Source organism: Microchirus variegatus, assembly GCF_963457635.1.
Source record: "Microchirus variegatus genome assembly, chromosome: 4".
Classification (NCBI taxonomy): Eukaryota; Metazoa; Chordata; class Actinopteri; order Pleuronectiformes; family Soleidae; genus Microchirus; species Microchirus variegatus.
Window position 1 is genome coordinate 15,087,980 of NC_139805.1, and position 131,313 is coordinate 15,219,292.

A 131,313-nucleotide genomic window follows, 5' to 3' on the forward strand; every position below is an offset into this window, starting at 1 on the left:
TTCCACAGGAAACGACCGCGTTCAGCGCCTGAGTGGAAATGGACAAGATGTTACTTGCTATATATTTTCATTCTTTTTCTACTTACTGATTGTTCTCATTTCATGGTGAAACAATACGAACGTAGTATGTCTAAATAAAGACACGTTGGCACCGCTCTTGAAATGCGTCATTCTTTACTTTAATTTAAATCACTCGCGATTTGACTAAACTGCACCACCCATGGCTTTATTAAAAGATAACCAGAAGAGAAACAAGCAAAGGCATTAAATGTCCTGAGTGCTTCAGCCTAGTGAGCGCAAATATGGCCAAAAACATTTTAATACCCCTGTCATATCTGTCCAAAATATCAGTAGAACAGTTTTAGTACCAGTGCTAATGCATTCCTAATTTATATCCAGTTTGTATTTTGCATAAAAAAGCCAGGAGTTGGGCATGCAAATGAGACGTCATATGAAGCCTCATATTAAAGAAGTCATAATGAAGAGATTTCTTCAAAAAGTATTCTGCAAGCGTGCTCAATTAAAATATATTGTTGTGGGATAAATGTTTCCGTGAGATAAAACGCGTCCATTGTTTCCTCTTGATTTCTGGGGGGAGAAAGGCTTTGCAGAGAGGATCTGCTAAATCCTGAGCTTTTCATATACAGTCTAAGATTCAGAGGCACATATGGGCGTGTACAGAGTGGTGATCTATGAGGGCTTATAGAGATATAGAATCAGGAGGGATTTATTCATCTGATGTTAAACCCAGAGAAAATTAGTAGTCTTCATCGTCCTCAAATTGACGTCGGCAGTTTACAATTTACCAAACCGTGCGCAATTTAGCAGCGTTTTAATGGCCCTAACTATAAAACTTGTGAATGTAATGCAGAGAGAATCTTTTTTGTAGTCGCACGAGCAGAGCTGTTACAATAGAATCACAACATGTGCCAAGAAACGCCCACAGCCTCCTGCTCGCAATTAAAGCGACGTACGGCGGGGCAGAAAGACTCTCGTTTCCAGTTTTGTGGCCTTGTGGGAAGAAAAACTGACACTTTTGTTCTCCGGATTGTTGTTGCACTGACTAATACGTCTCCATAGCACAATGGCTCTTTGTTTACCAACAGTTCAGTCTGTCTCTGAGATCCAGAGCTGTCTGAAGCTGTCATCCAAACCCTAAACAAATATCACTCCTGTTTACCATCACACACCTGTGCCGATGTGCGCTTTCAACGTGTCTGCCCACAGTGCGGCCATCAGGAAAATATAAAGTCGATGCTGCAGGACACGGGATTAGTTTACAGAAGGCTTCAATTGGAGGCATTTTTATTCATGTTAGCAGTGAATGGCTGGTTGGGCCACAAGTGACCTGTGGTGAAAGAGGTACTTTTGAAAACAACAACAAAAAACACTCTTAGCTTCCAGCATTCTCTCCCCGCATCAGACTCTGCCCTATTCTGCATTCAACACACCAGTGAGTAATTGTCTGGCCCACACCAGAGGACTTTCAAATCTGATTGGATTTTTAAAAAATGTGCGAGACCACAGACACAACAAACTTTGTAACCACCCGATTTTCAATGTTTTAATCCTGAGAAAGCACGGACAAGACGGATCCAGTCAAGACGCATGGATCACGTCACTTGGCCTTTAATCAAACCATTTCAGGGAGGAGATTCCAGGGATTTTGGAATCTCACGGAAACTTGTGTGATTCAACGTGACGTCAAGCAGACACAGAGGCCGACTGTTGGCGTCAACAGTTAATAGCTGCTGTGTGTGAGCTATGTTTTGTACTGAGAAATGCCAAAAACTGTGGGGTGAAGTCATGGCTGAGAATCAACTTGGCTGAGAACCAACTTGGCTTGAACAACGGTTACGTTCTAAACCTAAGTACGTTTCCCAGTCAACTCGCTCTCATTGGTTATTTGCGGGGGTGAGGACGGGCTGTTCAGTCGTGAATATCAAACATGTTTAATGCTAACAATTTGAAATCAGGATTCTGACATTAAAACCGCGTCTGTTATCCCTTTACACTACAGGATAATTTTACAGGATAATCTGTTCAAATCGGAAGGTACCCACAATTGTCGGAAAGGCCAGATCAGGACTGAAATCTGGCCAATTATCATCTTGTGTGGATCGCATTCAAATCGCATTCAAAGATCAGAATAAAAAAAATAACTGGAAAAACTATTCTGAGAACTATTAAGTCACTGAAGCTGATGACTTTCTCCCCGTTTAACAAGTCTAATCTAATGAAAGCTAAAACGCACCAGAAATACCTTTAAAAAATCGATACACACTTCACGTCTTCAGATATTATATCGGTGTGTATTCATCTGCGGTGACATTCCCAATAACAACTCTACCTGTGACATTTGTTTGAAAACACTTGAGGGAGTTGAGGCTAAAATGTTAAAAAATCTATATGAAATTTCTTTGTGAGTGCTTCTTCAGTGTAGAAATAAGTGGGCCAGAGGTGGATTGCAAATGAGAAATGGTCTAACTATTGTTGTTTTTTTTCACTATGATTCTTCTTCAATTAAAAACAGATTTCTCCCCCCAAAAAAATAAAGACAAAAGGAAGAAAATCACTTGAGGAACATTTCAGAGAAGAGGACTTCAGATGGTTTAAATTAATAAGCCATTGATTTGTGTGCTGTATTTGTGTCATGAATCCAGCTGGCACTCCACATTTTTTCCTCTCCCCTTCTCTCTCTCTCTCTCTCTCTCCTCACACACACCTGCCCTCTGTTTCTTTCTCTTTGCATCTCCTGACATTTGGAGGGGAACAGATGGAGACTGTGGTCAGGTCGGTCATGCCAGAAGCAGAGAGGTAGATGGGATTTTTTCTGAAACACCAGGGGCCTGCTGAAGGGTACAGTGAATAGCCGGCTGCCCCTGTCTCCCCCGCTACGCTCATCCTGATGCTGAGCTGCAGTGACCCAGTCACAGCAGAGTCACTTGGTCCGCTCACTTCTTATCTGGCCTTGTTAAATGTACCGTCACCAGATCTGTCGCAGAGCTTTAGCCTTTGTGACCCTTCATTTGTCTTTCATACTCCTGAGCCTCAGTCGCCCGACTGCCGCTGAGTTCTCGACTCCCGACGACAATCATCTGACCCTGACAATATTAATACATGATAGTGGCCTTTGCTGAAGTGAGGAAAATTCATTATCTCTCACTTCATCTTGTCATCTTACAATAATTACAAATCCCATAATATTTCTGTCTAATTAGCCCTTTCCCCGCTTAAGTGTGCAATCTGTGGCTGTCAGAGCTGTGAGTGCAAAGCGAGCATCTGTATGGAGGCTCTTGTTACCAGAGCAGTAACCCAGGCAGATGTTACAGTGCCCCTCGCATGTTCACCACACTCAAGAGATGTGTCTACGAAGGAGAGAGGGAAAAGGACGTCAGCAGAGCCAAGCTGTTCCTCCTGACATACTCACCCCTCGTTGCATCTCTGTCCTGTCACCTTGGAAATTTGGTCTCGGCTCAACTTGGTGACCCTGAAATCAGTCTTCACACTTTGCAGACGTGTGGCTGGTGACTGTGAATGTGATTGTGTTCCATCAGCCTCCCACTCCTGCTGCAGTGTCTCACACCGTGGTCGAGAGCAGCCTTCTCTTCTCTGGGTACGGAGGTGTTTTGCGCGTCTCCTTCACTTTCTTTGTCGGCTCAGAGAGTCTGTGATGCGGATATGGTGGAGGTTTGCGGCCTCTGCGAGTCTTTGCTGGTGGTTTAGCTGCGGCTGCAGAGGCAGCAGACACCTGTGAAGCTGAAGGAACCGCTCCTGCTGAGGACGCTCGCCTCTCTTGATCAGCACTGGACACAGTTTGCATTTCTGAGTCGGTGGGTGGGCAGCTGGCAGATGGAGGCTGAGTCGATGATGTGGAGATCAGGCCGGCACATAGGTGGTCGCTTTGTGAGGTCTGATAAGAACCTACTTGTGTTTCTATGATGACAGATGGGCTAAGGACAGGGGGTGGGTGAGGCTTTGGAGACAGCGTGGAGGGAGGGGAGACCGGGCTGACCCTGATGGAGGAGGATGGACCAGGGGAATGAGGCCGAGAGACGGGGCTTATGGGGGGATGGAGGTTTACCGTTAGAGGAGATAGACCAGGAGTGGGAGGTCGAACAGGGAGGCTTCTTTGCAGCGGCAATGTGAGGTCACGGGGAGTAAAGTTTTGAGGCTGAGGTGGACCGGCTAAAGGGAGATTATTGTTGTCCGGCAGCTCTCCATCTTTTCTGGGAGAACACCCAACACCACGGGTGAAGCGAAGAGATCGACTCCTCTCTGATGAGAGTGGGCACAGCTGCACACTCGGAGGAGACTGGCTCCTGCTATGGTGATCTCTCCTGAGGGTGCCAGATGAGACTGGGGTTCCTGGCTGTCTTTGGGACAGTGAGGGCCTCTGATGATCACTGCCTAATCTCACCTCACTGGAACTGGAACCTGAACTGGAGCTAGTGTCGCTCAGAGGCTCGGCACTGTCACCTCCTCTAGTCTCCTGTTGCTGCTCCTCCTCCTCCTCCTCGTTCAGAACAATGGAAGACGTTAGATAGTCAATCTGCTGCACCACCTAAAAAAATATAGACAATGATAGACAAATAAACAACATATAATGAAACTGAACTTAAAATCGAAACATCCCACAGTCTTTCTTTTATCAGGCAGATCAGTGAATCATTTCTAATCAAAGTATAATTTGCTTTGGTTCTGAAAGGAGCTTTTTAGTCTGAGCCCTGCTTTACAAACTTAAGTCCAGGAGTGGGCAAGATGTGGGTGTTACACAATAAAAGTCATTTGGTATTTGTAGTTTGAGAATAAGCCCTTTTTATGTGTTTTAGACAAGGATCTTGCTTTATGGAGTTTCTACAGCAGCCCAAATTGACAAAACCGGCCAGAGAATGTGTTTCATTGAAGCAGAAGTTTACTGCGCAGTAGTGAAGTCAGAGTCGTCTGTTTGCTGTGTCACCATTAGATGTCACTAATCCTTACACACTGCACCTTTAGGTTGCATTACTGAACATAATTATTTGAGTCCACTACATCTATAGACCCAACCTATGCTATACCCTAACGAGAATATTATTCATTTTTTCTTCATTTAATAGTCGATAAAATGTAAGACTCCCTGCTCACAGTTGAGCTCAAGGTCTAATCTTAAAGATGTTTAATTTATAGCTGCTGGAATCTGGAAGCAGAGTTTTTTTTTTTGCATTTCTTGCAAATGACAAATGACTCTCAGTATCATTTGGAGATTATACAGTTTTGGGTGATTCCTTGTTTTTTTCCGCATCATGCTACATTTATAATTTAAAGCTTTTTTTTTTTTGCAATGGACTCTTAACCAGATGTATAGCTCTAATCTGCAAGTATGTCACATTAGCTTGTACTACTGAGAGGATAAATGTTTACCTCAGCCAAGAACATATGAGAATATATAGCAGGGGGAGGATTTGTGACCTAAATTTAAGCATGTATGTTCCTTAATGCCTTTCACTGGATGGTGAAAAGGGTTCATGCACATATGTACATGTCTAGATGCATGTAGCGTAATGTATGCGGCATGTAAGTGTACAGTGTACTCATCCTTCACTGAGTCAGAGTCACGTTGGTGGACACACACACACACACACACACACACACAAAATAACAAAGGCTGGAGAGATTGGAGGAAATTACACTGGGGGAAATGTTTGACCTATCTCTCCACCTGCACTGTGTTCACAGATAAATCCTTGGCCCATGCAACAACAAATGAATTATTGTTTTGTTCTGTATGTTCAACAGCATCCTCTCTGAAGTCAAAAGATGACCTGTTTCTATTTCTTCTTCTTGATGCTGTAGCTTCTTTTTCTCCTGGCCAAGGCAATTCCCATTACTTTGAAGTCCACATCAAGTGACTCAGGGAAGGTGCTGCTTGTTAATGTCAGAAATCAGAGGAGATAAAAGAGCAGGGGACGCTGGTTTTCATCTGCCGCGCTCCCAAGAGTTAGAAACAATGTTTTTGATCCCTCAAGTCTTGATATATACATTATTTAATGAGAGCTAAGGGATATTGTTGTTTTCTGCAGGACTACGGCCATTTAAGTTTAATTGAACACTCACTTTAACTCTGCTGTTGTTTACTTCTGAGTCATAATGTTGTGTCTGATGTGCCAGAACGCCTCAGCAGAAGAAACTCACTGTCATGTGACTCTTTTTTTCTCACGAGAGATTTTTATTTTGTCTAAAAGGCCTAAAAGAAGAAGAATCACTCCAATTTCTTTTTAAATAAAAAAAACATGGGTTGCTGCTCATGCAACAGAATTATAAAACAAGGCTTTGAGGGGGAGAAAAAAAAAAGATGCGACCAAAGTGTTCTCTGGTGCCTTGTCTTCCTTTGATCTATCGTCTGTGTCATTAAAATGTAGGACTTTCTATCACAGTGCCTGTTTTGCTCGCTCTTGTTCTTAACCTTATATGTCTTTCATCAGTCCTGTCAAACACAAAAGCTCACCGCCATACATCCTATTTAGCTGCAACCCTTCAGATCAAATAACAAGAGGTAGAGACGTCCGTGTCATTTGCAGGGGATGAGGACAGGGAGGCAGTGATGCTCGTAGACATAAATGGATTATTAAGACGCATCGGACGCTATCCAGCTGTGTCTGCATGGAGCAGCAACTGTCAGTGAGGAGGGAGAGAGGAGAGGATGCGGAGCGGGAGGCTTTGCCTAATGTCACACAGCATAATCTCAGTGCATCAGGCCAATGGGGCATGACTATTGTCTCATTTTACCTCAATGAAAAAGCAGGAATGCATTAACTGAACACTAGTGCGATGTATGCCTGCAGACGGATGATGATGACAGAGGGGAGTTAGAGAAACACTTTGCAGACTTCGGTAAAGTCGTGTGAACCCTGCTACTGACTTTTGCTCAATGTTCAATTCTGCTGAGGATGTGCATTTATTATTATCCATGTGGATGTGAGAGCTCCCAGCATTTTTAAACACATGCGTGAATATTTCCTGCATGAGGAAAATGTATGAATTAATGTCAGACGATGCAGTGAGCTCCCTCTCTCTCACACACACACACACACACACACACACACACACACACACACACACACACACACACACACACACACACACACACACACACACACACACACACACACACACACACACACACACACCATTCTTCACTGATTGTAGGTCAGTACTGAAGAAATATGATGCTTTAGTGGGTAAAATGGTCGACTATGTGACACTATAGGTTTTGTCTTCCGTGACTTTCTCGATCTGTTTTATGAGCCCGGCAGTATCAACAAAAATCTGTTGCCTTACCTCTTTCATTTCCTGGTGAACATCTCTCAGTGCGGTGAGCACCTGCTCCAGATTATCCATCACCCGTTTAATCTGATGTTGCACTGCCTTCCTGCTGCAGCCTGCTTCTTTCTTCTGGGTCTCTCCTTCACTGTTGGGTCTGCGCCGAATCGATGTCTGGTTCTCGCCCAGGACGGCAATATGCTCCGAGCTTGGTCTTGGTTTCCTGGGGCGTCGTAGAGTCGCCGTGCAGCCTGGGTCTCTATTAGGAACCTCAGTGGAGAAGATGACTCCATTGACAGCCCCGTTGAAACCCTCTACAGGTGGTTCCCTCAGTGCCGTCAGGCTCTGGGAGTTCCTGCTCTGTTGTTTGATGTAGCTGAAGTTGGAGCTGAACCCTTGCTGTCTCTCTATTAGTCCCTGAGTGTCTGGGCTGACCCAGCTGGATGAATGGAGGTCCCTCTGGCGGTAGGTGGTATGGCTGGCATAGTCCCACACTTTCCCCCTCCTGTCCTCCATACATACCATAACAGGCCCCTTACAGTGGGGCTCCTCGGTCAGCAGTGCAGGAACAGGAACAGTAGGCAGTCCCACTAGTGGTCCATATTTCCTCACTGAAGTCCTGTCATTCTGTGACTGACTCACGTCGTTCCTACCAAAGGTGTGGTTGTCCTGTGCAGAGTTGCAGCTGTTGGTCAGACCTTGTGATTCGTCCCCTGGGCTGATCTGCGTGTCTGGGTCTGGGACTAACTCTCGAGACTGCGTCCACCTGATAGGACTGTCCTCCCTCTGCTTCCCCACACTCCCTGGTAGGATATGTGGCCCCCTTAGCACCACTGGCAGCATCCTTGCCACCGCCATGCCATTACACTTAAAGTCGCCCTTCTTCCCACGGTCCTTTCCCTGGAAGGAGAAGAATCCAATCCCCTTGGGTCTCTCCAGAGGGGTCAGGTTGTTGCGGGTCTCGGTGTTGGATTTGTGCAGCCTGCTGAGCCCCAGGTCGCTGCTGTGGTGGGACTTCAGACTATTGCGTAGCCACGGGATGAATTGAGGGGCATGGGGCTTGAAGCCTTTTTGCTCCCCAGAAGCTGGAGCCCTGCTGTCAGAGAACATGGTGATGGTGGATGTCCAGCAGCCTCACAGGCAGACGAAGAAGCAGAAGAGGAACAGGAGAACTCCTGAGATGCAGAGAGCTTCCTCCTCTTTTTCCATGAATCCCCTCCTACCTTTGCCATTAACGTAGACTCTTTGAGAGCGCGTTTTAAGTCTCTTTTTTTCCCTCTGTCTTTCCTGCTCTCTTTTCAAAACTTTTATCAGCCTTTTCCCTGCTCAGCTCACATTTCACACATCTGCTCCCCTTTTCCTACTGAAGCCTGTTTCTGATTGTATCAGCCTGCCTTTTCCTCTCTGGTTCTGTGTCTCCTCCCACAATCCTCTCTGTTGTAGTGCTCCTGAGCCTCTCACCCCCTCATTGGGTCGGCCTTGGAGACATGGATGGCCTCTGTCTCTCCGTCTTCTCTCTCTGCCTGCCTGCGTATCACTGGCTCAGTAGCACTGGAGGCTTCTCTCTCCCTCCCTCTCCCTCCCTCTCCCTCTCTCCGTCTCCCTCTCTATCTCTCTCTCCCCCTGCACTGCGCTGCTCTGCCTCCTATCCTTTCTCTTTCTTCCTCCCACTCCCTCTCATTGCTTTAACTCACTTTCTGTTTCCCTCTTTTCTCCCCATCTGTCTCTTCTCCGTTTCTCTCTGCTCTCATCTGAGAACCTTTTATCATCCTGTCTTTGCAACTCTCTTCTCTTTTGCTCTCTGCTCTGTCACTTGCTCTTGCTCCCCCTCTTTCCCCACCTTCCCTTTGCCAGATAGAGCAGCTGAACTTCAATCAAAAGCCAGTATTATTAATCCCCCGTTAGCCGATGTATATCCATGTGATTCCCCCTGCCATTGTTCTCATCTGATTACTCTTTCCTTGACTCAGCCCTCCACAATTAAACACTGCTTATGAGTTTCCAGAGGGGTTTTAAAGGAGCAGAGGAGGATGCCAGCAGGAAGGGATGTGGGAGGAGCAGTGGGGGGGCATAGGAGCACATAATTGCGACCTACAAGATCAGAGCCCAGCACCAGTTTGACAGGAACTATAAGCTGCCCAGCTACAAACAACAGCCTGAGAGTGGCACAGTCCTGCACAGTCTGTTGTCAGCAAACAGTATCGTGTAACACCCTCGTTGTGCTCTTGTTTTATTCGCTGCCACATATCCAAGTTGCGTTTGCTCCAATTATGCAGAGACAGCTGCTATTTTCAAGTTTTATTATTCACAAGCCTATTCTTTGCTGTCTGGATTAGATTTCTTGCGTCTGACAAGCCTAAAGATGCCTCCTAGGTGCCTTTACACTCAGCTGCCACTGCATGGATGAGTCCCCTCCTCTCCGGCAGCATCTGAAATGAAAAGGCAGCAGCAGAGCCGCACAAAAGACCCAGTAGTTTGCTGTCACTCAGCAGCGAGACACTCAAGGCAGCGGTCTTGCTGTTCGTCAGCATGGCAATTTATTCCTCTGGTGGTGCCCTGTTAAAATATCCATTCTCTCACTTACATATTCCACAACACAGGTAAGCAGGGGAAGAGGAAGCAGACACAGGCCTGCTGTAATCTGCAGGCTAAGACGATTCCTGCCTGCAAGTCGACAGACTGCTGTCATCGACCATGAGTCAGAAAAAAGAAAAGACAAAAACAATAAACAGTGGAAGTCGTAGGGCAGCCACTGTTAATCCATAAAAGAGCGCTTTCTTCCTTGGTTGCTTTCGAATTGCAACTGTTGTTGTTGTTGTTGTTAATGTTACCATGTTCTGTTTTAGTGTGCAGAAATGGTGTAATATTTTTCATATGCTGCATCTTCATCTGAACACAGGCTCTGTCATGCAATACTATCAGACCTGACTGAGTGATTGTTTGTGTCTTTATCCCAGAACTGACGAATGCACCTCTAAAACTTGAGTGGTTCTGTTTTCAGTCAGACTCCGAACCTGATTGCTGCCATCTTGCTTTACTAGCGCAGTGTTGCTGTTGCCTCCGTCTTTCTTGACATAAAACAAATCACTTCCTGTATGCAGTGCAGGAATGTCACTGGGCGACATGACATGGAAACGCGTTACACACTACAGTTTTAAAATAATGATTAAAGGGCTGTTTCACCCATTTTTTTTCAACTTGATCAAATGAAGGATAAACTTAAAATCATTATGATGCTGCTTAATTTGTTTAATTCAACTAAATTTGACCAATTTGTATTTATGTATTCGTTTATTTAGCTCTTTTACTCCTTAAACTTGACAGACACACAGTGTGAATAGTGTATGGCTTTATTTGCTTTGATGGAAGTGACTTTGACGTCGACTCTTTGTCCATTTTATTTATTTTTTTCTGAATCCAACTTCCTCTGTGGGAATGAGACATGTACATTTATATTCACTGTCTGATAATCAAATAACACATCAATCTCTATTATTAAGAAATTAGGAAAAAACTGTATACTTTATTTAGGGTGAATGTTAAGTCGGAGCGTTCTCATTCACAATTACATTGTGGAAAAAAGAACTACAACTCAACAGATTGGCCTTCTGTTAAGGTCGTTCATTGGTTAACAGTTCATAGTTTATGAAGAGTAATGTGTTTATGGTGCACAATTGTCAGCCATTTAGTTGGCTGTTGCTTTTTCAAACTGAATGGACACTAAAGGTTTCTATAACTGACTGCATTTACTGTACATTCAGCACTGCAAACTTTCCAGGAGCCCTTTCAAACCACTTTAGTGACCATTTTCATTTATTTATTTGTTTTTTTTCTTTTAAAACAAGCTCTCAGCATAGAAGAAGATTGTTGGTATTGCCCCATGACTGCACGGCAAGATCACACTTTCCCTCTTCAACTTTATATGTATATCCATGTATATTCATATAAAGACAACAAACAAATAGACATTTGATTTCATCAAACCATATTTCATCCAAAAAATGGAGTGAGTTTAAACCTTATCTTCCCTTTTAATCGTTTTTATCTGCCTAAACCTCTGTGAGTCTCCTGCCCCTTACTTAGGCCATTAAATAAAATGTATAGAGCAGGAACCTCTGTGTGGAAGATGTGTTATGAATGGTTGCCAAATCACATTATTCTCTGCAGTCTGTCTTTTAAGACATCTCTTATTCTTTCTCCACTAAATGTAATATACTGGTTGGATCATGGAGCCACGTTTTGCTTGGTGTCTGGAAACAGAAACCTGCTGCTTCATTTGGTATTTGTCAATATTACAATACTGTGTATATAGATTACATTTAGTCCAGAGAGTAAGAGAGAAAGATCGTGTCGTGAATATATTAATTAGGGTATTTCATCATTTAGCAACACTTTTCAAGCTGATGTTAGCCTCTTTACACTGAGCAGTGGTCCTCGAGCAGCATTTTGATCATACACAGTTCCTAACATGTTGTTATTTTTTGATCTCAATCAAGGTTTTATATTTTATTTATAAAGCTAAAAACTAAAATGGAGATTTGTGGTTTTCACAGAACAGTGTATTGTCCAACCACTCAGACTAACAGCAAACTGGAGCACTGCACATTTAGTTCATCTTAGCATGAGTGATTGTCTTTCAAAAGAAAAACCCTCACCTGAATGTGCGTCTAGACGTGCATGTGTGTGTCTGTGTGTACGTGCACAACGCAGACCTTTAATCCGTGTCTCTTAAAAGTCTCCCTTTTTCTCCAATCAGCCACCCACTTTGTGAGGCCCATAAATAACATGGCGGTGAAACACACAATCATTGCTCATTTTAAAGTCAATGTGGAATAATAAGTAGCTGTCGCAGTTGTTGTCCATTTAAGGCTGGCTGGACAGCCTCTTAAGTCTGCTTGCCTCTCCTCCATCCATTATATTAATGTGTTGAAAATGTGTGCAAATAAATGCACTACAAATCCGCACAGGAAGGGATTTAAAGTCAAGGAAATGAAATAAAAATTACATTTTCAGTTACACGTCGGCGAACCCCGCTTTTCATGCAACCCTTTGTCGCCATCATGTCGGTGTCAGTATAGGTGTGACAGCTGGGTGAAGACACTCGGAGCATAAAGCCTCCCTGTAACCTTGTCTCCTGCCTCCTGTAGTGCTCCCTCGCTTGCTTTGAGTCATGTAAGAGGCCGGCTGCCCGCTGAGACACAGCAGAGCATGTGTGTCAGGACACTTCAGCTGCACGCGTGTGATTGCTCAACTTAACTGTCTCAGTATAGTTTCTGCTGGTTGAATTTCTATGAGGGTACATAGACTGTCAGAAAAAGGAGAGACGGAGACAGGGAGAGCAATGCCTTACAGAGCTAAAGGTGGTCAACATCCACGTGAAAGTGGAGCTTTGAAAAGCACGGCCTCATGTCTGTCAAAATTTCCCGTGCAAAATGGCTTTTAGTCGCAGTGTGAACACCTCGGGGCACGTTAAGGGGAACTTTCCTGATGCTACGGTCACCCGCCACTTCTTCACTCAATTGTGTTTGAAGCTGAATTTTCATAAAGTTAAAATGAGAAGTTCCCCGAGAACACAATGTTCTTTTTTTTGCAGTATTAAATATGAAAGTGAGCAGATGCTGTCTCCCCTGAAGTGTCCAGTGTCACGCTGGTGATGATCCTTGGGGCTTCGCTAGTTCCGTTCAGTGTGTGTGTGTGTGTGTGTGTGTGTGTGTGTGTGTGTGTGTGTGTGTGTGTGTGTGTGTGTGTGTGTGTGTGCGTGCGTGCGTGAGTGTGTGTGTGTGTGTGTGTGTGTGTGTGTGTGTGTGTGTGTGTGTGTGTGTGTGTGTGTGTGTGTGTGTGTGTGTGTGTGTGTGTGTGTTCTTGTATTTGTCACCTCTTTAGGATCTTTTATGGCATTAAACACTAATCTTGTCAGGACCAGGACCAATAATATTATGGTAGCTAGGTTAAGGTTAGGTGAGGGATATTGTTTTGTTTAGACTGTCCAAATGAATGGATGTCAGTGCAGTGTCCTATGAACAACAGTGTGTGTGTGTTTGTTTATCTGGTGATCCTTATGTTGTGGGGACCTAAATCTGCTTACACAGTCCCATTATGGGGACAAAAACCATCTCACCAGAACACAAATTACTACATTTTGAGGTGAAGACATGTTTTAAGGTTTGGTTAATGGGTCAGGGTTAGGATTAGACCTGTGGTAATTATGGTTAAGGTTAGATTAAGGCACCAGGAAATGAATGTAAGTCAATGCAATGTCCTCTGAATTCATGGGAACCTGTGTGTGTGTGTGTGTGTGTGTGTGTGTGTGTGTGTGTGTGTGTGTGTGTGTGTGTGTGTGTGTGTGCGTGCGTGTGTGTGTGTGTGTGTGTGCGTGTGTGTGTGTCTGAACATCTCTGCCGTTCCTGTCCTCTCGTGTATTTTTGCATTGTTTGCTCATTCGATTCCCCTCTGTCGTGCTTTTCATCCTTGAACAACACATCAGTCAGGTGCTCTCTGAGGACTAGAGAGAGGAAAGTGACTGACATGGGGATGCAGAGAAAGAGAAAGAAGTGAGATGGAGAAAAGGGGAGAAAGACGGGGGGGGGAAAGAAGTTTTGAAAGACTTCTGACTTGGAAGTTGACATCATAGCTGTGCTTGCCAGAGGGGAGAGCACCTTTAAGCATACTGGATGAGTAACGATGTGGAGGGACTACAAAAGCAAAGTAATACATGGGCAATGCTCTGCCTGCTAACCTTCATGAGATTGGTGTTGAGAAAAAATTTGCAGAAAAGGTCAGCAAAGGCCTCTTGTAAATGGCTATTCCGATTTAACACTGCGAGCAGAGTAATGACATTCAGGGAGCATCGACGTCACTGTTAGAATGAGACGTCCACGAGCAACACATGGACAGCAGACACTGTGGTGCAATACGTCAGGCAATATTTACTTGTCTCTGCTGCTGAATATATTTCGTTTTTCAATCTTCCATTTCCATTTGTTTGAAGTCTTCAACATAACACACGTGTGTCATCTTTTCGCTCATCTTTTGACAGCAGCATCACCGCCTTCTCTCATTAGGTCAACATTGCAGCCAGTTTCTCTGCAAAGACACTGGCTTTTTTACAGCAAAGCAATTCCCAGCACAGTTAAAAAAAATATCAATGAAGTGTTACGTTGAATTATTTTCACAATCACTTTATTAGGACATCCAGAAAATACAGCAATCGTGTTCAGTTTTAGCTTCTGCAGGGTAAAGTAAACCCTTACATTTGAACAATAGCATAAACCTGGAGTGGAACCCTATTTATTTTACTGGTAAAACCTGTGTTTGTCCAACTATTTCATGTCAGGAGAGATCTGTTGTGAAAAATGACACCAGGTTTATTCCAGTCACGCTTGAACATCACATGCACACATTGTATGAGTTAAACTCACTGACAGTCTGTTAATATATAACACTCACTTTCAGCCGTGTCATTCCAATGCAAATGTCAATGAGAAAGTCAGAGTTACAGACAATAGAAACAACAAAGCTGCTGGCGCCCTTAAGAAGAAAAGCACACGCCTTAAAAGACAACCAAATTAAAAGAGGCATCTGTTTGTTTAGATGTTAAAAAACCTTTTGTAATGGAAACCATAAAGTGCTGCAAACAGTGTACGTTGAGTGCATTTATTGCACTTGGCACAAAGGCAAACCTGAGTTTGTTGCACTTAACTCTGGGGTAAATGAAAATGTATTTACTATTCATTTTACCCTGTCTCTCATCATTTTAATGGATGAATCTGGAAACTTTTCCTGGATCACCTGGCAGCGAGCCACCGACACTCAGAGCAACTTTATTGTCACACACACACACACACACACACACACACACACACACACACACACACACACACACACACACACACACACACACACACAAAAGAATGAGAATGTGGCCGAAAACGGTTACTACATTCAAATTCAAAATACCGAGTCTTTTAGGTTTCGTTTTCTGACGTAACTGGCAACCTGTGGTTGCTCGGCAGCTGAGACTCTACTGGCTGCAATGATTGGTAGACGGCGGTAGGTGGCGCCACATGCCAAAAACATGATTTCAAAACATAAACATGATTTGCAGTCTGCAAAATATTTTTTTTAATTCAAATATTTTGGCTGTACTGTTGTTGTTGGTGAGTTCAGTTTGTTATATGAACATTATTCCTGAGTCTCTGTGACATATTAGAAGGATTTTATGGCCAGTTTAGATTTATTACATAATGCACTTTTAATCACATATTATTTCAAACATATGCACATACATCTTAAAAGATGCAAATGCAAATCAGTTGGCTAGCCCGTGGCCAAGTGGAAAAGGAACTTCAGGGCCTGCGGTATCCCTGAGTAAGGTACCCAGACCCCATTGCTCCCCAGGAGCTGCTCAGTGGAGCTGATAAACGACTAACTTATATTATTTAATTTAAATGTATAAATTGATTTGGCAATCACAAAAAAAACCTCCTGTGACGCAGCTGTGGGTTCCGACACAGTCTGTCGGAGAACGACTTTAGTAGAGGACGGAGATGACACGTCCTCTACTGGACGCCGACATCCAGTCTGGATATCAATTAACTTATTTGATATGCTACAAGTGTTTCTGGAATTTCTTTTTTTGGAGATTTTATCTCTTCTCCTTGGGAAGTAGGTTGAAAAACACGTAGTGACTCATTAGGCCTGAAAAGCATTTATGTCACTATATCGCTAACATCCATCTGCCACTTATGCCTGTTGCATAGAAGCAGAGAGTTGCCTGCTGTTTGAACACAATGCTTGGCGGTTTGTTTTGTTGCACCACCCAGAACTCAAACATTAGGGTGTTTGTGCCTGGCTGTGTTGACAGACAGCCAGACTTTGCACTACTATGCCAAAACTAACTGCCTGTATCCTTGCAGTGACAGACAGTGAAAATCAGCCTCAGTTTGTCCTCTGTTGCAGGGTTGCATGTGCACACTGCCAAACATGACACTCATCCTTTTGTCATATTTGATCCTACGGAGAGGCATGGTGCAACGACTCTGCTCAACCTTGTTTAGTGCAGGTTAAAAGCCCGCACTCCAAATATTATGGCGTAATTTGGGGCTTGAGCATGAGTTGAAAGAGTGACGCGTGTGTGTCCTCTCTCAAGGCTTCTTCTCAGCTTCTTAGGATGCAGGACAGCTCCTCTGTTGTCACTTCATTATGTAGAAATGATAATTATGCCCCGGTGAAAGCTAGCTTCACAAAAATGTATTCGAGCCCTCAGTCACATCCGCTGATAATGAAGTCGTGACAGTCATTTATGCAGTTTTAATTTTCTTTATGCGTTTGAGAGCGACGTGGACGGGAAAGTAATCTAAAATAATGAAATTCAACTCTCCCCCCCTGAATATTTCACAATTCCGCCTAAAAGAGAAAACACAAGCACAAGCTGATGTTTTAATTTTATTTGACATCACCATGCGACAAGATGAAGAGGAAGTGGGCAAAGACAACACACGCTTCCACTGAGCTGAACTGTACCATGTCATAACTCATAAGGATGTATTCCCCAAATAACACATGCTGAAATAATGACCATTAGAGGATAATTGGACACTTGGTACCACAGCCGCCTTTCAAATATGCTGCGGATAAGATGAGCAGGCATGCTACAGGCCAAATTACCACTCCAAAGTGAATTCACACGCTGAATATTACTCAGACTGCACTTGGAATTGAACTGCAGCAACTGAAGTTGAATGATTACGTTTCCCAAAAAAAGAAGAAGCAAGAAGAGTTTCTGTCTCACTGATTTCCTGTTTTACATTTGACCACAAGCGTGGGCTTGTGGAAAGAAATGACCCACACTTGAATTGTTTGTCAGTCAGATGGGTTTATGTTTGCTTTCATGGTGACTGAACAATGCCGGGAGGGAGGGAAAGAGAGGGAGAGAGAGGGAGAGAGAGAGAGAGAGAGAGAGAGAGAGAGAGAGAGAGAGAGAGAGAGAGAGAGAGAGAGAGAGAGAGAGAGAGAGAGAGAGAGAGAGAGAGAGAGAGAGAGAGAGAGAGAGAGAGAGAGAGAGAGAGAGAGAGAGAGAGAGAGAGAGAGAGAGAGAGAGAACAGGATTTGGCCAAGTTAATCCAGGTCAGCCTTAGTCAGATTACACTTTTGATCTGGCAAGGAAATTCCATCATTCGACGACATACAATCAGGAAATACACACAGTGCTCGATCAGGAGAGGAAAGAAAAGATGACTAGAAATGTATTGTTTTAAAAAAGTAAATTGTATTATATTTGCTGTGAATGGATACAATACAGAGACACGGAACAATCGTATGTACATTAGGTGAAAGTCAAAACTTCACAATAGTAAAAATGCAACGTGAAAAGTTTGCTTCATTTGGAGAAAAGCTAAATAACTGAGGCTGTTGCCGAAGTTCCCTAATCTTTCAATTGTCATGGATTTTAAATGGGGGAGAATTAAACCAACCCTGAGATGTGGAGGGATTCAAGAAAATGGCATCCAAAGACAATTAAAGTCAACTGTTTACAGGGACTTAAGGATTTAGCTCAGAGCCCTCTAACAGTGGTGCAGTCAGAGTCACATACTCGATAATGTCCGCTGAGAAAATGAAAAGATGAATTTAAAAGGGAAAAAAAAAAGGCTGAAAGCACTACAGACATCACATTTGTCTTCATTGATCAGAATTAGCAGGGTTATAAAGAATCAAGTGCGTTCTGTTTTCTGAAGTGTCCTCTGGGGGGAATGCAACTAGATTGTGAGTAACATCAGTCATATTCTCTTTGGCAGAGTTGCTGTGGATGAAGCTGAAGTTTCAGCAATCCTATCTGGGAAAAAGCACAGTGCTTATTACACGGCTCAATTTCCAATTCTCTCACAGGTATGCACACGGATACACTCGCACACAAACACACACGCGGAATACAAAATGAGGCCGCGGCACAAAACACTCTCCCACACAGACTCGGTTATACAAAGACAAAAAAAGAGAGCCATTATGTGAGGTTGGAGAGCATTAAAAGTGACTATTCATACGAGTCTTTTTAAAGAAGAAATCTTTCAAAAAAGGACTTATGTCGCGCGTACAGAGATGGTTATCTCCATCACTTTACATGAGGCTGCTGTGTGGTGAAATGGAGTGACTAACCGACAGAGGCAGGCGCTACAGGCCATTATAGCCCCAGAGTAGAGAGCTATAATTGCAGAGGGAGAGTACAATCAGGTGCCGTGTTTGTCTCTGCTCTAATAACTGCACGCTGCCTGGCCTCTCTCATAGAAACCAAGCTGCCTTTTTTTTTTGTCCAGTCTTTCATCCGACCGCTCATGGGGAGTATTTGTATTTCATATCGGTCAGATTTCAAACCAGAGTTTAGTGCTTTTAGGGTAAACCTGAGGCAATGCAACAACATAAAAAAGAGGAAGCACAGATGTGAAACCCAGCTGACCTCAGGCTCCAACATCTATCATTAGAGTGCTTTAGTCCCCATCTGATAAAATGCCAGAGCAACCTTTGCACCTGGTGCATCACTGTGAAGATGGGCTTTTTGAGGCTGTGAAGAGCAGCCGAGGAGCAACTGAACATATAATGAGACGTTCCGCTCAGTGCGGGGACAATCAAAGATCCACAGCGCAAATTCCTTCATGTTTATGGTCTTCCCGACCTAAATACGTCTTTGTTTTGGCAGCTATAAACCCGACTGTAACGAGGGGAAACTGGGTTTATAGGTGCCTTCTAAAACAAGGGCCTTGCCTCTCTCTACAAAGTTTGAGTTCAGTGCACGATGGCGAGAGCTTCAAAACACGAGGCTGAGCAGGATTTAACCTACTGCCATGCTTCACATAGTCACACTTTGTAGGAAAAGTACATTACAGCGCTTGTTCACCACTGAGTGCAATATTACTTTGAGAAAAAAAAAACACTTTATTTCCTTGGGTATTTGGAAAAGATGAAAATTCACTTTCTTTCCGCTACTGATGCACCCGGAAACATCGTCGGCCATTAAAAAGGCACCCAACAGAGAGTAAGCTAGAGGCCTGTGCCTGCATTCATGTCTTTCTTATTAGGTGAAAGAGCCAGGACAGCGCCCTTGGAATGAAACTGATGAGCTTTTTCGAGGCACAATTGTCAAGGTTCCTACAGCTGAATATACTGAAGAGCATGACACTTTACATTCATTTGGAAAAAGAAAATAAAGAGAGTAAATGCTGGGTTTTGTTAGCTGTGAAATACCAGAAAGTCAGACTGGTGAAGACACAGACTTTGGACTAACTAGCCAAACGAATTTCAGTGTTACAGTAATATCTGAACGGCACACACACACAAACACAAATGTTCATGATTGTCACCTTTAAAAACAAAAATCCTACAAAATACATGAGGGGTGACTCGAGGTAAAGTTGCCTGATGATGAGGCAAACCGAGGTCAGAGGTTCCCGTCATCGAGCATCTTGTTAACCCCGTTACAGATTTTCTGCAGGTGAGCACGATAAACCTCCGAGGGCCCGTAGAGAGCGGCCAGGAAGTCACAGTCGGCAAAATGATTGAAGACGTGGTTGACTCTCGAGTGGCTCTTGGCTGTCAGGTGGCGTCTGATGGCCTGGTGCAGCAGTTCGCGGCACTCGTTCAGAATGGCGCTCATGACGCGGCGGTCAAAGGTGAACTCGATCTGGTGGAAGCTGACGGCCGTCATGGCTAAAGTGTGGACCTTCTTCCTGTGAGGCGACAAGAGACAGAGAGAGAGAGAGGAGGGGCCGTCAGGTTTTCATTCTGACTGGAGCAGCAGCAGCAGCAGCAGCGGCGGCAGAGGCAAGTAAAAATAGAAACTGCTGCCTTGTGATTTTGCCAACCCACATAGATCAGTTATAGTATTGTCTTCCACAGCGATGCATCTTCACGCTAATATAATCATCGAGCCGAGTTCTGTTGTTTCAGTGGAAAACACACAAAGTGATGTAAGAGTCAATCGGCAGTTGCACTTGAACTGCAGTCCTCCATATAGATGAAGTTAGACCTGAATCCTTTGTTTCTTAAAGAGTGTACATATTATATTGTGAGAGTTTTTTATTAAGAAAACGTATAGAAAGTGTATGTCTGTATAACTTTATTATCTGAGAATGATATTTGTCTCATTTGTTAAGTGAAACGAGGGTTAAACAAAATAGAACAGTGTTTCTCAAACCTGATGTTTCCCTGCTCTAACACACAGATTTCAAGTAAACGGCTCGTTATCCGGCTTCTGCAGCGCTTGATAACGCACTGATCATTTCAATCAGGTGTGTTGGAGCGGGGACACTTAAAACATGCAGGGAATTAAGGCTACGTTTAAACCAGCTGGATATTTTTAAAAACTGATATTTTCCTCCCTCCGTTTTCCAAAATAACTTTGTGCACACGTCATCGTTTTCCACAAAGTTTCCCTTTATATTAACCTGCATAAATATGCTGTCCAGAGCCATCATAACTACGCCAAGCCTGTGTTGTAAGAAGGAGAAAGCCATACAAGCCAATCAGAATCCTCTTCGACAACAACAACAACAACAACAACGACTGACCTCTCGCGACATCCTAAAATTCTCACGCCACTCCTCCGGGACAATAACCTCATTCTCATAGTTCTCCCACCAGACAGCAAAACCGGTGATGCTGACGCAGTCCGGCTCATTGCTGACCTTCGAGCCTGTCTCGGGCTTCTCTGCTTCTCTACGTAATATAGGAGCTGTATTTGCAAATGCAAATATGTAAAAAAAAAAGGGCTTGCACCAACAGAAATGCTACTGCGACCCGGAATGATTCCATGATCATAACCAAATGTAAAAAAGGTTGCACTTTTGGAGCGTAGATTGCCTATAACTCTGTTTTTCTCCCTTTACATGCAAACGCGAAAACAGAGTTTTCCTAAATCTCCACTTTTGCCGGAGTTTTTAGAAAGAATCGTTTTTCAGAGGCGAAAATTGATGTTTGTACGTAAACGAAAGGCACAAACGCAGGGGAAAGTCTCTGTTTTTAAAAAATACCTGTGCTGGTGTAAACGTAGCATAAGACACTACTATTTGAGAAAGCCTGTCATAAAAAACAATTAGATACTTGGCTTTTCAGTTGCTTAATATTTCCCGTTAATTACTTTAACTAGGAATAGGGCTGCATTATCACAATAAAATGTTATCATGTGTTAATGAGTTGGACTCATGAATCAAAGTTGAACAATTTTGAGGCAAAACAATGAAAGCTATCATGCGCAGTGACTCAAAGTGTGTTTGCACAGCACATAAACATTAAATCAATACATAGTGAGTCTTTCTTATATTGATATTGAATGAGGTTATATCACACAATATCTTCTTACTCCATTACAGCCCACTTTTAACACAGTTAAACATTTTATTATATTGTGAGAGTTTTGTATAAAGAAAACATGTCAGACTATATGCTTATCTGTCTTCTTTATGAGTGTTTGATTATAGTCTTTTATAATTATATTGTCTCTGTGTGACCTAGTTTACATTGTTTGTCCTTTTGATAATTAATAGATTTGATGAACTCGACCGGGGGTCTGCAACCTTTAGTATAAAACGAGACATTTTTGTTCCCTCTCCACCAAAATAGAATTAATCTGGAGCCACAAAACCTACATGATACAGGTACATACTTTATATACAGTAATAATTACAATAGTTCTGTTGCATTTATGACATTTAAGAACGGCAAAAAGAAACAGCCTCTTATACGGTTGAGAAACATCAACTTTGAAATGTAACGCAGAATTATGTAGGCCTTGTCCTTCCATTGTTTTTGTAAAATGTCACTTCAGAGAGGCTGCAGGGCCACATGTGGCTGTAGAGCCGTGTTTCTCAATCCTGGTCCTTAGGGACCACTGACCTCCATGTTTTAGATGTTGCCCTGTTGCAACACACCTGATTCAAATTTCATGTTTTCATCTGCCATAAAGACAGAGAAGTATGTTTTTTTTAGTGAAAACAGGTTCAGGAGGTCATTTTCATGTTTTTCTTTCTTTCTTTCTTTTTTTTAGATAGCATGTGTGGTCATAGTGAGAAGTTACCTGAAGTTCTCCACCAGGAGCAGCTCCTCGCCGTTGAACTGGTTGTTTCTGTAGAGCACTCCCAGCTTCACCACGACCTTGATCAAGTTCTTGATGATCTTCTGCGACTCTTTGCGGTTGCGGGTGTATTCCTTGGTGACGCGGTACAGCTCGTCCAGTAGTTCGCTGCTGGTGTCGTCGATGAAGAGGTTGGCCATGCTTTTGGTGGCCATCTTGCTCATCAGCTTCTTCTGCGCCTGCAGGGCCAAGCTCTTTGTGCTGAAGGAGTCCATGATCGAGTCTAGGTCACGACGAGACAAAAAGAGAGGAAAAAACAGTGTGTAGTTAGTTACGCTTTGAAAGCAGACAACATTTAGTTCTGCAGAGGCCTTTTGAAATGATGCGAGTTTGCAGGTGCTCTATTTTTGACATGAAACTAGGAATGAAAGGAGGGGACTTTTCCTTAGATGTCTGCTGAATCTTTCTCAGGCTCATATCAACCAGACAGCCGACAACGTGTGAGATTATTCTAAATAACATCTACCCTAATGCTGTTTAAACTGCAGGGCCAAGAGCTGTCTCCTTTATCAGATAATGAGCCGTGGCGGCTGTCAAATTAGTCTCTGGCTCGGAGGCCAGAAACTAGTTGGTGTTGAACGTATCACTAAACATGTAGGTGTGAAGTCAGGTACAGCACGACCACACAAATCTGGAATTTTTATATTCTGAGAACAAGGTGTGTGCGTTTGTGTGTGTGTGTGTGTAAGGCAGCAGTAGACAGACAGTGTCAACTTATTCACTGCATGAATGCAGCTCGATTTATACATGATGCTGTTTGTGACTGCGCGTTTGTGTTTACCGATGTTTGCGTGACAAAGCAGTGACTCACTGTGTGTGTGCGTGTGTCATCAGCTGCATCTCAATGCACTCTGCAGGTCACTTCTTCAGGTTTCTAATTTCTGTTGAAAAATAAATACTAATATATTGCACAGTGCACTTAGGCTCACCTTCAAATTTCTGAGGATAACCTCAGAGGAGAGGGAAGCAAGATATTCATGATGATTTGGCTTATGAATAAACTCCTGCAAAGCTATGAATAGCTTGTGTTAATTTGAGTGTTTTTGCTGCTAAACAAAAGCAACAAACATTTAGTCACACTTGATATTATTGCTGCCAGAACGGCTGCAAATAATTAGCCTGTGTTTGATGACTGCATTGAACAAACTAAATATCAAAATATAAATTAATTTAGAATCATTGAAAATTACATGTTGACAGTCTTCTTCAGTTCAGAGTTTAGTCTTGATGTCTTAGCAGCTAGTCACGTGAAATGACACTGTAAGGTCAGCGCACATACCACAAACACACACACCGTCACGCAGCAACACTCACAGAATATTCCACTCACTGAAGAAAAAAAACAGGAAGCGGGAGAGAAGTTCAACTGACAACAATGAACGCATGCACCAATGTTTGCCTCTTTAGCAGTTTATCCTTTACACACTCATTTTCCCAATGTGGTCAAAGTTCTTTTATGACTGCTTACGTCTACAGCATTGGTTCTCAAAGTGCGGCCCGGGGGCCAATGGCGGCCCGCAGAAACATTTCTGGCGGCCCGCAATGAATTACAGCTGATAGTTTTAATCCGTGAGGTACTAAGCTTGTTAAATGTTTATTGGACATTACTGGATACAGACCAATCAGTGTAAACAAAAATTCTGGGTATTTACCTGGTTTCTAAATGGTGAATTTTAGTGTATTATTGGGTTATACGCTGGTAATAAGCAGGTAGCTACAGCCCCCAATTACTAGCCATTTACCCAGTAAATATATGGTAACAGAAATGTGTTACTTGGTATTAACCTGTAATTAGAAGGTAAGAACAATGGCCAAAATACTGGGTAATTACCCAGTAAATTATAAAGCATTATTATATTAATGCTTAATTTACGTTATATTAACGCTTATATTCCTTAACGCTAAACTGTAGAACTGCAATCTGGTCATTAAAATGATTACAAATGGGATTTCTTTCTGTTTGTATTCCTTTGGCGACCCTCAGTCCAATGTTGGGTTCCTAAATTGGCCCTCAGGTATCAAAACTTTGAGAACCCCTGGTCTACAGTATATAACTGTATTATCTGAGATGTTGTCTCATTTGTTAAGTGGAAAAAAAACAGTTGTTTTTCCTATAGAACAGTGTTTCTCAAACCTGCTCCAACACCCCTGATTCAAATAAACGGCTCATTATCACGGCTTCTGCAGAGCTCTGCAGGATTTGAGAAAGCCTGTCATAGAAAACAATTGGATAGTTGGGTTGTCAGTTGCTTAATATTTCCCATTAATTAATTTAACTAGGAATAGGGCTGGGTTATCACAATAAAACATTATCATGTGTTAATGGGTTGGACTCATGAATCAAAGTTGAACAATTTTGAGGCAAAACAATGAAAGCAATTATGTGCGGTGACTCAAAGTGTGTTTGCAGCAGCACATAAACATTAAATCAATATTTAGTGAGTCTTCGTTATATTGATATTGAATGAGGTTATATCACACTATATCTTTTTATTCCATTACAGCCCACCTTTAACTAAAGACTTTCACCACCAGTGTAGATCGCTAGGCTCACTATAAAATTCTCATCTTAGCTGGTGTTTCTCTTCTTCTCTAATGCTACGACATCTGTCACAGTCAGACTGACCAGTGACAGCAGTGACAGCAGTGAGAGAAATCCTGCTGCATTGGTGGGTCATCAAAACCACCATTAAATTTTTATCTCGACTCACAGGCAGCCAGACCTCATCATCGTGGTTTCAAACGCAACATGAGAGCTCAGAGGGAAAAAAAAAAAAAGCTCTGGGAAACACTGACTGCAAACTCATAGGATGAAAAATGACACCCAGGCTTATTGTGAGAATTACAGGGAATATGTAAATGTAAAAACACTTATTCACCTCCGGAGAGAAACCTACAAACAGGCTCAACAATCAAACCTTATTTTCTTAATAGATTCCCCCACGTGCCAACTTGTCTGCCACAGTGAAAACAACATAATTATATTGAAACAAAAACGTCCCATTCACATCACAATAAAGGGATTAATCTTAATGCAATATGATGACACGCGAAAGTAACCTTGACGCTTAACAGAGAATCTGTGTGACTGGCAAATTGCCCGTCCTCACGCTGGAGGGTAATAAAAAAAAAGCAGGAGAAATGCGATTAGTGCTGCAGACAAAATGAGCGGTGACATATTCCTGCTGGGTGACTTGTGATTTTTACAGTTGTCGGTACTAGAAGGCAGTGCGTCTGCTGCCGCTTCAATGTGTGACTTTCATTCCTCTCTCTCTCTCTGCAATGCCTCTCCAAGAATATCAATAAGACTCCTTAGAGAGAGTGTCAGCAGGATGCTTCCCAGGGAGGAGACACAAGAGCAAAGACAGAGCCACAGACACAGAGAGGAGGAAAGGGGCAGGTGTGTGTGTGTGTGTGTATATATATTATGTGTGTCTGTGTTTGTGTTGGATATCAATAGAGCAACATCAGGGGGGGCGTAGGGGCTAAATGAGGGGGTCATTTAAACACCGTTTGATGCTGAATCTCTCGCCTCTCCTGTTGCAATAGCTGGATGTTTCATCGGGCCTCTGGCTGTGTTGCTGAAGCATCTCTAGCAGCTCCTACTTCACCATGAATATTCCTTTAAACTCGACAATGGCACTTACGGAGAACTGTGCCAAGAGGCAATGTGCATGAAATATAGTCGGGATGGGAATCAGTATGAGTCAGTAGTAAAATTTAAAATCCGACAATCCAAAAATCCTATATATCACGTGCTTCACTGTGCACAGACTGGAATAATGTAAATAAAAATCAGCAGAAGCATTTTAGCTGGGTCATGTTTGGGCTGTTTATTTCATCTTATTTGTTGCACAGTTGAAATGACTCGGCACAAAAGGTGTTTAGATAAATGATCTAAAATGGCTCTATCTCCCAGTTTGTTATATCGATATTGGACACAAAAACGTGGTATCGTCCCATCTCTAAAAATGTAGGGCTGCAACTAATGATTATTTCCATAATCAATTAAATCAATTAGTCGTTTTGGTCCATTAAAAAGTCAAAAAGACACTAATAAACTACACAAAGAAAAAAAACAAACAGAGCCTGAGATTTATTTCTACGAGAGGGGCGACCGAAACCCTTGCAGCTTCTTTTTGTCAGCTTCTAACCACAACAGTCGTTGAGAGGAGGAATGTTTGTAGCAACACTGCAACACTACAACACTACCTCCTCTCCACACCTCTGCTGATGAATGCACAAGACTTTTGGAAAAAAATAAAATAAAATGTGAGTGGATAATGGGCACATTAGGAAAAGCCACTTCTTTCTTAAATTTGAGAGCTATTTCTTTGTGCACATTAAATTCCACTCTCGCTGGAGACCAGAACCATCATAGCTGTCAATTTACAAAAAAAAGAGGCAGGGAAGGAAGGTAGAAGAGAAAGGAAGGAGTGATTGCCTTTAATACCCCGGGAAACAAATACTCATTTGACATTTTATTTGCAGACCAAGAATCATGGGGCTCCTTTATCTTTCTGAGGAGAGAGATCTTTACTGATCTTTACCACCCTCCATTTTCTCAACACAAGGAAACTAGAAAAGGAAAGAAAAGGCCTTTAAAAAGTTCCTTTAAGGGACAAGTGCTCAGAGTGACAAGACGACAAAGTTTTTTGATTGTTCAATCCCTTTTTTTGTGGTGACTTTGCAGCTTAAGAGTGGATAGTGCTAAATCGAAATGGCCTGTGAGGTCTGGTTGCCAGGAACAGACTGAGCGACCTCAACACAGCATCTCCTCAGTGTAGGAGCAGTGTCTTAATGGATTTAAGGCAGAGTAAGACATGATAGAGAGACTCACGCTTCCGATTGCTGCTGCAAAACACCCAACCCACAATCATCACGGCACCAGCAGCCACACACACGTATGTATCCACATTACTAATGGGCCCGTCTTGCTGTGCAGCTGAAAATGTAATGGAAAACAAAGACAGGCAACAGAAGCCAGCAGCTCCTCGGCATAATTACAGCAGACAAGCACCAAACACATCAGTTCACTCAAAACAAGCCAGCGTGGATTCAATCACAAAGACAAGTATGCAAAAGCTCAGCAAACATGACTCCGTGGAAATGAAATTGGACCCGACAGAGTGTTAGAGAGATGCCTCATGACAGTGAGGGAGTCTGGGTAATTCTCCATTTCCACTGCAGGTGCAAACGATACTGTCAAGTCCGGCTGTGTGACAGTTAGGGGAAAAAGAGGTGGACAGAAGCTGCTGACAAAGACATAACCAACATTTCTGCTTTTTGTCCTATGAGGAGCTTTGACATCGGGTCAGATGAAGCTGCAGAGGCTCTGAATTAGAAAGGTTTCCTTTGCTTTTTCCTCCCTGGACTGAAATCTGCTATAAGGACACAAGCTGAAAGCTTCTCACCAGTGCATTCAGCAAAATGAGAATGAGTGGGCTGACAACTCCTAATAGCCGTCATTTTCTTCCATCACGTTCCCATTGTCAAGACCTTTGACACTGATGCAGTGAGATTATAATACTGACCTAGTTGATTTTTAATTCAGCCACTATTATTATTATTAGGGGTGGGAATCACATGGTATCGCACGATATACATGGACCACGATACCAATAATATCACAATACAACGATTCTGTGATAATCAATATATTGCTATCACATGATATTTTTACACCCCCCCAATTATGATCTATTATTTTCTCTAATATAAGTTTTATTTTTTGGTGAAATACTGGATAGCTAAATTGAAATACGAAGCTGCAGCCAGTGGCTGGTTAGCTCAGCTTAGTACATCAAGCCTGGAAAACAACAACAAAACTAACTCCAACAAAAAAGTAATACAATCAAACTAACAGCATCTCTAAAGCTCACTAATTAAATTGTTATATGCCGTTTGTTTAATCCATACAGAAACTGGGGTTTCTTTGCTGTGTGTAGTGACTTAAAAAAAAAACAACAACAAAAAAAAACAATCCAGTACACCGGGAAGCTGCTGAATGTAACATTTTATTTACCCGATAAATACACAAATCCGCTCATCTAATGCAATAAAGTAAACCATCAGGTGTGATTGGTCTTTATTTTCTCCACTTTACCATTTAAACGCCTGGAGTAGAGAAAGTAGTGGCACGTGTTTGAACTATACTTTTTTGTTGTCAAAAACATTATTATTTAAAAATATAAAACCTACATTAGAGATGGACTAATCCAATACTCAGAACGGGTAGTCAAATACTGGTTGGAAATCAATGTAAATCAATGTAATAAAAAGAAAAAAGTAACAGAGATACAACATGTAAACACTTAATATCACGTAAATTCTGTAAACGTGACGTGAGTGAGGTCTGCGTGTGTTTGCCACACTGTTAGAGCTGTGCTTTTGATGTGGTTATTTATAGCCAAGTGGTCTGTACATTAGCCAAATTATGTCATCTTAGTTGTATGGGACTTATATTGGTCTTATTAGATACTCACATACACATTGTACAGGAAAAACATCCTCAAATAAAAAAAATATGAATTTAAATGATCACCGATTGATTTTAATTGACAAATCAGTTGTTTCGTATGAGACAAACCAATGTACCAGTTGCAGTATTTGAAATTTCTTTTATATATTTAGATTTCTGGATTTGGCACACCACTTTCAAGAAGCCTTGAAATAGATTTAGCAGACGGTGCACACATGCCACTTCATAAACTCTATATATATTTGCCTTTTTGTCAGCTCATATTAAGGCCAAATACAACATCAAATGAGTTTGACAGTGCTTTTGCAAAAGACGCCAAGATGTAGCCTCTGCCTCCATTCCACTCTCTTGTCAGTCAAACCAGAGCTGAGGCGTGACAGGTGAGAAAGGACCCAAAATCGGTTACACCAGTGTCTTCTACCCACTCTAAACGATGCGTCACATCTTGTGAGGACGTAGAAGCCACGGCACCCAAAATATCACCACTGTAACACCTGCTGCCAATCCAAGCAGCTTGTTGGATGCTGATAACAGCACACGGAGAAAACCAGTAACAGACGTGTTTCTACACGAGTGTGGACACCACGGGTTGCTAAAAAAAGCTTTGGCAGACGTTGCAGAACTTTCCATGACACTTCATCCTTTAAGTGATTGGTCGATGGCAGCAGAAAGTGTCACGACGGTTCTGCTCTTCAGGGATCACTGGTCACATGCAGCGGGGGCACGGTGACCCTGATAGAGACGGCAGAGAAAATGTCCCGCTGCTGTAGAAACAAAACCAATTACTAAGGCCATCTTCCCACAGATACAGGACTTTCCCTCAACAAGAAGAAATGTCTTTATCCAGATTAAACGCCAAAAACAACTCTATACGCTGTAGGAAATAATGCTAGGCCTGGAATAAGACATTAAGTAGAAACAGAGACAAAATGAACCAAACCAGCGCAACTAAGGACGGGAAATAAACGTTATCATAAAGCGAGCAGACCAAACAAACTCCAAACAGAAGAAAACGATGACGACAACAAAGATAGCGACAGCAAATGCCAGAGTATGAGAGAGAGAGGTGGTCTGACATTTTTAAAAACATTGCATTTCTAAGTGGATTCACCTGGACTCATTTTGGTGTGTACAACCCCTAAGAGCAGCTCTGTATTCTACTGTGCACTCAAAATAAAATGCAAATATGTGGACGCAAAAATTAAATTTTCTCCTCTCTCAGACCTTGATTTTTTTCCTTCACATTTTTCTTAAGAGTCAATCACGGTGACCCTGATATTGAAGACTTAAACCATGTAGATGTCTCCAGTTTGAGTCAAATCAAAAGACCTTGACCATATGTTCCCCTCGTCTCATATGCAACCCCCCCTCCTACTGAAGTCACTTCTCTCCTGCTGTTTCCTGCTACTGTCAACTCTCCAACAGATGCAAAACACCAGAAATAGAGTATTTCTTTAAAGCTCAAAATAGGTCCCAAAAAAAAATACTTATTTCCCAAGACCCGTTCTGACATGTATTTGTTCCGTTTTTCTGTTCAACCATCCGTCCAAAGCCCAAAATAATCCAGGTCAGTGTCAAAAAAGAAAAATAATTAAAATTGATTGTTTTTCTGTCAACCAACTAACGACTATTGATACGATCATTTCAGAGAGCAGCAGTTTTGTGAAATACTGTCAGACGCGCGTTGATTGGAATATTTTCTCATTTCAAAAATTCATCATTATTTTTGAAGTTTTCATAGCGCTTTAATAAGCGTACAGTGTGATTATTTCTAAATCCCTTTACTGGAACACAGCCAGAACATTATGGGTGTGACACAAAAAAGTGTCAAGTTATCGAGTGTGACTGAAGTGTGATCTGCCCTCACACTTGAACAAAAACACATCACTGACATATCTGCTGTGAAAAAGGTCGATTACACCAGGTTTATTCAAGCATGACATAATCACGTTGTATGAGCTGGACTCATTGGACGCTTTGCAATATAAAACATCAACAAAGCTGGTGGCGTCCTGAGACTTTTATATAACGCTGAAACGAACAAATCTGTTTCAACATAATACAACAAACACAATACGAAGTGGTGACCGTGACGAGAGTCATGCAGGTCGTATTTATCACAGAGATGCTGAACTGGTTTGGACATAACTCCAATTTAAAAGCCAGAGCAAGCAGAGTCTTTGCCGTCCTCTTGAAAATATCTGCAGATCCTGCCACTCTAATGAGGACGTGTGGTCTATACTTTAGAGGCATTAGAAGAAAAGAAAAGTCACTGTACCATCTACATATTCTGAGCATATTGTGTTTGCTGTGCTGCCTATAAGTAGAATTCCCACAAGGAAAATGTAAATAAAAAATTGCCAGTGTGTGTCTTCCATATAGTGCTGACCTACCTTTTCTAATGGCAACAGGGTAGGGAAGAAAATGCCTACAGTGCACAGTTGCCAGGAAAACAAAGTAACAAGAGTGGATAGTGTCAACAAAATGCTTCTTGATCACGACCAAATGCATCACAGATGTCGTTATAAAAAATAAATCTTATCAGGGAAATCTAGAATGAGGAAAAACTTCTTCCTCCACAGTTTGTGCCCAGCTGTATGATATAATCTGCCTCTGATTTGAGAAACAATAGTCAGCCCTGGTTGTTATATAAGGTGCATCCGTGCTTTGTGTTCAGAGAGGACTCAAATGAGCTGTGCTACAGGAACCACTCCACTGTTAGGGAATCAGCAGCGTGATTTCAGGACAAATGAACGCTCCAATTTAAACTTTCATCAAGTTTTGTCGTGTTTTGTCTCTTTCTTCTCCTGAGATGGTGCATAACGGAGGAGGCGCTGACTGCACAGCACAGAGCCACTGCTGGGAACAGTGCGCGTGTCAACAATGGGACAATACGGTGGGCGTAGCAGTCTTTGTACTGGTCACTTTATGTACCACTCTCATTAGCTATGACATAAGTGCCTTGTTTTGCAAGCACGTACAGATGCGCAGCCTAATACTACAGCTTTTTACGTATACAATGGATTTTTGTGTGACGCTTATGTGGTGTCACGTTCCCGTCTTCCCACACAGTCATCGTCAGCGTGCAGATCTGCTGAGAGGAGGTAATCAGCGCCTCTTGCACAGACATCCTGCTCCATCCTTCCCTTTTATTAACAGTTTTCTTAGAGCTGCCAGATCCTGCTGAACAATTAATAATTAACACATCAGCACATAAAGAATCGTGGATAAATAATTCAGCCAGCCAATTTGGACTAAAATAGACCTGTGGCGAAGAGGATTCTGCCACAATGCAACAGGTTGAGGCAGAAATACGAGACGGGGGATAAAGGTTGGACTATGCTAATAGAGTGGATACAGTGGCTGTGTGCTGATAATGTTAATTTACAGACATCAGTCAGAGTTATGCATCCATAATAAGGCTGAGAATACAGTAACTGCTGCACTGCCCGTGGGCCAACACTGTGCTCACTGACAGCATTTGAAATTCAGGAGGAGAGAGGATGTTTTTATGGGAACGACTGAGCTGATTTTGAACATCATGAACAAAGACGAGAACGGAGGCAAAACAATACAAGAACGGAAAAGGCCACAGACCACTTTTACCGATTTCACTTTTAAACTGCCATGTCCAAGTTTTAATTACTCATTATTTACAATATAATTAGAATCTGAAGAGTGCTGAAAATAATGCAAGACATAATCAAGGTGCTAGCTGGTGCTTGAGCCATGACAGATGACTTGGACTGTATGACATTTTAATTAATGCCACCATAAGAGCCGGGCACATTATAACTAATTTTCCTCACCTCGAGCCCAGAGAGCATAATTTGTTAACTCAGGATGTTAATGGAATGGCAAACACCAGTGTGCTTGGCTGCAAGAACATCATAGATGGAGTTAAGTGAAAACAGAAGGGGACCGATGTGAGAGGACGTGACTGTGACTAATAGATGACTCCAGAGGAGTCGCGAGTGAGCCCGTTTTATTGGCATATATAACACCAACCCTCGGTGTCTCCATTTCAAACAATAACATGATATTTGCAGGTCACGCTGCTTTGCTCTTCCAGGCAAGGCCACATGCTCCGAGTGTTTTGGGTTTCCAGGGAAACTGAAGGCCACTTGCCTGGGAGGCTGAACTTTGCAACTGAGCAGACGCGGGTCAACCAACTCTCTCGTCGTGTCAATGAGTTACCATGGATTCCCCCTCAACAAGAACAGCGACTCGAGCACTGCTCGCTGCAATTTAAAGCTCTGTCCGCGATTGCACTACGCGTGCATTGTCTGGAAAAAAATGAGCCTGCACTGTTCTGTCCTTGTTCTGTGAGACCAAGATGAAAAAGGAACGACACAGAGAGAGTTGGAGTGAAATATCCACAGCTAAAGTTAATCTGCCTCTGCTTAATCCTGCCGAGTTGTTACATTTTAATTTATGGTCTTACCAGAATCATAATATGCTCAAACAGTGATGAAACCTTTGTGACACACAACGCTGTGATTAATGAAGCAAAGCAAATACTCATTAAAACAGATCATGGATGAAATCTAAAACAAATGGACTTTAATTGTACCTCACTGCACTGCAGTAAACTTTCTCTATACGACCATGCTGTACTGGCTAATTGACACAGATTTGCTTAAATCCATAAAGGATTTTCTTTAAAAATAATCTATTATCAGTGATAAATATATAAATCCGTTATACAACAAATTGTGAAAAAAAAAGTCCTCACAAGCTCAGGGTATCAGTTACGACATTTAATTCACAATGAAGACATTCCTTCTTTTACAAAAGGTCACATGTCAGAACCAGTAGTTTAACCCAGAAAATGTCAGGGGAATTAAAGTCAAAGAAATGCCTGGAACATCTTCCTGGGAGACAACATGAAAGAGCCAATTATAAAACCAACTACTACTACAGCTAATCAATTATCAGTTAGTGAGTTTTCTATCAATCAGCCGTTTTACATCTGGATTACTGAGCCTGAGATGTAATATATGACACAGACTGACACAATTATGCATACAACAGCATGATATTCATTTTGGCCTTGCCTCAGCTCACTGGTTCGCTGCTGATGGCACCCACAACAAAGCCATGGCAACTAAAATAGAGTAGGCTGAAAAAACACACCAATTATCTCAGCACTGACACAGCTAAGGGAAGCAGAGAGAGTCAACTCCAAGTCACCGATCCAAGGCCATAATTCAGCCGACATGTCTGTCGAGGCCGAGCATGATAATGTGTGCTATTACCTGCCAGAGCTGTGGCTGCACACTGGAGCTATTCATCCACACTACAGCCTTGTTCTGGAGGGAAGCTTTACAATGTAAACACAGCAATGTGTTACAAAACATATGAGTGTTTGCAAAACACATGTCTTCACCCTTTTTCTGTCTTGGTTTGCGGAGTGGAACGGCAAAGGAGGCTCACTACGTGTGTACACAAATCCATTTTTTTTTTAAATCTTTAATTCTTTCTTGTTCTGCCACATTTGCTCAATTTCTTGTGATATTGTGTGGTAAATAAAAGGCGGCTTTGTTCCGTTTTAGCACACGCAACACAAGATTCTTGAGAAATCGTCTCCACTGACTGGTTTTGTGGGAGATCTACAAAGTCATCCAATGCTCGTAAAAGTTGATGTGATTTAAAAGAAAAGACACACAGAGAGATCATTTCTGAAACATTACATTCACTAAACTTGCTCCAAAAGAAAATAAGAATCTGGATGTTACTGGTGAAAAAGGGTGTGCCACTGAAAAAGCTGTCCAACTTTCCAACCTTTTGTTTCACATTACACTACATGGTGAGACAGTCTACAATGTTCTACTTAATCCTTTTATATCAGATACTAATAAACTGATGTAGAAATCCTGATAAATGTGGATTTGCAATTTTTTTCTCAGCCAAAGCTCACCTATAACATAATTACAAAAATAAACAACTTAATGAAGAAAACAAACAACTCATGTATCCCCTTGGAATCATTTTATAATACTATTATTTAATTAGAAAGCTATTCAATGGACTATTTGGCTCTAGTGTCACTCTAGGGAACGCAAAAATCACAACAAAAACACATGATCCCACAGCTTTGGTGAGGCTGTGGTCACTTTACTGGCCACGCTGGTCAGAAATATATACTTTTCCCCTTAAATACAGACCAGATTTGACAGCGTCTTGCATGTGACTTTCATGTGATAGAGACCTTTACTCTAAAAAATAAGGGACTTTGTCTTTGTTTGGCTTTACCACACTGACTGTTGCAGGTGGATGACGACAACGGTGTGTTGCGCGTGGATTCCAATATGAGAGTGAAGTCAGAATCTTCATTTGACTGTTCATGCAAAATGTGCAAATGAAGTTTAAACAGAGCATCAGCATGGAGAAGAAGGATATGTGACTCAGGGTGACTTTAGTATGCCATAGTATTTCATATTTCAACTGCTGATCTACTGGGTGTGAAATAGAGAGGTAAAGAAATCCAGTGAGCAGCAGGGGAAAATGTCAATGACAGAGGTCAGAGGTGAAGGAGCAGACTGTAACTTAAACAGCCACTGTCTACAATCAAGGCATGCACAAGAACATCTCTGAACATCTGACACCACAGCACGTGACACTGCTGTCACTTCCGTGTCTGTCCGGTGTACCTAATAGGTGTACCTAATAAAGTGAGTGTGTCTCTCATCTAGAAGTGACTTCAGTTTCTTTTTACACACACAGAATCAGATGAATCTGGAAACTATTCACTAAAAAAAAAATCCCTGGGAGTTTCCCACTGACCCTCACTTCTGAGAACCACTGCTCTATTCCTTGTGTATGATAAAACCTAATAAAACAATATTTATTATTCTAATAATAATAATAATAATATAAACAGTAGGAGCCATGTTTTGTTACCAGTTTTAGCTCCATCATCAAAATGCTGTTTGTTTTGTTGTTTTTTTATGAATCACGTCTTCACTGATTAACTATTAAAAAACAACTGACCGTTACTTCCGCTTAACTAAACCAACAGACACAAACTTTTTTTTTTTTAATTCGCTGTAACTTGGTTAAAGTTTGGTTTCCCTGGTCAAACAGACTCGGGGGTCGATTTGACCGCAAAGGCCTTCCAATAATTATTAAACTTTTAAATAAAAATAAAATATATTAGTGGTGGCCGTTACTGACGTGTTAGTTGTAGTCAAGTGTGTTGAGATGTTTCATTAAAAGCAGCTCGAACAGCAGAGACATGGAGTCACTCACCTTCTTCCTCTCCGCAGTGATCAGGCCAACGATGATCACTTTAATCTGAATTCACACAACAAAAACCCCACAGTCTCAGGTCTCCATCCTGGCAGCAGCGCAGGGAACAGTCGCTTCACAGCATGTTCTCCTTGTTTTTGTTTGTTCTGTTGCGATGATGAATGTCGTCGATTCAAAAATAAATAAAAAAAACAAACTTCCTCTCCTAGTCGCTCCTTGTTTTTGCTCGTGTAGCAGGCATTGATGTGTGAATTATTGAAAGAGTGTTTTCTTCCCTCGGCCCTTGCTGCTGCTGCTGCTGCTGCTGTGAGATCGGTTACAAGAGTTTGTTGTAACCAGATTCCTCCCACTTGTGAAAAAAAAAAAAAAAAAGTTTCAAACTTGAGGAGGGGATGTGGACATGGACAGATTGATGGTGGTTTGGACCAATGACAGAGCGACGAGTGGGAGGGCACCAGCAGCCCAATCAAGCCAAAAAGAAAGGAGTATTTTACAGCCACACAGTTCAGTTCCCTGCCCCCGTTTTTAGGGTTTCCAGTAATTATGCAGGTCCAGTTCACACAGTCCCCAAGGCCGGACATTTCCCGGAGGAAATGGTGTAAAAGGAACAATGAGCAGGAACTGTGGGTACAGGCAGCTCTCTGTGCTTCTGTGCTGCAGACACAAGAACAAGACGGCTTCATTAACACTGGTATAAAAACAAACCACATATTTTTATTTTATTTTATCACAACATGACATTTCGTTTAGATCCAAAGAATGAATACTTGTATGTATATACTTGTGAGGACCAATTACATATTAACCACAGGAAGCAAAGGACATTTTAAGGGTTGGAATTAGGCTTTTGTCAGGTTAAAGGTTAAGGGAAGGGCAATAAGGGCCTGGGGGGGGGGGGGGTTGTCTCAGGGTGTCCTCACTAAAATAGTTAAACATCTGAAGGACCTGTCTGGCACAAACACTGAGCTTGTCAGTAATAAGTAGTCCATATGGAGGCCAAGACCTGGTCCTAATGAGGCAGTATGTAATGTCTGAGGGACTGTTAATGGTTAGATGGAACATACATTACGGTTAGGGGTAAGGTTTTGGTTAGCCTGTACAAATGAATGGTAACCATTACTAATCTCTCTCTCTGTGTCTCTCTGTGTATTTGTGTTTGTCATCTATTGAGGACTTCTTCTGGCATAATCACTGACCTTAGGACCTTAGAAGATTATGTTTTGAATTGTGGTTGGTTTGAGGTTAGGTTTAAGGTGGGGATAATGTTTATGTTGTCCAAATGAATGGAAATCAATGCAGTGTGAATGTGTGTAAAACATGTGAAGACGTGTTGAATGGGTTATGGTTAGGTTAAGGTTAAGGCTAGGGTTGGGGTTAGGTTAAGGTAAGGGTTAGGTCATTATGGTTAAGGTTAGAGTAAATCTACAGGAAATAAATGGAAGAATGGAAATCAGACTGTGTGTGTGTGTGTGTGTGATGTTGTCTGCGGATGTTTTCAGGAGAGGGGAAGTTAGTCCTCATCTGTCTAATGAGGACACCGGAATTCCTGCGGTCAAAATAACCTTCTTGCAATGCATTGTTATTTAAACAATGATGTCATAATAGTGATGTTAAACATTAGTTTAGTCCTACATTACTAGAAACCTTAGGTTAGGGTTAAGCACTGTGGTGCTACCTCAACATATTAACATATTATCATTATCCTCTAGCCAACTATGTCATATTATTATGTTGCTGAAGGTCAGTTATGATAATAAAAAAAACAGAGCAGCTGGAAAGCACCTGCAATGGTGAGTGGATCCGGCGCGCCCTCTAGTGGTGCAAACAGTCAATGAGATGTGTACAAATCGTCTATTTACAAATTCTTCACTGTAAATACTCAGTCACAGTGATACAGTATGATGATGAAAAGCAGCATTCGTTAATCATTACATGGCATTGCAATAATTGGATGTTTTTTCAGTCAACTTACTGTATTATCTATGTTGTGCCTTTCTGGTTGTCCATAAAAATATATAGAAATTGTATTTTACTACTTAACATACTTATTTGAATGGGTACTGTGGTGAATTATTATTCTAAATCCATCAATCCATCCATTTTCTACAGCTTTATCATAAAACCCATGAAGAAAAGGTAATATCACCAACACCACGTAAACAGGTAAGATATATTTATTTATTTTACACCAAAACCATACTTTATGAGCCAGATATTATTTCTCCCCTCATAATAAACCTTTGATTGGGCGTCTTTTATGTCCACACGTGCGTTTTTTGTTGTTCTCGCTTGATCACAGCCATGAACCCCACTTCCCACAATCCTCGACACCAGCAGGAAGTGGTGACGTATTTTTGCTACGTGTCAGGAAGTGGTGTGTAGTCAACATGGCGGCGCAACAGAACGATATTGATGAACTCTTCGATGTAAAAAACGCTTATTACATCGGTAGTTATCAACAATGCATTAACGAGGCCCAGAAGGTGAAGGTACGTAACAAATATTAACATTTAACTTCATCTGAAATCTTACATTTTTACTATTCGGTGCCTCTCTGGCTCACAACAGCTAAAGCCTTAGCATGTTTACTCAGAGCAGAACACCACGCCAACACTGCGTTTTCGAGCAACGACGCTAATAATTTTGTATGTAATATTTATGTCACTGCATTACAATTTTTTTGTTTTGTTTTGTCTGTGAAGCCGTCGTCACCAGAGAAAGAGACCGAGAGGGACGTGTTTTTGTACAGAGCCTACATTGCCCAGGTGAGAAAGCTAAGTTCTGTTTCTTATTATCAGCTGAGAACGTGTAACTATTAATACTGTATATACTGTAACACCCTAACCCAACCCAACCTGCTGTGTTCTGTGCCACTGTAGAGGAAGTATGCTGTTGTTCTGGATGACATCAAGGACACTTCATCAGCCGAGCTTCAAGCTGTCAAGTTGTTTGCCGACTATCTGTCAAATGAAGGGAAAAGGTGAGAGTTTGCATTTGACATTTAACTGAACATGGCTAAAACCTAAATCCTGCACTTTTAACTTTAACAGACATTTTGTTTTCTTCAGATATCACAGAATTGTTGAATTGTGATATTATAGACCGGTGTGGACCATGTATTGTGTATCGTATCATGGGGTACTCACCCAACAGGATTCGCACCCCTAACATAAATTAGTTATTGTTGTTGTACGGAATTGCATTTAACAAGAATTATTTGAGTTTGGATGGCCCAGGAAATTAAGCTGTTCATTAGTCTGTTGTAGCGCTGCCCAGGCGGTAGTAAACAGTCTATGGCCAGGGTTGGAAGGGTCTTTTATTATTTTCCTAACTCTTGCAAAGGGGAGGAAATCTGGGGAAGACGGGGAGCAGCCAGTGATCTTTACCCACTGTTAGACTCCTCTATTGTTAGTAAAAACACGTGTAGTCACTTCAACGCACTGACTTTATAACTCGACGGTTGTATTGCATGTAAGGGTCAGCTATTAAATTCTCTACAAATCATTGATGAAACCAGTTTAAAGAAACACTATACAATAATGATTATTTCCAGCTCTTAATGTGCAAGTAGAATATGAGACAATCGGTTACAAAAGTTTACAGCACCATTGTAACTGATTGTCTCATATTTTACTTTAGAAGAACTTTCTAAATTCTTATGTTGAACATTTTTTTGCAGGGATGTCATTGTTGCTGATCTAGACAAGAAGATGGGTAAGAGTGTGGATGCTGCCAACACCACATTCCTTCTCATGGCAGCCTCCGTCTACCATCATGAAATGAACACCGATGCAGCTCTCAGAACTCTGCACCAAGGAGAAAGCCTGGAGTGGTAAGATGGATCAAGATTTTATTTTATTTTACTTCCATCCAAGAGGAAAAAGCTAATTTGTGTCTTAAGTGTAGCATATTTGTGGTTTACTTTGTACTTTGAAAAGTTGTGAGACCTCAAGGATGCCTTAATTTTAAAGACACCAGCATGCGACTGAGTAATTGTATTTATATGTATGTTTTTGTTTTGTTTTCCAGCATGTCTATGACCATTCAGGTGTTGCTGAGTCTGGATCGTGTTGATTTGGCAAGGTAAGAATGAGCACAAAAGCAGTGGATGATCTGTATAGACTTGTTTGGACAGCTTTATTATCTGAATCTATAAGAAGAAAATGCCCTTTATAATTATGTTTATTGATGTAGAACAAGACCAGAATTTTGGTTCTTAGTACTAACATCACTGAAATTGATGAAATTACTTCGTAAGCCCCTGTCCAATATTAAATGACAAAAAACTTCAAAATGTGTTATTATTTAACTATTCATTGTTTGAATTTTTTTCTCCACCAAAACTGTTGTCTTGTTATGATTGTTGTTAAAATATTGTCTTGTTGACAGGAAAGAGCTGAAGAAGATGCAGGATCAGGATGAGGATGCCACTCTCACCCAGTTGGCTACAGCCTGGGTTAATATTGCTATGGTGAGGAGAGAAGTTTTAATTCATTCCTATCAGCATTTATAGTGGATCCATGATTTAAATTTTGTAATAATTAATAACATCAATGAATAATTTGAAAACCCCCTGTACATATTTAGTATATTCAATGTCAGTTGCATGATGTTTGATCATACAAGGAAATTAAATTCCTATCTTGTAACCCAGCTGATTAACTGAAGCTGACATTAGATTTGTTTGAAGTACGAATTGTATTGTGCAGCAGTTGTTGATGCAGTATATTGCTATATTGGATATTGCAAACAATAGTGCTTACAATTCTTCAGGAGCACTGTCCATCTCAGATGCAGTCAAGCATCATAACAACACCAAACACCCTAGGAGTGTTTCTTCTCCCCCCTCTATTTCATTCTATCTCATTATGCTTATTGTTCTAGGGTGGAGAAAAGCTGCAGGATGCCTACTACATTTACCAGGAGATGTCAGACAAGTACTCATCCACATTGCTGCTTCTAAATGGGCAGGCAGCCAGTTACATGGCTCAGAATAAGTGGGAGGAGGCGGAGGGAGTACTCCAGGAGGCACTTGACAAGGTTAGAGGGCAAAAAAACAAAGACTCCACGACGTCTTTGTTTTTCGACTCCCTGGTTTTCTCTCAAAGATTAACTGACACACTGACTGTATGGGTTTGAATGCTTGAAGAGTTATTTATTGAGCTAAAGCTCTCATTGGCTTGTTTCGAAGGGAGACATTGATTCAAATTCAGCTAAACAAGGTGGTTGTGCCAGAGGTATTAAGGATTGGATATAGGGTCAAACCTTATCATAATATGTATCATATCAAAATGTTTTAGAGAAACCAAAGGGATATTATGGATACTTTCCCTCAGTTTAATCACAGTCGCAACCTTATAATAAAATAATAATATCCATAACTTGTGTAAGCTCTAATTCTAAATACAGTAAGTTAGTAAGCTATAGTAACGAGGCTAATTGTAATAGCAGTAAAGCTTAAGGCCCAATATCTGATGACTAAAAAAAAAAATTCATTCATTCATTCATTTTGGGTCATGCCAAAAAAGTGCTTGCATTGTAACAGCAGATGGCAGTAATCTGCCAATTTAGTTGTCACTCTTCCCACTCTTGCACTGGTCTGTGGTTGTAAATGTTGCAGGTATGATACACATATACTGTTGATACCAGGCCTGACTTATGCAGACAATATTAACTGTGAGATGGCTTAAAATTAAATAGTCTTTTTAGGTTAATTTTTTAAATGATTTTTATGTTTCTGCTACCAAAGTAGGTTTCATAACTTTTCATGAGGTACTGTACGTTCTTTAGTTTATGAGGTTTATTGACTGGAGGCTGTATACTGTGAATGGAGGTTATATAGCAGTGTCAATTGGTCATCTTTTATCCCTTTACTGTTTCCTCTAGAGAACATAGCAGAATTATTCTGTGAATGTACTGCACTTGTTCAGCATTATGTGTACTTCCATTATTCTTTTAAACGGAGCCAGATAAATAAATAAACATAAATTGTGGTGTCTGGTCACTGAGATATGGATTCTACACAGAAAAATAAAATATCATTGTCTCACTCTCTAAATAAAAGCATCACTCTAATAAAATAAAAGTTATTTCCTGTGTAGCCGTGTGGATTACAAAGGTCAATGTAGATTAGTAAGTAAGTACTTTTCTTGTAATCTCTGTTTTCCTGTCTTCCCATTTTAGGACAGCAGCCACCCTGAGACGTTGATCAACCTCATAGTGCTGACCCAGCACCTGGGCAAAGCTCCTGAGGTGAGACTTTGGACCCAAATGTGTTAACAAAGGCTAGCTTTGTCCAAAGAGGTCTTGAAAAATATGCTTTTGACTGCAAAATTTACAGCGCAGCAATTTTAAATGTGTTGGTGTTGATTAACCTGGCAAATGTTTTCATGCTAGCAGTTTCTAGATGGTGTTTTCTAAAATAGAAAGTCTATTCATGTCTCCTGGTTTAATGATGTGTACAGGGTGAACACACTAGTTGTTGTTTTACTGAGGTGAACTTGGAGTTCACGAGATAAAGACTCCGTTATCTCCTTACATTTGACATGATAGTAATGCAATATAATTCTGACCATTGGCCCAAAGCTATAATCAAAATATTTTCAGGTGTGATAACCTCTGATTTCCACACCCCACTCAAGGTTATGAGCCTAGCTCCTGAGTGTAGAGGCGAGTAACAGCTGAATAGTTTTTGTATATGAATTCCCCAATTGCCCATGTGTCTCCTCCAAGCTCAATCCTCTACCAAAGGTCAATTTGGAGTTATTTCTGAAACCGTTTCACAGCTCCCTGCTGGCTGTTTGGTATTCTTCCTGGTTGTCCTAACCAAGCAAAATGTTCTTTTTGTGTGCAATTTAAAATTGACATCAGTGACACTAGTCATTAAAAGCAGCACCAGTTAACTGTTGCATCTAAAGTGTTGCACAGCTGCTTACCAAATAGCAGCTATCTTCCTTCCCCCTGCACCAACTGACATCTGGTAAAACTACTATGTTTGGCACTGTTTGGATCTAGACAGGGTAAGAAAGATGGTAGGCTGCTTCACATTTTACTACCAAATTGGTGCCTGCACTGCTTAACTTAGCCTTCCAAAGCACACCAACATTTACCTGTAGAAGCAGTGATGCCAGCAACATTGTTCTCAATCCTGACTCTTTTCTTAATTTCACACTTGCTGGCTAATTTAAATTTGATAGCCCATCAAATCAACGATTTTCAAAATGAGCCTTGATAACTTAAAGCTAAGGAGAGGAGCAGGCCGCTCTCCTGTGAATAAACAATTGAAATGTATTTTGTAATGTTGGTGCCCTTTAAAACAGGTTTTGTTGTGTGCTGTTTTAAAACGTTTGAAAACCTGCATTTAACATACTGTTATAATTTTTTTGTGATCTGTTGTCATCAGGTAACCAATCGGTACCTCTCTCAGCTGAAAGACGCTCACAGAGCCCACCCATTCCTCAAGGACTACTTAGCCAAGGTAACTTGCTTACAGTGTGTTATTTGTTGCTCTTTTTTAACAAACGTACACATTTTACAATAAGAGCTTTGGGAGCTATGTGAGTTTAAATCTTTAGTCACTTTAATGGTCAGGCTGCAGGTGACCTCATTGTGAAACCAAGTAGATGAAAACTTAAAATTTTAGACTATCACACATTTGCATTTGCAGATGTACACCAGTAAGTGATGCACAGCTCCTGCTATAGTCAGATGTGTTGCTGGAGTAACTGTTCCCTTTGCTCTGTGTTTTTGTGCAGGAGAATGAGTTTGACAGACTAACGATGCAGTACGCCCCCACTGCTACAGCATAAGATACCTGCTTCTGCTGAAATGCCTCGATAATGGATTGAATTGTAACACCAGGAGAATAACACACCCTCTCTCTCACACACACACACATTTGCATTTGTTTTTACATTTTTACTTGTTAGAGAAATGTGCTTACTATTTAAACCAGACCAGACAACATGAACCATGTCCACCTTGGTGTTCATTCTTTATACATTTGCATTTCTCTTCAGTACATCTGTTTAATGTAATCATTCCTTTGAAATTATAATAAATGTTTAATACATGTGATATGTTTGAATGGAGGTTTCGTCAACAAACCAATGTCTACTCGTACAGGAATACCTCATTTATGAAGGCCCCTCTGTTCTCCAGCTCACACAGCAGGTCTTGAAGATATAATCTAGTCAAAATGTAGTCATATTTTAGTTCATATTGAGAATGGATCTAATACTGATCTGCCATCGTTTTTAATAACCAATTAAAGTAGAAAAAGTCCAGGGTTATTCCAGTGAATATTTTTCGTTTTGTCTATTCAGCTTACATGACCATTAGAATACAGAACAATGCAAACAGAACAGATAAACGAGGGTACATATGTGCACATTTAAAGTGAGCTGAAAGAACAAATGCAAGACTTTGTCAGTCTTACATTTCAAAATAAGGTTTCATTTCTTCATTGGTGGAAGTTGGGTTTACATTCAGACAATTTGCATTAATGAATACTTTCCACGTAAAATAAGAATTGAGGGGGAAAAAAAGGTATTCATCCCCTACTGAAATACTGAAAATTTTTGTTTTTGTTTGACCATATTTTTTCAGATATTAGTATGATGTGTGAATAAATGTAAAGAAAATTAAGTCAACTTTTTCTATTTTATTATTGACCAGATATTTGTAATATTACGTCAAAAACAATGTTCCTCTCTTGCTTCTGGTTCAGCTGGGAGTTCAAAAAGATAGCAGTCCTCATGACGTCACGCCCCCCACGGCTTTCCCCCTAACTAGCACATAAACGTGCGCTGTCCTCGTCACCAGTTGATTCCCGTCGAACGCACAGCGTGGTGTGTCAAACTGACGCTGCCCCGTACACGTTGGAGGCGCAGCTGCGGCGGCAACGGACGGCATAGGAGGAGACGTATGGCCACACTCTTCTCCATCTCGGTCCCTTTTACTAGGTACTCTCGTGAATTGACGCTCTCGCTCGCGAAGCGGCACAGAAACGTTATACACGGCGAGTAACGGACTGGGATGAGGCCGTACGCGACCGAAGCGGTCATAATAACTGCATGTGCTGGCTGCTGAGCTCGGCGCTGCGACACAGAGACGCCCGGAGACCTCCAGTTGAAGCCGTCGGTGTGTGTTGTTGTGCGCTATCACGTATTTGGGTTAATTTATTTAAGTAGCGAGCTTCCTAGCGGGCAATGCCGGTCTATTCACTAGCGTGCGCTTTTTATTGAATTTAGCTAGGTGGCTAACGAGCACGCGCCGCCGCCGCTGATGAGCTCGCGTGCGTAGCGGAATGATGAGGAGAAATCTTCAACAGACAGGCGGAGATACACACGCTATTGGATCAGATTAACGGTCAAGTCCCCATTTATTAATTGGTTTGTGTGATTATTGGAGCCCCGCAGCCGTTGATTATGAGGTCAGACCCGGTGGGCCCAGCGACCATTCATAAAATGATCCTTAACGCGATGGATGGGCCCATCTCTTAATGTGGAAAACAAAGAATTAGGCTGCCGAACAGTGTAAGCTGGTTATATAAGCTTAGTTATCTAGCGTTTTTAGGCGCGCGAGCAGCCTGTGTGTCGGATTAGAGGCACAGTCAAGACCGAACTCCTCCCTGGACGCGCACTCGCCCTCAATTGGATTATTTTGTTATTTATTTATTTTTTTAACCACGATTTCAGCGCTCTTGTTGTTCCCGTGACTCACCACAATGAGCGGTCACACCGGCCCCGCAGAAGTGGAGCCCATGCCGGGATACTTGGACCTCATCACCAGAGCCTCGTCAGTCATGCTGGGCGCATGGAGAGACTGTGGCCGTTGCGGTCTGGAGCTCTCCAAACGGACTCTGCTGGATAATGCGTACATTACTTGGACCGAAATCGCCCTGTTCATCTTTTGCGCCTTTCTGTGCACGCAGGTCAGGCAGGCACTGACAGAAAGTGTGTTTCAGGTACGTGACACAGAACCACAATCATAGCCATGGGGCGACACATGACGCTCCCCTGTCACATCATGATTGCCATTCATGATAATATTGCGATAACTGTTTTTTTAGGATTGTGAATGTAAACAGATGGGGTCATTTGTCTATAGTCAACCTTTATTTCGTGCTCATGCTTAAGCTTTTAGTAAATGTGCACATATTTGTATTTTAGTCGGTGAACTAATGTAACTAATGTTACAGAAAACATAAACATGGCCTAAAAGTGCTATGTAAAATGTTACTAACAAACATGTTACTAATTACTTATGGTGCCAGATATGTTACAAACTGCTTTAATGCAAACTACTCAACTTTCGCTCTTTGCATTTTGTGAAAGCTTATTCAGATACAGAGGAAAGAGATGGACTATTGTTACTAATGTTTAAAAAATATTGGACATATTGGAATGCTTTGTTTTCTATATCATGCTGAATAAATACTGTTTACATATATATTAAGTGACTATTACGTTAGATCATAATAAATAATTTTGTCTTGTAATGACTGGAAAGATCACTCACCTGACATGACTTTCCCATTCACTATTATCCTGATAATGAAAAGTCACCTAATTAACTTATTGTTAGTGATTTTTTTTTTTTTAGTATGAACCAATATAAGATCATAGATACTTCAGGTCTTATCCCTAATCACAACACATAACCAATCCCCTGGTAACTCATGAGTAATTTATTTACATCCTTAATTAATGGATCTAGAAGTTCATTTCTCTAATTAGAGCCTCTGCTCAGCAGGAGTTGCCTCTGAGGATGCATCTCTCAGGAGTTGTCACTGAAGGCACATCATGCGTTTTTGCTTGCATAGCTGTTTGAATGTGATGCAATGTCTACAACAGATCTTAAAAAAATACTAGGTTCAGATGGAGGTTTAATATACAGTGAATAAAATAATAAAATCAGAATGAAGAGGTCATCTGCACTGACACTGCTTCAGCACAGCTATATTGTCAGAAAACATTAACCCAACCCTCACTCAACTAAAACAGCTCTTGCACACAGAATTTCCCATGCATAGTTTGTCATTTGGATATAGTGAGACATTCAAGATGGTGCCAGTTTTAGTATGATAAGGAAGTGTGCACACACATGTAAAACCCAGTCAGCTCTTACAAAATAAGAGGTAGTGTCAAATAAGACCACGTGTTAGTGTTAGTATAAATGTATGCTCACTGAATACAATCTCTCTGCTTAATATTCTCTCGTATTCCAGTCTTTTTAAAGGATTATTGGATATTGAAGCATTTAGATTTCTGGTGGTGTTTTTTGGTGTGTCAAGTCAGTATTATGTCAATTTGAAAATTATGATGCAAATGCCCTCTCCTCTCTCTTTGTGCTTCTTACACAATCTCTCTGTTAACTGCATAACTGTCCAACAGTTTCAAACAGGCTTCAAACTTGGCATGTGACTTACTAAGGACACCAGAGTGTGCAGTACCGACTTTGACATTGTTTGGGTAGGAAATGCCAGAGATCAGGTATGGGTACTGCACTGGTATAAATGAAAATGTGTAAAAAGTATGTATTATTTCTTAGGAAAAATCACTATACGACATATTGTAAAACAATACCTCTTGGAAAAATCAATAATTCCACAAAGTTAAATAAATCTAAGCAATAAAATGAAATGTTGGCTTAGTTTAGTAAGCATTTTACAATTCTTATTGTAGGGGTGGGAATCACCAGAGACACCACACATGACAACACAATATTATCACGATATTTACAATCGTGATAATCACAATACTGTATTTGCAAAAAAAATTATTGTGATATACTCACACAATAGCTGAGTGAGAGTGAGCACTTGGCACATCTAGTAGACTGAAACGATAATTGTTTTTTTGTTTTTTTTCATGCTAATCCACAAAAACCTTAACAAATCTATACTTGGTGTTTCAAAATCAATATAATATTGCTGCGCAAGATATTTTACAGCTTGACTGTTTCATCATATGTAACTTATCTTCCTCTGATGGTGTCACAGATGATAATTATACCATTATCTTATTGGCTTATGCTTTACTAATTTGAGCTTTTGCATTTAAAATATTTTCCTAGCTTTATTTTTGGAAATAAGACCACAAGACTGCGACATTAGACACATGCTGCTACCATAAAGTAAGAAAATAGCTTTACTTAGTCACTTAAGGACCAGGAGAGTGCACTTGTGAGACTGCAGTGCCCCTAAAAGCAGCAGTACTACTTTGTTTTTAACAGTAACAAGCTTCTCAGAGGGCAGATGTTCAGGCTGTACTCTGACAGATTGGCTCTATGCCCAGGTCTCTGATATTGGCTTAACCCATCCAACTCCTGAGTACCTCCACCCTCTTGGTGCAGACAGGGAAGGGCCCTCTTTAGTGTGGACGTAGCCTCCAGCGTATTACTCTGCCATTATTGTGGGTGGGGGTGTGTGTTTTCCACACAGTAAATTGCTACAACATTGATGTTGGCATGCCATTGCTGAGTACCCTGTGTGTGAAGGCAGATGTTTGCCTGGGAATGCACAGAATGAGGCCTGTTTCCCCTCCTCACATTATGTGTGTGAGTCATTGACTCCTATAAAACAGTATGCACAGACCCTTGATGGCCTTGATTTAACAAGTCGTGTGAAGGATATTGTGAGTTTATTGCTGTATTCATCACAAAAGCAGAGCTGGGTTATCAGACATAGTTTGAGGATTTGTTTGAGGTCATCACATACCTCTGACATGAACACAATAAACCATTTTTTAAAAATTGAATAACAAATAATCCACATTGCATTTAATATCGTGTCTGTAATGATTTAAATGCTTTTTGCATTGTTGAGGAAAATATTTGCTTTCGGTTGTTTTAGAATTTGTTGTCAAGTGAAATCATAGAGCATCGCAATAACTGCAGACAATCTTAAGCACACATACTTAACTAAATCTAGACCTCATGAGACTTCTGATATTAAATGCTAGCTTGCACACCAATGGAGAAATTAGTGTTTGTTCCATTTAACTGAATGTTTGTTCCACTGACATGCTATTTAAAGACTTCAAACACTGGTGCACTAAAGCAATTATTCATGCATAAAGCTTTCAGTTAAAGAGATGGGTATCTGTCAGTCAGGTCATTGTAAAGTTGTTATACATTTGTTTTTCTATTTGCAGAAGTTGCTCATTTAGAATCTATCTGCAAGGAGAGCTGGTGGATAACATTAATCTGTTTCCTGTGTTGTTAAGTACAGAACTGCCAGTCAAATTTTGAAAAAGTTGAACCACTTATATTGTGGCTTACTCTGGTGAGCATCTTTTTCCACTGTACAGATCATGTTCGTGGAAGCAGCCCTAGTAATACTGGTGTGCCTGGTGAAAGCCACTGGACAGACAGGCATCTATGTTTGGGTTGTCCTTCTCTCCATCTGTTTCATTATGGTGAACACAATGCCTTAAGAGCATGTGTAGGAATCTTCTTCATGTTTGGTACAAACATTCAGTTGGATGCAAGGATGAACTGATTAGCGTTTGGTTAAAGCTCAAGGTTGCAGACTGTGACCTCACAAAATAGTGTTATAATTTAGTTTTTATGTTGCACTTGGTCAGTGGCACCACACTAACCCAGTCTGTGTGAGACTTTTGACTTGTCTGTGGTCAGAGGACTAGGTAACTTGGTCATGTTTGCTAAACTGGAGGTTTGATAAATGGCTAGTTGTCTTGATTTCTTCTGGTCTGTATGTTTCAGCCTTTCGTTATGCACCCAAATTGCTCATGGTTCCATCAGTTCATATATCAGTCAGTACATTTTCATGCACCATTTGCATACGTTTGCTCACAGTGGCATGTTGGCAGAAACGTTTCTGAAAAATGACTGCAAATCCATGGGGGTTGAGCAGTATATCACAGAGCTGGACAGACTGAAAATATTTGATCCTTGCAATTCCCCAGGAGCTTTGCACAAGTATAGCAGTTTCTGGAGTGGACGTTATTCTGTGTAATCTCTCTTTCTGATAAGCTTTTCCTCATACTTCAATGCTTAAACATCACAGCAAAAGCTGAATATCGGGAAGTTGTGAATCTGGATGCCAACTCCAGAGTTAGAGTGATCACTCTACAGAATCTGTGGGTTCCCATCACTCCGTCTACGCTCGATTTGATTGTGTTTAATAGCATTGATCCACCCGTTAACGCGTTTACACATATTTTAAGTCTGGTCTTAGTTGGACTAACACAGTCATTTTGTTGTTTTTTTCCTTATGTCATGTAAAAGTACTGAGTGAGTGAACATGCTGTAGGCTGTTGGTGTTAGATGTATACTGTAAAGTAGAATGTAGTTCTTTTTTGGCAACAATCAGACGTTCCATAGTGCCACTGCCAATGCAGACGATGCAGAGCAGCTCAGGCTTTAACAGAGGTGACATTCACTCTGTTGTGAGTTGATGTACCATCAAAATAGTCCTGCAGACATTTTTTGAAGGTTGAAATCCTACATTGTTTCTCTTTAACTCCACTCTTTATAAACATGCTTTATCAAAGTATTTGTGCAAATTTGTGTGGGTCTTCATCTTGTGGTGTATGAGTTGCATTTCTGATACTGTATGTTTTTTCTTCACTTATGCTGGTCACATATGCCACTTCCTACTATAACAGTATAGGAGGATGAGAGCATGGATGATTTCGGTAAAGGAAGTAGAGAGAAAATAAATGTTGAAAAAGAACAGAGTTAAAATGACGTCACTGGGGGAGAGTAAAAAAAAAGGTGGAAAAAGAGTAGATGGGGTGATCCGAGGGGATGAATGAAAAAAGGAAAAGGGGAGGAAGGAAGGAAGGAACTGCAAAGTGAAATGAAGTGAAGTGAGGGGTTGTGTGTCTTGGCTGGTGCCTGCTGAATCAGCATGCAGACAATCATTAATAAATAACACACACACAAACACACCATAAGCATATGTTCGTAAAAGGGACAAATTGTCATCTGTCCACTAGGGCTGCACGATGTTAAGAAACCATGTGATATGAAATAATATTGTGGAATATTGTTAGTGTGATGTGACTTGCGATAAACAAACAAATACCTGTCTCTGTCTATGCTGGGTTTGCTGCCAACAAAGCCCAAGACCGTGAGTAGAGCAGCCAGTGCAGACTGAAATGCATTATTTCCATTCTGATGACATGGTTTTATTGAAGACATTTTCTGCAACCCTAAACAAAAACATCCTTTACTATCTTGATTATTGGTTTTCTAACTGCAACTCTCCAACAAATTATCTTCTCAAATCTCTGGTCGAAATGATTGAAGAAAAGTAAAGTGTGCTAGGCTGTCATGTTAAGCCCTAAAAATAAAAATAAAGATAAGTTGTGGGTCAAACAAAACAACCACAAAGAACAATTTACATTGATCATTGTTCAATTACTCTCTGCGATTTATGTCTTGTAATTGATATTGAGATTTTGAGAAATGATCTCAATACCACAGGCAGTGCCACCCATATGCTTTCACTCACACACTCTAATACACTCAGAAAGAAAGGAGAGCAGCAGCATCAGTGTGCTCGCCAGCTCCAGTCATGTTGCAGTGCTTATCTCCCTGCAGAGAACTGCGCAGCGCCTCGTCCCCTGCTGTTGTTCTAAATGTGAACGCAGCCTGTGGTTTGACAAGCTCCCCAACCACGGATCCTAGATCCCCCTTCACTAAGCACCCCCCCCCCCCCCCCCCGCTCATTATTGTGCACTATAGCCCAGAGAGAAACCTGATTCTGGATTTGTGGTGAACGGGAAGTGCTGTCCATTCATCCAAAAGTGCCCACTCATGTGATACCTTCTTGTAATCTTGACACCAATTGCAAGCAGTTGTTCTAAAGTTAGGTTGTTACTAGTATAGTCATATCCTCTCCTCAGTTCTCTAATTCATCATGTGGCTTATTGTGTGAGCAACTTATTCATCCTTACATCCCTGACATTTGATCTATGGCCTCTATGAGCGTCAACCTGTCAAACGTAAATGTTGCACTTACAGGTTCACAAAACTGTCAGCACCACTGATTCGGACACTGAACCTTTGCTGCAGTTTATCATCATTTGACAGTCGTGCGATTGTTTCAATCATGTGTCTTTGTTTATATATTTATAATATGCCTTATTATGCATCAAGTTTCTGACCTGGTCTGTGTGCAGAAAGTGGACTGTATGATGCCTTTCTGCATTGTAACTGGTCTTTGTGCACTTGGGGGGGATTGGCTGCCTGGAGGGTTCTTTCTGCTTGTAACGCACCCAGCGTAAAACGTGGCAGTGACATTGTTTCACTGTTCTTTGACTGAACAAAAGAAAGTAATTAGTAGATGAAAGATACATCGATTAATACATTTCCATGTACAGTTAAGTTGAGCTACAATTGTAGCTCGCCTTTACCAATCTGATGTAGTACAATTTCAGTCTGACTGACACATGCACATGGATTTTAAAAGTCTGTTTTAGGCAGTCTAACAGTAATTACATTTTATGACAAGTAATATATGGCATTAAAATGTATACATACACATATACACACACATACATATATACATAAATATATGTATGTGTATATATATATATATACACATGATCTTAAAATATTTGTCACAGTCCTCACAATTGGCAGTAGAGGAGAGGTGAGCCACTGGTTTGACACTTCATAGTGGTGAGTCATAGCTGGATCAGGCACATATACTGTACCACCAGCTCAAAACAGGGCCATGTATCAGCTCTGTTTGTGGACTGTGACAGTTCCTGCTGCTCAGCTGGAATGTGTCATTAGGCCTTGACTGCAACAGTGAGAGGCTGTTGCCGGCCCCTCAATCTTTTTCCTCTTCCTCTCTCTTTCTGTCTCACTTATTTTCCCTCCAGATGGACACTGTGAACAGTCTTTTATAAGACAGCGGCACTCACTGTTGAATTCTTACTTGACACTTTACACGGTCTCTGTTCTAACAAGGACACAGACTCCTTCGCAGTATCAAGAGAAAGCTGAAGCTTATTTTTGCATGCACAGATCACATCAAGTGTCATACACTTTTAAGTGTGTGTTGTATTTGTTACCTCTTTGGGACTATGTCTGGCATAATCACTGACCTTGTCAGGAGCATTTGTCCTCATGGGAATCAAAACCTGGTCTTTATTCCTGGGGTTAGGTTCTGGTTAGGGTTAGGCATTAATTGTTCATGGTTAAGGTTAAAGGATAATGCTTTGCTTAGGCTGTCCAAATGAATAAATCTGCCTCCTGTGTAAATACTGGTTTATATAGATTTATTTTGATTATCAAAGTGACTAAAAGTTAATGATTCAAGCTGACATGCAAAGTTAAGTTGAGCTACAATTGTAGTTTGCCTTTACCATATAATTTGGCTACTTTCCTTGTGCCATTATATAATGGAACACAGTAAGTGGAATTGGTTTATTGAATTAAGTGTGTCTGCCTCCACTATGCTAGTTAGGTCTTTGAAAGAACTCCGCAACACCGATTTGAGAATGCTCCATCCTTTTCCTCAGGACAAAGCCATGTTATCATAATTTTTTCAAGTAAATGTTTGTCTGTTTGAATATATTTTATGTTTGTATTTGTCCTTACTTTACTTTGAGTTCAACAGTTTGACACAGAAAATGATCAGTGTAGCATTATATTTAGGATGAAACATTTTCCCTGTCAAATAATTTTTGAAATATCTTTTATTTTTATTTTTCATAAAGCAATTGTGAAAAAAATCTTATTGTGAGCCCAGAATGGGGAATCGTATTGCATCAGGATTTGGTTGGGGAATCGTTACATTCCTACCGTGCACTTGTGTTTGGATCAGAATGGTCCAAATGGGGCATCGTTGATTGGCCTGTTAAAAATACACACACATGCATGCATGCATGCACAGATCAGCACTAATTGTCTGTGCACTGCTAGTGGCATGTAAACTGCATTATGAATGACAGCCATATGTCATATAGCTCTCACTATAGCAGACAGGGGGGCAGCTTCAGTGAATGGCTGAATGAAAGAGGGATGTAGCACAAGAAGGCAGAGAAAATGTTTTTTACCTAAAATAAAGAACATGCTGGCTTATTGGCACGTGGCTTATTTGCTACAGTGTGTCTTATGTGCCGTGCACTGTTCCTGTTCCTAAATATATATAATTATTATAATTTTTTGTCTTGTGTCTTTTTGTCTTGTGTATATATATATATATATATATATATGTATATATATATATATATATATATATATATATATTGTGTGGTGTTACTTCCTCTTCTGGTGTCATCTAAAAGGTTAAACTAGGTGATTCACGCTATAGTTCTGTAACACACACATACTGTTTCTCTGCCCTAAACCCATTTGTTCTGCAATGGTAAGACGTATCTGCACTAAAATCTGCTAATTCATGTGTTCAGTATGTTTAGACTGGATAACATTTACTAATTTGAGTGTGCTACCATGGGTCATCAGTATCTGTCCACTCACTTGTGTGTATATTAGTTTTGTCAGAGATGGCAGTGGGTGTTCTAATTGTGGTTTTAATCAAATCATGTTCAAATGTTCAGCCAGCCGCTTGGTTCAACATCAGTGTTCTAGCCGCCTTACTTTGGCCACCTGGATGAATTTGCATGTGTGTCTCCCTTCAAGCACAGCTTTGCAACATACCAAATTCGCATCAGCTTCAGCCACTTCCTGTGAATAATCATGGTATGTGTGTAAGGGAGCCATGATTAAAATATTATTCAACATTAGTCATTTAAAAGGAGGTTGGGAAACGAGAGCGTATGAGCATAGACTACAAGGGTAACATTAGGGCAACAAAAGTAGAATTTTAAATGTTCCAGACCTGGTTATATTAAAGATTTAATAATGTAAATAATTATGTCCATTCAGAACAATGACACTTGGGATAGTTAGTATTGGGCTGCCACATTCTTGCTCGCTGTCCTTACATGGGTACAGCCATGAAATATAATGGCTGAAAAACCCTGCTCTACATGGATCAGCATTAAACCCTCTTGGATAAACCAGTAACTCAAAAAACTAACAAAAGCAACATCAATAGAGTATTTTCTGTGTACACGACAGCAGAGCGAGAGAAAAGGCACAACATATTAAAAAAAAAACAGCAACAAGATAATTGGCTAATGGTGCAGGCATGTCGGGACAGGTCACAGGAGACCAGCTGATGAACAGCTGATCCCAACGTTGACACCCTGGGAAATGGCAGCTAGGAAATGAGAGTGTACATGTCTGGTAGGAGATGACAACAGGAAGTGAGAGTGAAACAATGCATATTCAATTCTTCCTGACTGAACTTGCACAAGAGCTTCCTTTATGCTGGACTTAAAAACAAAATCCAGCTACCTATTGAATTGGTCTTGGAAAAATCTATTTACACCAGTCTGAAAGAAAGCATCTACAACTGAATTGGGTTATTAAGTGGGACTGTGTTGATCAGTGTGATGTCAAACCTCATTAGAGATCAAAGCTGCCCACAACCACAAAGAATGAGAGAGGATGAGGATGAAAGAACTGGCCTTATTGAACAAATCCACACACGAGCCAGCAACCTGACTCACTGCTCCAGTTAATGTTTCTATGTCACAGGCTTGTGGAGCCTCTTATGTCTTGTCACTTGCTTCCAGGAGGGGGGGGGGGGTGGAGGGAGGAAGTGGGAACTTTTTAGAGGGTATAGGGTGAAAGAGAGCACTGGCAGTGCAGCTGCAGATTAATGGAAAAGAGAGTTTTTAGCCACACTGTAGGGCTTTTTCAGCATCCCTTCATGGTTGCCAAGGGAAGTACTTATTTGTCATCAAGCCTCTCTTGCTCTCAGACACTCTGCCTTTCTAATTTCATTGCTGTTTCTGTTCCATTTCCTTTTCTGCTTCTGTTTTAAAACTGCTTTTAAGGATGATGAAAGTAGTGTCTAGTGAAAGCTGGTGATGCACTGAGCTGGAGTTCAGTCAAAGTGTCTGTTTGTCAGTGGAGGGGAGGGGCGGGTCAAGAGTGGGGAGAGAACAGGGAGGAGTCATTGGTCCCAGCTGAGTGTCACTCGAGGATATCATTTATTTGTCAGAGCACCAGTGGATTATCTCAGTGTTCATGACCCACTATAACCCCACTCTCTCTTTTCCTGCCATAGAAAACTATGATGGATGGAGTGGATGGATAAGAGAGTTGGACGGGTCATACACAGTAACAAGAATGAAACCATTGGCAGGTTGTTGGTCTCACAATCTGCACTTTGTCCGTGGTTTGACATTTTGGTTGAAATTAGAGAAACCACCTCCATCCTAAAAATAGAGGCGAGGAAGAGGAAAAACTCTCAAAATAACTTCTCTGTAACATGAATATGTCAGTTTTGTTTACTAACTGATTTAGTACAAATATACTTGTATTTGATTGGACAATGCAGTTTTTAGTTCTATTTAGCTTTATTTACCAGTGCACCAAAGTGAATATCATGGCTGGTGCATCAGAGAAGCGCAACAAAATTAATTTAATATAATATGGCATGTTTTTAGTTGTAAGCTTTTATCAGTCATCAGGAACACCACTGAAGGCCACATTATACTTCTCCGACTGCGTATGCGTTATCCGTCTGCGTCACCACGGAGACACCTCGAGCATTTATACTTCTGCGTCGTGGTGACGGACACTCGCTGCAATTTCCCGCCCGATCAGTATGGGTCGCTGCGCAAGGTTGTTGTGCTTCTGGCTACAGTGAGCAATGGCGTCCGAGAAAGAAAGAGAGAGAAAGACTGTTGTTGTTGAAAAAGTGGCCGTTTCTCACTTTTCTGTGTCACGGAACGCAGTTTTAAGATAATTTGAGGCGAGAAATTGGCCATTTAGAGTCTAAACATGTGCTGTGTGTGTTAAGATATGACGTATTTATAGTTCGGCAGCGGCGTTATCGGCGGGGATCAGCTCCGCCTCTGTCAGGACGCCCGGAGCGCACTGAGAGCCGGCACAGAGCAGCTTAGCTCAGCCTGTCCTGAGGACCAATCGCAGCTCTTGCCGTCTCCGTAGTCACTTGACGGAGTGACGGACACTTAAAAAATATTTCGTGCAGACGGAGACTACGCAGAGGCTCTTCGACAGTCTCTGCGTCGACGCAGAGTCTCTACGTAGCCTACGCAGAGCACTTTACGCAGAAGTATAAATTGGACTTGAGAGTTTGCATGTTCTCCCTGTGTGTGTGGGTTTTCCCCAGGTTCTCCGCCTTCCTCCCACAGTCCAAAAACATGCAATATGGGGATGAGTTAAATTTTTCACTTTAAATTGCCCATAGATGTGAATGTTAGAGTGAATGGTTGTTTGTCTCAATACATGGCCCTGTGATGGACTGGCGAACTGTCCAGGGTATACCTCAACCTATCGCCCTATGTCAGCTGAGGTTGGCACAGGACTTATTTACTTATTACATAAAGTGTACCGGAACTGCCATCTGCAGGTCGTCCAGTTCCAAGACACTTTGTGATCCTTGGGAAACAGAGATGAATAATTCTCACTACTTTCTCATGTCAAGTGATCAATTAATTGCGTCCAGTTTTTCTGAAATTGCCTCTTTAGTTATAAAATGTGGGTGAGATCAAACTCATACTCATATGTGTATGTGTATAGATGCTGTGTACATTTCAGCTTGTGTGTATGTGGCCACAGGTCTATTCATACTGAAATGAGTGTCTGCGTCAGTCTAGTATTTCATACCTTGCATATTGAGCTCACATTTCAGTAGTGTAGTAGTGGCGTGTTCTCCCCATTTGCCCCCATTTGTGCTTGTATTCTTTTAGAATATTCTTCTCGATGGTTTATACAGGTGTGACCTTCCTGCATGACTTCTCTTTGAAGCAAGTCCTTGAATGTTGTGATCTTTTGTTGTCGCCTTCAACCAAAACAAGTGTGCTGTATAAAAAGTTTAGTATATCCCGCAAAGTTGCAAATGTTGTCTTAGCATAGATCCGGACAAGGTCTGTGCATACTATGGTAGGCAGGATTTTCATCACATGGACCAAAGCGTACCTCTGCAGACGAGTGGCCTAAGTCACAGATACAGTAGAAGACAGGGATAGTTATAATAATGTAGAAATAGGAACAAACAGTTGGCGAATGTAAATATGGAAACATTAGGAAGAGATGTAACGGCAGTGATACTGTAGTAATGGTGATTTACAAGTAAGATATGTGTTACAGAGCCTTGGCCGGTGTTCAGGCTCTGTTGTATTTCAGCCTCTGTGGTCGTGCATGAGTGTGCGTAGGCTTATGTTTTTGTGTGACGGGGAGTAGGGGGTATGTGTGATGTGATGGAAGATTGGAGGGGGGTCTGCTGTGTGCTGACAGCTGGCTTCTATAAATATATATCACAGGCAGGGGTAAGACATGAGTTTGGAGAGTAAAAAGAAGAAAGGGGGGGATCTAGACAGTGCAAAATAATGGTGAGGGTGGAGGACGATGGGTGGGCTAGGAAAGAGGGACTTGTGCAGATAAAGTGACAGACTTTTAAAGAACGTGGCAAGTGTACTACTCTCTCCGGACATAGAGCGGAAGCTACTACCATCTCAGCCAATCAGCAGTTTCCAGTGTGGTCTTTATTTGTCACTAATGAAGACCACAAGCTTCCTTCCTTGTCTTGTTGTTTTGATTCCAAAATGTGAACAAAATGGATAAGAGACAAAAGAATAAAATGAGCATAAGTCAAAAAGTAAACGATGGCTTTAGATGAAATTTTCTGGGGGTGTAAAAATGGAAGATATTGGGAGAAAATAAAAAAAATGTGTTCACCTTGCGGGATAGGGGATTGAATTGTCACTGTGGGAAACTGAGCAGCCTTGGCAGAGGTTTGCTGTCTATGAGTGCTCGCTCTTGTTTGTCATTTAATCAGTCACTGAGCTTGTCAGATCGTATCCTGTAGACGAGCTACTTGATAACAAAGTGAATGAGAGGGACTGTATCACTCACTCGGGCAACTTTCGCTTTCCCACCTCTAGTTACACTGTTTGACTGCTTTCCAAAGTACCGTGTGTGTGTGTGTGTGTGTGTGTGTGTGTGCTTGTCTGAGTAGAATTTTGTTTATGAGGCAGTGAGTTTAATTTGGTTTTCCTGTGGCTGCAATTGTTGTTCTTACTTCACCTCTGATGAAGCTAACTAACCTATGTTGACCTGTCCCCCTGTTCATCTTGTCTTTATGCCTCCATGTGTTAATGTATATTTTAGAGGTGGGGGAGAGGAGGCAGCGAGACTGGGGAGGTAATGAGGAACATAAGCCTCATCGTGAGTATGTGGGTGGGGTCATGTTATCAGGCTGCATCAGAACATCAGTAGCTTTCGCTCTGACTTCCTCTGTTTCTGCTTGCGTAGCAAACCATAAGCAGACTCCTGAAAGACATTCATCTGTCACGGGTCACATTTTTGTAATTACGCTGTAAGTGTTGATGGTGCATGTGGGCACATGTATCAGAGATAAGGAGGGATTGTAAAGTGAGATAAATACTTACACGTTTAAACAACATCCTGACAGTGTTAGTAGCACTGGCTCCTGGCCACCATACACTTCCTGTCTCAGTATATGCCACAACAAACAATTAAACAGTCGCCTGAAGTTTACATTGTGTGTATTTTTCTATAAAAAATGTGCCTACAAATGTTGCAGTTAAAGGCAACTGTAAGACTTCTATCAGATATATTTCTCTGTTAAGTTTAGGGAAACTATTTACGATACAATAGATCAGAAGACACAAGCATGCATGGGATTTCCTGTAGTGAATTGCTTCCTTCACCACACACATCAAAAGCAGAACCTTATGTTGAATGTAAAATACTGTTTATGAATGCCTTCTTAATGAACATGTTATCCCAGTAGTCCACTCTCACTCTTGCACATGCCTGAAGGAACAGCTAAGTCATTTGAGTGTCTCTTTATCCCACTGTCTGACCCTGGCCCCTGTCTCTGCTCTGTCCCTGCAGCCTTTAGCACAGTGGTGCAGACTGCTGCCCAAAGATGCTGCCAAGATGCCGGAGAGTGCGTGGAAGCTTGGCTTCTACACCATGTCGTGGTCCTACAGCACCTACCTGCTCTTCTTCAGCTCCTACTCCTTTTTCCATGACCCACCCTCTGTCTTCTACAGTAAGCTCCACAACTTCTTACCTATTTTGTATAGAGCATCTGGAACAAAAACGTATTAATCCCCCCCCCCCCCCTAATAATAAAGTATTAGTAGAATATCTATTTTAAGTTGAAAATTGCTCTATAATAACCTTAGCCATATTTGAAACAGGTCCACTTTAAAAAAGACATTAACCTTAGGAAATGTGTTTAATAGCACATGTTTCAGTTAACCTCAGAGGCTAGATAAGGAGTGGAAGTCATTTTAATCTAAAGTACCAGCAGGCAGCAGTCTACAGAGCCTCTGTGGGGGTAAAGTGAACAATTGGATAGTGTTTTATAGAAGTGCACACAGGATGTGGAGCCCAATGGTTTGTGCCTATTGTGAGCCTTGTTATTAAAGTGTAAGTTCATACAAGGGCACACATCATCTAATAGACACCTTTTAAATTAAAACTTATATTATTTAGATGTGTGTTATTGTGCCTGGAGCTTGGATTAGTCACAATTAGAAACCTTTAAGATGACAATGGTTGACAATGTCAGGTTGATCATGAACAGCTGCATCACCGCTCATATCTATCAGCCTGAGCAGAAGCAGTGTAATGTGACTGGACTTGTGGAACGAGACCATGAGAAAGAAAGAAACGTGGTAGAAGAAAAAGAGAGAAAAAAAGGCTTTAGGCTCTAGTTCCCATGCCTTCGCTTGGCAGCCCTTCTGTTGTGATCCATCTAACAGCCCTCTTCTCAATGTTTAATGATAGAAGGTCCAATCAATAAACATTACACGCGGCCAGAGCGTAACCTCATCCCACTAGAGACCAACCTCTTCAAACACAGGAGGAGAGAGTTTCCGTCCAACATCTGATAGGTTTCAGAGAAATTAGTGAGCCTCGCATCCCTCGACATACATCGGCTTGACTATCCTCTGGTACTTGAGAAACCTTGTGTAATTCTCTCCAGGATCAACTTGATCATGAAAGTGCAGCTACAGTTCATAGTATGAGCAACATAGTCTGAGAAGAAACTAAATAAAAAAAAAGAGGAGGCACAGGAGCGGAACCCATTTTATAAAGCATTAACAGAGTACATACAACCACCAAAGACTAGAGAAGTGTCCACATTTATTTTGATAATACTAACTTGCACCTTTCATATACATGATATGTAACAAAAAGTGTTACATAACCAGTTAATGCCTAACCCTAGCCTGAACCTACTTTAACATAGTTCCTCAGAAACTAGGTTTTGCCTTATTATGACCAGGTTTTGGTCCCCATGAGGACTACTTGTCCTGACAAGGACAGTATTTATGGTCCTAAAGAGGTAACAAGTACTGTGCACACACACATTAATATATAAATAAGTAATATAATATAGGAAATAATAATAATAATTAGATGGAAAGAAACTTAAAATTAACTAAATAAAATACATTTGATCGAAGCAGAGCACACTTTTGGAAAATACCCAAGAGTTAATCAAATAAAATATTAATAAAGGAGTGAATGGATTAATCTTTTTTTTTTAAAGCCAGATTAAAAAGGGAAGCTTTGAGTTTTCTCAAAAACATCAGCTTTCTGTTCTTTCTGCTTAAAGCTGCTTTATCAGTGGATTTGAAAGATAAGAGGTGTCATCCCCTCGTCACTCCCCACATTTCCCTCTTGCTCCCACAGACTGGAAGAGTGGTATGTCAGTGCCTGCAGATATCGCCATTGCCTACCTGATCCAGGGAAGCTTCTATGGCCACTCCATCTATGCCACAATCTACATGGACGCGTGGAGAAAAGACTCTGCCGTCATGGTGGTGCACCACATCATCACACTGGCACTCATCAGCTTCTCCTATGCCTTCAGGTGATGATCTTATCTTATCTTATAGTGGTTATCTGTGTAATCTTCAGCCTGTTAAGTCACTAAAGAGACATTTTTATTTCAGACTCCAGCTACATTTGAATTTTAGATTTTTTTTTTTTCTTTCAGATTTTTACTGCTGTTCCTGTTCCTCATTTCTTTATAATTCATCTTTTCAGAACCCTGTGGGTTAACTGCACAATTATATGTATAATTTAAGCAATTATACATGTATAATTACATTTAACAACTGTTTTAGCAAATCTAATGGCTTGGTTGGATATCTGATATTTATCTGATATCTGAAAATTAATTTACTATTCTTAATTTGCATTTATATTATCTTAGGATAAAGGACATATGTCTTGCCATGTTTAATAATGCTTAGGCATATATATCTAATTATTTTTTGTTTTTGAGGATTTTATACCTTGTTTTTCTGTGTCTTATTTCTATACTTTGATTGACTACTTTCATTCTGATTCTGATTAAGATCAAACTATATCAAAATAAGAGCAAACACAATTCAGCAGCTGTTGTATCGGATATTTCAAATTGTCCCATTGCTGTCACGTCACTGCATCATGACAGTGCAGAGAATTAGCCACACAAAGAATCATATGAACGATGAATTACAGGAAAGTCTTTGTACTTCTTTAACATGCTTTTAGCATCTGGTAGCATGAAATACAGTTGCATGCATGACTGAACCCAAGAAAATGCTGAACAAAAGCATATTTGTTTGGTTGATTGTCATTTATAACCTGCAGCACTGACTGTCTGACAGGAACCACAGTTATCATAGTTCAGAGACGATTCAGACAGATTCTTACTCCTAAGTAATGACAGAAACAGCTTAAAGAAAGAGCTTAATGTGCTCCATTATGAGATTGTTTTCACTTAATATCCTAAATACAGTTACGCATATTATAACGAGTTAGGTATTAGGAGTAAGCCTGTATGTGCCGTTTATACCCATATTGTACTGTATGTTCTCTGCTCCACAGATACCACAATGTAGGGATCCTGGTGTTGTTCCTCCATGACATCAATGACATCCAGCTGGAGTTCACTAAGCTCAACATCTACCTGAAGAACCGAGGCGGAGGCTATCACCTGCTCAACGACATTCTGTCCAACTCGGGTTCTGTCAGCTTCAGCATCACTTGGTGAGGCTCAACAAACAATAAACAAAAGACACATACTGTACACACCAAAGGCATATTGTCATGCAATTTCAATCGCATGTTGAATTGACTATTTCAATGAGTAAATGTGCCCAGTTGACACTGTTTATTAGCAAACAGGACCTTTCCCTTCCTGAAGTCTGTCCTGGTGCAGTGAAGTGGTCAATTTAAGCTTCTAAACCAATCAAGCGCTCCTCTCTACTTCAGTGTTGACTGTATTTAGGTATTTATGACTGAGCACCACCAGCTTATCATCACTGGATGCTCACACTTTCTTCTGGTCTGGTGGTGAGAGGGTGCGGTGAAATTCCCCTCTGAGTTCTTTCACAATTTCATGACAGTTTTATACGTCACTGTTGATGCACAAAGGCTGATTAAACTTCAGTCATCCCCATGGCTTCATTATTGTTCTGTCTCACTCTTATTCAGTCATGAACAGTCAGACATGTATGATGATTGTGTTCCTGGTCTTCTCTGTGTCTCTGTCAGGTTCTGGTTCCGTCTCTACTGGTTCCCTCTCAAAGTGCTGTATGCCACATGTGTGTCCAGCCTCCAGTCTGTGCCCAACATCCCCTTCTATTTCTTCTTCAACGCCCTTCTCTTGGCCCTGCTGCTCATGAACATTTACTGGTTCTTGGTGAGGAGACACACAGATACACCTATACAGATACACACATAGGACTTTGTCAGTATGAATTACAGCAGTGTTCCCCAAACGTTTGAAAAAAAATGACAAACATCGCAAGTAAAAGGCTGGAAGAAATTTTTTAATATCGCCTCGCTTTGCCAATGCACATTTATTTTGCTTTTCTATTAGCCATAGTACCTGGTACTTTTTTAAATACCTGCTCTGGCGAGGTTCCAAGCGAGCTGAGCCAATACAATGCGTGATGTCGTCAGACTGCCGGCCACTGATTTGTCACAGTGTAGTCACAGAAAGAGGTGTGAGCAAGACGTCCGACACAAGAATCAAAGCAAACAATGCCGAACTGTAGATCCGTTAAAAAGACTTAACAAATCTTCAACAATTAGCAAGGAAATGTCTAAAATCTCAATATGTTATCAGAGGAGTATGGTGTATTTAGCAACAGCACTGTCTGCGATCGCGATCACTAACCCTGCCTGTATTTCAGATCAGTGACCGATTATGCAGGAAGTAAAGAACAAACAAGTCACTGGTTTGTGTGTGTCACGTGTAAAACTAAGTCACATCAGTTTCATGCAGCCAGAGAATCAACCACACCTCGTATAATCGTGCTGGGACCATGTAGTGGAAACACGGCATAAGTACATCAGCTCCACTTGACTCTCTGTGTTTCTCAGTATAACACTGAGTGATGTGTTTTACATCATGACTGACAGTGTAACAGCTACACCGGTAAAGTGAGACGGTGGCAAAGTTTAGGTTACGGTATTATCCTCTGTTCTCTAAAACATGAGTTAGTGAGAGTTAGTAACGGAAAACGAATGCTTTCAGGAAGCTCTGCAGGCTCAACTGAGGCTTGTAGTTAGTCTGGAGGGAAAGTGACATTCCTACACTTGCAATATTTTGGTGACAGACGTTACACACTAAGCATTTTAAGGCTACTGTTTGCTTGTTTTAAGAAAAACTGTTACAAAACATGAAATTTTTGCATTTCCTGTGTCCCCATACCCTCTCTTTTGCAGTTCATCGTTATTTTTGTAGTGAAGGTGCTAAAGGTTAAGGAGGTGAACGACGTCAGGGAGTACGAGGACGAGGAGGAGAGTAAAGCAACAAAAGGCCTGCACATGGAGCCTCAGGCAGCAAACAACGATGATGATGATGATGATGCTGGACATCACAACTCTGCCCAGAGGTGAGCAGCAACGTCAGACACGGTCATTCTATACCACAGTCCCTTTAAATGTTGACTTTATTTTTAGCAGCAGGCAGTTTGGCAGAAAACCAAAGCTGCTGTCATAAAGATGCTATTTGTTGAATTTCTTCATCATTAAATGATTACTTTTAAGACAAGGACATTAACAGGAGACATTACCTCTGTGAGGAGCAGGAATCGCTGATTCTCTGTGTGGAGTTGAGTGTGGGAGAGTGGTTTACATACTTTTGTTTGCAGCAGAAATAATTCTGACTTTGTGTCAGTACCTTATACAATCACACGTTTAAAAAAACATGAACTATCACTTTAACTTGTACCAGGGCACTAATGCTGTGAGACAAGTACCAGGGCTTTTATCTACCAAACTGATAAAGGTGCATTTTTTTGGGGGTTTTATAGATACAATTTAAAATTCTTCAAGAACAAATAAAATGTGTACCACCTAAAATGTACAATTGAATTTAAAAATAATAGTTATGGACAACCATGTCTCTGACTCTGTCCCTAACTGATCCTAACAGTTATTGACATTTTAATTATGATTGTAGCTCGATAAGAGAAGAACATAATGAAGCACAGCTAATTTTTTTATTATTATCTTTACATGTTTGCTTCTAGAAGAGCAGAGAAGCCACTGTATTGTGTAATGCAGTGGTGGGTAAATGAGCAACTCAGCACTTTTAAATAGTAAGCTTTAAATAAGAATGTGCTAACTTGAGTAAAACCAAAGCCTGACTGTCTGTGGCTTTATCTGAAGTTATGGATTCCTCTGTTTTTATCTGTGAAGTTATCTTTAGCCTCGCGCCTGACTGACATGATCACAGATGATCGGCAGCCTTTGACCACTGCAGCTCTGAAGTTGACGACGTGGTCCCTCCCTTTAGTTTCAGAGAGGCCAGAGATGGAAAAACCTGTGGTCGAACCTTAAGAGTGATGGAAGGTGTAGACACAGGAGGAGCAGATCTCCACTTGAGGTTGTGTAATAATAAGTGGCCATCGTGGACAGATGGTACAGTATCAACAAAGAGGCGGGCACCATATGGACGTGTGATTATGTGACACTGCTTATCTCGCTGGCCTTGAACACTGCTGATATTCCCTCTACCTGCTTAACCCGCCTGAGGAGCTTACTCTCATTCCTAAGACTCCCGTTCCACAACCTCTCTCATTTGGTCTATTTTTAAATTTGGAGTGGTATTAACCGTGTTTAAATAAGTCCCATGTAAATATAGGGACTTGACGTATATGTATATTTTTATTTGTTGTTATTTTATTGAAATTACAACACACCGTAGCTTTAAGGTGTAACCAGGGAACAAACAATTGGAGTGAAGAGGATGTAAAAGCTGTGGCTCAGAGTCATGCTTTTGACCTGAGAGACTGGTCAGTCTAAGGTTAATCTGATGCATAATAAATGCATATTGTGTTTTTTTTGTAAGTAATAGGCTCTTTGCATGTAGTTTGCATGTCCTTCCCACAGCCCAAAAACATGCAATATGGGGATTAGGTAAATTGGACGCTCTACATTGAAAGTGGATGGTTGTTTGTCTCTATGTGTCCCTGTGACGGACCTACTGCCTATCGCTCTGTGTCAGCTGAGATTGGCACAGCACCCCCGTGTCCTTCATGTATGTATTTATTTATTCATGCAGCAGCCATTTTGAAAGGTCACAATATGAAAATCACAGGTGTAAATAATCAAATTATTGGTGGCTGAGTTCCAATCTTCTTACAGTGACTGTGACAGGCAGACACATGTATGGCTGTATTTAGTTGTTAACTCGCCAAGCTCAATCTGAAGGTTTTTCTTTGGGTCATTTTCAGGTATTGTCTTTGTCCTTTCTGTTCACTGTGAGGTTTGTGGTCACTGCTTGACTCAGGAGGTGCAAACAGAGATGCATTTCCTTTAACTCCTCATCTCATTAACTCTCTCCTCTCGCTCTGTGTTTGCAGGAAGCACGTGCAAAACGGGGTCACCAAAGAGAAGCATCTATAATGGGCTCTCTGTCGCCACACCTGGCACTAGGCTACAACTACAAGACAAGACAAGACGCCCTCCTGGGACAGCTCATGTTCCAGAGCAAAGCTCTGAAGGGAAGAGTGTCAAAAAAACAGAAAAGGGGAGGGTAAAAAAAAAAAAACTCAAGTTAGGGCACGATGACTTTTTATTATTTTTATTTGTTTTAGAACATTCATCACTGTTGTTTTGTTCTCAGTCAGTTCCTTTCTTCTTTTTTTTTATTAGAGCACTATGAATGTTACTTCAGGTGACTTGTTTGTCTTATTGTTCCTAACTATACATTCATTTGAAAACAAACCAGCCGTACTGACAGTCAGGCTGTTCTTGTATTAGGGAGTGTCATTATCAAAGGTAAACGCACACATACAGTAACAGCACTGAAACACCCAGACTAGGCAAAAGGTTTAGGGTTTGTGTCGAGGTTTTTAGACTCTGACATCTACGCTAACCTTACATTACCCCCACAGATAGTATGTACACTGATTCTGTCAGGGCGAGACTGGTTTCCTCCCCACCCTCTCTAAACTCCGTCTGCAGTGATGGTGAGCTTGTCTGTTGCTGTGCACCACATGTATTGATTTCCATATTATTGCACAAGTCAGTGGTGGTGTCTGCACAGCAGCTCTGGCCCCTCTGCCTCCATTAGTTTGATGGGAAAAACCACATTGTCGTGTGCAGGTGTGTGTGTGTGTGTGTGATGAGTATGGATGTAGCTGACTGTTAAACTCACAACATTTCACCTCTCAGTTTTTCTTTTGTGCTGATAATCAACAGACATTAGGAACATTCATGTATCATTCCTGTACAGAAAAAAAGCTGTTCTTCTTTTTCTTTTTTATTTCTTTTTCTTTTTCTTTCATCTTTCTCCAGTGTGTGTTGCGAAGCATCGGCTGCTGCACTAACATGAAGGCAAACAAGTGTCGTGCTGGTTTAATGACAGCAAAGAGCGAGAACTGATTGACTGAATTTACACGTATGACCAGGTTTACTGGTGGTGCCAGTTTCAAGGCTCACGGCTAATTTGGAAAAAGTAGCCCAGAACTTGTTTTTAACATAAAAAAAAGATATAATATTAATATTAGTAAGTATGTATGCACTCATTATGGTATTCAAGAATGCATGTCAAGGGAATGATTTTGGAAATGTGCTATGAAATTGTCTTACCAACAAATGATTGAAGAAAAAAGTAAACGCATCCATGTAATCAAATGTTTTTTTTTAATACATAAACTTCTCCTAAATGTGAGCAGCAGTGACCAATGAACACACAAACACACACACAAACCAGTGTGACACAAGCAGTAATTTGTCATAGATACAACTTCACTGTACATGTTTCAGTTTTTACATCTTTTTCACGACGAAGCTGTGAACGTTTTACATCCGGCCATAACTCGTCATTTCAAAAACGGATTCAACAGATTTTGTCTTTGATTTTCCCGGTGATCCTGACCTGTATCAGACCGATACTGAAACTGAGCATTGGATCGGCCTGAAAAGTCAGTTGTATGTGATGAGCGGTTTTCCTACTGCTTTTACTCTGTGTGTGTGTGTGCGTGCGTGTGTGTTCAGCAGCTGCTGCATGCGTAGACATTAAAGGGATATTTCTTATTCTTCCTACCTCTCGATCAAAGTTCCAGCTCTTGTTTGGATGAACAGCAGGCTTGTTCTGCTGGAGCAGAGGCCGCAGGAGAAGAAGCGTCGTTGTCTTTTACTCCCAGTTGTTCGTCTTCCACAATCCTCACCTCAGCTCTTTGAGGTGCTGAAAATACTTTCTTTTTTTTTTTATAAATGTTTCATTCATCTCTTATTTTATTTCTTTAGTTCAGGTAATAATTATTGATGTGTTTTGGAATTGCTGCTGTTTTTATTTGTGTATTTCCTTCCTCTGAGAGCACTGTTTGTTATTCCAGTTGTTGTTGTTGTTGTTTTCTGCTGTGTAGGAATCCGATATTTCCTGGGACCAGGAAGAGCCACTTGTTCATGGACATAACAAAAATGCTGATTTAGTCCAACGTCTGTTCTTTTGAATCTGAACGCTGGGTCACACTCATTCTGCTGTAGTCGTCGTCATCACACATCTGGTCACCGCTCAACTCATACACACACCGTTGTTTTGACAGGTGACTGTGAGTGAAGGTGTGGGATCTGGACGAGTTGCGTCTCATGCTTCATGTCTGGTACTCTGTGTGCAGAGTGTGCCTCTTCACAGTCTCACCACTTCTTTCCCTCCACCTCACTCTCCACACCAGAGGTCTTAAACTTGCGTCCCCCGGGGGTCACATCAATCAATTACATGCGGCCCGCCACTTAAATGTAAAAATGTTTTTTATTTATTGTGAATTACACATGGTTACGCATCAAACCAGTCACCACTATTCCATTCTGTAAAAATATCATCAGTGTTGTTTTTGCTATGTCATGATGGAATATAATGATGTACCAGCTCTACTGAGCACCTTGTTTTTCCACTTACCAGACTTGAAGGTCATTAGAGTTGGAGACCAGTGCTGTGATGATGTGAACAGTCTGAAGGTCGGAGGGGCAATATGATAACCTACTTAACACCACATCAGGTATAAATTTGGAATTTGGAAGATCATGCTAAAGTACGATCAACGTCTGTGGATTCTATCTATACTATATTTTGAATTGAAGTTTTTGAGCTAATTCATCTCTTGTTTTTGTTCCATTTTACTGGATCACTTGATTTTTTTTGTGTGTGTTGTTACATTGACCATCAATGATTTCTGTCACCTGTAGACTGACACTGGTTTATTTCCCTACACAGCCGTCTACAAGTATTACAATGAACATTTGCGTAACAGCTATCATTATAATAATATGGTAATCATTTTTGAAATAGGAAGTAGTAATACAATAGTAGGATGACGTTATAATAAAATAATTATTGATTTAAACATCATTTTCATGTATACCTTCATCAAGAAGGTATCATACTGATGCTAACCTACAGTAACTTGTTATTACTGTTACTTTGGAAAGGACATGGCATTACTGTAATACTGTCTCCTTATTCCCACACTGGAACAAATTAACATGATATAACAAGAATATTACATTCCTGTTACATAATGATTACCATGTTGTTAATGTCAAATGTTACTCCTAAATGTATTTACCTTAAATGACAAATATTGCTCGTCCGATAACTACGACCCACAACTGATGAAATGATCCAAAATTGTAATTCTTGAGAGAACGTCATGTTGTTTTAGTAGCTGATTATTGAGTGATGAATATTTGATACGATGTTGGCTCACACATCAGGTCATGTTTGTGTTTTGGTGTTGCCCGTGAAGCTCAGTTCACTCAGACGATTCACATGGGGCTGATTAGAATCAGTGATCGTACGGTGATTTAGATGAGAAGACGTCAGGAAACATCAGGGGAGTGGAGATGAAAGTGCAGCAGCACTGACTCAAAGACCTCGTTGGGTTTTGTCTGTACTGACTCATGTCATCACCACACACAGTTTCTCCATGATCCTTTTGATTTGTGCCAAAATTGCCCCCCCCCCCCCCCCCAAATTATGACATTAGAAGTGTTTGTGGAAAGATGGAAGAGACCCAGAGGGTATAGAAGTCTTGCAGGGATTTCTTTTAACTGCACTATAATTTATTAGTACTGTTTTTAATGTTTATTAGTAGTTTAAAATAGAAATGGGAAGGGGGAATTTGGGATTTAAAAAAAAAAAAAAAACTTTCTGGGGTATAATTAATTAAACCTATTTGATTGATACACATTTCCTTGGACCGTGCATACAACTGTAAACTTTACCAAATGCCCCCCCAACTGTTTTACAATTTGAAAAATTGTATCATGAAATACCATCAAATAAAACACGTCATGAAACGAAAACACGTGGACTTTTCATCGTTTATTTGAATCATATCTGATGTCATTTTCATTGCAAAGATCAAGTTTTGTGTCGGAGGCGAAACGCGAGTTCAAACCAGAGGCGAGTTCATCTCACTGTACACAAGAAAACTGTTTCAATAAATTATAAAAATTCATATGTACCACAGTATTTCCCTCGTATTAATACAAATGTCCTCTGTTAGTGGGGAGGGCGGGATGTTACAGGTTCATGTAGTAACACATGGTGAAAAAAAAACAAAACAAACATTAACACACAAGACAAAACCAGAGTCGACAGAAGGTCAAGGAAACCACAAATATGACCAAATAATTAGGTTCATGGTTATTTACCCAAATTGAATCCAAAACCTTCCGTGTTTCCTCTCATCATAAGACATTATTTCATGTATAAATACCGCTGTGTTGGCCTGAACGAGAAATCTTCACACAGCGTCAAAATGTAAAGTCGCTTTCCTGACACAGTCGGCAAAAGTTCACAATCAACACACACACTTCTACTGATAATCAAGGAGTAAAGGGGGAAATTTATCTTGTCCTGATGTGTTGGCGCTGAACTCTTCTCGCAGTAAATAACTCATGCTCTGATTAGACAAGAAAACATGATTGCTGCATGTGACCTCCTGTAACGTGAGCTTTTTACAGCACCATTTCTTAAAATCAAATCATTTGGGTTTGTTTTTCTAAATAAGACGCACCGTGTTTCAACAGCATCAGAGAAACAACCGTGGAGAAAGGTTAACGTTAAAGATCACGGAGGGTGTTTGCACTATTCTAGATTATCTATATTAATGTGTTACGTGAGCAGAAGAGGACATTTTTAAACACACAAAAACAATGATTTGGCAATTATTTACCTTCCTTTCATCTCTACGATTCGGTTTGATTAATTCACTAATTATTAAAATCGTACTTCACATTTTATTCAGACTTAGAAGACGTAAACTGGATTTTCAGTCCTTTTTACTCGGGGCAGAAAGCAAGGTTCAAGTGACATTATTTCCGTTTGGCAGACATGGAGTGTAAAATAATTATACTGATGGTTGTTTTTTTTTTTTTTTTGCTTCAACGATCACCTAAATCAGGGTTTCTCAGTCGTGGTCCTGGTGGACCCACTGCCCTGCTCGTTTGAGACGTTTCCCTGCTCCAACGCACCTGATTCAAACGGTCACATGATCAGGAAGTCCTGCAGAAGCCCGATAACGAGCCATTGATTAGAATCAGGTGTTTGAGCAGGGAAACTAAATCTAAATCGAGCAGGGCAGAGGGTCTCCAGGACCAGGAGTGAGAAACACTGACCTAAATGTATGGATTTTTGATTTTATTTCCACAGAATGAGCCTTTTTATTGACAACAGAGGCAGGTCTTCTTTATGCAGGCTGGGATTTTGAGTTTTTACAGTTCTTCAACATGCTTGGAAGAGGAAGATGAGGTAAGAGACATTTGATGTTGATAAATCCTACACCCTGTACACAACGGCTGTGAGGACTGAGAGAGCGAGAGATGGAAAGCTGAAGCAATAGGTCAAAATGAAAAACAGGAAGCCTCTGCACAAAGCGTGAGTTTAGTTTTGGCCAACGCGTCTTTCAACAAAATTAATTAAAACTCCCATGTGTCCAGTTTTGTCCTCTAGCTGCCCAAGGAAAACATCACCACTTGATAGTGTAGTACAGTAAGAAAAGGAATGAAGAGCGATCGGCTGAGCAAACATCACAAACCGTCACCTGACCTCGTCTGAACCTGTGAGGCCTGCGACGGCGTTGTTTCAAAATCAATCGCGAGAGTCCAATCGTGAAATATTCTCAGTGCAAAAAGGAACAGCTCCTGATTATTCTGGTCTGCGAGACCAAATCGACGAAAGTTGGCAGCAGGACAGGATCTGACATCATAGCTTGCGGAGCAGGATTGAGGACGTGGAAGTGATTCTTGCTGGTTTTGAAAAATCGGGGGAAACTGCAGCTCAAGCCCAGTTTACTGTGTTCTGACTGGCTCGAGTTTGAAGATTTCAGTGGAGAGGAGGAGAGAGGAGGAGTAAGGGCAAGAACAGGATTAGGTTGATCTTAGTGGGCTTTGACCTTGGGTTGAGTGATTCTACGGACGACACTGTAGAGGATGCCAAAATTCTGTGAAGAGACAAGAACAGTCATTCAGTGTTATTTTGTTCGTTTGCTGAGCAGAGAGCATGTGTGCTGCATGAGCACAGGCACTTACCTGGATAGCTAGATACATCATTCCTAAGTAGGCCGCGATGCAGACGGCCAGCAGCAGGTCAAAAATAGCAGGTTTCACTCTGAGGGAAAGAAAATGAAAGGGTGTGACTCTTTACGTGGTGGCTGCTTCTCAGCTTTGAATTATATCTATTACAAGGATGAAATGAAAACTTCTCCATTTTACATTTGAGGGCTTCCACAGAGCTCAAGTAAATCAGTGTGAGCAGCAGCAGAGGAATGGTGTGAAAGGAAGGAGAAGAGCGAATGAAAGCGTTACCTGTAAGCATTCATCGTTTGCTTGAGCTGGTCATAGAAAACAAACTCTGGATCTCTGAGGAGGAGAGAGTTAAACACTCAGTTAATATCATGAGCAGAAATAGTTGTGCTGCCTTTTATCATAATTGATTTTCTCTATTCATTAATTAGTTGTTTGGTCCATTAAATGTGAGAAAATGATTAATTTGTCCATAAACCAAAATTGATTGATTTCTTGTTAAATGGAGCAAAGAAACAAGAAAATATTCACATTCACAAAGAAGCTTTTCTTGACTCACTGCAATGAATTATTATATTATTATAATTATCCATAATGTCGTGTCAGCATATTTTAACATTTAAATTCACCATGTTACAGTCAAATACGTGCTTGTGTAGCACATTTAGGTGTTTGACAGTTATGTATTCGGTTATCATTTCTAGTTTTCTTTCTAGATGACATTCATGCACATTTATTGTTGTGCACCTTTTGTCTGCTTTCACATAGTGTTTCTTGACGTCTTTGAGGTAGCGTGTGAGGTGATACTCCAGAGTGGACACCACGCTGCTGTCTTTGTCCAGCAGCTGAGCAGCTCGCGGCTGCGCTGTGAGCCACTCAACCACCGCTGATAACTGCTCCTCCTGCACCTGCTGATGTAAGTATGTAGAATATACATGATTACAAAAACAACATACGACTGTGAACAAAATGATTAGGGCAAGTTCAAACTAATATTATGTTGACATTCTATCCACCTCCAGGATCTAAGGCTGAGCTCTGCTGAGAGCGCCCTCTGCTGGACAGTCTGATGAGTCTCCTCTAGACTATACATTTCAACTCAATACAAACTAATTTTTAAGGATCATATTTAATGTTTTAGAGTAATAAGATCCATTGGGTTTCTTATTTCACAACTCATACCTTTATTTACATTTTTATACACTAAAACAAAGGTTTTCTGTTTCAGCCAAATGCAGAGACATTTAATACATCACCACAGCTTTAGCTTTAACCCCAACCCTTGTAAATATGATATAATATAGACCTTAATTAAAGTTACAATGTTGTAAAAAGTAAATTTAATATAAAATATATGTGCATTATAACATCTTAAAATACTGAAACCTGAATATTTAATTCAATTTAGATTTAACATACGATCCTAACACATAATCTCTTCTCCCCACTGGTTAACAAAGTTAATGTGAGGCTAATTATTACCCAAAAGTCACTCCATCACCGAGTGTTCTGTACGTATGTTTGGTGACTTACCATTTGTTCAGTGAAGATCTCCAAGTCTGCAGGTGCCCCCTGCTCAAAAGAGCACAAGAGCAAAAATACAACATCACAGAGAGGAAACGGACAAATCATGAACAGTTTCAACACATTATAAACCATATGCTAATCTATACCTTCTCTGTGAGGTTGTATATGACCCTGGCCAACACCTCTGCCACCACTTTTGTGTTCCTGCTCAGTTTCTTTACATCAACGTGAGGCCTGCGAGACAGAAACACAAGTTTGCAGACGTTAGAGGACGAAGAAAAACTCAAACCGTGATCAAACAGGGACAGAGGAAAAACCTCAACACACCACAGGCAAAAAAAAAAGAAGAAGAGGATTAATGTTTTACTACCACACTGAAGAAACATCATGTCACACACCAACAAAAGCTCCAACACAGCAGATCTAACAGAAGCACACTGGTGAACTGGGGGGGGGACCCACTAGTCAGACCGAAACCAAGCGTTACACACAGGTCTACACCATCAACATGAATGAAGCTGGAATGAACACTTGCGATTCAGAGACTTGCAGTGATAAACCCACCCAGCAGGGGGCTCTCCCGCTCCTTGGCGAGAGAAGGGGGAAACTGACCGCACATCCATAATGCTGGAGCGCTCGGGCAGGCGGTGCGAGGGCAGGTGGGACAGAGTGAACGCCGGCAGGCGGCGGATCCCGAAGCGTTCGTGCTCCCAGGCCAGCATGTCCTCGGCCAGGTTTATTTTCTTGTGAACCATGGAGAACTTGACCTCTGGGTACTGACTGCTCACCACCTGGGATTAGGATCGAGAACAGAAGACGGTGGTTGTGTCAATTTCCCAGATGTGTGATCATTTCTGCAAAGCTGAGCAGTACATGTGCTCTGATTGCACGATGCATATATGCTATCAGATGTGAAGAGGATTTTAAATAAGATTAAAAGGTGTTACAGACTATAGCTTTAAAGCACTGTGTCAGGTGGCTAAGGAAAGCCAGTGTGATCCAATAAAACATGAATATAATCTCACAAATTCTGTCCAAACCTGGCCAACCCAACAGGTACAGCATGTGTAATAAAGCCTCAGCACACTTACCGTCTCTAGCTCCTTGAGCAGAGAAAACTGAGGAGTTCCCTCTTTAGGAGGTTTGGACACGTGGAGGTGCAGAGAGTCTCCGTTCCCTAGAGTGTCCAGACACAACACGAAAGCTACGTTGTCCTGCAGCAGACTGGAGTCTATCACCAAAGGCAGAGAAAAGCACAACAGAGGAGAGCGTTAATAACTACATTGAAAATGTATGGAAAGAGGAGGAGAAAGGAAGTGCTCATAAGTTTGGTCAACTGTATGAATTGGCATGTGTTTTACCGTTTCTATTCTCTAATGAGGGACTAAGATATCATATTTTATTCTCTTGTGTTTGACAGATGATGAACGGTACCTGTGTGGTCCAGATTCTCCTCCAGCCAACGTTTGGTGCCCTGATAGTTGAACTTCCCTCCACCGGACACAAAGAACAGCAGGTTGTACCTGAAAACACCATTCAGAGAGAGAGAGAGGAGCGTCTACAGGAGGACTCAGAAATCAACATGGAGGCGTCAGAAGTGACAAGACATGTCAAGTAAGAATTGCTAACTTTGATTCTATTGAGACAACTTTATTTTATGCAATGCACTTACAGTAAAGTCCATTAGCCCTTCACTAACTGCTTTCAGGGTCTCACTCAGCTACTCTTAAGTACATTTAGACATAAGACCTGACCATTTTAGGTGTTTAACACAGGGCGCACAGATAATGTTCACATGCTTCTCAAAAAGCATTCACAGCAAGACACTTAAGACTTCCTACTACAAATGGATGAACCACTGGGAAGCAATCAATACAACATCTAATGTTTCATCATGTATAAACCGCATTAAGCAAGTGTGCGGTGCAAAGCTTCACTCAGGAGACTGTGTTAACACAAATGTGTAAGATAACCAGATGCTGGGATACCACTTAAAAAATCATGGGTAGGGTCGGATACTGAGAACCAGTATTAAATTGATACCAGTCCATCACCAGTCAATACCGAGGAATTAATAAGCACCTGGACAAAAAATAACGCTATCGAGATTTAGATTACGTTAATTCTAACTCCACTTCAGAACAGTCGATTGGCTAGCATTTTCTGCTTCACAGCGACAATCGTATAGAGACGCGTCACAAAATCTGTCTAACTGTAGGAACAAAAACATCAGTGTAAAGTTAAAAGTGCAGGATTAGAGAACAAAGTGCATAATGTCTATGTAATGAAAGTGGATAGAGCATCTCTTAACATAGCTTTCTCCACAACTATCCCACCGTAAACTCCCTCTTCTTCAACCAGGTAAGTTTCAGACATCAAGTAGCTATGCCCAGCCTTCATTTGTTAATTAAAATATTGATAATTGCACTGGCGTATCGATAATTGTATTGCACAAGGAAGGACGGAAGCTGAACATGCATCTGCTTACTCCAAACTCCATTGGTAACACTAAAAACGTGTGCTAAATGATCCCAAGCTAATGTTTAACAGCATTCTGTGCAGCCTCCAACACTGATGGCTGAATAACGGTTTATTGTAACAGACTGACAGTCCTTCAATAGAGTGGAGTCTATCGTGTAAATAGCAGAGCCTGCCCACTGGTGGTGACTTAAGAAGCACCAAACTCTCCACAATCTCTGTATTGAGTTGTCCTCAAGGGTATCGGCAAGTATCATATCACACAAAAGACCAATAACAACCTGAAGGTGAATGTTGGTGTCATTACTCACCCGGCATGTGTCCTCTTGTAAGTGTAGAGTTTTGAGAAGAGACGAGCCAGCTCCAGTAACATGGACACACCACTAGCGTTTGAGTCAGCTCCATATGACAGCCACTGGACAACACACACAGTTGGATTACTTTGACTAAATATTAAATATCACTGAAAGTCATATGAGTTTTTGGACTGTGAGCTAATAAGTAAGTCACACAGATATTCACAGAGAGGATATTTTTTGCTGCTCATGTTACTAAACGTTTTGAAAGTGTGGTGATAAGGAGAAGGAAGCAGTGGACCTACTGGTGCAACACCAAAGGAGTCATAGTGAGCCACCACAACGATTGTGGGAAGGTCCTCTCCTCCAACTCCAGCCAAACGACCCTGGTGATAAACAACAAGGCAGAAACACTGAAAACAGAAGACAAAATCCGTAGCTTTGGATTTAGCTAATCCAATGTCACTGTGTTTAGTAAAGTGTCTGAGAGGATGACTATGCATAGCTGAAGTGAGTCACAGTCAACCCACTGACCACAGAATGTATCGGTCTTCTAGTACACTGCACAAACCTGCTTTTTAATATCAGTACACTGACATTACAGTACAGTTTGGAACACTGATCAACTGGATGACTCTCACCTCTAAACTGGTGATGGCCCAGTCACTGACAGCTTTGCTCTGAGCTCCACTGGTGACCATCTGGAAGCCGTTGGCAGTGGCCGTGTGCAGCAACACTAAAGGAAACACAAGAAAAAAAAGTTAATCTTTGATCTTAAATGTTGAAAAGTGGTTTGTGCATTATCACAAAACATGGCATACTCATCCCACGTGAGCGAAGACAAACAGATTACATCAGCAGGTGAATACTGAAGTCTCTACCTTCAGCTGCTGATAATGAGCCCTGTGAGGAGGACGAGATTAGGGTTTGGGTGTAGATGGACAGCAGCTCATTATCCTCCATGGCAAAGTACACAGGGACAATGGTCTCAGTGGCCAACATCTCTGGCTCCAGCTCCATGAACTGCTACAGAGGATGAAGAGAAGGGCATAACGTGTTTAAGCACAGCAGCTGATCAATTTAAGTGGGTCTCTTGTATTGGCCAGTCAACTTAAGATCAGTAAATCAACATTGTTGTAGGCGTTTCGTGAATAACTTATCTAATGCCTACTATTGCTGTTTTCGCAGTAATTTCAAACATAAACAGAAAAGTAGCCATTAATTATGACTGATGATGTATAGCTATCATTTTTATTTCTTATTCAGCTGTTAATCTGTAGATCAAATTTTACATCACTACAGTCTGATTATTCAACTGTGGTTTTATTATTCTCTTGAGTTAAAAATACCAAGTGAAGGACAGCATTTCACCTGACCACACACTGTAAAAAGTTGTTGTTGGTATATAAAAACGATGTGTTTTTAAGTACCTGCACTATGTCCTGAGGGACAGCAGACATGTTCTTGGGCAGAGTGATGACCACTGCTCCTGCTGACTGCCGCAGGGCTTTCTGGTACTGATCATAGGAGAAGTCTGCCAGCCGCATGATAACACATCGACGACTTAGTACTTCAGCCTCCACCGTACGGGCCTCAGTGTTCAGGATGGCGTTCCTGGTACCTGAGGATACCACAATCAACAATCAGCCCTTTTCATCACACAGATAAATACTACTGTCTTTATGCCATTGGGTGAATAAGACTAACTGGTCATGTTTCAGATTTCTGATCTATGTTTCAAGTTTGTTAGTTTTGAACAATTTTCAATACAAATATCAGACAAAGCATGATCAATATTGTGCATTTCTCTGTGAGATGAATAAAGTATCTATCTATCTATTGCGACATAGTGTATGGAAGGAGGAGTAGAGGAGACCGTTGTCCTACAAAACTCCTGCTCACAGTTTAACTATGGGAGTGATTAAGAAAAGGGGTCAAAACCTAGACCATACATTGGACTAGGCAAAAACAGATGTCATATTCACTATCGCTAACTGTGTGTGCAAAGATAATCATGAAAATTAAATACTGGTTGACTAATAATCAAAACAATATAGTTTTGCAATCCACTACTACAAAAGCAGAACAACCACAGTGCATCCAGTAAACTGTGAACATTTTAGCCAACGTTTTGATTATGTTGGAATTTTGCATTGTGATGTATCTTCTGTTATTATATTGCTAGGCGATTTATTAGAATATGTTGCACATTGACGTCTCCGTTATCCATTTTATCCAGTCTTTGTATTAAATTCGGCACTAAAAATGGAAACTTTTATCCATTTATCTGAATTCTTCACACTGACCTCGGATCAAAGATCTGATGCTAAGCTATGCTAGCAGCTAGTTAGCCGTAGCTGCCCAGCGTGCTGTCATTTAGCAGGATAGCTTGATAAAGCTAATGGAGATCGACCTTATTACTGGGCCAATCAGTGCCGTATGGTAAACTATTATTTATAGTAGAAGAAAAGGGACAAACGGTCACTCACCGTACGGCTGTCCCTGCAGGTCATACTGCTGCATGCGGTACACCGTGAACTCATGTGCCGCCTCGGCCGGGAGCGGCGACACCAGGATCAGCACCGCGGGGATAAATACGATGAAGGTGAGGGGAAAAGACGATTTGAACATGTTGTCAAACACTTCACTCGCCTCTTCGAACATCTTGGCGATCGTGTGTTGCTCACAGCCTGGGATAAAACGGTATTTGGTTTGACTGTCGCCGTTCTCCAACACTGACAGCCGGGTACCTGCAGGTCAGCTAACCGACCCGGAGCAAAAGCTACACAATTCTGATCAGGCTAATCTTCGGACATCCTTTTACTCCGGACTGGGAATCAGTCACAGGTTTTTTAAAAACACGTCATTACATTGTAATACGACTTTGAAAGTAAACCTGTATTCATGATTATAACCTGATAATCAAATGTTTCTAAAGCGAATCAGAGGTCCTTCAGGAATATTGCTGGACATCTACAGATACAGAGAGACACGTTTAGTTCATGCAACTAGATGGCGCAATAGCACCACAATGCGACAATGTAGTACTGTACTAATAGTACTTATAATGCTAATAATAACAATAATTATTATAATTATATTGTGTATATATAATGTACCCAATCCCAATTGCTCATTGTTAATTGGATACTCTAAGTTGAAGAAAACGCATTACAAATAATAAAACAATAAGAACCATAATACTATACATACAACCATACAACTAAAAGCCGGACTAAAAAGAGACTCAAAGGATCCTTTACCTTGCATCTTAAACTGTGTATTTGGGACCACAAGTAAAATCTGAGGTCAGAGATGTACAGTATGGAGGAGTTTGACCATGCAACGCTCTAAAAAGGGTTGCATCAGAGAGGCATCCAGTGTAGAACTCTCTGCCCGAATCAAATATACGGATCATCCACTGTGGATGTGCATTTACTGCATTTTCACAAATAGAATAAAGGTTTCACAAATCAGAGGGTGTGTTTTTATTAATCTTCAGGGTCTGTAGATTAATCTACTTCACATTTGAGAAGTCTAGGTACAGTAGTTTTGGATCAGGACCTGGTCCAAAGTGGTCTATATGCTGAAAAAAATGTGAAATATTCCTTTATTGCATTTTCACAAATAGAATAAAGGTTTCACAAATCAGACTGTGTTTTTATGAATATTCAGGGTCTGTAGGATAATCTAGTCCAGATTTCAGAACTCTAGGTACAGTAGTTTTGGATCCAGACCAGTTCTAATGAGGTCTGGGTATAAAACAAAAACGGTGAAATCTCCCCTTTAGCATTTTCACAAATAAAATAAAAGTTTCACAAATACAACAGTGGATGTCATGCAAGGTTAATGTCTTACCTAACATGTCTAAAATGTTTTCACGTCAAGAAGTGTCACAAAAAAACAGACAACCAGTGTACAAACAGTCGCACTGCACATCAAGTTTATTTCCCCTTAACTTTCCCCTTAAGTGCCGAATCGGAGGCTGACGAATCGGAGGCTAACTTCAGCGTCGTCCACTATGGCGACCCTGAGAGAGGTAGAAGTGAAAAGGGGAAAAAATAATAATATGAAGTATATGGCTCCTAATGTAGTGTTTATAATGTCTGCTTTACATGCTCCAGTGAGACAATGGCTTTATAAGTGGAAGAGAATAGAGCACTCTTTAATATCTGTGAACAGACCATGGCCAGGAGGAGAAGATGTGGGCTTGTAACTGGAAAGTTGCTTGTTTGAATCAAGGGCAGGGTGCCCCTGAGCAAGGCATCCAATTCCCGATACTCCCCGATAAGCGCTGCTCACTGCTCCTGTGTCCAGGTGCTGTGTCCTGTGTTCACTACTGTGTGTAAAAAGAAAGCGCTAAGTGCACTATCACTAATTGGTGTGTGCGCAAAAACAACTCATTTTTGCAGACATTTTTGCAGACATTAAATTAAAGATGAAAATGAAATGTTGGTAGATCAACAATCAAAAAAGATAATAGGACATAGGAGCTGAAGCCATTAGCTGTTACCCCTGAAGTTTTATTATGAAGTATTGTTTGTTGTTAAAACCCTTTTCATATGGATAATGGTGACATCTTGTGGTTCATTAAAGTGCACCTTTAAAAATGTTACCACTGACAGGAGAAGAAATTTGAAGAGGGAATATTTTTGCCACACTGTGGTGCTAAAAAGAAAAGTAATGATCTCACCGGTATCCATTTGTTACCACCAGACCTTATGACTTAAATACTTCACACACAGAAAAATATACACAGTATATACCGTATATGTGTGTGTATCTGTGTGTGTGTGTGCAGCTGCAAGAGCTGAAAATCATATTCTCCGTCTCTCTCGATCTCTTTTCTCCTCCCTCGCTGTCATTCCCTCCTGGGGCTGCTCTGCTAAGTGGGAGATTAATGCTGATATGATGTCCTGCCATTGCACTTAATGGACCTTGGCGTCATTATTTCCTGTAGTATGAGTAATCCAGGCCCAGTCTGGTGAGAGGGCAAGCATCGCACAAAGCATAAAACCAATTTAACATGGACGCTGGAACTCAGTGTAACGAGTTTACATTATTGAGAAATTATCATTCGGCCGTTCGGGTGACTCACAGTCTGACAGAGGACAATACGGCCACTCTGTGACATACAGACAAAAATAGTGTTCTTAGATAGATAGATAGATAGATAGATAGATGCATGCATACATGGTGCAAACAGATATATTTTAGTGTGCTGATAGGATCTACAAAATGATGACAATGACACACAAACACACACAATGCATGTGCTGTTCAGTGTCCTCATTTCTTCCCAGTGCTCCTGGGAATGTCCTGAGTCAGACCAGTCTTTGCTCCTGACCTCCGGCCACAGGGAAAAAAAACACTTTCACTGTGCGACCACACAAAAGGTGCAGTCACCGTGTTTGTGGGTAAGTGCCATGGATTAATGAGAGATTAGCCGCACAGTAGTACAGTTTCTATCTGTGAGCTGCCCCCCACCCCCCCCTTCTCCCCTCTACAGTTCATCATCCCTTCCCATTCTTCGAGGGTGCCGTCATTTTCTCACCGTGCCGACAGGTTGCTGAAAACAGTGGCTGCAATGAAGTGCTTAAACCGCCCGGCGCCCAGGTCAGAATCACAGAATACCAAAGATGTACCGTAAGAAGAGGGAGTTGCTCTTTGGCGTGGTCTCTCCACACGAGAACCACTAAAATCTCCACACCACGATGGTCTCGAAGAGTCTACATGTGTGGAGCAGGCCCTCTGAGTCATTCAGTATAATCCTCCTGATAATGAATGTGAGCTTAAAAACACAGCAAGTCCCTGCTTGATGGATAGATTTGCCAATAAGGGATGGGTGGAACAGTGATTAGAGTATTTTATCTCCTTTGTTAAAGCTCGTAGTTTAAATGAGTAGAGTCAACCTTCTTTTTCTGCAGATCTGTAGAAAAACCTGCATGCTATAGTAACTGCATGGATACAAGGGATTACAGTCGCTAATTTGATTTATGAATCCATTTTATTTCATTCAAATGCTAATTCAATTTGTATTGCAATTTTGATTTATTGCAATTCGATAGTAATTGTGATTACATTTTCTTCCTTAAACCAATATTGAATGATACATTTTTTGGCGACAATAACCCATGAGTCACATTCCCAAAATCAATGCACATGCTCAGTCAGCCTGACATTTATCTAAATTCAATGGGACAGTGGTACTTAACATGTATAACAGAACATAGAGCTGCAGCTGCTGATGATAAAATAAATGCAATATAAATATCAGTACTTTTCCTACTCTGTGTTGACTGAGCTCGTGCTGTAAAGAAATTGTTAAAACTCTGATAAATAACTCTGATATACAGAACTTCCAATATATTTTGAGGTTAATGAGTGACTGCTGCGTCATCAAGCCAGTCGAAATGTCGCAATTCCTCAAGAAAAAGCACGTTTTAAAATGGTAAAAAATCAAAAATCAATTCATGATATATTGAATGTTTGCCCTATCATTACACTGAAGAAGGCAGAACCTTAAATGTCTTCCTGTTTAATTGTAGTGTTGTTATTCATTTAAAACATTTAAAGTGTTTGCACTGCACTTGCTCTCTCGACATGACTTGGCAATAATGGATCTTGTGTGTGAAGTGAGGCGACAGCTGCCTCTCTATTCAAAATATGACCATTGTTTTCCTTTCCTCTCCTGCTGATTTACAGTGATTTGTGGCCACAGGCCTGATGGAGGCAATATTGCCCAGGCTTCTTTATGTACCAGGCAATTGGTTTACCAATCATTTTCATTAAGGCCAGAGGAAATAAGACAAAGAAAAGGGAGAACATTGAGTATGACAGCTGAGCTGCAGCCACTGAGACCATGAACCTATTTGGTTGCGCAGGGCAACAGTCAGATAATGGATGACGAGGCCTCATGGAGCCAGCCGTTCCATTAGGTTTTGTTAATGCGGTCAGAGGAGGTTGGCGTGGCTCATCTGCCTTCAAATCCACTTTGAGAGACGCTCACTCACGCTGGACAGAGGATTCAGCCTATCCCTTGCTTTTTCTTCAGCTCTCTCCACTGTTTGCCTTCTACTGGGAACTTCCTCTTGTGCTTTACAGTAAATATATGCTTCTTTCCTCATCTCTGTTGTCTCACCCCTTCTCGCTCCTTTTCCACCCCAATCATTATTGGAGTCACATCCATTTAGGGCTGCTGTTTTAGATTAGCTTGTGGTGTTCTTGCAGTTCCGTCACAGTCGTTGCAAAAGAGTAACGGGCTACACAATGTCTCTGAATTATTACACCCAGGGATTTGTGGCGGATACGCGCTTTTGCAATTCAGAAATCTTGGAGGCTTATTTTTAAATCTCAATGCTTCTCTAATGCTATATAAGCATGTCGGTGCAACATGTGTGGCAAAAAAGGGGGAACTCCAGGGTTGTGAAACAGGTGTATGTGTTATGACCGGCTGTGTGAACTGTACATTTAGTGGGCAGAAAGAGAGAAATTCATGAATGGAGACACCGTCACGGATGTGTGCTCGTGCATGTGGCAATCGTGTTCTGCGTTGTGCTGGGAATAAGTATGATGAGACACAATGGTGTCGAATGCTTTTCTAATTCTGTCTGTCTGAAAAGCTTCTGTGTGTAGTGATGCAGCAGGTATTTGTGAAACTTCAACTCAGACCACAGAAATGTTGACCGATGGGTGCCAACGCTTCCCATCTTGCCCCCACCAGGAACTTCTTAAAGTTCCACTAATGTCAGAACAATCAGTCTGTGTTCCCAATGTTTTTTCCACCTGAAAGGCACGAGTGCTGCCGGAATTTTCAATTTGTCTCAAACATCAGGACGTTTGGAACAAATCCGTTGCTTGGTCGGACATATTTTAAACGTGGCAGGATTTTGTGCGTCTTTGTCTGTTCCCCCTGACCTTGCCGATTTCTGCCAACCTTTGCATTAGGCGACCTACAGTAAAATCAGGCCTGATTCTGGGTCCTTCTCTCTGTGGAAAGTAACAGCCAAGTCTTAGAGATCGTTACCACCTGATGCTGTTTTAATAGAATCTGATAGAATCTGTCTTGGGCTGTACCTTCTATGTGTATTTTATTTTTATTTTCATAGATAGATTACATTTTACAAAGCATATTTGCCCTAATGAAGGTCTTATGACAAAAAAGCTGATTGTCTTCAGGGTCTTAAAAAGTATTAAAAGTTGATACGTCAATTTTGGGAAAATAAAGGCCATTAAAGAGTATTAAAAAGTCTTAATTGCAATTTCATGAGGCATTAAATTTTGTCCATAGAGTTTGACTGGCAAAAGTATGCATGAATGTATTTATTTCCCTCCTCCTGTTTGTTAAAACAACGATGCGAAGGCATGCTCGCCCTGCAAGATTATGTAGCCCACAGTTTACCAAACACAGTTTGGCTTCACAGGGTTGGTAACATCCTCTGTCCTTAGACCCTCGACCAGGGTAAGGAAAAACTACCAGGGAAAAAAACCCTTATAAAAAGAAAAAGAAAGAGGTCGAAACCTTAGGCACAGACGTGCAGTAGATGTCACCCAAACATACAATACATAATTACAAAAAATAAAGAGTAAATGCGAGGATCCATCTTACAACAGCGAACACACTCCTACTGTGTGGTTTAATTTATTCTTTCGCGTTTTGTTCCTTTCCAGCGTATGAGTTCCTTTGTATGGTTGTGCGCTATTCAATTGCAAACTAAAACTGTTTTGTTTAAGTTAAAAGTTAAATATGTGTTGCTGATTACAGCTTGAAGTGGTGATAAGGTCTTTTTGAGAAGGTCTTGAAAAAGTCTTAAAAAGGATTCCTGCATATACCCTGTTACAGTGAAAATGTAAATGTGGCTAACTGTGAATAGTCTTCTTGTACTTCTACTTCATGTTGACAGTGTGGTTTTCCCAGAGTTTAAAGAAAACTTGTGGCCTACTGTAACAGTTTTGATAAAACATCAGCAAATGTGGTAATTTTATTGATAAAAAACAAAGTTAACTGAAACAAACCCTGTCCATATGCCAAATCACTCACTGGTTTTAACTTTTGAACTTCACACTCTTTGCTTCCCTCTCTTATTTCATCACATTTTCTTCATTTCCTGCTTCCTGCAAGCACATGGATCTGACTTTCTGGCTAAGGCCCGAGTGTTATCTGCGCTGAGTGAGACCGGGGGCTTCCTGGTAGCTTCAAAGCCAGCAGATGTTTTGAGTCCCTCCAAACCAGGGAACTTCGCTGCCTTCATGATTACAGTTTCTCACTGAGGTGGTCAGTTGGCTTTATGACAAACCGGCAGCACAGATGTTTTGTGTTTGTGTGGGTTAATGTCCCCGTGCTGATATTGTGCAAGCAGCTACAGTGATGATGTGTGGGTCAGTACTGAGAAATCCACAGAGGCAGATAGAGAAATAGTGTGCACCATGTGGCAAAAACAGTCTAATTTCACACAAATCTCACCGCAAGTGCAAACAGAAGCAGAAGGAAACCATTCACTATGTCCCGTGTGTCCTGCTTCAGATTACTTCCTGAGGGAAGGTTCCTGAAAATTTAAATCATAGTGCCCCCTCCTCACTTACTGTCCCACGTGGACATCTGGCAAATGCCAACAGATATTTATATACATAACAAACAATGGGTGCACACAGACAGATTTAAATAGCTCAGGAGGCAGACGCTGTAACAGCTACGCTGTGATGAGCTGGTGGCAGATATCGGCCTTCCTTCATAAACCTCCTCCAGCAGCAGGATGGACAACAACGCCTTCAACAGCACTAACTCCCTCTGTATCATCGCATCAGCAGCACGGCCAGCTACAGACCAGATGTGATGAAACCCTGTGGATCAGAGGTGGAAAGTAATGAATTACATTTACTCGCGTTACTGTAATTGAGTAGGGTTTTTTTTTTTTTTGTGGACGTGCGGAAGTCAAACATCTCTTCTAAGATGCGGAAGTCTAAGTACATCTCCTGTACTTAGACTGAGGAGGACCACAAAAACATGAGTGAGTCATCTTTTTTCACACTTAGCTGACTCATAGGGCCTCCAGAGTCCCAAATATAAGTATTAAAATGATTAAAAAGTAGATTTTTGCATAATATGTCCTGTTTAATCACATCTGTTACTAAGTAACTTTGGCAGTGAATTGGTGAATTGCCGCTGATTAAGGAGAAAGTTAAAGCATTTGTGTGACCTTTGACCCAATTTGACTGATACCTTTTTTTTCATATTTTATTTTGTTAGCATTTTAATTTGTAAAGGTTTGCCTTTAACTCATTGGCTGTGTTTTACAGCATTTTGACTGATTTTCAAGACCCACAAAACAGTGTGTTCTATTATGACTGTGTAAACACTGAAACTACCAAATGAAAGAGTCGATTCTCTTATTTGGCAGTGAATGGTTGTATTTGAATTGATGTCTATAGACGTCATTGGCAGCCAATGAGTTAATAAAAAACAGTTAGTGTAATATTTGTGTCCCATTGTCCTTTTTGCACAAAACACGAACCTCAACCTTGTTAAAAAAGTAACTTTTACTCTGAATGAATTTTCAACAAGCTACGTTTTTACTTTAACCTGAGTACATTTTTAGACCAATCATTTTACTTCAACTTAAGTAAAATTGTTTACCTGAGTAGAATATTTCAGTACTCTTTCCACCTCTGCTCCTGATTTAGTTTAGTTTATTTCACATATAAACAATATATAAAACACATAGATGCTAACGCATAAAAGTACATGCATGTGAGGGTGCAGCAGAAACCTGTAAAGGCTCATATGAAAACCACAACTATGAAACACACAAAAAAATAAACAAAAAAACAAATACAAAACATTCGAATACATATGTTTATGTAAATCTCAAATGTGAGATTCATATATATATATAGAAACAGATACATGTGTTGGTTAATGTGTTGATGACAACCATTTCCTTTGTTATGACCGTGTCCCAGAATGCTTTTCAATGATTCGATTAATACAGCGAGACGTAACAGTAACTGAAGGAGCCGTGTAAATTGGATTCCTTTCAACACACTGTAGAAGATTAATCTCGATTAAATTTGATTATGAGGAGAAGCGGCAGACTACTGCATTACACAAAATACACATCCAGACATTGAGATCAAAATATATATACACAGAACACACACTACACTAAACTCTCAGCTTGACTCCTGTTTCAACAACCTGAACCTGGTCGGCAATCAGTCAGCAATCAGGCTAATCAGGCCAATCAGGGCGGCAAACAACCAAAACAAACAGCAGGAGGGTGAGCGATGGTACAACACTGTGACCTCTGGTCGAGGCTGCCTCATGACTAATTGGTGTTTGAGCTCAATCACAGGCAGCACACTCCCTACTCCTGTGAGCATGCTAAATGGTAGTGTTCTCTCTTTCAGCCTCCATTCTCTTTCTCTGTGTCTCTCCCTCTCTCCCTCTCTCCCTCCTGGGTCTCTAACACCACCCCACCTTTCAGTCTGTCTGTCTGGGCCAGAGGGAGGCACCGTGGGAGTTTAATTGCCTTGTATTTCCACAAAGCCAAGTTCATTACATTAACAGCTCCAGCCCACGCTGCATACTTCTAACCTGCTGCAATTTGTTTTTGTATTTATTAGGCTGGCAGAGAGGCAACTGGGGGGGAGAGAGAGAGAGAGAGAGCACGCTGGGTGAGGGAGAAGGTCAGAGGGAGCTCAGCAGGAATAAGCGTCCATTGTGCCAACAAATGAAAACATGACACAGGGGTAAGAACAAGGCGTGCAGGGCCTGAGCAGACGACTGTAGGAGGAATCGGGCACTCGGCCATCGATGCAAAGGCATGAGATTTTGAGAACGATATTGTGCTTCATCTTAAACAGAAAACACAGGTTGCCTCCATCTGCAGCAGCAGTCTTGGCTAATGGAGACTGACTGGCCACTTTATTAGGGACACTCTTTCAACTGCTTGTTATCACAAAAACATCTAATCCACCAACCATGGTCGACGTATCCTGCTGAAATTTAAATCATGCATCAGAAAAGGGAAGAATTTATGTGATTTGTGTGATTTTGAAGAGGGTTAACAGAGGATGAGTGTGCAGCCGTTCTGTGGGTGGAAATGTTCTGCAGATGCCAGAGGTCAGAGGAGAATGACCAGGTTGGATTGAGATGGTAGAAAAGCAACAGCAACTCAAATACCCACTTGTTATCAATCTATTGATAGTATCTGTCTCGGTCCATCGTCTTAAAGCAGAGTGTGAGACTGAGAAACCAAGTAAAGGACATTTTATATACTAAACATTGTTGGTTTGGTAACAAGACACAGGTGCAAACTCCATCTATATTACTGTAATATCCACATTTAAGATTAATTCAGTAGGAATTGATGTCCATGCTTTATATTTTTCAGTAGATTTTAAAATCAGTAACATCACTCATGATAATCCCCCAATCTTCACTCTGTATACTTTAATATTAGGACAGTGTGGAGCAGACTATTTGTCACTGTACTTCTCCTCTTGCCACAGGAGATGAGTTGTATTTTAAAGTCAAATCCGGGCTGACAGTGACGCTGGTCTCCTCTCGTGGCTGAACTCCAGATGTGAAAGCGTTGTGGACCTGACAGCAGTCTATTCATCATCCCTCACAGGTCATCCATCACAAGTGGCAGGCGCTGGGCTCTATGAAAGTCCAGGACTCTGCTCTGAGTGCCCCCACTGGCTGTACCAGTCCAGCATGTGCTTCAGAATGCCTTCCCGTAGTGCAGTGATTTATTCGCTCTGTGAAACGTCCGTGTGTTGATTCATTGGTGAAATCAGAAAGCGGGCAGCAGTTATAGCACATCTATTAATGTCACGATACGAGGAGAAAAGCAGAATACATGGTGTCAAAAGTGGCCGAGAAAATTGGGCAAGACACTTAACCCCATGTTGCTCCTGACAACGTACAGCGTCTTACCTCTCTGTTGGTGGATTTCCAGCTACCTGCTGCATTAACTCTCGCTTTTAAAAAAAAAAACAACAGATATAAAACGCTGCAAACAAAAACAGGAGAATGCGTTTAAACTTGACTGAGGTATAAACGTTCTCAAATGTCATGTGCATGCATGTGTGCAGGTGTTTCTTGTTGTACATGCAGTAGCATTATATGTGAGCCTCAGCCGTCCTCCCAGTGCACCTGTGTGGCATCTGCTGTGTGCTCTGCTTTGAAGCCGGCCAGTGGTGATTCATCCAGATGTGGCTGTAGAGGAGTGAAGACTTAAGGGAGTCTCAGGGGATTCTCCCCTCCTCAATGGCATTAGCAATATAGTTGCCATGTGTGCGTGTCTTATAGCTTCTTTCATTATTGTATGACTCTTCTTGCAATTTCTGCTACTCCTGCTGTTTCCTTCTATTCATTTTACTTTCTCATCATTGGCTACATTACTGATTCTCTCCTGTGCTAAATGTGCTTCACATCACTGCATGTGTTTATCTTTATATCATTGTGCCACCGCAGGTTTCAATAGAGTCTTTGTTGATTTCAAAGCTGGAGAAGATCACATTTATTATTTGTAATGCTCATTACAATCTCTACCCACTGTTTATATCAGCGGCCACACCTGTGCTTCAGCTGTGACGAATCCAAATGTCTGTTGTGAAGAACAAAGCGAAACAGAAAAAAAGTGATAAAGTAATAAAGGTGCAATCATCGCATTAGCCAGAGTGAGGGAGAGGGAGAGTATGGGAGATGAACACACGTGTGGCTATAGAGCTATAGATGACTCTGTGCTTCAGAAGTATGGGAATAGAGTGAGAACTGGAACGCAGAGCCCTGCAGGCTGAATAAACAATCCCTCTCTTTAACGGCTTACAGGCAAAAACTGGCCAAGCTTCAGGGAACACGTGTCTATTTTCACTGTCGTTTTTTTTGGGGGGGACATTCTGTGGAATAAACGCTGACCTTGATGGGACCAGTCGTCCTTCATGGAGAGTAAAGCCTGTTCCTAGGTTAGGTTAAGGTTAGAGTTTTGGTTAGGCTGTCCATATGAGTGAAATTCAGTGCAGTGTCCTTACAAGAATAACTGCACACACCCGTGTGTGTGGTTTGAACTTGAACTCTTTTCTGGCATAAACACTGACCTTAGCTGACCAGTCATGCTCATGGAGACCAAAAGCTGATCCTAATAAGGCAGAACCTCATTTTTTTTAGGCTGTGTGTTTCTTTTTCCTCAATAATTTGGCCAACCTTTGAGGGCAGCTAAAGAAAGGGAGCTCCTCTGCAACTGGAAATATAAGTGAAATAATGTACAGAGACATGTCTATAGCTTGATGATCTGAGGTCTGTCTGAGCAACATCCTGCTATGCCTTAACTTCCCCTGAGTAACAAACTGAATTACACACTCTCATGTCTGCTGGGTAGGGAAAATGTATGTATGTGTGTCTTTGTGTTTGTGTGTGTACAAAGCTAATATATGCAGATGTACATACCTGGGCATGATTTACAAGAAAACACAAGTGATAAACACTGAAAACTTCTCTTTCATCAGTGTCATTTTTCATGTGCCACTGCCCCGTCCGTGCCTCTGGAAAAGCCGAGCACTGGTTCAGTCTGGAAACAGGATGTGGGCAGGAGGATTGGGCATCTGCCACATGCCATGGAGCCTCTGGAGCTCATTTGCATAGGTTATGCATGTGTGTGTGAGTGTGTTTTTGTAAGAGCTTAGTTTGTAGCCGGGTGTCCATGGAAATCCCTGCGTGCGTGTGTGCGTGTATGTTTGTGTGCATGCATATCATAGTTTCATGTCCCTGAAATCCCTGCATATAACAAGTGTCAGGGAAGTGTTAGTGTGCGCATGAATGTGTGTCTGTGTGTGTCTGTGTATGTGTGTGTAGCCTCCCCCGTTTATTGCGTAGGTTTCTTTTCCCGGCACAGCACCATGCATGGCATGCCTGCTGGCAATGTCTTCAGCCCACCCTGGAAAAGTCAAAGACCAGCAGCCAGGCTGTCTGTCTCCATCAGTCTGTCATCAGCCTCACCTCTCGATCTTTCCGCTCAGTCAGTGTGTGCTTCCATATCAAAACACAGGAGCAACAGGACAGAGGCAGAACAAATATTTACCGCAATATGTGAATAAATCTTGTTCCAATCTGAGATTTACAAGTCTTTAAACAAAAAGAAGTGCAGACTTGAGAACTGAGTCTTAAAGAATTGGACATCAGGCAGCAGCAGGAGGAGTTCATTTTGATGCACCCAATATTCCCAAGACAAAAAAAAGTAAAGTTGGTAACACTTGTTGGTAGATGGGGGAACACATTCGTCATTAATTAGGCGCTTACTAACATGCATAGCATACTAGCATCCTAGCCCTTTATTAGTAATCATTAAGCACGTATTAACACCTTATTCTATAACCTTATTTTACCTCTATTACGATACATGAATTAAGATTTTTCCTACATAAGGTGTTAATATGTGCTTAATATTTACTAATAAAGGGCTAGTATGCTACTTATAATGCATGTTAGTAAGCACCTAGTTAATGCTTAATATTTGTTCTAATATGTGTGGATTTTATAACGATGAAGTCGTTTTACTTAGTAAAAAGAAGAACAAAAGTAATGCCTGGATACTTTAGGATAGTTACAACATTTGAGGAAGGTCCTTTTTGTAAACTGCTTGTCAAAAACATGTTTTGTGATTGGCTAGATGTGTAATCGACATAAGCTCAAGAAACTGAAAGACAGCTGTAATGTCACTTTTTGATTTGACCGCTGATGTGACAGCTGTATACATCTTTGAAACCTATTACTGTGGAAATTTTAACACAAGAGAAAACACATCTGGCATTGGAAGTCCTTTTTACTTGATTTTGTGGCTTATCAAGCCTTACACTTTGATTATTTAGTCATCAGGCCTTATGGTGGTGGACCAGTTTACAATTCAGAACTAGAACTGAATTGGGAACCCTATGGTTCAACACTAACTGAGCCTATTTTCTTCTTTTCCAATACATGCAGCTATAATCAAGTGTGTGTTGACCACTGACTGCTGCTGCTAAACACATATGACCTACACTCAGTCCTAAATACATTCTGGTCAGACAATGATAGGAGACTGAAGTAACTTTAGACACTGTAATAGAGGTTAAGGCCTCTACGATCAGGGACCTTTGATGCACGTCTACCATTTGATGTCATCACTCTGCTGTCCAGTATATAATAATCCCCAAAGTACGTTAGCAAGGACTCTTCAGGTCTGCTCTTAATGGATGGGAGATCTGATTTGAGATTTAGTTTGACAAGTTTGCCACAAAAGACAGCTCAGCAACGCCTGTCAGTTCAGTAGACCGAGTTTCCTTCTGTAACAATGTGACATGACCTTAAAAAAGAGGCTGAACCCTCCTATACATGAAGATGATGCCACAGAAACAAGACACTTTAACCTCTTCTTCCCTGACCCTATTTCTTGGGGTCCCTGCTCGAAAATGACATGCCAAACTAAATAGAGTATATACAATTGCAGATGGAACCTCGCCTAAAAACATATTGCATTTTAAGGTAAATATCACCTTTGAAATATCTAGCAGGAGCTTAAAAACTCAAGGAAGTCAGTCAACATGTAACCACATGTGGACATGAGCTGTGCAAAGTCTGATGCTGCCGAAGTTAAAAACAGAGCAAAATGACAGAGTTTTTAGTAAATAGATGCCGAGGCGTTCTCTAGTCTGGCACAGTTTGGCACCATCTGTGCCATTTGAGATTTCTTAGGTACCAAATGATTAAACCCATTTAATTTTATTTAGATGTCACTAAAAAAACTTGTTTTGAATGAATGACTCTTATGCTATAATATATTGTATATATTGCTAATATCCTGCCCTGCTGGTTTATTGTGTAAAAGTGAATCATCAGAGCACAGGTATTTTATTTAAGGCCACATTATACACCCATTATGTGACTTAAGCCCTTACATAGCAGTGTGAAGCGTTAGTCTTAACGTTGCTTTGTAAAATGAAGTGTAAATGAGGGTGTGATCCCAGTCAGTCACCGTGTCTCACCCTGCCTTAATCCTGGCTCAGACTGCTGGAAACTCTGAATGCTTCAGACTAGTTTAAACAAACAAATAACCGCAGAGGGAAACTATGAGAAGTATAGGCAGCCATCAGCACCTCGGCTTGAGTAATGATCACCCATTACTGACTTGAAAGATGGCGTGTTTTGTGCTGAGACGGCACCGGTGATTAATGTTGTCATGCCACGTCCATTTCCATCCCTGTGAAGCTTTTGCTCTCATAAGTGCTAATTAATTTTATGCAGTTTTAAGAGCGGGCAGTAATTTCTTACAGTCAGGCTTTATTTGTTGGGTTTAACATATCCATAAGATTTCTGCCTCCTCTCTAATACAGGGAATGTCAATAAAGTTTTACTTTTGTGGTACTTAAAGGATTAAATAATGACTGTAAGATATGTCTTGTGCTGTGCTGGAAAGGCTGTTGATTTGAAAAACGGCAGAATCCATCATTGTTAATCATCATTCATTATTAATTATGTAGTTGGTACTTTGAACATTTATCAAGCATTTGCCTCTTTACACATTCAGCCATTAGGAAGCTGCACTAATGTTCATGTGGAGTCATGTTACGTGCTCAATAATCGTTCTCCTTTTAGCTTTGTTGTTGTCCTTTATGACGGAAATGCACGTTTATGTAGCCGCTGATTGCTTCACTGTGTTATGGGTAATGTTTACAGTAAAGCTTTTTGGCTGCACAGAGCTGCAGCTAATTGGATTGATGAACCACAAAAGCACAGTTGAAGTTGCAGGTTGATGATAATCAGATCGGCTAGAAAATAACAAGAACTGCTGGGCCAACTGATACACGTCTGTAACTGTATCAGTAAAACTATACCCTTAATGTCTTAAAGTCATTCATCAAATGTGACTATAATATAGAAATTTTAAAGCCATGGTTCATAATTTGTTCCTGGTTAATCTAACTTGTTCCCCCGCCTGATAAATTATTTATACTATTTTATCCCTTTAACACTTTATATTACTTTATAACACATATTCACCATTAACTAGGTGCTTACTAACATGCATGTAAGTAGCATACTAGCCCTTTATTAGTAAATATTAAGCACATGTTAACATCTTAGGATAGGAAAAATCTGAATTCAATAACTAATAAAGGGCTAGTATGCTACTTAAATATGTTAGTAAGCACCTAGTTAATGGTGAATATGTGTTCCCTAATCCAAGGTGTTACCCAATACTTTCAACTGCGTGGTTTGTTATGACTAAGGTTTGGTGTTTCCTGAAGCTGATTCAGACTTGATGTAGACGACCATCAATAAGGTCGTCCTCTTCCCTCCGCTCAGTTTCCAGCAGTATGTGTTGAGTGTGTTTCGAGGGCGTAGCTTTGCTGAGAAATCAGATGGAAGAGGGTTGAACGTATGAGATGTGTCGGTGGCGGTGGGGCCTGATGTTTGGTCCTTTTGTGCAGCAGCCATTTTGCTGTTTGAGCAAGAATATCTCAGGTGTTACTCAGCACATCCACACTGTTTAGTTCGTGCAAATCAGGACAAGTGCAATAGGGAACCAGCATACACTCTGAAGCTAAATGGAACCAATTATTTACACCTGATTTTGCTATTGTCAGCTATCAAAATGGCTACCGTCATTCCAAATGAATGAATTCCTACACTGGCCATAGAACGACTGAATGATCTACTACATGCTTATCATGTCTATCATTTGAATGGAGAAACGTGTGTATCATTAGCCTCCATTGCAGTGAACTCTGAAACAGAGCCTGGTGAAAGACAGTGAAATGTAATTATCTGCAGTGAAGTGATAGGTCACACTGAGAGTTATGAAACGGACAGACGGCTCCAAGAACATTGCAGGGGCTGCAGTTCTCTTCCCCCCCAAACGGTTTTGGTATATTATCTAACTTCAAAGAGAACACAAGAGTTTAATTAATGAATGTTATGTCTGGACATGTAATACTCTTTGAAATACAGTCCAATCTTTGATGGTGACCCTCCCCTGGTTTTAGATTTACAGCAGGGAGCCACCAGGAGCCATGTTTCTACCTGAATGGGACATCATTAGGATGAACCTGCTGAGTGTTTTTTAAGTAGTTGCCACATATTCTGTATTTTAACGGCAAATTACTTCCATGTCTCACTTTATCAAGGCTGTTTTTATGTACTGCGTGAGAGTGTAAGCGGTTTAGATTTTCTTTTAAAGACACCATAGAAGGATCTAAATCGGTGGTGATCCAACCTGTGACTTTCTGCGTCACTCAGGTCACTCACTCCACTGGGCCTGGGACTGAAAGGCCAATACCAAAGCTGCTTCACTGGGCCTACTTAAACACTGTCACACCTACAGTTTCAGAGTTGAACAAATGAATGCCTTGGTGTTTGGGACAGGAGTGGATGTGGCTGTGTCACCACTAGCTTTTATGTTTTTTATAAATGGTTTTATAAAATTTTTGTAAGACAAATCACATCTGACTTACAATTTGTGGTTGAAGAAATATACATTTGATCAACTGCCTAATTCCCTCATTAGTCAAGCATATCTTACCAACTGTAACCAGGCACGACATCCACGTGATCATGATGTAGAAACCTCTTAATACTTTGGATATTAGTGTATTTTATTATTTCCACGACTTGTAACACAATTTAACATCATTTCTATGTTGTTTTGTCTCTTCTTGGTGACTTTTGTACATGAACTGCTTTTGTCGATTTAATCCGCCCTAATTTAAATGTGTTGATCCTGCTTTAATCCTAGTTTTTCTTGTTTTACTGTGTTTATTCTGCCCCAAAACCCCAAAGCAAATCCCCTTATGTTAACAACAACCCTGCAATAAACCAATTCTGATCGCAAATAGTTTATTACCTATATAAAAACAACCAAGTACAACTTTGAAAACTTAAGAAGCACATCAATAAATGAGTATATTAAATTGCAGGGCTGCATCTGCTGCCATTATTGGAGCTAATATTAGCAGCTTTGTCTGACTCTATTGGATTTGGAGACATTTACACTCCAGCCATCCAGCAAATAATATCAAAATATTGCATTACAATTGCAGACTTTAGTCCTGGTCCTAAAAATAGTATCTATTGTAATGGCTGTTTAAAAATAAGAACGTGTATCATCAAAGCAGCCAAATGTGGTTATGAATTAATGACATCAGTCTGGTTCTTGGACATAATACAACACAATACAACACAGCAGTTTCTTTGTCTTCACCAGAGGTGGAAAGAGAACTAAAATATTCTACTCAAGTAAAAGTACCACTATTTTTGTTTAGATTTTAGTTAAGTACAAGTAAAAGTACTGGTCTACAAATGTACTCAAGTTAAAGTAAAAAAAAAGTAGCTTGTTTTAAGTGTACATGAGTTGTTTTTAATTAAACGCAAAACTTTACAAAATAAAGTGCTGACTAAATAAAATATGTAAACGCATAAGGTATCAGGCAAAATGGGTCAAAGGTCACAAATGTCACTCACTCAGGGACCTTAATTAGCACCAATTCTCCTGTCCAACTTTTTTTTACCCGGTAACAGATGTGATTTAAAACAAAGTGAGGTACAGCACTTCCTGTTTCTGGCTGAGGACAACCGGGAAGTAAGAATATAATGAATAGCCACTAGGGGTCAACTCCTCTGGTTGCAAAAGGAAGTCATGTAGAAATTAGGTCTATGGGAAAATAAATAAATAACATCAGGCATTTTCCTGACGAGTTAATAGTCTCGATCACTAATATATATCTTCAATTTTGTAAATTGTGGAAAATTGGAAAATAGACAGTCATTAACAGCTGGTATTTTGTCTTAATTTAAATGTGTTGATCCTTCTTCAACATTTAATCATATTTTTTTTCTTGTTACTGTGTTTATTCTGCACCAAATCACCAAAGCAAATCCCCTTTCTGCTAATAACAACTCGGCAATAAACCAATTCTGATCTAAATAGTTTATTACGTATAAAAAAATAACCAAGTACAACTTTGAAAACTTAAGAAGCACATCTATAAATGAGTATATTAAATTGCATAGGGACCCAAATTCAGGTTGCAAAAAACCTGATTGCCGGTTGCAAAACATCAGCCAAATCCCAAAATCTCAAGACAATGGGAGTTCAGATTCTTGGTGGTTGACGTCACGACTGGTTGCCACTTGTCTGTAACTTCAGAGTTGCCAGCTAAAAATATCACTTTGAAATTAAACATCGATAACAAACGGTTACATGGTAAAAACGAACATTTCCCCTCTCTTACTGGTGCCATCAAACTCCAAAGAGGTTAAATGTGTTTTCTGTCATGTCACTGACTCGTCACACAGCTCCTGCAGTGGCACAGCAGACCGCTGGCTCTGTCACGGCGGGTAAACATTTCAGACAATTACAAAGCAAACAGAGAAACACAATCGATGCCTCTCAGCCCCAAGAAATATGATCCTGCACCTGGACTCTTTTAAAGTAGCTCAGCACCTCCATTAATGAGGGGAAAGAGAGACATTGTCCCTTTAAGGGATAACTCCGAGAGAAGGAGGAAAAGCTGGAAAGTGTGTGTGTGTGTGTGTGTGTGTGTGTGTGTGTGTGTGTGTGTGTGTGTGTGTGTGTGTGTGTGTGTGTGTGTGTGTGTGTGTGTGTGTGTTTATGTGACGTGTACATGTCAAACTGATAGACACTTGAGAGAGAGAGCGAGAGAGAGGGAGGGAGCGGAGAAAGAGAGACAGAGACAGACAGACACATTACATTAGGCACTAAGAGCCGGTCCTCGCTCGCTAAAGACTAATGCAATTTCACCAATAAGAGTTTCTCAGCAGAGGCTCTAAAAAAACTGAAGAGAGAATGAAAGAGGAGAGGCAGGGAGGGATAGAGAGAGAAGAAGGAGGGAGGGAGGGAGGGAAGAAGGAGAGCTGGCAGGCTGCTTCAGGCTCTCATATGGACAGTGGATCTCTTGGGACAACTGAGTCAAAGTCTCTCTCTGTCTCTACTGTTTCTCCTGGCTGAGTGGGTCGCTGCTCCCCACAGTGATTTATCAGGTTTGCAGGGAGGAGAGATGAGGAAGGGAGGGGAGGTGGAGGTGACTTCAGTTGCAGGTATAGGCAGCAGTTACCAGCGAGCCGGCTGGCTGGGTGGGTGGGTCGTTAGGTGGGTTAACTCCACATCTCCACATCTGACCTCTATGGGAACAGAGCAGCCTCCACTCCTTTCCTCCTGACAGACTGTGGGAACATGGGTGGACAGATCTTCACTTTCACCCCTTCTCTCTCTCTATCTCTCTCTCTGGGCTGTTTGAGCTCAGGGGAACCTGCAGCTGGCGGACAGAGCAGGACATGACAGGACAGCTTCTTTTTTTTTTTTTTGGCACAAAGATCTCAGTGGAAGACCTGGGCTCTGAGGATTGCAATGCCAAATTATTCATGGATCTGAAATGGCACAGTTGGCAGAGTCGGGGGCAGCCATGCAGTTGTCTAGTCAAATGTTAGGCAGTCAGATGCTTAGTTAGTGAGTCAGGAAATTCAGTCAGCTGGGTTCCTCCCAAAGGGTCAAGTCTTCCATATCCTCATGTGAACTCTGAGTAGTGGATCTGTGGGCATGGTGAGTGGCAAACCCTCCTCTTATTTTCTCACACTTTTCCTTGTTCAAATTGTACTCATGTTGCTGTGCTGTGCCTTCTCCTTATACTTCCATGCTTTTAAGCCTATCACTTAACCAGTTTGTTTGAATCATAAATATAAGGTGATGGTGTTTATGATCTTTTGGTGACTTTAAAAAGACATTTTCCACAAATAACTAACACTTGCTTTTACTGCTGTCATTTTCCCACCAATTTCACATGGATGGAAAATGTAATTAATGCAATGAACCTAACATAATGTCAGTTAAAGTTTGACAACCTTTAATGACACACGCACGCACGCACACACACACACACACACACACACACACACCTGCATGACTTTTGGCTATTGCACACACTAAACACTGTAACACTTTCCCCCAGCAAACTCATGACTGTGGAGGGGGTTTGGAGAACACTATAATCTCACCACTGCTCAGAAAAGGAGTTTGGTTCGATAAACTCACCCTAAAGTCAAGCGCACAGAACATTTCTGTACAAATAGTTCAAATATTTGAGCACGCTCCAAGCGTTTATCTGGATCTGCTAAGTCAGTAAGTTGTTCCCATGTGTAAGAAGCATGGATAAAGGAGTGGTGAATAGCTTTTAGACGAGGTTTGTGCTTGTGAGCATTAAATTCAACCACAGTAATGAGCAAATGTTTACTGGGATGGAATAATCTATACATGTTTTAAGCTCCACTTAGTTATATTTTAGTATTAACACTGCAGCTCTGAAGTATGTGACTCTATGATAATCACAACCTGTGTTGTATTCCACTGCAGACTGTAAACCAGTTAAGAGATTATTAGTTCAGGAAAAATATGATCTCAGAGGAGCAGCAATGCTGTTCTGTCCAGGGATGAGTCAAATGTTAGTATGGCTCTCAGTCCGACTCTGGTCAGAATCACAAATGCCACACCAGGTACAATTCAATTCAAATCACTTTATTTGTCCCCAAGGGGCAACTTGAAAGGTCATGAAAGTTGCTAAAAAACAGTACAACAGATTTCAAAACAAAACACAGACTGTAGTCTGGAGTGAATAAAAATCAGCAACAGCATTAAACTGAATAATTTATAGGAGAAGAATATATGAAATACAGTTGACACATTGTGTTTTTGAATTGACTGTTATGTCTCTGTGGAAATGTGTTGTTAACAGGTGTGAAACAACTGTATCGGGCTGACGGTGGATATCCATAGAAAAATCGCCTGTCTTTGTTTGAAAAATGCGCAAATTATTGCTACCATGTTAGCTGTCATCTCTCTCTGTGTGTCCTCTCACGGCCAAATATAGTGTAAATTAGCTTTAAATCCATCTGAGCTCGTACAGAATAAACCAAACATTGCATGTGCGCGATGATCTATGGCAGATGTTGAGATGGGCGTTGTCTCGAGCTCCACGAGCAGATGTTTGTTATTTAGTTTCGGCAGCTAATTTTGCTGTCATCAATCACTTTTATATGTGAGCGAGCACATGCCTCACACATGCCCGAGCGGTGCATGTTGGACTGCAGAAAGTGCACCTGTGTGACTCCACAGTAGTTTGCAGTAGTTGTGTGCGATGGTGTCCTGTGTGCAGCCACATGCCGCCCTTCCTCCTCCTCCTCCCTCATGGTTTCCCTTGCACTCTGTGTGTCCGCTGGTTCGCCTCAGATCAACTGCAGAGTGTTTAAGTGTACAGGACAGCACCGTTTCCCTCAGCTCTTTCAGCCTGGCCATGCATCCACCACAGAGAATTTCTGTCTGAGCCGAGGCAATTACAGCACATATCCACAAGCCATCTTAGCCGGGAACCAAATGAAGGAGCCTTTGATAGGCCCCGACTGTTGCATATTTACTTTTTTTACGACCAACCAAGTAGTAAACAGCTTGCCTTGTTGGCGCTGGAGTGAGACATTTAATATAGGCCTGGTTCACACACAAACATGCAAATAAACACACGCACACACACGTATATGGATGAAAGCTCTTACAGAAATACAGACTTTTCAATAAAATAAATGAATAAATGAAGGGAGAAAGACAAGTAAATGTCTTCTTCTGCCAAATGACAGTGCCAGCTCTGTTTCCAGTCACTGATTTCATAATCAGGTTTGTTAAGCTGTACCTGGTTGGTTTTTTTTTGTTGGTTTTTTTGTCTGAGCTGTAGACATAGCAGCAGCAGCATTAGCAGCAGCAGTAGCCTCCGATTGAAGCCATGTGTGGTGGTGGAAAAACAGGCCTCAGTTTGTGGAGAGATTGCATGCTTGGAGTGGGAGGGAGCCTGCCGGTTATAGAGGTCACAATTCAAACACGCCAACTCCTCTTGTCCTTCTCACACGCCATGTTGACAAATGCATCTCAATAGGCAGCCAGGAATCCCTCCCAAACCCCCTTCACTCCCTCCGCATTTTTAAAATGAATTAAATAAGAAGGTGTATTTCCACAATCACCCCTCACACATTTTTTTGTGTTTAAAATATGTTCAACCTTTGATGATAAAGAAGATCAAATATAGGCAAAAAACAAAAGACCAATGTTGGCTTTTGTTCTTTAAGGTTGTGACTTTAAGAACACTGTGTTCTGGGTGTGCCACAAAAAAGTGGTTGGTTTAGTTAAGTCTGGTATGAAAGTGTGTTGGAATCAGTGTCCTCAGATGAACCCAGCAGTGTAATGTTTTTACAGTCTGTGAGCTTATCTCCTCTGCCCATATGTCACCTGCATACACTCTCACAAATGGTAAATGATCTGTATTTATCTTAGTCTTGATCACCACTTACAGCTGCTTTACACAACAAGTTTTGCCATTCACCAGTGTGGAAAGTGGGGTCAAGTGTGTAGACTAGCAGAGTCTGGAATTAAACCCTCAACCTTCGAGTTGGAAAAACAAGTCTTTATCATCTCTCTCATCTATTATACCCATTTCAGCCTCTTTTGTGTTTTACATTCTTACTCGTTTTCATCTCCTTGTTGCTCGGGTTCTTTCAGGGAGTGTTTTCCTTCTCGTCAACATGTTATCTGGATATCCAAGGCTATTAGCTAATAGCTGAGATAGCCACTACTATCAGATTCAGAGATAGCCGATGCCAGGCTTTAATGCAGCTGTGCCATTTCCCCTCATACATTATAATCGATCATGTTCCTGTCAGAGCACAGAGCCAGATCTGTTTTTCTCCCTCCATTGTCCGAGATGAGTCATGTGTCTTCACAAAGGTAACAATCATATGATTAGCATGACAAGCAGTTTTTTTTTTTTGGGGGGGGGCATAAAATTTCACAAATTCCTTTTTCGTCTCATATGTCTAATTCTGCTTCATTTCTAAGAAAAGCATACCATTATTGATTCGGCGTGTAATTACATCCCCGACAAAATTGCATTATCGCGATACAAACTGGATTATTGTTAATGGGACATGAGAAAAAGCTGCTGCCTGACGTCTACTTCATTCATCAGCCACACGTGACACTGGTTTTAGCGAGAATGAGTGATCTAATAAGCTAAATGATGAGACCCAGGCCCAACTAACACCGGTAATGACGTTTTAATGCTCATGGGATCGCACGCTAAAGAGAGGTGCGGTTAACCGCGACAGGTACATGTTGATCATATATCTCTGGACACAAACTAGTGTTTGTCTATTGGTGCGTTCCAGAGCCCATCCAAACCAGTTGGACGTGGGACTAGAAAAAGTGAACTGGAATGCCTGTCGAAGTGGGACCTCTTACCAGCGAAGTCGGGGCTGATCGACCTACTTCCACTTCACCAAAATGAAGTCGGAGCATAATGGCGACGCCCATGGAGTCACATGAATAGGCTATAAACTTTACTTTTCTGCGTGTAGAGTTGTTTTAGACACAGACATTTTATCACAACTTGTTTTTCGTGTTATGAAATGATGTTGTCGTTGTTATCTCTTAGCATGAAGATATGTAGGGCTACGGTAAAAGTATACTCATGACGTTACATAGCGATATGTTTCGATTTACATATACTTTTACATATACGGCTCGCTTGTGTATGTAAGTAGACAGAATTGCTGACAGTCAAAATGCCTCTTCAAACATAATGCGAAAGCGCCGCGATTGTCCATCTTTTCTAAACATTTGCCTTCAATTGCCTGGAACGCTTTGTAGGATAAGTCCCACATCCCATGTGTGTGGATGGGCTCTGGAACACACCACTAGCATGTAGGAGGTGTGCATGGCTGTAAAAGACCAGCTGTTGGCTAGGGCGGCAAACTAAAATCGCATAGATGCGGTAACAACGGTGCACATCTCTGGAATATCTTTACGGATGTTGCACTTGTTGGTACACCACAAGTGCCACAATACTTTTATTAAAAAGCAGGCCAACTGGTAATGTAGGTGAAGTTGATGGAAGTTTGTCAGTTCTAGAAGTTTGTATCTGGAGCTCGACCAGGAGACAAGAGTTTGGCTGTTGTTCAATAGTCTGATCTGAACTTAGTTTGAAGTTGGTGCTGTACTATACTTGCCATCCCAAAGAGCTACAGTTCCCATCGCAAACAAAAATGTATTTGCACTTCCAGTGCACACTCGGAGGTGGGATGAAAAGCCACAGCTCTTATTCCCACTGCACATTTGAGAACTGAGTGTGATTGGTGAGAATTGTGGAATAGTCTTAGCACCTTGTGTAATGCACTCTGTCACCAACTTTCAAAGAGGTTGTCTTTAAAGAAAATGCGCGTTAAAAAGTTTCACGTCACGCAAGAGACACTCCGAGAGTAGAGAGATAATATTATTGCATCCCCAAGGCTTTGCTAATGCTATTAGGCTGGATATTGCTTCTTTTTCTCTCTCACACAAACACATAACTTCTCACACACTCGCATTTCTCTCTCTCTCTCTCTCTCTCTGCCGGTGTTTTCTCCTCCAGTCCCTCAGCATTGTGCCTGTGCTTTGTGAGAGCAGGGTGACAAATCACAGTGGCATCAATGTGTGAAAAGCAGGGTGATGTCAACACTGTACGACTGGGTTCAGATGTGAATCTCACGCCCACAGTCACCGCCACATATATCACAACTGCCAACAGTGGAATTTCATGAGAAACTGCTTCTCGGCAAACGGTGTGTGTGGCTTCTGTCACCTTTGAAGGGAAAGGGAGGCACATTCAGTGAATGTATCTGGATTTAGAGGGGGAAAAAGTGCATATAAGCCTTAATGATGTTAATTTTGCCTCTGTCTGTTTTTATGGAACTAAAGGCCTCTCCTGCTCTGTCTTATTTCCTCTGTGGCTTCTTCCTCTCAGCCTTTTGCCCAACAAGCAGTTCCACAGCGCAGCGTGAATGAGGTCATTTTATTCATGTGGGAGTGCAAACTGTGCACTTTCTAAATGTAGTGACTTGTTCTTACCTATAGCCTTGTGGACAACCAATCTCGCAGGGCTGTGTATCATGTTCGTTTGGACTTACAAAAACTGGAAACATGACATTATGGTTCGCAAAACCACAAACAAATGACAGTGAATATCAAGTTTGGTTGCTATGGATATATGGAAACCAAGTCGGCAGAGATCTTCAGCTCCAGAAGTGTTTCCTAAACGTTAAATATGGGTCCCTGCTCTTTAAAGATGGCAAAAGATCGCAACATAAAACATGACAAGCAAATTTGTGCACAATAATATATTACTGTTATTTATTAATTAATATTATTTGAAACTAGCCATTTCAAAGAGTTCATAAATTAATTAAAAATAAGTATTATTTTATTTTATTATACTGTATTTCTCTCTTTTATTTTGCTAAATCAACTTTTATTCATATTTATTATATTTAATTTATTATGCAATTGTTATTATAGCAATATTCCGAGCACCAAAATAAATAAAATCTGTAAAAGTAAAATGAAAAGCAAGAAATAATAAATTTCTATATAAAATTTTTAATAAATTAAAAGTAATTGGAGATAATAAATAAGGGTTTGACGTCACATAAAAGCAACTCTGTAAAACCGGTGTTACGAAGTGATTTAAATAGTCATTGACTCATTTACTCAAAAACAACTTTTTATTTACCCCACCTTTTGGAGTTTAATTTCCTCAGATTTATGTGACAACCTGACAATGCTGAATTGTTTGTTTTTAATTATTGATACTTCACACCCTGCAAACCATGACCGCTCCCTTAAAAATATCACCGTCACCATTCCTTTCCCCTTTTCTTTCTCACACTGAACAGATCAGCTCATGCATGCAAATGTACGATGGAAACACCAGTGTGGATGCACACGCACACACACACACACAAAAGCAAGCGATCCCTCAATCCACTTTCCTACAGCTGTTCAGTGAACCACAACTTTGCATTCCACACCTCACAACCTAGACAAACATATTTATTCATGATTCCTGGGCAGGGAGGGGCACACTGTTTAACGTTGCTTGACAGGACAGGCGTATTTTTTCTGTCTGGAAAGACTTGCACAACATGTGATGAAAAAGACTCATTTCCTTTACGGTATGACGCAATGATGCCTCTATAGATCCTGTTTGCACACATGCTTATTATTTATTGTCGATGGACTCTGGTGCAGGGGAGTGAGTAGCTCACAAAGCCACGCAAACTTCATTTTCATTTTCATTGTCTAACAGCATGGTGAAGTGGTCAACATGTTATCGTAAAATAGCATACACTTCAGCCTTGTTTACGCTCAGCGCGGACCTCCATCGACGGAGCAACCACAAAGATATTCATGGTTGCCAGACAAGTGTCAAAATGCCCCAAATCCACTGGGTGCTGTAGTGGATTTGGGTGGATGTAAATTTGAATAGAGGCAGTGAATCACATGTAATGATAACAACTGTAAACGTCTTTTATTCACATTTTCACACCTACACTATACTAATCTACATTAAGCCGTAAAAAGGGGATCTCTGTGCGTCAAAAGGGACACTGCGTAGTATTTATGGGTTTATATGACCCAAAATCCACTTTTTCATACATAATATGTGCTCCTGCATTGTCTAGTCGCTGTATAATAGTATTTGTTTCATTTTCGTAGTGTTTCAAAAAGTCATATAAAATAACATGGTCACGGGCCGCTGTTGCATTGCTACTGTTAGCAGCGAGACGCCATGTTTCTACTGGAGCCTGTATAGACAAACTCGAGAGAACAAATCAAGCGTTGCTTTGTAGTGGAAGTCCCGCCTCTACCCTCTCCGCTTCGTCTGCTACGGCCGAGGTTGCTCGCCCTCTCCCTCGCCGGCTTCTGACAGCTCTACCGTGGCCACGAAGAGCTGTCCCTCGTCCTTGCCCTCTCCCCCTCCCTCTCGTTGTCTGAATAAATACTAGAACCTCATCTGATGACACGGCGAAAGACGACGAGGACGACATTTGACCGGCTGAGGATACCGTAGCACTCAGGGAAGGGAGGGGGTGAGCAGAGGATCAGTTCGTTGTTGTAAATTTCAGCCTCTCCTCTAGATGTCACTATAAACTACTTACTTCACCTTAAAAACAACTTACATGAACCGTCTTGTCCTCTCCACGACTCCAGAGCCACGTAACTGTCTCTGTGGTTAATAGAGCTGCTGATAAAGGCAAATTGGTTTGGCCATTTGCTCTTGAATGTGTCCATTGGCCTCGGCATGAACCAACATTCTGAAGTTTATAGCGCTGCAACAACTTCTGGAGCTCTTGCGCCTAATGAGCTGGTGTAAATGACAACATAGCGTGCACACATCCTCACGCCAGACGCACCGCGCTGGGTACAAAACAAGCTTTAAGCTGATTTTATTAGGTGAGTCTTTAGTGGAGTAGCTGGACTCTGTTATATATGTTGTCCCCAGTCGAACCGATGTTTCATTAAGCTTGCGCTTGTGCTTGCCTGCCCCTGGCTCTTTCTCAGTACAGGGATCACGCAGTGAGTGCCAGACACCTGTAAGTAACATAAGCTGTTTTCAGACATGCACAGAACTCTGGAGATTCTCCTGCCTCGTCCCCAGTATGATCTCAAATTAATATCCAAGTGAGTTCACGTGAGACCACAGCAGAAGACACTCCTGCTTCCTGTGTGATCAAACCAGGTGACACCTCCCATACTATCCCTGCTGTTGTGATCGTCTAATCCAGACACTGCATATGGACAGTGAACGTCCAGAGCCACATCATCAGACTTCGTTGAGTTAAAAACAATGGTTGGTCTACTGTGGTGTTTTTTGTTTTTTTTTCACCCAATGAACTCAACTCAAAATGTATTTTTTTATTATTTTTGATTGATCTGAATGATAAATATATTGTGCACTGTCCTAAGTTTTAAAAAGATTTGCCACAAACCACACAATCGGAGCCTATAAAGCAGATAAAAACCCACACGCATTGCAGAGTAATTTGACCGGGGAGTGAATGCAGACTAAACATATTCCCACTTGTCAGAAACCCATTTAAACCCCTGGGTTAAACAGTTTTTCAGACCAGTAGGAATTGGTTATTTATTTGCCTAAAATCCCTAACTATGCCTTTAAGGGAGAGGCAACTGATATTATATGAAAAAAAAGAAGATCAAAGATAGTCTGTTGAGACTCAGCCCTAACCTCCTCCTCACTGCTCAACAGTCCTGTCATTATTCTTTCCCCACCAGGGTGGGCTTGGAATTTTTCCTGCCGAACAGCAAGAAATAACAACAACAGAGAGAAGATAATAATACACTCTGACGCTCCAATTTTCTAACAAAGGAGTTGTAAAAAGGCTGGACTTTATTTTTCCAAATATATATCCTTGTGACCCACCCAGAGGCGCTGAGGCGTTGACAGTAGGGAAACAGTTCAGACACTTCTCAATGGCCTGTTTAATGGGGAGACAGAGACAGAGACAAAACAACACTGTGTTGATTCATTGCAGATCAGTCAATGTTTTCTAAAAAAAAAAAGCACAGATCTCCATGTGGTGCTTGTTCTCCTCGGCTGACATTTCACAGTGAAGGTGTTGACGTCCAGGAAGCGAGCGCCAGTCGCTTTGCTTTGCTTTGCTGCTGATTTGCTTTAAACAAACGGACCAGGTAGCTGACGCTGCATGTTCCAGCTCGAAGTGTGCAACACAGAAAAAAGGTCTGCAGAGTCATTTCTGCATGTCCCATGCATTTCTTTTCTCTTCTTCTTTTGTTTGTCGCACGAATAATTTGCACCATCTTTCATCCTCACGCTCACAGGAGTGTTTCATAAATTATCACTAGATCGTTTCAAGCTCAAACGTAAAGATGTTTTTTTTGTTTGGACTCTGTGAGGAGTAATGTACCTTTCTTTTTCTCTCTTTCAGGTCACAGGTGCTTCGCAGCTGCTGAGGCAGGAACCCATCTGGAGCCCAGGAGGTTGCTGCTGGAGGAGATTCAGAAGGCAGGGAAGGGCAGAGAGGTGTAGATGTAGCCTGTGTCCCGGCTGTGGTGGGGAGGGTTCCTGGCACGGTGATTTGATGCACAAAGAGAAACAAAAATCACATTGCCAGGGATTTCCACTCCTTCACAGCTCAGCAGATGACCCTCTTCCAACACTATATTTCCACCGAGCGGCGGTTTTGTGTAGTCTTCTTTCGCTGTTATGTTTTTTTTCCAGTTTTCCTACATGGGATGTTGCTATGGAGTCAAAGGAACAAATATTGGGGAGGTTAGATGGATATTGTGATCATCTTTCTCAGTGGACTTCACCAAGTGAACTTGTGGAATCAGATCATCACGCTTACATTTCTAAGGGCATTTCAGGCTGCAGTGAAATGTGCAGCTGTTAACATATAAATGTGTATATGAGAGCCGTATAGATTTACATGATAGAAGCATTTTTTTTTTTTCCAAATGGATCACTTTTCAGCAAAGTTTTAAACAAAGGTTGGGTTCCTCCATTGGCAGCAAACTGAAACATGATGAGGCCTATAAAAGGAAACGCAAATCTCAGCATCATAAGAATTGCAGACTTTGAAAGCAGCAAAAACGTTACCACGGAACAGACTCACAAAGGTCTGTGTGAGCCTCTGTTCCCTCAAAAGCCAGTCACCCACTTGCTAAAGGCACAGAGCTTAGCTAATTGGTGAGCATTGATCCCTGCTATGTGTTGTTCACAGTGGCTAAGTTCAGTGCCTGAGGTGAAATAGTTGATTTGACGAGGAGGAGATTTGTTTCAATGAATGGAAAAAAAAAACCCTGACGATCTTGGACATGAAGGAAGGAAGGAGGGAGAAGGAGACATGCAGGATGAGGTGGTCAAAGAAGGCAATATAACACTGATGCTATGTTTTCATTTGTATCAGAACTAATCTGCATCCAATCTAACAGAACATACAGGTGCCAATGTAAACAGGAAGCAGATTCACTGGTGCTTTTCCTCTATATAATTCAAGCACTGCTCGGCTCGGCTCGGCTCGACTACGTGGTTTGGGTACCAGGCATGTTGTTTTTTTCCATTACTATATAGTACCTCCTCAACGTAGGCGAGGACTTCATAGCACGGCTGCACGAAATTGCCGTGGTGCCGTTTTATACAAACTAGTGAAGAGCATAGCAGTTCTTTTCAGTGTACTGAATCATTAGAATCAGTTCATTAAAAAGATTTGGTTCTGTATGATACATGTACTCACTGAACTAAAATACGGCTGAACGGGTTGTGATTCGGCTCACGATCGCTGGGTGAGATTTAAGACTTGTCCTTTCTAAATGTTGGAGGTCTTTTAACTGATCGACAGGTTTGATTCTTGTGTCAGACGTCGCGCTCATGACTCTTCCAGTGACAAAACTCTCTGCCAATCAGAGGTCTGTTGACGACACATTTAGTATCGGCTCAGCTCGCTTGGAACCTCACCAGAGCAGGTACCAAACCCCTAATGGAGAAAAACAAAATAAACCGAGAGTAGTCGAGCCGCGCTAAGCCAAGTTGTGCAACAACTGTATAGTGGAAAAGCGCCAATACATAAAAAAAAAAGTACAATCAATAATAAACAACAATAGTCAGAGCTAGGATTTCTGTTTTGAAGACCAATGAAGAGGTGAAAAGTGAGAGTCAGTGTTAATGGAGCTTTGTGTTCATAGCTGAACAACGTCATGGCTGATTCTTACCAGCCAGAATGGAGCCAGCTCTGTTTTCCAAAAACGCTGGCATATCAAAACCAGAATTTATTCATGTTTAAACCAAAACAGAGAAATGTGGACGTAGCCTGAGAATCGAGGTCCTACAGTATATTAAATTACAGTGTGTGTGTTTCCATGCACCAAATGCAAATGGTGATTGTACAATATGATCCAGATATGAGACAGAATGTTTGTTTTCTTTTTTTTTTATTATTATTAATATGATTATTATATTTATTGTTTGCCAGAAGCAACTTACCTTATCTAACTCTATGCATCTGGCAAGAATCATCATGCATTTCAAATATGTTTGAGCATAAGCATCTCACTAAGGTTTAATGTGAACTTGAATTTGTATTGACATTTTAGGAATGTGGTGATAAATGTCAGGCTTGTCTGGGCAAGTCCACTTCATGTCCGACTGAGCCAGCTAACGGCCAGTGTGCCGGGAATTTTCATGCTACAGGGCGGCGTTCACTTATATTCTGCAGGTGTGCGCTCTCAGAGACCTACATCAACAACTAACTAACTAACAAACTCACTCACTAACTCTCAAAACTGCTAACAAAGTGTACTTGCAGCATCCCCTATCAACATAATGTGGACTGTGGTTATAGTCCTCATCCGAAAAAAACGGATGAGGATATATATATATATATATATAACCATACGTTAAACTAGAAATGTGAAAATGTGCCATTTAAAAATTGTTTATTTTACAGTATATTTATTACAGAATACATATTTAGAACACATTGTATTCAAAGCTGATGTCAGTCATGTCACTATTTGACTAACTTCCTGTCTGTTGTCCTTCCATTCTCAAGAGCAGAATGATTTTTTGGCTTGTGTGAGTAACATGGAAACTGTAGTCATTTAACACATTTAAAATATTTTAACTTATTTCTCTGCAGCTTGACATACTTTGGACTGCCACAGCCTTGGTATCTAATATGATACTGGAATGAATGAATAAATAAATAAATGAATACTGATGGGGGATGTTTAGCAAAAAAAAAAAAAAAAAAAGACTCTTAATGATCCTTAAATAACTTTTTTCCCCACAGCAGTAAAAGTGAAAACCAGTAAACAAAGTTCTGTAGAAAGTGTTTTCACTGTCACAATTTGCAACTTGTATATGTAAATTAAAAGTAGCACCAGGGAGTTTTTAAACCTTCTTTGTTTTCCCATAGGATCAAATAGGTAAAGGAAGCTGGAGCACACACTTACTGTAACATGCCTCTCTTAGTCTCCCTTTAGACATGTTAAAATGCATGTCATCCTAACAGTTTTGAAAGCAGGCCACAGTTTTATCTTTTGAATTTCAGATTTATAAACAAGGAGTGACTCTTTGGCTCCTTGACTCCTCCTTGCTTTAGTTAGTTCGTAGGCTGCAACTTGACGCTGTCAAACGATGTTTGGGCTTTGCCCTCCCGTGCCTACTGAACTGGTATCAGTGTTTAACCTGAAAACTGGCTCAGTTCAGCAGGAACAGGAGTGGAGTCCTCTTACTCTTACCCAGATTTCACATTGCGGTTGGTATATTCACTTGACCACACCCAAGGGATGTTGGCCTCGAGTCAGTGGCTTTGATGAAACTCAAACCCCAAAACCGAAACTGTCAGAAGACGGCGCTGAACCTTGAAGTGTATGCAAAGCGAAGCAGCTCGAGTACGATCACTGTCCCCATCTTTGCTAAAAAATATGAATGTTTCATAAGCAGATGTGTCATATTTTGTGTAATAAATATCTACCAGAAGCATCAGAATAATGTTACACACTGATGCAGTAGGTCTTGTTGTTCTGCTCAGCCTTCATGTTTATTTCAGCATTTTTACGTCGGCAAGGCTGCATATAATGTCTCTTAACTTTTTTATATATATATATATAAATTTTTGTCTGTTTTACGTACAGTGTGTGCTTCTCAAACGTTATCTTCGTCACCACCCTACGCTCCTCTGTGCGTCTTTTGCGTTGGTGTGAACGTGACGTTACTTCCTCTAGAGGGCAGTGCCAAGTTGCAGGCAGCAACAAACATGGCGAGGTTATTTTGTTGTGCTTGATCTGAAAGCGGATTTCGCGGCGGTGGAATGTAAGATCACTGCATGTAAGTCGTCCCGTTAATGGGGAGACATGAGTGGCATTTTCAATATTATTGTACATCTGCCACACATTTTGACTACTTGATTCACCAGATAACCCCTTGAATTAAACATGCTGCGTCCCACAGCGCAGCAGTGAGTGAAGCCAAGTTTTCTGGCTGCACAAGGCCTGTACATACTTGGCAAGAACAGAGAAATTTGTTCCCTATCCCAGGGCTGCGAGAAAAGAATGACGTCATTACTTTCTTGCAGGCCTCGTTTGGGAGTTCTTGCAGCTTGTTCTTGACACGTCATCTGAGCAGACATTTTTTTTTTCTTGTATGGTGTTCGACAACTATTGTGTGATTGGCCAGAAATTTGAAGTGGACTTCCCATGGAATTCTGCACTTGAGTTCTGGTGAAGTATGAAACTAACTTTGTTCTTGTTCTTGCCACCTTGAGAAAAAAACTCTAGAGTATGTACAGGCCTCCTGCAGCCAGTTTTGAATGCCTTATAGACTCTTCTTTGTCGTTTTCCTGACTGATTGGGTGATTGAATCTTTACTACCCCCAAGATCTCCGGTGGTATTGCTCCGTGTCGTCCTTCATCATGAGCTCTCCATCTTTTGCTTACAGCATAAACTCTCCCTCACTCATCTCTCTTTCGCTCTCCTTCTCTTTTCTCCTGTCTCTCTGTGCTGTTGCTGACTGAGACTGGAGTTAGTGAGGTAATCCCAGTGAAATGTGCGTGTGTAATTGATGTCACCCAGCAGTCTCCATTATCTGTGATTGGGAATGTGTGCAATGCTGCCTCCCTCCCAATTCTCCGGATAATTTGCAGCCACCAAAGAAAAACGTGCTTCATTTCGAAGGCATTCATACCCACGAGAAAATGGAAGGTTGTTTGGTAAATGTGATGAATCTGGTGGCGTTATTATTCAACATAACGACGTAAAATTGTATTTCTGTCCCGAGGACATTACCTACAGACAGAGTGATTAGAGAGTTGATTTTTCATTGTGTCAGTGATATTGTCTTCAGTGTATTGTTCAGCCAGGTTGTTAGGAAGTGTTGAATGGACGTCATTACTCTAAATGCTACTGCATTTAGAACTACATTTCCACCATTTGGAAAATGATGTATTTTGACACTACAGGGGCAACCCGTGTTTCATTTAATTACTACTCCAGCCATTATTTGATGAAATAGAGTTTCAAATGAGCCTAAGAACGAATTCAGGCGTTTGTATTGATTTATTATGTTGGGAAAACATGATTTTGACCCATTATGTTGCAGCAGAAAAGACATAACATGAAGACAAGCATTACAGGTAATGAAAATACAGGAACTTCACCTGTGCTTCTGGGTTAAGAACACATAATATAAAAGTAGATAACCATTTTGTTGATGTTTGAGGTGCAGTTAAGGAGATTTTAAATCGATAGAGAAGTATAAGCTTAAACTTGCCATTATAGTAAAAATGGTTGCCGTGTACAGTGTAATTGTAATACAAACATGACACCTGCACCTTTATGACAACGATTAAATGAGCAAATAAAATGTGTTTAAACAGGGTGTAAATGTGAAATAAAATGTACAGACACACAATACACTGTTTACTGTGCTTAATATATATATGTCATGATTTTATCCTGGATAAGATGACTTTGACTAAACTCTAAGGTCAAAATGTCCATTCTGTAAGTGATTTTACGTCTCGTAATGTGACAATACACAGACTTTAGCTGTGATGAAAACACACTCACACATCCACACAGCCTCTAGTTTTAGTCTCCATAGCAATGTCAGTGTATCTTTCATCTTCAGGCCTCAAAGACTGGCCATGTTTCATGATGTGGCTACTTAATTGAGCTTGATCTGTTTTTGTTGTCCCCTCTGCCGTTCAATCAGCAACCGTGTGGTTCTGGCCCATAGCTCTGATCTTGCCTGCGTAATTTGGTTTCGAGCTGAGCAGGAACATCTGTTCCACAAAGCTTCAGCTCCTTCCGTTCCTCAAACCTCATGGAAAAATACCGAGGCCAGTGGTGAAGCCGCTGCTGCAGCAGCACAAGCTGTCCAAACCTACGAGTCATGACCGAGAGTCCAAACCCACTCAAAAACAGGAAAAAGAGTGAGAGCTCTTTGAAATGCAGGGTTCAAATGTGTGAAGTCACATGACAATGCACACTTTATTCTTTTCATATGTACAGTGAGTGTACAGTAAGTGTTTCATTCTCTCAGTCCACTCACATGGAACAGATTTATAATGATAAATGTTCTTAAATGAATGACTATACTAATCTTTGAACGACAAAAAAATAAATATTGAGCAGCATTTAGTTAATGACATCCAGACTGGTTTCTCTGGAACGATCAAGAGTTCATGTCTGAATTCCCTAGCCTAAAGGAATATTTCATTATTTTGAAGCATGGCTGTATCAATACAATAATATACCACACTAACCTTGCCGAGCATGCTGCTGTTTCCATTGATTCAGAGCGTTGCTCTCGCTCTCACTGCTCTCACTGTTACTTAACAAATGGGTAACCAAATAAAAATGACATCTTATTAAGTTTATGATATCTTAAGAATATGTTTGCTGCCATTAGGGCAGCTTTTCTGGCTGGAAACCAGCTTCTTCTTATGTACAGTACCTGCTGGCAGCCATGTTGTCAGTGGGAGCCAGAACACTCATGACCTGAAAGATGAAAATGTCAATATTTCATACAACCACACTTCAAAAGTCAATAGGAATACTACAATGTATTGTACTGTAACATTTTTATGTATGTGTGTTTATCCCTTACGAGCTGCATTTCACAATGGAGGGAGAGAAGAAGTCCGTGGTTTGTGGTGTCCACAGCCTGTAGGCTGCACGACTTAAAAAGATGGTTGTGATTTGGTTCAGACGATCATGTGTCCAACGAAATGAACTCAGTGATCTTTTGATGTTTCGCCCCTAACGCCAAGCCAGAATTGTTATATATAGATTTGGTTTATGAATAAAAAAAAACCTTTAAATAGCATTCGTTACTTTGACCTTTCCATGTATGACATCCGAAAACTAAGATGGGGAACATCAGTGAGTCATCACATGTCAGTGATGGCATTCGGTACATTTACATGACATTAGGAAAAAATCTCATTATTGTGTTAGTCGACCTAAACCGGCACGCATGTAAACATTTATTCTTGTTTGAGAAGGAGCCATTGCATGTGTCAAAAGTTTCCTTCAAAATAGAATCCAAGGCACACGGTGACATTGTGCAAATTTAAAACGTCTTTATTTTAAATGTACTATATATATATATATATACCATATTACCGATGCGTCATGGGTAATACAGGTCTTCTTCAGGGTCATTATCAGTTGACCCATGCAATGTATCCTTCAGAGATTACAGACTCCCCCCCCCCATTCATGCAACAAGCCTCTGGCGGCCTCTGTTGGTCATGCTGGCAAATGCACAACGGGAAGCACAAACAAACAGACACACAGAGCCACCAAAAACAATCCCAGCAGTGCTTCACTCTATTGTCTTCATGCAAGAAAAAAAAAATTGTACAACTGAAATGGTACAAACATTAATTTACATAGATAATGCCATTGGGGTCAAGTTACTACTGCATGTATTCAGTCAGACCAGGTTCTCTGTGAATGAGCCACACTTCCCAGCCCTCGGGCTTAAACCCAGAAATAATAGACAAAGTCATTACACTGGAAAAAAAAGACAACAGCGAAAACAAAAAAAAATCTGCAGGAACATTTGTTGGACTGATGAAGAGACCGATTGTGTGCTCTGTCAGCCTAGCCTAAGGAGATGAATATTTTAACGTTCACTCATGGTAGGCAGACTCAAAATGACGCTTGGCATGCTAACAACAACTAGCCATCGGAAAATGGCTAATACTTGTTGACAGTTGACAGAGGTCATATCCACGTACCTCATATACTGCACTCTACATAGGTTTTCACCGTTGAGTAAAATATGCACTTTCGCTGTTTTACAATAGTATTTCTATGTATGTAACTTTCTATTAGGGCTCTGCGATATGGACCAAAAGTCATATCCTGATATATTTAGGCTGAATATCGATATACGATATATATCCCGATATTTTTTCTGCAAAGTGAGAGCTGTGAAATGAAATGTTCATTCAAAGTCAAACATGCCAAATATACAGTATGTCACAAGTAGTTTTATTAAAACTGGCTATTTCAGTGAACAGTTGGAAAATCAAGTGAATAAATATAAAAACTGGTTTCTTCGCCTGGTTCATGAAACCAAAAATCCTCAGCTGTACAAATAATAAAATGTAAACTGTATCGTACAGGAGTACCTTTTTTTTTTTTTTTTTTAAATCAAAGCTCCTTAACCCTTTAAGGTACACACCAAGAAAAAGCAAAGGAAAAAAAAATTCTTTGCATTTTTTATAATTTTTATTTTATTTTCTAATGATAACAAAAACGACAATCAATATTTATTATTTTTAATAAATTAGACCCTACAGTATTTCAGATACAGGCCTCTACCTAACGGTTGAGACGTCTCTTCATAATAAACCTGGTTTGCATAATTAAAGTACATAAAGTACAACATTCAGAACAAGTGACATTAAGTGTTATTGAGTTCAGCTTGAAGCATTTTTCAGTGAGATATAGTGACTTAAAGTGTGGTCGACCAAATAGTTGAGTAGTATCTTAAAGGGTTGAGGAACTATATTGATATATGTGATATGGTCTAATTCCATATGCAATTTAAAAATATATGAATATATTTTTTATATCAATATATCGCCCAGCCCTACTTTATGTCAATCAAATATGAGTTTAAAAATCAATATAATAATAATGATTTGTTTTGGCCTGAGCGTTCGCTATTTACCACCACATTACACAAGCATTAAACGACAGCAGGAGGAGGATTTTATTTTCCCTCATACAAATTTCTCGATGTTCATTAGTGGACTAATCTGTACTTTGATTTTGTCATGTTTTTACACCGACTTGATTATCAAAAATAAGGAACATATCTGTTTAATATGGGAAGACTGTCTTTTAATCAAATCTTGACACAAGACACATTTCATTCAATCGATTCCCCCACTAGTGCTTGTCCAACTTAACAAGTATGTTATCTGTGTATGGAAATGTATGAACTGTGAATATACTGTAGCATGTTGGGAGGGTAGGTGCACAACATACTGATGTTAGCATTTAGAATAGATCACCTCAGCACCAGAGTATAGTGATTACTCCCTCACCAGGGTCCCCCCCCCCCCCCCCCCCCCCCCCCCGCAAAGCCCCACTTGACGAAAACCTCACTTTGGAAACTTTGGACAACTAAAGCCAAATCATCACCCTTGGAAAATCTTTCACAACACAATTAGTTAAGTGGTCACGGTGCTCAGCCAAAGCATAGCAAGAGTGAGAGAGGGGATTAAAGAAGGCAGAGAAAACATGCTCACAAACAGCACATTACCAAGGTCAAGAGATAATTCACCACAGGCAACCAGCATCCATCCCTCAAGAGGAAACTTGTGTTGTCTTTGAAAACCGTGTGCTACACAAGACCCAGATCTGCGTGGAGATATATGCATTTTTTATTTTGTTGGAAAATGTAATGTTTAATGGGCAATATGAGGAATTTATGTTAAAAGAGATTCTGTCACCATCATTTTATATCCTATAAATTCTGTTCTCTTTTTTTATCTGCTGTTGCATTCTGTTGATCTGAGAGAGAGAGGAAACATCTGGGCACAGAGGTTTTTAGAAACCCTGCCTCCTCCTCCATGCCTAACCAAACTGGCATTGTAACTGTCTCCAGAATGGCCTCTTCTGTGTTCCCTTGAGCCATTGTTTTGTTAAGACACAAATGAGGAAGAATGAGAATGACGTGGCAATGCTTCCCCCTTTGCAGAGGAGAAAAAAAAGAAGAAGAGAGAACAGAATTCATCTTGCCCTGGTAACTCACCCTGGGTTTTTACATTCCAGCTTTTCTCTCCCCACTGTCTTCAGTTTCAAGACTTTTTTTTGTGTGAGGTTTGACAGACATGATGGGTACAATACAGAAATATTTACTGCTGAGCCCTGCGTTTGCAGCTGTATCTTGAAGGCAAATAGTTAAACAGGGAGTTAACAATGTAGCTCGGTTGAAGCAATTATAGGCTTTGCATATAAAGAGAAGGGGCTTAGAACAAAGTCTATAGGGAATTTTACATAACAGAAGGCTTCAGCGGAATCGTGCAGTTGTATTTTATCTGCATATAGAAAATTGCATTGAGCTCTTTAATAACAGCACATGCAGTGAGAATAATAATGGACCATGGAAGCTCTTTTGTGCAAGCCCAAAGTCATGTTTGTCACACAAAAAGATCTTCAAGACTGACACATGTTTGTCTACTATGGATTTATGTTTTGTTTAACACTTTTCAAGACCTTGTGTAGAAGTGAGTCTGTAACATAGGAAGATCACATTTTTGTTGCAATTTATGATCATTTCCTGTTTTATTTTGGATTACTTCACTTCCTGTCACCTTGATTACATGATCATTTGTTTCAGCTTTGTTCACTTTCCTTGAGTTGGTCTTGTCTCTTGTCATAAAGTTTTACCAGCATTCACACTCTGATTCTTGCCTAGTGGATGACCTATTTATTTCATATTTTGGACCTTATCAGCAGCTTTTGGTATTTTAATACCTTTGCTAAATCTTTGACTCCCTAAGTATGTACTGACCCTTTTTGGACTTATTCAACTGATCTTGCTGCTTCATTCCGCTTTGTTTGGTTTCCTGCTCTTGAGATTTCAATCAGTGTTTACAGTCCCTGACTATTACCCAAAAAAGCTTTCTTCCATCTGAACTGTTGCTAAAAACCTTAATACGTGCTTTCACTAAATTCCACTGGGAAGGACTATTGTAGTTCCCTCCAGTTTGGTACATTCTCATCCTCACATAACTTAAGAAGACTTCAATCTCAAGTTCAGCTGGAAGACTTCTCTCCCTCAGTCAGTGTGTTTACGTGCATGTTTTTAGTCCGACTAAGACAATAATTCGGCTTTCTTAATGTCATGTAAACACGATAGTCCGATTCAAATCGAGCTAGTCTTAGTCAGACTAACATGCCTGGATAATGTAATTCATAGTCCAATTACTCCTGCATGTATATGCTTCATTCTACATTCACCAATATTTCCTCCTCAGTCTTTGACCCAGAACTAGAAGGAGACGACACATCAACTGCAATTCTGTTGATGCGATTGCGTCGTCGAGAGCAAATAGCTGCGGAGAAGACCCGCTTTTGGATGGATGTGCAGCAGGTACGAAACATACAGAACCATCTCACCGTCCATCTCGCCATTCACTGTTTGTTTTTCTGTCACATAAAGGTCAACAGGAAACTGACTCAATATGCACTAGCTTATAGAGAGATACAGCACCACCTACGGAGGCGGAGTCAGACGTACACCACCAATAAATAGATGTTCTCCTCCACATGTATCCTCAGATTGTCTGTCTTAGTCTGACTACAGTCTTAGCTCGTTTCCATGTAAATGTACTGAGACACATAAACACATAACCCCTACCCTTTGACACACCATCATTTCATCATCAAAACTATTGTTTCTACTGTTGTGGGTGCACCTTTATTGTGATATAAGAAATAATATCTCAGCCAGGTGCAGTTGAGAGAAAACGACATTTGTCGAAGAAAGGGGTCTTGTATGCAAATGCTGGATGTGCAGTGAGTGTGCATTTCCTGTTCTTTTGTTCGCCGCGTTGGCAAGAGCAGAGAAAATGACAAATGCAAAGCCTGATTCGTTATAACTGTAACCACATTTGTTCAGCCATTATTGATGTCTGATTGTGGAACAGGACACTGAGAACCAAATAAATGCAATATTCTCTTGGTGAGTTTATCCCAGGGAATACTCGGCTGTTTTAAACAAAAAGAGACTGTGTCTGGATGCTGCCAGTGCATGAAGCCATCTACTGTGTGCATGAGAAATTTGAAAAATAATAATAATTGATAACATGTACCTGATAGTACCACCTATGTGGGTTTTATGAGCTCTGTGGAGAAGATATCTGTACATCGCTTTGCTTATCAATTTCAGGGCTCTACATTTTGCCGTAGACTCAAACAATGCAGCTCATGCAAATGTTTACTATGTCTAGTAATCTTTTTCTCCTCTTTAGCTACAGCTACAGAAACCCAAACAACGTGTCACAGTCTGTGACAGTTTCCAGTGAGAGCTGCATGTATTTGTGACAACACGTCAGCTCGCAGTGATGATAATCCTCAACAGAGTACAGTGTCGCTCACCCGGGTCAATACATTCCTGTAGTTTTTCCTGTAACCTAGCACCTTCTTGTTTCTTTGAGGCATTTCTGAGCGGTCTCGTCTGACTGTGGCTGCACGGCTGCCATTGGGCCTCTGTGTCAGGCAGCGCTCTCCTGCCCTTCCGCTCTCAGCCTGTTAAGGTTTTCTAAATCCCCTCTGCTACAGGAAACAGCGAGAGCAGCCCCCCGAGCGAGTGTTCTGTATCCAGATTGCATCGAGATATGATTTTAACTGGATTACATTCGCACCTGGTATTAATGTGTCTCCACTGCCCACATCGAGATGCGGTTGCTCTGTCCAGGACATGTCACATCCTTCTCTCATTTAAAATGTTTAAAAAAGAAAAAGAGCAGAAATTAAAGGGAAGGATAGAAGAATAGTGATGCTATAAAGACGGTGTCTATACTGACGAGTGGTTGCTATCTGGCTGATATCACTGAAATGAAGAGATACCAATAAAAGTATTATTTTAGGTTTGTTAACATTTTTTCTGTTAACTAATTTCATAACACATTATTTTGAAAAAGTCAATAGTGATTATTATTTTCGATCCACATAGTTGCTGCATGTGAATGCACAACATGTTTGTGATCACAATGTCCCTGACCACCTGTATGGGTCTAGTTTGTCAGTCCTTTAAGTGTCTGTGTGTGACACTTAAGTGTCTCTGAATCTGATAAAGTTGTATCTGTTTACAGTTTCATTACCGAAACTCACACTGTGTAAACTTTCCCGTTTCCCGTAACTAATATCTCAAAGTGTCCATTAAGTCATATCTTTGTAGACAAACTGTGGCGTCTGTGATGCTGAGTGCAAGTTTTTTCTAAAACAGAATCATATTCTTTTTGCTCCAGATTAAAAAAGGGAAAACTCACACACAATGCTGGTTTTAACCTGAGAAATACTCAGTAGACTTCTTTTTAAGAGCTGAAAAAGTTTTGGAGAAACAAAAGTTTGGGTAGTCATATTGCTTCATTTAATTCTATTCACACAAATGTTTACAAGAATGACCTGATTTGATTTCAGTAGGTGCGTTTCCATCAGCCTGCCTTTATGACCATTTTTCATTTGTGCAGGGAAAAAAAAAACACCTGAGTGGTTTAGAAAAAGTCTTGATTGATGATGATGAAGGTAGATGCAAACAAATGCAACGGAAACCGCAAGTGAAAATGGATGTTTAGAAATCGTGTTACTGAAACGTCCTTCCCATTTCTATGTTAAGCTGAACTGGAAAAATTGTGGAAATAGTTGATTTGAGTAGGTTCGAGCAGGAATGTGTGGACTGACGAAGAAACCATCACTCCAACCACCTCTTCAAATATTACTACAATAACAAATTGAAGTAGCGACGAAATGCGCCTCTATATCAACGCCTACTGGGCCTCTTTATTTATTTATGTCATCAACTTTTGCTTCTTGTTATCCTTCTATGGTGACAGCCACTGTTAATCTCTGTGGACTAAGCACATTTATCTGATGGAAACAAGGATAAATGTGCATTTTCTTTGACCTAACATTTAAAATCTTGTTAATATTTGTGTCTTGGTTTGGAAACATATAGTGACCCCACAAAACAGGGTAAAGTTAAAGTAAAGTGATGGCAGATAAACAGTCTAAAGACAGTTTGACATCATAATATTCTGCAAATACACAGTTCTGGCCATGATTCAACTAAGGAACATACTATAAGTGGAGATTGTGACCATATTTCCTTTTGTCCTAATAGTAAGCATGTGTTTGGACAGTAGCAGTAGAGTAGATCAGGCTGCAGGAGTGGTTCAACAGTAGATTCTTAGGCAAACAAGAAAAAAAGAGCCATTCTGTGACAGGCCTGAAAACATAAAGGCCTGAAATAGTGAGCAACCTACCAGCCTTCAGATACAACAAATATTAGTCTTTTTCACCATAATCGAGCTAATAGACTGCTATTAGGCTATAACTGATTGCAATGATGGCCAAAAATAAGACTTTCAATAAAATAATAATAATAATAATAATTGTAATAATTATATTTATGTAACAAGCCTATGACCAAAAATCACTTTTCTGGCAAGATTTTATCATTTTTATTCTCCAGCGTTTCCATTGCAGAGAACTTAGCGTAGCACAAGTATCGACGTAATAGCACTTCTTCCACGTGTAGCTACTCTGTTCCTCACCCACAGCCTCCCCCCCGTCCGCAGACAGTACATCATTAACTGTCTGCTGAACACCTGGAGGCAAAGCCAGTGAGGTAATTATTGAGGGCATAGCCGCGTCTGCACGCAACCGTCATTAACCCATCGTCCCTCGTTTAGAGCACAGAAAAGATCTTGTTGTTGTAAGCGGAGCACGGGAAAGAGCGATGTGGATTGGTGATCAGCCACTGACATGTCAAATATGATACAACAACTGTCTCAGAGCCAAGAGCTAATAAAGGCAGGAATTCACTGTTGCTTTTTCATCAGGCATCAGACCTGGAGATGTGCCAGGACCGAGGATGAGGGAGGCTTATCCCCTGCTCTTAACTGTAGAGATGCAGGAATTCATAAGGAGGGGAACTCTTTCCGTCTCTCTCTCAAGTCAATTTCAATTTCAACGGGCTTTATCCACATTGGAAACACACGTCTGCATTGCCAAAGCAAGTATAAATAATATAAAAGAAAATTGTGAAAAATAATGAACAAATAATCAGATTAAGTATATAAAATACATGTTTTAACTCCTCTAACTACTAAACACCCATCGGTCTGTTAACGTTAACATAAGTAACCTTGAACGGCCATGCACCTGTGGAACGCAACAAAAAACAACAACATTTAAATCACATTCTGACAATGATTGATTTGTGGGTGAAATTAACGATTATGACAAATTACAGATGACAAATTTGATGAGTCTGGGTGTGTGTGTGTGTGGGGGAATGAGTCATGTTTACAACCACATGCTAAAAATAAACGAGATTAAGCGAGGTGGAAAGATGATGACGGTATCCTCAATACTTTCCCTTAACCACCTTTTCAAGAATATATATATATTTTTTTTTTTTCAATCCCTATAAATGTCCTTGCGGGGCCAAAAATATTGAAGCACATCCTCTCTTTAACTTCTATTAGCCCCCACAGGAAGACTCAAACATGATACTGGGATTTATTTCAACACAAAGTACCATTGGTATCTCACTTTTCAGAAATGATTCCATGTTCCACGTTCATTTGTCTCCTGTAATTATGTCACACAAGTCTAATACGCTCATTTGGAATAATAATAACGTATTACACAAGTGTGTGAGGAAAAGTAACACAGGCAGATGAGCAAAGACTAAGGACAGTCGGCCAGTTATACTCTATGACAAGTCAATTTAATTCTGTAAAACAATTAACTATTATTGCTGACGACTCGTTGTCATGTCCCACTATCTTGGCGGCCTGGCACATAGGAATTCCTGACAAATATGAGCTGCATAAGGTCGTCACTGGAGACTAGAAGAAGGAAATGAGGCATTGAGGTGAGAAACAGAGAAACCTGCTTTCATACTTTAACCTGAAACAGCCGCCCACACATGCTCTGCTATTAAAGTCGTGAACACACACACACACACACACAGAGTGTGTGTGTGTGTGTGTGTGTGTGTGTGTGTGTGCTTGTGTGCTAGACACTTTGGCTAGTCCTCACATTCTGTCGCACCTTAAAAGGGCTGCTCATGGGTTGAGATTTTGGTTTTATGGTTAGGGTCAAAGTAAGGTTCAGGCCAAGGATAAGGGATAATAATGGAATCAATTAAAGTCCTTAAAAGCATTGTAGGGTGTGTGGCTGTGTGTTTATGTTCTTGTGTGTGTATCTTTGCGAGGACCGAGATATGAACCATAGGGAGTGCAGGATATTTCATGGAAAGTGACATTTTGTTTCTTACAACTTTAAAGGGCTTTTTGTTGGGGTGAAGACCTGGTTTTAGGGTTAGGGGTGACCAATGGTAGTGTTCAATTGTCCTGACAGGTCATTTTATTGAGATTTTGCAGGTTCTTGTGAAGTGATTTGTCGCTTGTTTGAGGCTGACGTTGTGAGAACTGCTCCAGTGTGAATATACATTCTTAGAAATAAGGGTTCCAAAAGGATCTTTCTACAAGTGCTGTTCTACCTGGAACCATTTGCTTCTGAAAAACCCTTTCCTGAAGAAAGGGTTTTTCAAGGGTTCTTGGTAACACTAATGGTTCCAGTAAGAACCATTTTGATCCAGAGAACCCTTGAAAACCCCTTTCCTGAATAAAGTGTTTTAAAAGGGTTCTTGGTGGAACCCTCCAAAAGGGTTCCAGGTGGAACTTTTATAAAAAGGTTCTACCTGGAGCCAAAAAGGGTTCTCCTATGAAGACAAGCCAAAGAACCTTATATGGGAACCTTATACTTAGCACGTTTATTTCTAAGAGTGTAGATACGTAAGAGGAAAAGGCATTTGCTGAAAGTGAGAGCTTTCAGGACCTCCTCGTGTCACATATACTGTAGTAATGAGTCGTCAGTGCTCCTCATCTGTCGCAGTGACAGTTTCATGAAATATGTAGTGAAACTGCCATAGATGCACACTTTGCATACTCTCCGGCATGTCACGTCGTTGGTTTTCATTCCAAGACAAAACAAACTGTAAGATCTAAGTCTTTGAGTAGAGAGGCACGAGGGTGTAACATCTGACCAGGCTGCATGCAAAGAGGAAGGGAGGAAGCCAAACTGAATATAGATACTTAAGGAGGTAAAGGTATTGCTGAAAAGTGATAACTTTCACATCCTCGACCTTGTAGTGGCACATTGTAATGAGCTGTCATGGCTTGTGCTTATGTGTTGCAGTGAAACTGTCAGATATGCACAGTATGTTTGCATACTCTGTGTTTGCAGTGTGTCAGATCGTTGCTTTTTGTGATCAAGATAAGATTTTCCAGTGTGCAGCAGCTGAAGTACACTGTACTGTCGAGTGGAGGGCTGTGTGGAAAGTACCTTTTGAGGCGTTAGATTTAACAAAGATGTCAGAGACTATCACAAAACTGTGGTAAAAGATTAAAATGAAAAGATTCAAATCTGGGAAACTATGAAGAGTTAGGATTCCTGCCGTGTGTATTTTTCATACTGAAAGGTATATTGAATCATCTGATCCACCTGCACAAGCTGTTCAAAGCTTCAGTGACATGTCTCCCTCCAGAGGAAAACTAAGGAACTATACTTCATAAAATTTGTATTCATCCAGTAAATAAAGAAAAAAAAAACTTTATTGATATTTATTTTTATTAATACAGTGCAACATTAGGCTCTATTACAAAATATTAAAATACTCTCTGGTGCATGTATATACATATTTTACCACGTTTTAGATTTTCATGTGAACTGTTACAAAATAATATAGATCTTATAATACATAAAAAAATACACATATATATGGAAGGTAGAAAACTATATAAGCACAGTGCAACATCAGATCTATACAGTCAATGTGTAAAAATGCATTAAGAAATGTCATGTAATGTGTGCTGAGGCTATATATTGCGAACCTACAGATGACTTCCAATGTGTTATATGGTTTTCTAAGAGTGCGTCACTGCAAATACCTGTTGGACAAGTAGCGCACAGTCAAACCAACACTCAGGAAACGGTTAGATCTGTATCAGTAAGCACAGGTCTCGTTCGCTTGGGAGGGGAGCACTTTGTGGTTTAACCGCTTGAAACTGACAGGCAGCTGGTGGTGGAGCTCAACCTGTATTTTTTGGTTGCTCTGCGCGGCTTGCTTGGCGTTGATGGTGGAGAAGCCACGCTCAGATTTCTGACCTTGTTAAAACTATTCCTCAGACTGTCCCTCCTGCTCTCTGAGGTGCTGCTTGTCTCCTTGGAGGTGAAAGTGTCCGGGTGGCAAAGGCCGACCTTCAGGCAGCAGCAGCACAGCAGCTCAGCGATAGCCTTCCTCATGTCACTGCTGCCCAAGGCATAGATGATGGGGTTAAGGCCAGAGTTCAGAACAGCCAGGGAGATGAAATAATCTGCACTTAACAGCGGTGCACATTTGCGAGAGACACAGAAGAAATCCACCAGTAATAGGAGGAACAGAGGCCCCCAGCAGAGCATGAACACCCCAACGATGGTAATCACTGTTTTAAGCAGAGCTAAAGAGCGCTTTCGACTGCGATGGGGGCCTGTCTGTGCGCTCTTGTGTACGTGGCAATAGATGGCACTGTACAGCACACCAATAGTCAGGAGGATAATGAAGAAGATGACGAGAGAGAACAAGATGTAAGTCTTTGAGTAGAGAGGCAGGAGGGTGGAGCACGCTTCCAGGCTGCACACACAGTTCCAACCAAGCAAGGGGAGGAAGCCAATCATGAGTGCAAAAATCCAGCAGAGGGCCACCAAGCCGTAGATCCTGTAGGTCTTCCTACCTGATTTCTGTGGCAGTGGCTTCATCATAGCGGTGTAACGCTCCACAGCAATCAGGAGCAAACTAAATATGGATGCAGCCAGGGCCACAAACAGCATGCCCTCCCTGAAGAGCCACAGGGCAGGCGTGAGGCGGAACGTCTGGCTGCCAGACATGCAGATGTTGACGAGATAGGCAGCACCTGTGAGGAGATCACTGAGCGTGATGTTGGCTATGCAGACATAAACCCAGCGCCGGCTGTGGCGGATGCGCGAGATGACGGCCACCAGAACCAGGAAATTCTCCAGGATGATGAAAATGCTGAGGAAGAAGAAGACAGCAACGGAGACGCTGACGTGGTTTGAGCTGTTTGAGATGGTCCTGTTCTGCAGGCGGCCCGTGTGGTTGTAATGTTGCAAAATCACATGGTTGATCCCGCTGGCTGTGACGTTGCCATCCAAGATGGTGGTGGTGTTGGTGGTGGGGTAACTGGGCATGTGGTACAGGTGGGGGCAGGAGGTGGGGGAGGTGAGGGAGGCGATGACACTCATGGCCGTGGCTGCGATGGTCAAGATCAGAGCTGTGGATGAGCGGAGCTGGTTACGAGCTGCTTGGAAATTAGTGTGACACTCCTGTGATCGAGCAGGCTATCATCACACTCTAACCACTGGAGCTCTCAACCAGTGCTCAGCACACACACACCTGAGGAGAGAAAAGAAGAAGAAATAAGAAGGATTTTATTATGGCATCTTAAAAAAAAAACACTCATCACGGTGCTTCAGTCAATTTAAAAGGCATCATTTAAATGCCTCCCTCATGGTCCACAGCACTCCACCTTGCTGTGGTTAACACAGGATGTGTGAGCTACTGCTGCTTGGGCACTTTAATGCAAAAATCACACAAACACTGGAAATTATTATTTACAATTTTCCAGGCAGCAAAGTTAACCAAATAAATAATAAATAACTGCAGAATATGACAAACTTTTTTTTCCAGCTGAACTCCTCTTGAGTGAAATCAAACTGATTGAATTGATTAAAAAGGCCAAAGATTTCAATCAATCAATTAATGAATTAAATGTTTTCATAAAAACTGATCTAAATAACTTTAAATAAAAATGTTTTTTCCCCACATTAAGCACTGCATGCCGTCAAGTAGAATACATAGACATTTTCTGAGCAGATTTTCTATGTATTTTTCTCTTTTTGAATATTATTTTATAACTAAAACTCTGGATAACTGTCAGGGCTGCAGAGTAAACTGAATGCATAGGAGAATACTCACTCTGCTGCTGCTGCTGCTGCTGCTGGCAATGATGATGATGATGATGATGATGCTGAGTGTGTGTGAGCGGACAGCACAGCACAGCTGGGGCTGACTACAGATTTTCGCAGCACGTTTTTGATGGGGAAGTAAGAAGCCAGAGAAGGTATAGTCTCACACACACCACACCCAAAACACATTGCACACACACACACACACACACACACACACACACACACACACACACACACACACACACACACACACACACACACACACACACACACATAAAGATGTGAAAAATTTCACAGATTGCATACAGTGTTAGATTGTGCACTAATTATTTCTTTTGAGGTTCAGTGTATGAGTGTGTGTGCATTTTTATATTAGATTAGGTAGATGAGAAATGGCCTTATATATTTGTGTTTACTGTCTTATATTGTTGTCTTTTTTACTGTACGTGACTTTTTTTTATTTCTGAAAAGCCCAGCCATGGACGAGATTTGCAAATTAGCAAATTGCTATATACTCTATGTGCAGTACATCAGATGCACTTTATGTCCACTATGTCTCACTGATAAATAAAGATTAATTTAATTGAAATACCCGTTATTCATTTCTTGTTCTGGTTGGAAAAATTGCAGTTTTCTGTAACTTTGCTGCATGGTGCACCAAGTATGTCACTGTCATTGCAGATTTTACTACGGCAGCACTTTAAATATAGTATTTCTCAAGTTGTACTATAACTAATACGGGAAAGACTCGTCTTTCAAAACTCGTGGGACAGTGTAGACCAGTTGTAAATGTTTTGTGAAATGACATGACTCAATGTATTTAAGGATGTGTGGCAACAATCTGCACTTGCACTTACGAGATCGCGGAACATAAACAAGGCCCTATTACAAAAGCGTCAAATGGGTCTTATTTTTTCATTATTTCTCAGAAAGTATAAGAGAAAAACAGGAACTCCCAATCAGATGGAAGGGTACCCTCCCTATTAGATAAAGGGTTTCACATCATCGCACAGCTGTGGTTGTGGCCATGGTTGTAGGCAGGACACATATACTATCCACTCATTGTCACCATGCATGGCACACTTGACTTCAAAACATCTCCGACCATATGCCTGCAGACCATAACCGCATGCCGTAAGCCGGGCAGTGTGACTGAGTCCACGACCACTTTCACATCGACCATGCAGCATATGGTTCTTCTGACACACACCGAAAAGTGATGCCAGACCCCAAAATCAAGAAACCACTTTCAAATATGGATAAAAACCAGAGCTTGTGGCGGAACACATTTGCCCTTTAGAGTTTTCAAAGAGCCATGATTATATATTTAAGGCTTTCAGCAAAGTCTGCTCTAATTGTGTCACTGAACTACTGTATGATTATCATTTATCCAGTGCATCAAAAGCATACTTGTGTGAGGTCATATAAACCTTTGAGAGAATATGACTATTACCATGCCAGTGCCCAAAATGTTTCCATAAGAAAAATGATGCTCATCTTGCTAGAATGGCGTTATTTTTGCCTTTTGCGCTCCGTCTCTATTTAAGACACGGCTGTGCATGTAAGATTGCAGCAGTAATAAAACTGTGACACACTTGACCTACATTGTGTGTAATTGCAGTGAGCCATAACATCGTCCACATAAAACCTGAGTAGCTATATTCTGACACAACTTCTCCTTTTATTTTTATCTTGAAAAAAAAAGCACATATGCACCGATAAGCCATAGTAAACACTGTGATGCAGGTTTGATGTTGCTCTATTTCGGTCTCATAATGTGATGATGAGACTGATTTGAAATGAAGAAAAACTAACAACAGTATTAAAAAAAATAAAAAATACTTGCTTCTGCAACATAAGGTGTCAGCAACACCCATGGCTGTTGAAAACGCCCTAACTCTGAAATTACTACAAAGAGAAACCACAAGTGTGGGTGTGTGGGTTTTTTTTTTCCTGATAAGCAAGCACTGAAGGCTTTTACTGTAGTTCCTGTAAACAACATCATGCTTGTGCCA

General features: G+C 40.9%; 5 protein-coding genes across 5 annotated transcripts; 2 read left to right on the forward strand and 3 right to left on the reverse strand.

Annotated features, from left to right (window-relative positions):
* Positions 1-19,729: 19,729 nt before the first annotated feature.
* Positions 19,730-36,295, reverse strand: tnfaip8l1 (tumor necrosis factor, alpha-induced protein 8-like 1; the record flags this gene model as incomplete). Its single annotated transcript, XM_083888147.1, has 3 exons — positions 36,153-36,295; positions 22,364-22,643; positions 19,730-20,018 (listed from the first exon to the last, which is right to left on the reverse strand). Exons 2-3 carry the CDS (start codon positions 22,633-22,635, stop codon positions 19,730-19,732), a joined length of 561 nt encoding a protein of 186 aa, XP_083744273.1. The 5' UTR covers positions 22,636-22,643; positions 36,153-36,295.
* Positions 36,296-38,525: 2,230 nt separating this feature from the next.
* On the forward strand, positions 38,526-44,654 carry cope (COPI coat complex subunit epsilon). The gene is made up of 10 exons (XM_083887841.1): positions 38,526-38,641; positions 38,855-38,917; positions 39,032-39,132; positions 39,832-39,984; positions 40,182-40,235; positions 40,542-40,623; positions 41,037-41,192; positions 42,336-42,404; positions 43,555-43,629; positions 43,907-44,654. Exons 1-10 carry the CDS (start codon positions 38,540-38,542, stop codon positions 43,958-43,960), a joined length of 909 nt encoding a protein of 302 aa, XP_083743967.1. The 5' UTR covers positions 38,526-38,539; the 3' UTR covers positions 43,961-44,654.
* Positions 44,655-45,879: 1,225 nt separating this feature from the next.
* cers1 (ceramide synthase 1) lies at positions 45,880-67,133 on the forward strand (the record flags this gene model as incomplete). Its single annotated transcript, XM_083887486.1, has 7 exons — positions 45,880-46,119; positions 60,099-60,258; positions 61,914-62,094; positions 63,099-63,260; positions 63,768-63,915; positions 64,947-65,116; positions 67,091-67,133. The coding sequence occupies 7 exons, from the start codon at positions 45,880-45,882 to the stop codon at positions 67,131-67,133; spliced, it is 1,104 nt and encodes a 367-aa protein (XP_083743612.1).
* A 4,103-nt stretch (positions 67,134-71,236) lies between these two features.
* ncln (nicalin) lies at positions 71,237-80,227 on the reverse strand (the record flags this gene model as incomplete). The annotated part of the gene is made up of 15 exons (XM_083888135.1): positions 71,237-73,180; positions 73,269-73,347; positions 73,545-73,598; positions 74,010-74,173; positions 74,796-74,837; positions 74,936-75,023; positions 75,354-75,580; positions 75,881-76,020; positions 76,224-76,312; positions 77,579-77,682; positions 77,869-77,949; positions 78,205-78,299; positions 78,445-78,589; positions 78,994-79,184; positions 80,053-80,227. 15 exons carry the CDS (start codon positions 80,225-80,227, stop codon positions 73,118-73,120), a joined length of 1,737 nt encoding a protein of 578 aa, XP_083744261.1. The 3' UTR covers positions 71,237-73,117.
* A 47,097-nt stretch (positions 80,228-127,324) lies between these two features.
* On the reverse strand, positions 127,325-128,572 carry s1pr4 (sphingosine-1-phosphate receptor 4; the record flags this gene model as incomplete). The annotated part of the gene is made up of 1 exon (XM_083888763.1): positions 127,325-128,572. One exon carries the CDS (start codon positions 128,570-128,572, stop codon positions 127,325-127,327), a length of 1,248 nt encoding a protein of 415 aa, XP_083744889.1.
* Between the last annotated feature and the right edge of the window lie 2,741 nt (positions 128,573-131,313).

Coding starts and splice junctions, on each gene's coding strand:
- cope (XM_083887841.1), top strand. CDS start 38,540: ATGGCGGCGCAACAGAACGATATTGATGAACTCTTCGATGTAAAAAAC. Junction 38,642..38,854: donor ACGAGGCCCAGAAGGTGAAG/GTACGTAACAAA, acceptor TTGTCTGTGAAG/CCGTCGTCACCAGAGAAAGA. Junction 39,985..40,181: donor CAAGGAGAAAGCCTGGAGTG/GTAAGATGGATC, acceptor TTTGTTTTCCAG/CATGTCTATGACCATTCAGG.